The sequence below is a fragment of the Toxotes jaculatrix genome, chromosome 22 (genome assembly GCF_017976425.1).
Source record: "Toxotes jaculatrix isolate fToxJac2 chromosome 22, fToxJac2.pri, whole genome shotgun sequence".
Classification (NCBI taxonomy): Eukaryota; Metazoa; Chordata; class Actinopteri; family Toxotidae; genus Toxotes; species Toxotes jaculatrix.
The window spans coordinates 9,081,112-9,199,681 of record NC_054415.1 but is presented as its reverse complement, the minus strand read 5'-3'; the positions used below and the strand labels follow the sequence as shown (position 1 = coordinate 9,199,681).

At 42.0% G+C, this 118,570-nt stretch overlaps 4 protein-coding genes across 8 annotated transcripts; all 4 read left to right on the top strand.

The window, feature by feature from the left end:
- Positions 1 to 1,762: 1,762 nt before the first annotated feature.
- Positions 1,763 to 23,954, top strand: nampt1 (nicotinamide phosphoribosyltransferase 1). The gene is made up of 11 exons (XM_041030037.1): positions 1,763 to 1,920; positions 8,419 to 8,575; positions 10,475 to 10,578; positions 11,586 to 11,714; positions 15,604 to 15,762; positions 16,254 to 16,390; positions 18,858 to 19,083; positions 19,162 to 19,281; positions 19,402 to 19,542; positions 19,768 to 19,902; positions 20,034 to 23,954. Exons 1-11 carry the CDS (start codon positions 1,867 to 1,869, stop codon positions 20,145 to 20,147), a joined length of 1,476 nt encoding a protein of 491 aa, XP_040885971.1. The 5' UTR covers positions 1,763 to 1,866; the 3' UTR covers positions 20,148 to 23,954.
- Positions 23,955 to 25,671: 1,717 nt separating this feature from the next.
- On the top strand, positions 25,672 to 34,448 carry sypl1 (synaptophysin-like 1). 2 transcript variants are annotated; one of them, XM_041030039.1, is made up of 6 exons: positions 25,672 to 25,950; positions 26,136 to 26,250; positions 30,331 to 30,449; positions 30,578 to 30,782; positions 30,936 to 31,127; positions 31,823 to 34,448. In XM_041030039.1, the coding sequence occupies exons 2-6, from the start codon at positions 26,179 to 26,181 to the stop codon at positions 31,952 to 31,954; spliced, it is 720 nt and encodes a 239-aa protein (XP_040885973.1). In that variant the 5' UTR covers positions 25,672 to 25,950; positions 26,136 to 26,178; the 3' UTR covers positions 31,955 to 34,448. The 2 variants fall into 2 exon arrangements, with proteins under 2 accessions (XP_040885973.1, XP_040885972.1); XM_041030038.1 differs by having other exon boundaries at positions 25,852 to 25,950; positions 26,061 to 26,250.
- Positions 34,449 to 37,811: 3,363 nt separating this feature from the next.
- Positions 37,812 to 64,550, top strand: atxn7l1 (ataxin 7-like 1). Of its 3 annotated transcripts, XM_041030034.1 has the most exons (12): positions 37,812 to 37,942; positions 38,392 to 38,466; positions 44,029 to 44,133; positions 50,875 to 51,073; positions 51,247 to 51,689; positions 54,156 to 54,238; positions 56,212 to 56,468; positions 57,424 to 57,637; positions 58,890 to 59,011; positions 59,335 to 59,877; positions 60,493 to 60,748; positions 60,932 to 64,550. In XM_041030034.1, exons 1-12 carry the CDS (start codon positions 37,846 to 37,848, stop codon positions 60,947 to 60,949), a joined length of 2,412 nt encoding a protein of 803 aa, XP_040885968.1. In that variant the 5' UTR covers positions 37,812 to 37,845; the 3' UTR covers positions 60,950 to 64,550. The 3 variants fall into 3 exon arrangements, with proteins under 3 accessions (XP_040885968.1, XP_040885970.1, XP_040885969.1); XM_041030036.1 differs by lacking the exons at positions 37,812 to 37,942; positions 44,029 to 44,133 and adding an exon at positions 50,165 to 50,281 and having other exon boundaries at positions 38,397 to 38,466; XM_041030035.1 differs by lacking the exons at positions 37,812 to 37,942; positions 38,392 to 38,466 and adding an exon at positions 50,165 to 50,281 and having other exon boundaries at positions 44,031 to 44,133.
- Positions 64,551 to 71,558: 7,008 nt separating this feature from the next.
- On the top strand, positions 71,559 to 95,737 carry znf800b (zinc finger protein 800b). Of its 2 annotated transcripts, XM_041030469.1 has the most exons (12): positions 71,573 to 71,687; positions 81,888 to 81,999; positions 83,894 to 84,245; positions 86,948 to 87,043; positions 87,455 to 87,598; positions 89,494 to 89,674; positions 89,803 to 89,992; positions 90,197 to 90,359; positions 90,581 to 90,945; positions 91,080 to 92,246; positions 92,685 to 92,796; positions 93,408 to 95,737. In XM_041030469.1, the coding sequence occupies exons 2-11, from the start codon at positions 81,943 to 81,945 to the stop codon at positions 92,784 to 92,786; spliced, it is 2,817 nt and encodes a 938-aa protein (XP_040886403.1). In that variant the 5' UTR covers positions 71,573 to 71,687; positions 81,888 to 81,942; the 3' UTR covers positions 92,787 to 92,796; positions 93,408 to 95,737. The 2 variants fall into 2 exon arrangements, with proteins under 2 accessions (XP_040886404.1, XP_040886403.1); XM_041030470.1 differs by lacking the exon at positions 81,888 to 81,999 and having other exon boundaries at positions 71,559 to 71,687.
- Positions 95,738 to 118,570: the final 22,833 nt, after the last annotated feature.

Below are 118,570 nucleotides of genomic sequence, written 5' to 3'. Positions count from 1 at the left end.
CATAAGTGGTTTATTCATGATACGGGGTAATTGTGAATGAATTATTGAATATTAATTTCAGCATGTAAGGAAAGGAAACATGTCAGAATCTAAAGTAATGTCTGTCTGTCAAAATTGCCAAAGTGTAAGAGCTCTGAAACCACAGAATGTTTTAGTGGCACTATGTGTGATGCTGCTAAATATTATCACTTCATTAACTTCTTTCCACACACTGTCCACACACTGTACGTGTCACTTATAGTCCCCGCCAAGAAAAAGCTATCAATGAAGGCCTCTTCCACTCTGCCTCATTTCATTACAGTAGTAAAACTAGTAGTAAAATTAATAATACTGCATGCTGCTTTATTCTAGGCTTTCTGGATCCAGACACACTTCTGCATCTGTTGAGCTTGGACATTAACATTTTTTGCAATTAAAACAACACAAATATGAGTATGCATACATTAATTCAGCACCCCAAACTTTGCAATTAAACAGGAAACAAATTAATAAAAAGAAATACTGTCTGTTTTAAATACATAAAAATGGAAGATTGGTGTATGGGTTGGACCATTGTAATGATGGACAGTATACTTCTAAATATTTCATTATAAAAACATAAACCTATAATATTGACTAAAAAAAAACACAAGACCTTAACTTATTTATTATTATTATTTTAATGACATACATGCTATCACTCCAATGCGTGTGCTTGACACCTCCCTCACTTTCCTGTTTGCTGTGTTATTGACTTAAAGTGGGGCAACTTTTATTCTCCTTCATTCCTGTTGGTACATGGACCTCAGTGACCTCAGCAAAGTGTAATGAAATTACCTGTGTTCTGCGCAGAGCTTTTCATTAGGTAGTAGGTGGATTTAGCTGCTGATTAAGCAATGACTCTGTTAATAAATATATACACACAGACACCTCAGTGGCCTGTTTGGTTTGATTTCTGATGTTTGAGTTTGGTGGCCAACACCTCCCCCCTCTGCTGAGCTTGAAAACTGCACAATTGTGGCTCCCACCTTTTCAAACACAGAGCTCCCACTCTTGTACATGTACTATGTACTACACACAGACTCAATGTCGTTACATCTGGGACGTCAAATGTCATATTTAAAGTACTGCACCATTTATTAAAAAAAAAAAAAAAAAAAATCAAATACCCTCCTACAAAAGCCTGAATTCTGCTATAATGTAGGACATTATTGGTTATAATTACACTTTCATAGACATTCAAAACAATCACCAAAACATTTTTTACATCTGCTGCAGTAAGTGCATTTCAAAAATGAATACTTGTGAATGTTTCATCTAAGAAACAACCTTATTGTAATCTTTTTTTACAGATCCCCTTGTAAATTTACAAGTAAGTATTTTGTGTTTCTTGAAAAATAATGACAATCATTTCATATTTTGTTGAGAAGGGCTTTAAACAGTGTACAAATCTAAAAGAAGAATTTAGTCAATATGATACTGTAATAACAATAGCAATAAAAGTCGTATCCTGAAGTGTTGATAATTTCTGTAAGCATAAGATACGTTATGATAAAAAGAATTTTTAAAAATGTATTGTTTCTGTTGTGTCTCCTCTTCCTTTCTGAGTGACTCATCTTTGTAAATATACACAATCTTCGGTGAAACCCTGTTCGCTGATTGACTGACTGTACGGGTTGGCCGAGCAGAACCGAATGTAGTCGAGGATGCCGGATCTTTCTTCGTGACGACATTGCGCCCGCCCCTTCCCCCGTCCGGTTTTCTCCGTTCGTCCTTCCCCCCTGCCCAGCTATACTACCAGGCTGGAGTCTCAGGCAGCACGGCGCGCAACACAACAGAACACAACACACTGACAGCTGCGACTGACTCACAACCGAGGGGGGAAAGATGGAGCACAGAGACGCCGGCTTCAACATAATGTTAGCGACCGATTCATACAAGGTACCGTACTCGTGGTGGCTTCGGAGAGAGGGCAGGCTGGGTGGAGGGGAGCGGCTGATGGATGAAAATTGATAAAGTCAAGGTGGTTTCATCATCAGTCCCAAGGCCATCACTCTGCTTTCTGTGGCCGGTCTCCGTCGGTTTACAGCAGGCCGAATGGGCTGGAGGCTGGTAAAGCAGAGACGGGGTACCAGACTCAGACACCAAGCATCCCTCTTTGCTAAAGCTAACTTAGACCCAGGAACTCTGACTATTACGGGGCTAGTTCTTCACCGGCTCTGCCAGTCTCAGTGATATCCAGCTAGCTGAATTAGCTAGCTTGCTAAGCTCACAGGGAGCGCAGAAGGGAGACGGAGGGGAATGATATAAAAAGCTAATATTAGCCACTAGTTAGCAAGTGCTGCGCGGATAGCCCGGCGAATTGCACATGGACCAAGTCTCATTCAAGAGCCCAGCCAGGCGCAGTGTTAGCCGGCGTGGAGCTAGCTGCTACCAGTGGCAATGCATCACTTTGAAGAAAACAAAACCGAAACTTAAAACGAGCTTTTTCCTTCGGCGAAACAGGTTAACAGGGTCATGCGTTGACTTGACACCCTAAGGGGCCTTTGGACGACATTTAACCGTTGACTACTGGCTTTTAAGCGCTGATGTAATGGCAAATGTAATAGCGAGCAACGCCAAAGTACCTGAAGTCCGGCTGCTAATTGACAATGTAAACAGAGAATAAATGCACGTAGCAAGTGGTTGCTATGTACGGCAGTCATGTTACAGCAGTCAGTGAAGGTGGTGATGGGACAGAGAGGAAAGGGGAGCGAGTTGGGGGACACCAGCAGAGGTTAAGTTTGACAGACAAGATTAAAACTGAAAGCTTCGAGTTTTAAATGCGATCTGACGTTTAAAGTTGAGGTAAGAGAATACGTGTGACAGATGCCAGTAAGTGGGCACTAAGGCTGGAGTGATGGCAACTGATGCATAACTTCAAAGCTCCGTTAAAACCATGAAACCACCGAGTTTAATTAGAACACATAGTGGCATATTCATGGCGAGTCCCTCACAGTAATACAGGAAAAACAGTCATAGCAGAAAGTGAGGTTGTATTTCCAGACATCATATGAATAATTGTGCTGAAAACCCCAAGTAGGTGTCAGGATGTATAGATTAATACTGGGGCATATCTCTTAACTGAGGGATGATCAAGTATGTTGTAATAAACCTGTGCCTACTCTTTTTGATTCCCAGCCAGGCTCTAAGAGTGTGTGAACTTTTGGCTCGTAGGTCTTATCGCACCAGGTATATGAGCATATAAGACTGGTGTACTGTCAGGTAAAGGCGCTTTTACTGCTGATAAAACTGCTCCAGCTTTTCCTTGAAATCTCTTCACAGGGTTAAAATTAATTTTTACAGTTTTTCTGGAAGTAGCACGTCACAGTATCCCCATTAGCATGGTGCTTTCCGTTTTTTAGTTTTGTATTCTTGCTTTCAATTCATTAAGTTTTACGTAATTTCCAAGGTTAGTGGAAAGGCCGGTTACAGTTTTGGCTTTTACACCTGGGAAGAGACTAATTTAGGTTTCACATTCACATTGTCATTTATATTTATAGTTTTATTTCCAGTGTAGAAAGAATTTGAAGGTAACATTCAGAGTTCAGAATGTATGTGTTTTTGTGTGGACTTACTTAAACACTACACACAGTATTGATCGAGAGCACTTATATTAATGTTCATATCACGGTTGATTTGTCTCAGGTGCTTGTGAAGAGAGCTGGTTAAGGAAAATGGCCTTAACTGCTTCTGGATGTGTCCTGAGCTTTTAAAAAAACAAAGCCCACAGGATAAGAGGTGCCGTGTTATAACTGAAGTGGCATTGCTGGCGTCATTCACCCATAAGCCGTAACCTTGGTTGCAATTTGGTGTTCTGATACATTAGGTAATACCATTGTAGCCTAGGGATGTAATCACTTAACATAAAAATATGCAAAATGTAGATGACTAACCTCTGCTAAACAAATCAAATGAAATCAAATGTCAAGTGTCTCCATTAACTGGCAGAATAAAGGCCAGTCAGTCATCCTCTTTGGGATGGCTTTTGCTCTGAAAATCAGCAAGATTGTAATAAATATTATGCCTGAAGCCACAACTTAAATGTGAGATCTGTGCAGCATGACATAGCATTTTCATGAAATGCTTCCTGTAAAAATGACACAATCAGTCTTGCGTAATTTTGCACATGCTATTTTTATAGATTTGAATTGTGTAAACTTTATTAAAATAATCTGAACTGTCCTGTTTAGTGTAATAAAAACTGTTATTATATTAATTAATCATATTAAGATCATCTTATAGTTCAAGAAATTTGCTCTACTTGGTCACAGTGTCTTAAGTATTTAACGGCTTACAGGTCACTGTCACAATACAGTAAGAATTACAATTGGAATATAGTTGATAGGGTTGAATTTCCCTTTATATCTTTTTCTGTATCCCTCAATAATGACTTCCACGGGGTCTCAAGAAAGACCCCCCCCCCCCCCCCCCCCTCTCCCCGCCCCCCTCCAGTGTTCTGTTAGAGCTTCTGAGTGGCAGGCAGAAGAAGGCTGAATTTGTTCCTGTTAGCTGTCAGGTGTGAGTGTGTAAAATATAAATCAGATCATTGCTGAGAAAATGTGTTTCTAGTTGAGTCAAGATCGTTAAAGGCTCAACAGAAGCAACAAAGATCAGTTCAATGAAGGTAAAGACAAAATATCGGAGCTGACACTGATCGAATTTCAAAATGCGTTCAAGTGCACCTGAGTTGCCCTACCAGGCTGAAGTTACTGTTGTTGTCTATTTGAACAGCCAGTGGAGATAAACTAAAGAGTAAGCCAACTAGTAAGTTATGTAAGACCTGCCGTCTTTATACCTGAGCTCTTATAAAGCATACAGAATTCACAAATGTCACCACATCTGTGTTTACTGTGTGTTTGGGTGCACACTGTTGCTTCACTCAAAGCGGCTTGTATGTTTATCTTGTATCTAGCATGACTGTGTAATAACCTTTGTAAAGAGTGAAGGGGTAACGCAAGCAAAGCCACTGTATGACACGCACAGCAACCAGAGGCATACACTTTGTTCACAGGACATAAAAACATGCTGCACCTGAATGCCTTTGTGTTTTGCCTGTGTGGATTGAAAAAGAAAAAGCTCAGCCTCAAAGCCGGAGCTTCGCTATTGTCTGGAAAGGCACACACACATGCATGAGGTTGTTGTTGGTGTGAGGAGTTAGATTTGAACATACTACAGCGTGTCGTTGTTCACACTAATTTTTAAAGCGGTACCACAACAGTGTGGTATGTCGCCATATGACCACATTTATGTAACATGACATTTTTCTGACCTGTAAATCCAGGGAGAATTACAGTGAGTAAGTAAACAGGGGTCCAGGATTTTGCAGGAAAAACATTTTCACAGAGCAGAATGGCTGCAGTGAGGGTTGAACCTGTGACATTTAGGTAATGGGATGGCCCCATTAGGCATTTTGCCGCACTCACAGCTGCTGCTGCATGCTTCAGATGTTGTCCCGCTTGGAAAGAGAGACAGAACCTGAAAATGTCCTGTCTGGTGGCCAGATTAGGATTTTTTTTTTTTTTTTTTTTTTTTTAATGTCCGAGCCTTTTATTCTTTGCTCGAGGGCTTCTACCTTATGTTCAAGACACAGGAGAAATAACCTGACTGTTTTAAATGGACCAACTGCCATAAAATGACTGACGCAAGCCATTGTTTTACATTCTGAATTAGCTCACCACCATCATGGTTTTATTGTGCAGGCAATAGGAGGAAGTCGGTTTAGTATTTCAGTGAAAACAAAAAGCAATTCAAATTTTCACAGATAGCATCACAGCAGCTCAGATCAGAGATGGAACTGAGTAAGGGGAACGAGCTTCGGCTGAGGCAAAGGGCTGCAACTAACAATTATTTTCATTAATTATTTAATCTGCTGACTGTTTTCTCAGTTAAACACTTTATAAAAAAAATTGGGGCAGCAGAACAAGCTGCAAACGCAACATGTATTACCACCTCATAAAAAAGGGGGTTGTGTTACTGACACCACGTAAATGTAAATCCAGTACTCACTCTCCGTTTAGCTCTGTTTTGGTCTCCACCAACTCTGGACTCTCTCTCTCTCTCTCCACCAACTCTTTAGCTACTTAATGTTTCTTTATTTTCACAGCTAGCTTTGCTGCTAATGTTGGTGTGCCAGTGTTGGGCAGGTATTCTGGAGTAGGATGTTAAGAGGGTTTTTTCAGCTGGAAATGACTAAGAATAAACCAAAAGTTGCGTGCCATGCCCCCCCCCAAAAAAAAGAAAGAAATTTCACCCATTGTTAATGTAAAAATATGAGTATGTGCAGCTTTAATGACTGGTCTTGCTTTGCCATTAAAATTCATGTTCATACGAGACACTGGGAGGATTTCACACTGTGAAATATGCTGATGGTGGATTTGTGAATTTAAAACAGTGCTTGTGTGTATACATCAGCTTGTGCGCCAGTGAATGTGTACACACACGTGGTCCGGCCTAGTGTCATGTTGTATGTCTTGACTCTATTTTGAGTCCTCGAAAGCCCAGAGGAAAGGACAGAGACAGGGGTCAAAGAAACTGAGTAGTTCACTGACATTTATCTCTACTCTTCCTCGCAAACTGTGGGCGAGGAGCAGTTTTGACCCTCCCTTCATACATGATACCTGTTTTTCGAGATTGTTGTCTGGCCTTTAGACAGTTTTCACGGGTTGTTACACCTGTCATTCCAACAAAGCCTTTTTGCATTTACAATGGTGGGAAATTAACGGCCATTCCAAGGTCATAGTCAGCTGAAGGACAAGCCCGTGACCTGGCTTTAGCCGCGATTAATGCTTTGTATTTTCTGTAGTCTTGAGGGAACTCTTTGATCCCTTCATTCTTTTCGTAGAGCTCATCCACCTTTGAAGCTGCATTTTGTATTGATATTGAAAGCAGATGAGTCTGAAAGTAGATGTCAGATCACAGAGTGATTGTGGAGTGATGTCATCGTCATCTCATTAACCCTACTTGTCATGTTTTAAGTCATAATCAGTGTTACTGTTACAACCCTCCTTGCTATGACCAGTATCTTTATGGTGACTAATGTTAGATAATATAACCCAAGGCTTCTTTTTCTGCAACAAACTTCAACAGTCAGATGCTGCCTGGTCTCCGTTTCATCAGCCTACTAAGGTCGTGATAGATGAGTTCAGTGGATACAAGTGGTACCGTGATAAGGGTTAAATCCTCAAATGCCCCAGTGTACTCTGTGGAAATCCCTGGACTCATTTGGGATTTAATTGACGGCCAGGTGGCTACGGCTGACTCTGTACCTTTTCCCTTTTCGTGCGTGTCTACCTTAAAGATGTAGCCTCTATCAAAGTGTGCTCTTGTACTCCGTGTGTGTGTGTGTGAGAGAAACCTGGACGTGTCTCAAAGAGTTTGCTTTATTTTAAAAGGTCAGTGTTTCTGTTATCAGTCAGCTGATAGTGGATAAGAAGATCAATGGCATTACACACAAAACTGACACTGGTGTTTTCTGAATAATAACAGTAGAAGAATAATACAGAACGTGTCTGTGTGAGAGAAGTCTGACATGGCCCGCCCCGATTGTGACATGTTCGTATTATATTACTTGATTTAACACAATAGATTGATTGCTGCATCCTTTGCTGAATTGAAATGTTTGCTCTAATTACAGATAAAATACCACGATGGCGTTGCTCCTTAGACTCTGTGTCGTGACTCTGAATAGCTCTCAAGACTACATCTGTTGGCAGCGTGCTACTGAATCCTCAGGCTCCTTTGTTCCCTTACATGGAAATATGATTTGCTCCTTGGAAATGTTCTCTTATTACCTTTTTCATCCCAAAACCTGCTGTGACATTGTTTTGTCAGACTTTGTATTAGCTAAATTTGCAGTAATCTTTAAGTTATTTCAACATTTATGCAAGATGTTTCATTAGTTCCTCTGAAAGGTAGGACTCTCCAGTGCCGTGCATTGCGCATTGTGAAAATTACAGAAATACAAAACAGGTTCATTTGCTCCTGTTTTGCAATGCTAAGTCATCACATGACCTGGGTGGCTCAACGTACAGTCCAGAAAAAAAAAACCCATGTCCAGGATATAGATCTAACCTCTCACATGTGCATGTGTGTGTAACAAGACAAGAGTGATTTGTACCTTATTAAGGAATCATGCATTTTTAAGTCTCCCAACCAGCTAATGAATGAGGCTCATGGTGGACATGATGAGCTCATTTCCTTTAATACCTCGAGGCAAAGACCAGTTCACTAAGAGCAAACAATGGTTAAGACTTTTCTCATTTATCGTGCTGCTCAAAGTTGTGGGTGCCAGTGTGAGTCTTTACACAGCGTCACTCGATATGTGTGTTAGGGAATTACGGGATTATGTGACCTGGGCTAACGTTTCTCATCTCGTCGATATGTTCTCTGTCTCTCCAGGTAACGCATTACAAACAGTACCCCCCCAACACGAGTAAAGTGTACTCCTACTTTGAGTGCCGCGAGAAGAGGACAGATCCCACCAAAAGCAGAAAAGTCAAATATGACAAAACCGTCTTCTACGGCCTACAGTACATCCTCCACAAGTACCTAAAAGGTAAGTCTTAAAAGTTCTGTACGGTGTAATCGTTTTAATAAAAGTACCCGTGCGCCGAACACTGAAGCTCTGACCTCCAGCCCAGTAGGATCTTCGCTGGCTGCCAGACTCAGTGACTTGGCAGCTTGTAGGTTTGACACTACCCACCCCTTCTGATACCAGCTCTTCAGGCCGTTTGTGTAAATAAAATTGTATTTCCAGTCAACTTAACAAGTGAAATAGGGTAACACTGCTGTCCTTGGGTTACATAACCCAGGTGTAGACTTTAGACTTTTTTTTTTTCCTTTTCAACTTTTTCATTTATTTTACTGTCATTCAGTCGGTGTTGCACAGTACAACCACTATCATACTGTTATCAGGGCACACACCAAAAGAGTTTTAACTGTAATTTACTAATAAGTGTTGGTATGAAGTCAACACAACAAGCTTTGTGATACTTAGTTAGTCCCTGTGGGAGAAATTTATCTTTTGGCTCTCCCCTCTCCAGAGCAAGGTCAGGGTACAGGGTCAGCCGCAGGATAGCATTTGTGGAGCTACTCTCGATTCAGTGCATTGCTCGAGGGCACTTCAGCAGGGCAGGTGCTTGCTATTGTGGCCCGAATCAACAGTCCGTTCACTCACTTAAAAAGACAAATGTGCTTGTGCTTCACTTTGATTAGACTGTACAGAGCGTAACACAAAGCCAGCAGGTTACGAGGAAAAAAAGCAAGTGAGAAAAGGCTGAAATGAGGCAAAGTATAATGCGTACAATATACTTAACGCTCTAATTAACTCAAGTTAGTAAAGGTGGATGTTTAGGTTAGTTAGTGTGATCCTTAGGGGCATGAGAGAGAGCAAGGGAGACAGAAAGAGAGGGAGCCGAAAGAAAGGCAGAATGCATCTCCCTCCTGTGTCTTAAGAGGATTTCATGGTGCGGTAGCAGAGGTGCGGGGGAGACAGAGAGCCAGGGATAACAGAGGGAGGGAGGACAAAAGCACAGCTGCTCTTTCACCATCTGAGGGAGAAAGGCCAGCTGTCTGTGCAGAGCGTCCCTCTAAGCTCAATCATTAGGCCAACTATTAGAGATGCATCCTTGATCCTCAAAGTTACAAAACCAAAAGTGTGCATCATGATTCTTCCAGGCTGAGTCAGAGGGTGAATTTCAGTCCTGTCCAACTGTACTTTCGTACAGGAAATGGCGCAGCTGAAAACGCGAATGACGAAGGAAGAATCACAATTAAAGCAGAACCTCTGTTCACCAAAAACACCACATAGGAGTGTTAGCTGGATAGTCTGACATTAAATGGGAGCATTTAATAATTTTCCATTCATTCTCCCCAAATAGCACGTAGCATTAGCTTTAAGTGTCACTCTGTTTTCAGTGACAACAAAGAACTGGTTTAGCCCTGAGCTTGCAGTTAGCTGTCCCTTTTTGTGAGCAGTTATGTTGGAAACAGGTCAATACATGTAAAAAATGAACCAAGTCAAATGAAATAATTCAGCTTTCATAAGGTGAGAATATTGGTACCACTTTCATATTTGCACAGTGAGTATGCAGCTGGAACTTAACTTACAAAAACAAAATCCACCTTCCAGCACTTCTTACATTTGTACATGTTTTTCCTCCTTTGCTGTTTGTTGTGTACAACAGTTTCCATGGTCGAGGAACTAGCCAAACTTGAAATGAAACAAGGAGGTGGTTGGTGTGTGTGTGTTTGGACAAAGATGCCTTGTCAGCATTCACGAGATCCTTCTAATTTAATTACAACAGCGGACAGTAGAGTCGCATTCCAGTGCCTTCTTTCTATGGCTGTGTGTTTCTCAAACATCTCTCTCTGTACCTTCATGTCCTTCCGCTTTATTCTCCCTTCCCTTTCCTCCCTTATTCCCCGACTCCTCCTCCTCCTTTCTCCTCTACAGGAAAGGTTGTGACTACAGAGAAGATCCAGGAGGCAAAGGAAGTATACAGAGAACACTTCCAGGATGACGTTTTCAACGAGACAGGCTGGAATTACATTTTGGAGGTAGGAGACTTTCAGAGAAGTGATGCTTTGCAATTGTACAAAACAATTTTCATGCACATCTCTGAGTAGATTCTGTGAGGGTCACACAGACTGTTTTCAAGGAATGTGCTTGTTGAGGATAAAAGCGGAAAGTTGGCACTAGGTGCGAAGGTGTGTGTACACACTGGTGCCAGTACAGGCTAATGTTTGCACATGAAACATTCTCAAAGTGCTGTCCCTGTTATCAGAGATGCAAGAGGTCTGTCACAAGCATGAACACACACACACACACACACACTTAGGACATACAGTGTGTTCCTGATAAACACACATAATGTACACAGAGCAAGCTTGTAATTTAATTACTGGCAGATTGAATTTGTTTCAAGGTTTGAGGTGTCCTGTAGAAAAAGAAAAGATGTGCAATGACAGCCTGCACACTAAAATAAGAAAAGGCTGAACCACACTTGATGAGGTGCTTTTCCATAGGAGGCCTTAACTAATAAAGTTCTTAAGATACAAGTCAGATTAATCAACTAGAAATGAATCACAGTCAGTTTATGTGTCCAAGAAAGTGTTCACATTATTGAGAAACACTGTTTCAGCACCTTGGAGAGAGCTCAGCGCTCTGTACTGACAAAAGGATTTTCTCGAGCGAGGAGACGTGTTAATAAACCTTTATTTATGCTCCGTTTTCTCTTTTTTCTTACCACACTGCTTAATCAGCTCTCAATCCGTCAGCCGTGTGTATTTGCAAATCACTCAGCTCAAATCACAGTTTTTTTTTTTTTCCAGCGTGAAATACAACACAAGAAAAGTTGCTTCAGACCAGGGTTGAAATGCAGGTCTGAAGGTCAACTCTCTCCAGAAACTGTATTGCCTCCACGTGCATGTCACTTTTATCTCCGTTTTTTTTTTCAGTAAAAATAAAACTGCTATCATTCCTCACAAGCCGCAGCAAAGAAGGTGTGACACTGTAAATCTGACCATAACTGGATATTTGTGTATGTGCATCTGTGTGCTTACAGAAATACAATGGACACCTGCCCATTGAAATCAAGGCAGTGCCAGAGGGGAGTGTCATTCCTCGAGGCAATGTTTTGTTTACCGTGGAGAGCACCGACCCTGAATGCTACTGGCTCACCAACTGGGTGGAGGTGAGTTTGTTTTGTTTGTCTTCTGGGCCCAGAATGACGCAAGACATGCGTGTGTTATTATAAGTAGTGCATAGTATTAATTTCTTGAGTGTAATTTATGATTGAAAAGTCACAAACAAGGCACGTGGAGCTTGTAAGGCCTGGGCATTTAACAGGCTCAAAGGTGGTGTGCTTGCATTGTGGGAAATGTAGGAACCAGTGTTTTTGTTTTTTTTAGATCTTGGTCCATGCTACGGACTAAAAGTCAGTGTATCTCGGCCTCTGCTGCTTTTAATTTTGACCATTGTTATTTTTTATCTTTCTCTTGTGAGTCTTCCAACTTCGTGGAAGGGAGTGCAGCCGTAAATTGCATAATTATTCCTTTAATGGTATCAGTTTCCAGTTGTGGGTTAGCTTCATCATGTTAAAAGTGGCTGTAAATGTCTCACCCCTGTACCCTCATATAACAGTTAAAATTTTAATGCGCTGCTTGTATTGCTGCTAAAGCGACATTGCTCAGTGGGATGTGCCGGTCAGCTTTATTTGATTATTGATTAAAGACAAAAGCAACGTTTATGCCCTTTTTATTACACTGGAGAGTTAACCGTTTTATAAAAGCCATAAACTATTAAGCTTGGCAGCAGACCCAACGACTCTCACTGAGTTACATTCTTGTCATGGCTTATTGCTTAATCACTGCTCAGAGATGGGCTGTCACAGCAGCAAAGAGATTCATACAGGTCAGCTGAAAAGAACAAGATCAGAGAGTCGGGTGCTAGAACAATCCCTGTGTGGTGTTTCTGTAGTCGACACAATCATTTTAAGTCCTAAATCAACCCCTTGTCCTGACCAGTGTCCTGTTTCCACGAGGCATCACATCTCTGAATTTATTCTAGACGCTGTAAAGAATCTTTTGTCAACTTTATTCACTTTTCATTTTAACTTACATCATGTCTGAGGGCTGCAATCTGGACGGCTTTCTTGCCATGATGAGCTGATTGATGCCTCTCTCTCCCAGTTGCAGCTTTACTGGCTCTGTCCACCTCTGAAGCTCACCAGTTAACTACAACTAAACATCAAACACAGTTTGTTATTTTTAATGTGTACAAAAACCAAAGTGTGAAAACATCCATTTGTCTTTTGACTTGGAGCAGCTCCTCTGCTCTCAGAGAGCCGTGGTTGTTTATCAGGATGCTCAGTGAGCATTAGAAGTGCTGGTAGGTGGATTTTATTACCTTTAGAGAGAGTCAGGTTCGCTGTGTCCCCCTGTTTCCAGTCATTATGACAAGCTAAACTCACCAGCTGCTGGCTTCAGCTTCATATTTACTTCACATACATGAGAGAAGTATCAATGTTCTCATCTAAATCTTGAAAGCAAATGCGGGTATTTCAAACAATGCCAATCTATGTCTTTAATCATCATATTCATACTGTATCAGGTGACATCAGTGAGTACAAACGCTGCCTGTCGTGTCAATACACATTCAAACACTCAAACATAAAGGTTAAGTAGATTTTTGTAATGTGAAGCAAGCAGTCTGCAATTTTTAACTCTAGGCTGCTCAGTACCGCATTTATTGCTCTGAGCCAATGCACAGTGTGAGTCCTTCCTGATATCAGAAACATCTCATGAACTTAATGCTGCATGAACAGACCGTCTGCGGTGACTCGGCAGAGCTAAATTGGTTTACCATGTGCAGTAACTGCTCTCTTTGATTCATGCCTTCACCCTCTCTCTCTCTCTCTCTCTCTCTCTCTTTCTCTTTCACCGTGTCTGCCCTGTTCATAAATATCTAGTTTGACTCGGTTCCCCAGATTAATCGTGCAGTGATTTCTTAGAAAATGATTAAACAGAAGCAAAATGCTTTCTTTGTTTCAATCCATTTATGCAGGAAAAAGAAAAAAAAGCTTTTGACATGATGCACAATGGAGCAGTTGTGAGAAGGCTGCAGACACATTTTTGAGTAACTACAAATTAGCCTAATGTTTCCTGACTTTGACTAAATTTGGATCAATAATTTGATGCACACACACACACACACACACACATCTATATATAATACACCAGTAACATGAAGGACTGCTCGGACATAGGTCACCCACAGCCAAGAGCACTGTGACAACACACATGCACTCATGCTGTCCTGATAAATTTGGACACACCGCACATACACACGCCCACATACACACACTTAGTCTCCACGGCTGATATAAATACACCCATAAACACACACACACATACACGCCATAGTCATTCTTCATGGCTGATGTAAAATTAGCCTGGTGTCCTTGGGCTGCGTCATTAGGTCAAAGTCTTTCTCTTTCTGTCTCACTCTCTCTTTCTCTTTCACTCTCTGTCTTCTTCTCTTTGTCACGTAATGTTTTCTTGTTTTCCTTTTGCTTTTTAAAATTTTTTTGCCTTCTGTGTACTTTCCTCATTGTCATCCGTCTTTGTCCTTCCTTATCTCCCTCCATTTTGTTCTGGGACGTTGACCGAGAAGTTATGCTGGCACGCGAGTGTGTTTGTGTGTGCGCTCGAGTGTGTGCGTGTGCACACATTCCTCCTCAGTGTTGTTTTTATGGTCCTTCTAGAACCGTTTTACCAAAGAGACCATCACCATTAGACACATTATCCCTCTCAAACTGTCATATGATGATCAGGTTTTTTATTTTAGATGAACATATTTCATTTTAACACGATGTTTACGTTAACACAAAAGCACAATTCAGGTTTTCTATTTGCATGCCAGAGTCATGAAATCAAACTAGGCATGTGTTTATCCACTTTCAGTCATATTATAATGTTATTTTACATGTTGAATGTTACAAATAGATTCCTCAAGAAAAGGTCAACATGCAGATAAAGCAGAGGGTGCGTGACCTTTTGCCTGTGCGTGTGTGTGGACACTGGCCTTGCTCTGGCAGTGTCACATGAGTCCATATTATGGCTTAGATTATGATTCGTCTGAGGAGGCATGTGACCTGCTCAGGGTTACAGGGTAAAAACACACACTGCATAGTATTAGAAAGCGAAGCCGAGTGAGGAATCGTGTGTATCTGGTATCTGAGGTTTGACACACATTAACGTAGCTGTCATTCCTATTATGCACACACACACAGCTTCATATGATCATATGATAAGATATGACAGTGTAAAAACAGTGTAATTACATAACAATATCAGCTTCATGTGGTACTATGACCCAGTGGTCACCATATCAGAGTTCTCTTTCTTGGAATGGGACTAACCGTTGGCATAATGATTTGATGCTTTGATATTAATGTGTATTCTGCTCTTGCTGCATCTTAAATTTAACACGTGACAAGATGAATTTTGAAAATGCCATGGAAATACGAACAGTGACTATAGTGATATGGACAAACACAAGCCAGTCAGATCGTAGAAAGTGTGCATTCATAAAATTTCCCAGGTGGTGGTGAGTACAGATAAGCCACTTGTTTTTATATTGAAATCTATGACTCTGGTCCAGAGTTGACATGCGGCACTGAGGAATGTTCTTTTCCCAGAGCCCACTTTGATCCCCCTGAGCCTGTTAGTTTTGGGTTTTAATACCAGTTGAATACTGGGAAATGGTTGGGGTGGTCGGACCAGACATGGACTGGTCTGTTCGGTACTGAGAAAAAAAACCTAGACACCAAGTTTTCCTGTCTTTTTTCTTTTTTTTTTACGTTTAATGTTCCCACAGAAGGGTTTGTTTAAAGAGACTTCACAGGCTTTAAAAACAGCGGAGGTTTTTTTTTTTTTGTCTTTGAGCTGAGAGATATTTTTAATCCGATGTGCAGGTGGGAAATTAGGAGAAGTGAGCCTTTGCCGTGATACTCTGAAATGAAATTATAAAGATTCAGTAAACTGAACTACACTTTGTCTCTTTCTTTCTCTGTCCATCAGACCATCCTGGTCCAGATCTGGTACCCCATCACTGTGGCGACCAACTCCAGAGAGCAGAAGAAGATCCTCGCCAAGTACCTCTTAGAGACCTCTGGGAACTTGGACGGACTAGAGTATAAACTACATGACTTTGGCTACAGGGGTGTCTCATCACAAGAGGTATATTTATATATATACCGAGTAAACCAACAAATAGAATGACAAAAGAATAAATGCTGAGCTTGAAATTTCTGTCTGATAACCTCAAGGTCCACTTTTCTCTTTCACGGGCTTTCATCAGTATCAAACAGTTTGAGTTAGGTACATGGATCTGTTAGCATAAAAGCTTTCACCCATACCATTTCTAGGACCTTGAAAATAGTTGATTGGCAAAATAATCCCAACTCAAGGTCCACTTACTCATTTTTCCCTCTACTTTCAACCATATCACATGGTGTGTTATGAATAAAAACTCCTAAAATGATAGGGAGAGGACCTTGAGTCAAAAAAACCTGAATGTTGTTTGAAATAAATCACAGCTGTTCTTTAATATAATACGCAACATAAAAAAACAGAAACAGAGATATATTATAAAAGAAAAAGCAATGTAAAATGTACAGTGGGGCATCTTTGCTATTCATGTCCCATAACCCCCCTCCCTCCTGTTGCAGACTGCAGGTATCGGGGCCTCCGCCCACCTGGTCAACTTCAAGGGCACAGACACAGTTGCAGGCATCGGAGTCATTAAGAAGTACTACGGCACCAAGGACCCTGTGCCCGGCTTCTCTGTGCCTGCTGCAGAACACAGGTAGGCACACACATACACACTTTTCTCAAGGTTTCATTTATTTGATGTGGCTTATTGAAGCTTTGCCCCCCCCCTCCCGTGTAGCCTACTTTTCATGGCTATGAAGTGTTTCCTGTTTTTTACAGAAGATGTAGTGGCACCATTTTCAATGTGATGTAGGGCAGTAGTTCACCACCCACTTTAATTATTACACCGGTTGTGTAGGACCTCCAAGTAAAGATGGGTGCCTGCCAGAGTGCTCATCACTCCTCTTAAGGGATTTACAAGGTTTGCAGAAACCTTACGTGTAACATTTAGCCCCCAGAGGCAGCTGAATTCCTGTGCACAACGTTAATTATGAGCATAGGCCATGTATTCACAAATTCCCAGAAAGCACCAGGGGCACAATAGGCACGTCTCGGTTCTACTCATGTCCGGTGTTGCCACAATTTGGCGAAGAACCAGACCTGCAAGCAAACTTTTTCTTCCACCAGCCAAATTGATTTTTAAAATAGAAAACTTGCTGCAAATAATGGCTGGTTATCTGCCAAAGCTGTTGATGGAGGGGTTTTATCAGCCAGAAAGAGAATGTACTTGGCTGAGGTTGGTGTTAATTTGCTACTCTGATTAGAGCTTGGTCACCCTCACACTCATTATCTGGTTCATCTATCTCAGTTTGTGAATGGGGCTGTGATTGGCTGGAGGTGAGGGTTTTGATTGGCTGCTGCCCTGACGCACATATCCCTCACATGGCTCTGGTGTTGTTTCATGGCACCGATCCATTTCTCCTGCTCTCTCTCTCTCTCTCTCTCACACACACACACACACACACATTCTCTCTCTTTCTGTTTCGCCCTTATGCACATGGAGTCGCCTCTTCCTCGCCACCAGGGCAGTTAGTTCTGCTCCAGTGCACTTTTCTTCCCTGCACCAGTGCATTATGGGATGGTGGCAGTAGTTGTCATAGTAACCGTTATGTAATGTCCCCCTCCTAAAATCTGTTTGGTTTCCACCTCAGAGGGAGGAGTTGCAGTGAAATTCCACTTTGATTTCGGTGTAGAGGGAAAAGGAAAGGAAAGCGTCGGTTTTAGGGGTGTGTCACCTTCAGAGCTGTTATGTGCAAAACTCTGAGTCTCTTCAAATGTTTGCTGCACACATGTACAATGTAACAGGAATGCCCTTTGAAGAAAAATCACAACTTGTACACAGACAAATACAGAAACTAATTTTAAACAGATAAAAAAAAAAAAATCTTATTTAAGTAAATGGTCAAATTTGTCCTGTGAAGAAACGGTCACCTCTGTCTCTTGTTTCAAATAATATTCAGTCATAAACCATTTGTCTGAGTTTGTTTTAATGTAGACTGGTGCCACCTAACCAGATCGACACTGGTTTCAAACAGGTTTCACAGACATTGTTTTATTTCATTTTAAAGTTCAGGCCCCTTCATTGTGTTGAGATGGATGGTGTCTCCTTAACATCTTATCTCTCACCAGATCTGACTTGAATTTGGGTGAACCGAGCCTTTAATTTCTAAATCAGGGAGTTAAAACTTAAAAAAAAAAAGCTAATGTTGAGCAAATCTGGTATAAAACCCAATTATGATAATTATGTTTTGTTTATCTGACCTGACAGTTGAGCCTAGAGTACAGATGCTCTTATTACACCCACAGCTGGAGGACCTGCACATTTTCATTAGCCACATATTTCATCTCACGGCACAAACACCACCCTGCTTGGCTGCAGGTAACAGTAACAATTAGACAGCACATTTAAACACATAAAACATTATGCCACTTGCCAGTATATGGTGCCTGCATTCCCAGTAATCCCACCTGTCATCATCAGACATCCTTCAACCAATCAACAGACTTTTTAACTACATAGCAAAGACGAGTAGTATCAGACTCTTTCATTGTTTAAGTGTGGTTTCCTCTAACTTTGTTCCTCTTGCTTATCTAATAACAGTTACACATCTTGTATCTCAGTCAGTTCAAGGAACACTATTTAAATCATTGCAGAAGACGTACAATTTGGCTCATGTCTGCTTTCATGCAGCACTAAAACCTGGAGTGCACCGCCCTCTTCTGGATGATCTCTGGCATTATCATTTGATGAATGTCTTGTGACTTGTGTCTTAATTTTGAGAGAACGTTTTACCTTTAACTCTTTGCTTCCATAGTCTTTCTTCCAAACAGATAACTGCTTACTTTACCTCTTTCCACCTCCCTTTTTTTGACTTTTATTTTGTTATACTTCTGTTTCCTCTCCATGTTTCTAGCTTCTTGCTGTTGAACCTCTCACTCATTTCCTTCTCTGTTTTTTGAATGAATTATTGGAAGAAGTCTCCTTCTATTTACTAGTTGATTGGTTGATTAAAAGGCACAACACTCGAAGCAGCCACCGACGTTGTCTGCAGTATGTTATAGTTTTGATCATCCATACACAAAGACAAATGATCACAGAGCTCTACGCGTTCTCTCCACAGTACCATCACAGCGTGGGGGAAGGACCATGAAAAAGATGCCTTTGAGCACATCATCAAGCAGTTTCCCAGTGTGCCCGTATCCATAGTCAGCGACAGCTATGACATCTACAATGCCTGTGAGAAGATCTGGGGAGAAGACCTACGGGGACTGATAGAGAAGCGCAGTGCAGATGCTCCACTGGTTGTCAGACCAGACTCAGGAAACCCGCTCGATACGGTTTTGAAGGTGAGCTCAGGTGGCCAGCTTGTCTTTTAGCTAGCATCTTAAGAAAAGCCAGGAAACTAACCCTTGTGCTTCCCTCAGGTTTTGGAGATCCTGGGTAAGAAGTTTTCTCCAGTGGAGAACTCTAAAGGTTTTAAGGTTCTTCCTCCTTACATCAGAGTCATACAAGGAGACGGAGTTGATATCAACACACTGCAAGAGGTAGAAACACGTGAACAGTTGCTTTCACATGTCACCAAATGGTAAAAGGCTTAAAGCAGCTTGAAATGAGGAGTATACATTCATCAGCAGCGAGTTCTGACTGTGTGCATTTTTCCACAGATAGTGGAAGGTATGAAGCAACACAGGTGGTCCATAGAGAACATTGCCTTTGGCTCTGGAGGGGCTCTGCTGCAGAAACTGACCAGAGATCTGCTCAACTGCTCCTTCAAATGCAGCTATGTGGTCACTAATGGACTGGGGGTGAGGACTGGCACATTTGAATACACACTAAATCAGATATGTGTTTCATTTCTTTCTGTGTCTTTCTGGTTTTCAACAAGGCAGATTAATAAGTACAAGACCTGGCTTTAAATTCTGTCCAGGTTTTTTTTTTTGTTTGTTTGTTTGTGTCTCTTTGTGTAAGACGCCATGATTTGAAAGTCCCTCTCCGTTTAAACATGATGTTGTTTTCTGTTGTGAGAAAAGGTGAATGTGTTCAAGGACCCAGTGGCAGACCCCAACAAGAGGTCAAAGAAAGGTCGGCTGTCTCTGCACCGGACGCAGAGCGGAGACTTCGTCACCCTGGAGGAGGGCAAGGGCGACCTGGAGGAGTATGGAGCGGTGAGTTCAAGAGCCCAGTGGACTCTACTACTTGACCTACCTGTTCTCGCACCTTCACCTTTTCTCTTCTCCCTCCTCCCCTTTCCTCCTTATTTACTCTTTTTCCAACTTGTTTTTCTCATCATCCTCAGGACCTGTTGCACACAGTCTTTCAGAACGGGAAGATTGTGAAGACGTACACATTTGATGAAGTCAGAGACAATGCTAAGCTCAAACAGAGTGAGCTTGAGGAGCTGTTGCACTGAGCACAGCACTATTAAGCCCCCGACCCACTTCCCTAAACCCAAAAAAACCCCTCCCCCTTTAACCCTTCACCTTTTGGCCTCCGACGTCACCCCAGAAAATGGAGGTAGCGTGCACTGCTAATAGACCCCACTCCCAAAACCTGAGAACCCCCCGAAACGTTCCTAAAAACCTGAAACTGCCCTGAAAATTCACGGAACTTCACCCTCCGTTCCAAAACGCTGTTGGCTGGTTCTCCAATGGAGGGAGAGGGGTTTGGAAACTCGCACACCTCTGATCCACGGCGAACATCCCATGAAAGAGAGAAGAAAATGAGTGAGAGGGTACGGTAAGGAATGACAAACGTGTAGAGGGAGAGAAATTATAATGACAAACCGTGTGTTCACATCCCCGTGCTGCCGCCCCAGACTTGGACTTTGGTATGTTGCACTGATAGGCTGGACATATCGCAACGTAAAGATTAATGAGTGGCTGCTGAAATGCAACGTGTCAGCACACTTTCCCATACCAGCGTTAAAGCCAGTTGAGATATGATTGCAGGTTTTCGAATAAGCTGCCGGCGGCTGCATGAGGAGTGAACACATGATGAGTCAAAGTGAGAACGGTCATGACAGAAAGAGAAACGTGAAGCCACATCCACACCAACGACCGTGCCCCGTGTATTGTGTACAGAACTGTTTAGAAAAAAAAAAAAAATACATGTCTGAATCTACTTAGCTTTGTCTTTTATGTGAAGGAAGCGAAGGATGGTCATGGTATATGACGGTGCACCTGTAACACTGACCGACAACAGCTAACGTCTGGCCTCGAAGATCATTAACACTTAGATTGTAATTATGGATGATGAAGGAATTCATTTTTCCCTCTTTTCTTGCTTTTTAATCAGCAGTTATGGCCAAAGTCCAACATCTATCAAGTAAAACAGGAATATTATGAACTCTCCTCTGAACGACATGTTGTTGGTGCATCTCTGAACGTATATAAATGATCATCTACTGCCCACAGTGCGTTCACATCATGAAGGCTCAGTCTACAATCTAATTATACCACAAAGAAAAATCCCAATTTCTGTTCATGGAGGGAGGATTTAGCCAATGTTGTAATGTTTTTAATGTTCTTTTGAATTTGAGATAGGTTTGTTTACAAATGTGTAACCACTGGATTAAATTGGTCCAGTATTTGTAAAAAATAACACATGAAAAATGCAAAAGCACCGTATCTTAAACTAGGTAAACAAGATTAGTTTTTCCTCGTATAATAGGAAAAGTGAAAAGTTCCAGATTGTGTCTTCATGATGGTGAATGCTCTTGAAACCAGTCTTTGCTGTGTAAGAACAAGAGCTGATGTAAAGAAAAAAATAATAATAATAATACATCGCAGAAATTGTCTTCACTGGAATGAAGATGATACAATTATGTGTTTATGAAAGATTACATATGTGGCTCCTGGGATGAAATGTGTGTTCAATGTCAGTTCTGATGTGTGTGTGACTGGATCTGTGTGTGTGTGTGTGTGTGAGAGAGTGAGTGTGTACTTTCTTCCTTTAAAGGACTGTGTCGTATTCCTTTATGCAAATGTTCTTGTTGATCGAGGGAATAGAGAACACTCTTCCTTTTACTTTGCCGGGCCTTTTATTCTGAAAGGAAACGCAGCGTTGTGACAAACAGGTGATGATACACCAGTGAGTGTGTGGGGGGGTTTATTTGTTTGTTTGTTTATTTGTTTTCGTTTGGGCAATGTAAAACCAACCAAGAGGCAGACAAGTGAGACTCGGGATCAGAAATATTTTCTGACAGCAATATGTACCAGCCACGCTTCGGCAGTTGGTGGAGCACAGTTGCTGATGAGCAGAGCGTTGCCCTTAATATCACTGCCTTAACTCATGAAAAGCAGAAAGAGAGAAAAACAGAGATGTAACTGGAAAAGTGTGGATGTGCACAGTGACGGCACTTTGCACTCCTGTTTGGATTCATTGCCCAGGTATAAATGGGGTCTCGCTCGCCAATGCCTTTTGGAGTTAACTGTCCTCCCGTTCAGAGCATCTCAGACGAGTGTCACCCCTGTTTGCAGGTGTGTTTAGTCACATTGCTGAGTTGACCTTGTTTTTTCAGAGTGAAGGGATTTTTCTGTTGCAGAGCTTGGAGGGGTTTAAGCAGAGCAGGGAGCTGGTGACATCACAAGAAACAAATCATTGAATTTTTAAAGCCCAAAGTCAAATATTTAGTTGGAAATTTTCAGGCTGTACAGTAGGCACTCTGTTCCTCCCCATCTACGTTTTGGCACAATTAAAAGGCAACCATTCCTAAAGCCAGTGTCAGCCAGTCCACTACTTTGGTCCAGACTGAAATATATCTATCTAAACAACTCCTGGATAAATTGCCATGAAAATTTATATATTCTAGCTCCAGGTTGTGGCTTTGACTGAAATATCTTAACAGCTGTTGAGTTAATAAATGAAATTTGGCACAGACATTCATGCCCCCCTTAGGAAGAATCACAGCCACTTGGTGAGCCCAGGACTTTTCATCCAGCATTTGTTTATGACCAAATACCTGCACAACACCAGTGGCATTCCCATCTGCCCCAGCTGTACATTTGTTTAGTGCTAATTAGCTAATGTGAGCAAGCTAAGGTGCCAAACTGAGGCGCTGAACATGTTGTATGCCTAACATGTTCCACCTGCTACACATCAGCATGTTACCATGCTGACATTAGCATTTACAGAGCAGCTAGCGTAGCCGTAGGCTGTCTTTATAAAATTCCAAGTAAAAGTTTATTCTGTGTCTCCACACTCTTCTCAGACCTTTTTGCTGCTTCGCATTCGTAGCTTCACACGTTCTCTCCTGGGAGCTGCCCTCAGCTGCCACAGTCCACTAAGTGTTCACCACAGAGCAGCTTCACTGCAGCTATTAGAGCTTCAGTGACCTTCGTCACTTTGCCCGTGAACACTAACCTTGCAGGCTCTCTGTGATTTTTGGTTTAGACCTGGAAGAAACCTGTGATGTCACCGATTCCCGTCCCTCGCAGCCGGCTCAGACCGACCTGCTCAAACTCAGACAAGCTGGTAAAACACCGCAGCTAGTCTCATGCTGAAACAATGTCACACTATTTTCTTTTATTTTCCTTCTGTTCTTGCAACTGTCACTACTGTTATCTGTGAAATCATTTGGTAACCAATGTCCTGGAGCAACAACACGGTTGTCCTTTTGTTTTCAAATTAATGGGGTGCATTTTAGTAAAAAATTTTGATTTTACTATTTTGATACTGTCTCGGTTCTTACCTCAGAGAAATTTTATTTTGTATGACAAAGGAGAAAAAAAAATTGCCAGAAATATTGCAGTAAATATCCTTATTTACAAACGATGCGGCCATACTGCCTTCTCACTTGTACATACGACAACTAGTTTGACTGAGAGCAGAGAGGGCAGGTTAGGGAGACGACCACAACAGATAATATTATGATTATTATTTTTGTCAGAACGACCATTTTTGTACCAACAGAAGAATATCCAAAACTGCTTGACTGAACTGGCAGTGTGACTGTTTTTTGTGATTGTCAAGCTTTTAGCTTTTGTTTGTTTCTGTGTGTGTGTGTGTGTGTGTGTGTGTCTAGTCCTGTGTGAATGCCTCGTTTGTAATGGATGAAAAAGTGTTTGTAAATCCTTTTTTTTTTCTCTTTTGTTGTTGTTGTTTCACTTGTATGTATATGTTGGTTGTCCCCAAATTCTCTCCCAAAACAACTGATATTTTAACTAACATAACTTGCTATATTGTCAACTATACACTGATTAAAGATGCCACCCTGTCAGTTTGAAATGGTTTATTTATTATGATACTTTTGTGTAGGATTCATTTAAAATATTGCATCACTTCCTCGGCATTCATATACCTCGTATATTCATATACCTCATATGTAGCTGAATTTTACCAGTTAACACATCTTTCTCTGAGTCAAGGTTTTTGAAAACATAAGGGTCTGTAATTTCCTAATAATTTCTGTTCCGTTTAAGTTTGTAATCTGGTATTAATTATAGAGTAATTAGGAATTTCCTTGAAGATCTGCTCTATTTAAATTTTAAATTTAAACATTCATTCATCACTGATTTATTATTAGGAATTTTATTTTCCATATTCCATGAGCGGCGTGATTGTCTATAGACACATTTCATATTTTTCCAGTGTCCTTCTGTGTCCACACTGTCTAGATTATTTTGCAAGTGAATTACATGTAAAATTAATTGCAAGTGTACTGATTTAAACCTGCTACTTCCCCCATGATCAGTACCAGATCACATATTTCTTTCCAGGTAACTTCTTGTAAGTTATTCTGAAATCATGAGCCCATAGAATAAAGCCTAACTAACATTTTAGAAAATGCTCTAATGTCATGAAAACACACCTCTCTTCTGTTCCCGTGCTGTACTGTCACCATGTTTCTGTGTTACCGTTGGAGCTGCATTCAGACAATCAGCAGTTTTGTAGTCCCTAAATTGTTTTCTCAGTTGACGGAGCCCAAACCTTTTTTTCCCCACAGAGTCAGCCAGCTGTTTGTTAAGGAGGAAAATCTCAGCTCTGTCTCCCCATAACAGTTTAAGTCAGTCAAAGACAGCAACATGTAAAAGATTGAGATTTAGAGGCGTACTTCTTTGAGTTTGTATTGCTCTTACCCCCCCCCCCCCCCCCCCCCCAAAAAAAACGAGTGTTGCTGATGTTTAACGTCTCACCTTGCTGCAGGTGCAGAGAGAGCTCAGGTGATGCTGGGTGTGGTGAGAGGTGAAACAGAACTGAAACATTCACCTGGGGAGGGAAACGAAACACCTCTTTTCACATTATTCAGCTGAATAGGCCAGTTCACTGCAGAGTCTAATATTAGCTCATTGCAGATATAATAGTATTAGTATATATTTCTTGCCGATTTGTGTCAAAGAATTAAAATATATCTTTGTTATTTAGAGACCGCTTCTGCATTTCAAGTAATCTACCAGAACGCACTGAATGTATTTGTTCAGTGTTAAATGTCTATGTTTAAGGAATTCTACTTCCAGTTAATAATAGGTGGTCTCCCCCTTTAATCTTTAAAGAAGAGTTTCATCTCTGTTCTGTGGCTTCATTTTAAAATAAACGTGCAGTCAGCGGTGGTTCAAGTTCAGTCTCGTGGGCCCCCAAATCAAGGAGTTTAGCGCTCGGGATGAAATGACCCTTCACTAATTTTAACTCACGGCAGCCGCTGATCTCTGAGGTGAACCTCTTTCTTTTTCTTAGTTGAAAGAATTTTGAGAATCCGTGGTTTTCTCTGGGAGTCATGAGACCCGCTCAGCGCCAAGGAGGCGTTTCTGCAAACTCAGCAAGGAGGAGGCAGCCTCCGTTTTCTAGCGGATGGATCCAATGAAAACTCTGTAGGACGCTTCCGTTGCCTTTTTTTTTCCTTTACTCAGAAGAAGTGAGTTCACTGTAACTTTTGTGTGGAGCTGATTCTCCTGGTGCTGGTTTGCGTGGATTTTGTGTGGTAATCAGTTGCTTATATTGCAAGTACACGTATTTTATTTAACTATCGTGCAGCAGTGAGGGACCCACTAGATAGCTTTTGCTTTCAGCATCCTCTTCCTGTGACTAAACACACATGAGGCTTTCTGAACACAAGCAAAGCGTCATTTGGCACACTCGTCGCCTGCGTATTTGCGCATCACCAAGCGCCTTATCGAGGAGCTCGATCGTTTTTCAAGCTGCACTGCAAAAAACATCCATCCCAGCTAACGAGTTTGCTGTTGAAAGTTCTTGAAACGCGGGGAGCTGCCTTTTTTTCAGTGAGTAGAATGAAGTCGCTTCCATGGTTAAATTTGAATTCCCTTTTGTTTTGCGCAAAGTTTGATCTTAAAGGTCACTTGAAATAACTTGGTGTGGTCATTTCTTGCAGCGTTAGCAGTAAAGCCCACGTCATTCTGTCAAACAACTCCCCCTTTCTTCCTCCCTGTTGGACCAACATCCACAGTTTAGGAACAACTGGAGAAAGATTTTGGATCAGAGGCGTAACCATGATGACCGGATTTCGGCTGAACTTGTCGCCGTTGAAGGAGCCTCTGGGCTTCGTTAAACTGGTGGAGTGGGTAAGTTAGATGCACGGAAATGTGTGTGTTTGTATGTATGTATGTGTGTGTGTGTTTATGTGTGTGAGTGTGTGTCATACCCAGAGGACAGGGAGGTGCAGTCCTTTTCTTGGTCCTTGGATTTTCCCCTTCTCACCCATGTTGAGAAAAAAAATCATCGAAGTGATCAGATTCAGGGGGATTTTGTTAAAAAATGGAGATGATTAAACTAATTCTAAACCACGCAAACGTGACTGTAACTTTATCACACATTCATAGAAAGCACACAGCAACTGTCTTCATACATTGCTTCCAGCTGCAGCTTCGAGTTTTTACACCATGCATGATCACATTCTGAAAAGGTAGAATAAAAATGTTTACAGTGAAGTCATTTAGTAAATAAAACTGTGAACTGTAATCTGTTAGTGTTTATCAGAAGGTTAAATACACAATAATATGCCCATAATGACAATAATTAACTGTTTTAACTGTCATTTAACTTCCATTTACTTATTCACACACTCTAAAACTGAGATTTCTGAGTTTGAATTTGAGGATAAACTTTGACAAAGAAAAGTTGACTTAAGTTAGCTCAGATCTGTGCAGTTGGCTTTGCTGGTTGCAGGGGGCCTGCCCTTCAGAGGACACGGTTGTAGATTAATGCATCTCTCACCAATAATTTACTTCACAGTAACGACGGAAACACTTTGGCCACGCACACACACACGTTCGCAGTCAAACTCCCTGTTTTTGTTTCATGGGAGGCAACAGTTTCTTATGAAAAGTCCAGTTATCAGTTCTGCTCTGCGTAACTGGGTCAGAGAAATCTGGTGTGAGTAATGCAGCTCGGCTAGTTTCTCTCAGCTGTTCTGTTTTCTCATAATACACACACACACAGCTATAGAGCAGCAGTAACAGTCATCTGACTCAGGACAAGGCTGTGTGTGTGTGTGTGTGTTTCACTGTGTTGGCCTTATATAACCCTTATTCAACACAACATATTTTCATATTCACAGGGGGCTGGCTGATAAATTGTGTGCACAAATGCACTAATTTAATACCGGGGGGTTTCCTATGTGCTAATACAGGGGTCCTCACCCTCTCTGTAGCACTAATGACTACATCAAACATTATTAACTGGGTCCAGGAGTTAGTGTCATCAGCATAATGAGGCTGATACCAAGCAGTAATTGAACAAACACTATTTTACTTATTACAAAACATCACTGTTTAAAAAACCCCCGGCTTATCTAAGAATTATTAAATACTTGAACACAAGTTTTGGTGGATTATTTAAAGACGCTCTAATAAAAAACATAATAATAATAATATTGTTGTTCTGATGTTCTATGAACCAAACAATGAGATCACAGTGAGGCTGGTGCCTCCATGCTCAGCAAATCTTCCATTAATGAAAACTTTATTGTTCAAACAATGCATGTACTGTACACAGCTCGTATCTTTTGCATTCAGCCAGCAAACAAAACAGTGTGTGTGTGTGTATGTACGGTCCATGTTTCTCCATGGACATAAAATTAACACAGCAGTTGGATGGAAACAGCAGATTAATAAATGAATTTCTGGTTTCTGACAGATGGTTTGTCACCACCACCTTGTCTAAATGCCAGCATTAACATGTAAACTGGGTGTGAATGTTCTACATGTAAAAGTATTTTTCTTGGCTCATAACTGGTTTGGCCTAAACATTCATACCTCCCTAGATACTATCTACCGTACAGTAGTAAACAGGAAGGAGAGCTCGGAGTAACAAATGCTGCAAGGCTGCACGGTTCACTCGACATGTTGAATAATGATGATAAAGCTGTTGTTTTTTTTTTTTTCTTTTGGACTTGTGACAGTGTCACGTCCCTCTGCCAAAAAAGAGGCAGAGCCAGAATTGTGAGGCTTGTGAAGGAAACCCAGTGGCAAAGTGGGCACATGCTCCAGTGGCTTTGGGGGTTTTGATCAGACTGACCTGGACTCAGTGACCTCTGTGTAAGAAGTGAAGGGACGGCTGCTGATTATTCTCTTTCTAAGAAGAGATTTCAGATTCATGAGGATTTTTTTTTTTGTTACAGCTAAAGTGGGATTACAGGTCCTTCTCACCAGAATCAATCATTCTGTTTCGTAACAGATTCACTCCTGGAACCTGGAACTTAACTTTGTGTGAGTGCTTGCTATGCGTGCTAATTGATGATGCTGTCTCACAGCTTGATTCTAAGTAAGGACTGCTTTTAATTTTGTTTGGCAGTCTCAGGAATGTTCATAGATTAGTGCACAGTGCTTTGCAGATGTGTGGGATGCCTAAGATAAAGGCCTAAGCTCTGGCAAGATACCGCTGTGTGTCCACTGTCTTTGGAAGTCGCTCTGTTTGGAGAATGCTTTGCCACCTGTGATGCTGGAAACTTGACAAAACACTCAACTGTCCGTGTTTGTGCAGTGTAGTGTTTGTGTTGTTCGGAGTTGTGGAGCATAAACAGAATCATCAGAATGTCGATGTGTGTGTGTTTGGTCCACGCTGGCTGTTGCAGTTGTTCATGCTGCGGCTCCGTGACCTCGTAGTGGGAGAGTGGCAGAGTCTGTGAAGCGGGAATGTGAGAGAAGCAGCTTACTGTGGTGTGTAGCCAGAAAAACAGGAAGTGGCAGCCAGTGACATCTGGAGAAACATCTGGAGAGAGGCAGGCCTCGAGGTGTGTAAGTGTGTGTGTACGCGCATATGTGGGTCTTGTGGTGTGACGCCAAAGTCTAAAAGTTGAGCTGTCACTGTCGTAAGCACTTTTCATGGATGTAAGTCTGAGTCATACGTTGGTGCTGATGAAACAGACTTTGAGAGATCACTTGAAAGTGTTTCTTCCTACATTTTTGATTTGGTGTGTCCTGGTATGAACAGATTATGTCTTTATGTGCTTTAAGATGCATCTAGGAATTAAAATATGATTCTATAATCTTCTGCGTTCTTGGCCTCAGTTTGTTTCCTATGTTCCTTTAATGGAAAATTCATGTGTATAATTAGCATCTTGTCCATCTGCAAGACAAACAGCTGTTCAAGATGCCTGCTGTTTTGCGTTTAGCCCTGTTCTGTGACGTTAAATCTTTGAATTAGCGTCATACCGTAGCACAAGGCTCAGTTAGGATGTGCGATGATGGGTAGAGATACCAAGCTATGAGTGCAGAGAATGTGTGAAAGCTGTTAAAGCCACGCTCTGACCACAGATCCTCCTCAGCAGTGTATTGTGAGTTATAGTTCAAATTTTCATGCCAGATCATCTTTACCCGTGATGATGTAAAGTGATATCAGTGAGAGTCTGGATGAGTCAGAGCCCCGCTGAATTATACGATCATTGTTTCTCCTACTGCAGTTTGAGGGTTAAGCTCAGTAGCAGCCACCCTGACTAAAAGAATTTAGTAAGGAGAGTATTAGTGTCACATGGTCTACACGCTGAATCAGATGCTTTTCTCCCCCTGCAAGAAAGAATTCAGGAGATGAATGGCAGCATTAGTATAACCATGCAAGTCCCATTTTTATAAGACAGCAGTCCAGAGAACATTTATCTGATCATCTTTTCAGATTGTGTGAGTTAAAAGTATTAATTAAATGTATTAATGAACTGATCCCCTCCTTAAAATCCTTGAAAATCTTACTCTTTAATAAACAACATGCCCCAGAAAACAGATCCTGTAAAAACTGTTGAGCGGTGCGTTTTATGTCCAGCAGCCATATCCAGTTCGTTAGAGAAAGATTCTGGCCATCAGTCGATCCCTCGGGTTCTTTACTGCTGACGTTACCATTTGGTTGCCAACTTTGTTCTGGGTTTGAGGTTGTGGTGACTTTACACTTTGCTTTCAAACCTGTGTTGTCCTAGAAAACATCCTTGCAGGGAGGAACAAAAATGAATTGATTTTCATTTTTGTTTCTACATAAAAGTATATGTGCAGTGTATTGTAGGTTTATTGGAAAAAATATATTAAATATCACTCTCTCTCCTCTTTAACAAGTCTCCAGTGTCTCGAGTTTCTTGATTTTCTGATGTTTTTCCCCCAAAGCTGAACAGGGCTGACGCGTTTCCCTCATCTCTCGCTCTCTTGCTTCTGTCCAAACAGCTCACGGCCATATTTGCTTTCGGAAGCTGTGGTGGATTCTCAGGGAAGAACGTTGTATCTCTCTTCTGTGGCGACGGCAGGAACGAAACTCTCAGTGCCAGCTTTCACTACCCATTTAGGTGAGAATCTCTACACGTTTGTGTGATTTGAGTGGTTAAACGTCATCACTTAACTGCTCAGTTAGAGAAAACTCTGAAGATATAAGAGTAAACAATGATTTTAACCCTCCATCTTGTATTGTGGGCAGGTTAAGCCAAGTCCCCCTCATCGAGGGAAACACCACTCTTTGTAACCACTCTGTCACGACCACACACATGGTGGGAGACTCAGCCTCCTCTGCTGAGTTCTTTGTGGGTATTGCTATCATCTGCTTCCTGTACAGCATGGTGGCCCTGTTGGTTTATTTAGGCTACATGCATGTCTACAAGGACTCTGACTTTGGACCCATTTTTGTGAGTATTGATCTTACTCTCTGGTTTTCCAATACACAAACTTCAATCAAAGCCTGAAACTTTTCAGATTTGGATTTGTGTGCCACTGAAAATGAGAGACTTGCAGCTTTTTTTTCTGCGAAGCTGATATACAGTATCCGTCCTCGTTTCCAGGACTTTGTGATCACAGCGATCCTGGTCTTCCTGTGGCTGGTGTGTTCATCTGCCTGGGCGAAGGGCCTGCAGAATGTGAAGGACGCCACGGGCACCGAGGGCATCAGCGCCACGCTGGCACTCTGCAAGGGCAGCAACATCACCTGTGAGGTCACAGAGTTCGCCAACATGCGAACCCTCAACATCTCTGTGGTGAGATGAAATACACAGCAGCTCCCCAAGATGACAGTTTAAGTTTTTTTTTGTTACCCTCACACCAACCTCTGTCAGCAGTGACAACTCCAATAATTTAACCTCAAAGTCTGTTTACATACTAATGCGTATGTGAAAAAACATTGTATATGGCCTTAGGAGGCTCCATCTGACTGATGAATTAAATCATTTGTTTTCGGTGTCAGCAACTCTCAAGCCCCTTGCTTTACTCTGACCTGCGAATCCAAATATTTGGCCTGTAGAAAGGCTATTTCTAAAAAATAAAAAATGGTGCCAGTGATTCTGGCAGTGACCCATCACTCCTTTTTATGTAATACTGCACTTACAGGCAGCAGCATTAACATCAGTCAGCCTGACTCACCGTCATGCGACACTGAGCAATAGCACTTTCATTTTCTTCAGACGTTGTTGCTGTGCTCTGCTCAGCTGGGCTGAAGCTCTGTGAACATATGTGTGATCATAGTTTAATCTTTAAACTGTCTGGGAATGTGAGGTTGTGACTGATATCAAACGCATTAAAATATCAAATTTCAAAAAAAGTGTTTTAGTTCTGTTTTGAATGTTATCACATCTTCTTTTTAAACAAGGTACATTATATTATAGCAAGTCCATCTTTATTAAAAGTGCTTTCTGTTATTACTAAACTGTAGTTTTTTATGCCTTTATTCTTGCAGGTGTTTGGCTACCTCAACATGTTTGTGTGGGCGGGAAACGCCTGGTTTGTGTACAAGGAGACTCGCTGGCACTCTCAGAAATTCTCTTCCCCGTCCGGACATGGAAGGCAACAGGTCCCTGCACCCATCTAACATACAGTGTACGTACAGCAATACACATAGACGCGGTCCATTACAAACACACACACACAATAACTGACATGCACGCACCACACACAGAACAGAATCAGCCACACACACTTGAATATGCATACATGTACAGTACGTGTATGGACAAATGTACATGTAGGCATAAATACACCTAGGTACACGTATGAAAAATGTTCCGTGAATATGATGAAGACAAAATGAAGGTTGAATTGATTCATGATCAATTTAAAAACTGTTGTCCTACTGGATTTGGATCTTCTCAGTACAGCAGAACTGAACTGGTGTTTTGGAACCCAAAATGATTAGATGTCATGTAATTCCCTGTACATTCATGGCAAACTAGAACCTAGAATATTTCAGAGAGAAATGTAAATTTCCCCCAAATGTTCCCCTGGGGTCTAAGGACTCCTGTGGCAGTAGGAAGAAGAAGGTATCACACCAATGGTTTAAAGGTGCTATATGTAAGTATTTAAGATTAAAACCATCAAAAAGAAACTAGAACTATCAACTGAACGCTAGGAATTTTGATGCAATATCAAAGACATCTATGTGTTGTGAAGTTAGCATGGTAACCAGCAAGCCCCGGCCTCTTCTGTCTAGTGATACCACTTTATACCTCAAGAAGCGAAACTGAGTCATTGAAGCGTCCAGTCTCCCAGTCTCAGTCCAACATGAGAGGATGAAGAAGTTACATATAGCACCTTTAATGTCTTGTGCCTTTTATTTTTACCACATAGCAACACTAATGCAATTAGTTTGTCAAATCCTTTTAGAAGTGCCTTCTTACAGTTATTCCCAGATGGGTTCTTATGCTTTAGCAAGTGATACGGGCAGAGACAATGACCAAACGTCATGAGCTTTACAGCAGCATTGTGGCTTGTGTTTCTGAGCTCCTTGCTTCTCTTGTTCCGTTTTAGAAAACCGGTTACATTTATTATACAAAATTTTGTACTGATGGATGTAAGGTACTTTGAATTCATGTCTTTGACTGAGAGCAAGGAGCTAGATTTATGCTTTTAACATCTGCCACAATAAGGGCAGTGTGATCAAGGATTTCAGGGTAACACAGAGGCAAAATACTATGAGGCATGATATCATAATCCTCCATACCATGTTACCATTTCAGAAAATTTGCATTCACTGACAAACACTGCATAAATTTGATATAGGCTGTGAAATTTAGTCATACATTTGCCTCAGTGTTAAACCTTTTTTTTCTTTTTTTCTTTTTTTTTTGGCACGTTGTATATTTTTAGATACAAAGCAGTTGTGTATACAGAGGGTGACACATTCAAATATTCATTCAGTCTTTCTTTCATTCATTGGCTTTCTCACATCTGCCATTTGCCCCCTAGTGGTGGTTATCAGGCATGGAAATGTCTACACAAGACTTAAATTGGATTATTCATTTATGAAACTAGTGCAGAGATGTCCTCTTTTCTTGATGAGGTGAATCTATAAAAGCGTTTATTCTCACAGATGATCCTCTGTAAGGTAAACCTATGCATTCAAGCAGACTAGTAAAATTTTTAAGCTTTAAGACACTATGACTGTGTAAACTGGCCTCCAGGAAGAAGCTTGAACAAGTCAGTGTATGATTTTCTTATCACAGCATGCACAGTGCACTCTTATGGTGCTTAATATGCTCTTATGATGTCCTTCAAAGCACTGTGAGAGTGTAAAACTATAAAGAACACTTGATTGAGAGTGGGCTACTTAATTAGCTCAGGAAAATGTTGCTATGTGAGCGCAGCCAAAGTCTGAAATCTTTCAGTTCCTCTAAAGGCTTTTTGATTTATTTAGCATCTACCAAAGTACCAGTTAAAGGATAAATCCTTCCTCGATTGTGTCCTTTTGTTGAATGTAGTAGTGACTTCCTCTTACTTTTTAATTCTAATTTTCAACCATCAGTTGTTTTTTTTGCATCACTCTTAGACAGTAACTATACTGCCAAAGCTAAATTTTTCCTTTTCCTTGTTAAAGCTTATTTCATATCTTTGTTGTTAAATCAATAATCTTGTTGTTGTGCAGTCCGTCCTTTTTTTTTTGATTGTGTATTTTTTAATCTTTCATGAGACACCAGGCAGTGAGCTGGTGTGTTTTTTTAAACAGTCATTTCTTTTGTTATTTTTCATTTCCAGGATATGTAGATGGCTAGTTTTAATAGTTTTTAATTTAGTTTTTGTTTCCTTTTTTTGTCCATTGCCTTCATAGTAAAAATATATGTTGGATGGTGTTGCTAACTAATTTAACTTTGTTGAAGGACAAATTTAAATGAAACAGCGACTGTGTGTGGTGTACTGGCTATGCCGCTGCACTCTTGTAATCATCATCCAACTCTCTATAGCTTTGTCAATGATTCCTGTGCATTTAACCAGCCAAACTGTCTTATTCAAGAGAGCAATACACTCTGTGACATGACAAATTTCAATGTACTTTTGTTTTTTCAATAAAAATGAATGATTTTTTTCATTTATCTCTTTAGTAAACATCTTATCCATATTCAAATTTGTATGTGGTTGTAAGTGTTGCATATCTGTGACTGTGATTGTAAGTGTGTGTGTATCCATCACTCTCAAGTATGTATGTGCAATGGTATGTAAATGATTCATCTAATTCAGTAGTTCTCAAACAGTTCTGGGATACCCTTATGTCAAAACTGTTTTATGAAAGTTCTATTCAGCTTTAGTTTCACTCCAGAGAGAAGAAAGAATAACAAAGAAAGAATAACAAAATCATGAAATATCAAAAATATGCATCAGATATTTGTCACAAGTCATCTGCATCAGGGCTGAAACGGGGCAGTGTGATTCACATCCAGATGTGCCTGCCTCCAAGTCATTTAAAATTACTTTAAATACATCCAGTGAGACCAGCTCCCTACAATTCAGGTAGTTTTGCAACTGGTTCTAAGCAGAACGAGCAGCATACTTAAATAACATTTTTTAGTAGTTAGTATGGGCTTTAGGGACAGACAGTAGGAATAAGTCCTGAGAGCCAAGACACTGTCTTTCCATACTCATAGGGAGTAGATCTGTAGGTGAGATGGAAACAAACCAGGAATAGTCTTATAAATAAGGATTTTCATATGATTAAGTCTATGAGTGGACAAGGAAATAAAACTTAATCCTCTGTGGTAAACAGTACCCAGCATGTGTAAGCACTGAGAAGAGGCATATATGTATGTAACATCGCCATAATCCAGCATCGACATAAAAGTCTTCATAAGGCCTCGAGGAAAGCCAAGGCTTGATTGTAAAATAAAAACCCAATTTCAAGTTCAGTTTTTTCACCAGTTGCTGAATGTGATATCCTGTTCTGACAGCCCTACACTGACAAGTCTTTGCTCCCACATTGCACAATCCACAGTTTCAAAAGCCTTAGATAAGGCACTATAAAGGGGGCTGCACAATGTTTTTTGTTGTCTAAAGATGAAATAAAATCATTTGCTACTTTAAAGGCTGCTGTGGTTGTGCTGTGTTTTTTTTTTATTCTTATGACCCCCGACAGACAAAAAAAAAAATAGTACTGGTTGCTTCCTGATTTGCCCTGTGACCTCTTTTATCACTGAGTGGCAAGAAAAAACAACATTGTGGTTAAGTCATGCTTTTTGTATGTGTGTGTGGGGGAAAGAAAGAGAGGAGAGAAAACGATAGAGACGCCTGCTGGTGTCTGTATGAGAGAGACAGGAAGGACTGCTTTCAACCACAGATTATCATATGAAGTGTGTATGGACTGAGGCGTGTGTGTGTCTGTACGGGGATTTGACCTGATTTGACACATCAGTATAAACCGATCAAATCTAGTCATTTCCTTGCTGTCACTTAAGGCTGTCATTTCCATGAATCTCCACCCTCCTCTGGTTTTCCCACTCTCCCTCTGATTCAGCTGAAAAAGACGAGTTCAAGCCGCACCGTGTGATCAGGGGTTTGTATGCGCTGGATTCAGCAGTTCTGTTCATGTTTTAAACACCAGACAGTAATGGATTTGTCACAAAGTGTGACATTTGTGTGTGTGTGTGTGTGTGTGAGAGAGAGAGAGAGAGAGAGAGAGAGTGTTTAATCCCACTTAACCCTTCATCAGTTTATTTCTCTCATCATAATGATTGAGACAGACAGAGATTTGAGAGAATTTTTTTATTTATTTTTTTTTTTACTTTGGCAACAATGTCAAATATTGAGACATAATTTTTCAGCATTGCATTTTGCCAGTTTACTGTACTGTGTAAAATCTGTTAAATAACAGTGATCAGTTTGTTCAGTATGTGTTGAGTTGTATTTGACGTGGTTTCTTGAAAAGGAGCCTATCCCTGTGTCTCCTCCATCCAGACTGATTTTGAACATGAGGCGCAGGTTCTATTTTCTGCCACAAGAGGTCAATGTAGTGCCACGGGCTTGACCCACTCAGCGGTTAATGGACAAGTTTCTTTCAATGAAACCGTCTGACCAGGAGAACTCAGGTGGATTTAATGATTTAGCTTCTCCATTTATCTTTTACTTAGATAAGAAACTATTACCTGCCTGCTTTCATCTCCCCTTCAGCATCCCATTGCTCAAATGACTGATTTTAGCCACTCAGAGGTTCCCAAGTTGTTCCAGGAACTCTTGCTTGAAGAATTTTGTAAAAGATAAATGATTTTGCTGAGTGCAACATAGGCTACAATTAAAATCAAGTTTGCTGTGTGGACCCCTAGTCCCTCTCTGAGAGACCCATGGTTGTCCCCAGGTCCCACCTTGGGAACCACTGATTGTGTTATGTAGGTGTTTTTGTAACCTAACCTCTCACGTAACCTCCACAAGGCTGCTACATAAATCAGACCTCAGCAAAGCCAAATAATCAAAATATGGCTATGTTTTGCTGTGCACAAAATTAAACTGATAGTAATGCGGCAGCTGTATCCTTATAATGTAATCTGAGCTACAAACACTGTAAAATTAGATAGTAAAGGTTTTGTGTTACTCACAGTTCTGACCTCCTCTTAAAAGAAATCTCTTACCGCCATTATTTTGCAACTTCTTGGCAAACCTTTAGAGTACTCCCATTTATTGTAATGAAGCAGAGAGACGATTTAAATCTGGCTCTGGTATGTTTCTGGGTTAAAACAAGAGCTTGTGCCTAATGTTTCCAGCCCGCAGAGTGAAGGAGCACAGCAGTGTGGAGCTCTGTAACATGTTCCCTTCAGCCAGGATTAATTTAGTTTTTACATTTACAAAAGGGCTCAGTTGTGTGGTAGCATAGCCTCCTTTGGATGTTAAGTAGGCACTGTATCATTTATACATGGAACTGCTGTTTATGCATCAGATGTACAGACACAGTGATCAAGCCATGATGCACATGATCAAGGCTTTACTGCTTTACTAAATTTATGTATCACATTCAGTAATATTTACTGAAATAATTGGTGTTACTACAAAAACAGCTTTGAAATTAATTTGAACTGACATTCTTTTTCTCGTTTTTAAAGAATTCAGATGGTAGATATCACAGTTTACTTATACATATCCTGTTGTTATAGTTAGTTGAGCAGTGCCACAATTCCAATGCAGCATTCAATACCTGACATTGTTACAGCAGCTTGTTTGACAAGTCAGATTGTTTTTTGTTTTCTTTTATTAGAATAGCTTCGATATTTACATAATATGTCATCTGTAGTGTTTTGTAATGCAACATGGGCTGCGACTGAACTTTTGGACTCCCTCAGCAGCCTCCCCCCCTGTGGCTCAGCCTCTCAACCCTCCCGAGTGAAGCCGAACCAAGCCGGAGCGCGCCGACAACGACGTCAGCATATCTCGTTCTTTCGTTTTTTCGCCTGCTGCGTGCGAAGGAGAGAGAGGAAAAAACGGCTCTCAGCAAAGCAACAAGAAGGAAGAGCAATGGCGACACTGGATCGCCAAATACCAAGTCCGGATACCTTCCTTTGCGAGCCTTGGTCTTCCTTCGTCAGTGCGGCTAAATTACGTTTTGTTGACAGTAAGTTCGCACGTCGGCAACGTTGTTGTTTTTGCGGGCAAACTGTCGGGAAGTGCGTGGTCCAACTGTCTGTGATTGAGTTGAGTAAGCTCCTCCACCATGCAGGGTCTGTCAAAGCGCAGCAAAGTAACTGTCAAAAAATATTACTACCAAATGCAATATTAATGGGCTGCCTTGACAGTCGTGCACTGGCGAGTGAGCAAAGCTAACCGTTACCGTGCAGAGTTTGTGCCGTTGACGCGTGCAGTAATAATATCCCCAACTGTCCAGCTGTAAGTTTGTTAGCTTTGACAGCTCCACTTGATTTAGGAAGCCAGCTCAGGCGCTAGCAAGCTAATGCTAAACAGATAGCCAGCCTCAGACCAGCATGGCTCCACGCATGGCCCCAAAGTTTGTTGTGGATGCTCCTCGGTGTGTGTGTGTAAAGTGGCTGTTTTTCGTTCACTCAGACGCAGACTCGTCCTCGGATAACAGCGGCAAAGAGCTTTACTGCCTCGGTGGAGCCGTGAAGCTCAGCAAAGAAGGTAAGGAAGTTATACTACTACATACTTGAGGCTGTCAGGTACACGGTGCTGCTTTGTTATTGTTTTGGTACACATGCTCTGCAGCATTAAGAATGGCAGGATATTTCTGTTTTTCCACCATTACATTCGCTGCTGCTATGTGCATATTTGTTAAATATATACTTTAGTTGAGAAATGTCCGTCTGTTTTGAAGGAGGGGAAAAAAACATTATCTGCTTTGAGTTTGTATCACAGTATGCATCCTGCACTTAGGGCTGAAGTTAATTATTTTCTCAATTAATCAATTCAGCTTTTATCCACAAAAAAGAAATGTCAGAAAACAGTTAAAAATGCCTACAATGAATAATAATTTCCTAGAGCACAAGGAGATGTTTTCAGATGCTTGCTTTAATAGACCAGCTTTCCCCAAGCAAAATTCAGTTTACTGTCATATGTGAAAAAGAAAAGCACCAAATCCTCACATTTGAGAAGCTGAAACCAGACAGTATTTGGCATTTTTACTTTATAAATGATAATTGATTATGTTAATAGTTGCCAGTAAATTTGCTGTCAGTGCTGTTTGCGCTCTCACAACATCAGACACCCATGCCCAAGCAAAGGTGGCAAAAATATCTTGGATGGAGCAAATGTTAGGTGACGTACGAGATACAAATAAATACGACGGCTTCAGCGGTTGTAGTTTTTGTCTTGATGCTTGAAAAGAAAATTCTGTTTCGTTTTTTGTTTTTTTTATACTGCTCCAGCATACTTTCAAGTAAAAAAATAATTCCCCAGAGGGGATCTGAGGTGTCAGTATTATTATTTTTAGTTAAGCGGTACATTATCAGCAGCAGTCAACTAGAAGTGCTCGTGCTGGTGGGTGTTTTGGGACATTTGTATGTATGTTATTTAGACTGTTCTTCATAAATTCAGACTTAATTCAGAGCCTGTTAAGGATGAACTTTACCAAGGTATCAGTCTGGTGTATCACTAAACTGAGTTGCACTTGGGGCTCTTGTTTAAAAATATTTTATGTAGTACGTGGGTTACGTGTAAGCGTATGTGGAGGGGACTGTGGGGTGCCCTAAAGCAGTGTGTGGGTATCTCCACCCCCAGGGACAGACCCAGAGGAGTTCCTCCACACCTCACCACGTATAAATACTCACAGGAGCATGCGCTGCACACTAACACGTTTGAGTCATCCCTGAAAGTTTGAGCGTGCTGCAGCCCTCGTAGGAACACACTGACGCACACGCAGAGCCGGGGAAACTCTTCTCACTCTCACTGGTCAAATACCAACCTCACCCCCACCCCCCTCCACACACACACACACACACACAAACGCACTCTCACACTCGCTCACATGCCTCATCTTCCTCTCTCAGAGCCAAACTGGAGCGGTGTTTCCAGAATTGCTGATCTGCTGGCAACATGACACTAAGGCCTGCTGAGAGTGATATGCACATACACACACACACTCAGACATCTACAAGCCAGATAAACACACAAGGAAATACGTCTTTAATGGTTTATTTGTATATTTGTATCCAGCAGAAAGTAGTATGATTCATATATTACCGGTATATGTTTTCCTCTCTTGACACCTCAGCGCACGCAGAAATTTGTAGACGGTGAGGCCTGGTTGGCAGTAATTGATGTGTGGTGCAGGTCATGATTAGTATCTATGTCTCTTTCTCACTTTCGCTCTGACACATGTACACACAGTGGAGATGATGACAACCAGCCGCAACTTAGCCTGACTTGACCGGCAGCCACTGTCATCATCCCACTAGAAATAGGCAGAGCTGCTGTGCTGCCGTTTGAGTGTTTACTACTTTTTACTTTAGAAGGGATGGGGCTGGGTGGAAACCTCCTAATGTGTTGGCGAATTTCTAGGAGCTGATTCACTAAATATTGGCATGTTTGGAGCGCATTATTAAAAACAGCCAATTGAGATGACAGCCTGTAGCCTGAGACACTAGTATGATGAAGATATGTCTGTACTTGTGCTTTGAGAAATGTGCTGGGAGGATAAATGCACTGAACTGCAGGATGCATCAGATACGAGGGAACATACCACATCGTGCAGACTATGGCAACAATACTGTTGGCAGCACATGTGCTGTTTCCTTTGATGAGGGTTTGAAAAATCTCTTGATATCTAGCAGTCTACTCAAAATTAGTCATTTAGTAAATGGGGTACTGTTCTCTGCATTTAAATGGTTTGAGCTAAAATTAGTCACATTAGCCTGTCAACTCTGTAATAGTCGAAAAATTGATATATGCATAAATTTGCAGTTTTTCTTCATCTTATGTAACAGCTAACTGGGTATCTCTTGCTTTTGCATCATGGGTTGGACAAAGAGAACGATTCTGACCATGAAAATATTTTACAAGATAAAAGAAAAAAACAAAAACCTTTGATAACCTGAAACTTAGAGTATTTATACCTAGCAGGCAGGCAGTCATTTCGGAGGAGTCGGTTTAAACTTTAATGAACTCCTCATCATAACACAGCACATTTGTTCAGCTTGTCCTTGCTGTCTTTACATCTTCGCTGGTATTGTGAGCAGATATATGTACAAAAAAAAATGTAAGTAAACTATTTTTGAGCACCCACTTAAGGTTTTAGCTCTCTTAAAATTACTTGAGAGTGTCTTTATACAGGATCCTTGAACCATTTTGAGCTCTAAAAGTTTAACCCAGACTCTGTGAAATAATAGAGAGACGATTTGAGTTTGTAGCCTGGATTCTGCAACAGTAGCTGGCGGCCAGTCACTGCTGTTGTAAGCTTGTTTACCTCATCTGACAGTGCCAATAATTACCCAGTGTGCCTGTTCTAAAAGCAACTTCAGTAGAAGTTGCTGCTGTGGCCCGTGCCCTTCCCTGGAAGTGTAGTTACACAATGATTATTGAAAAGTGATGCCTAGCTCCAAGACATCCCCTAATCTCATTGATTGTAGGTCGTTAACTCAGTCAAATTGGTGTTGTGCCTTTGTTACAGTTGCGTTATTGCTTTGGTGTTAGTAACACTCGCTGTTCTCCTTTTCTTCTCACGTTGATAGTCGCTGCTTTCAAACCCTTTTTGTTTACCAGCAAGTCGGTTTGAGTCGCTTTCCAAACACTAATTCACCAATGGGAAGTGGATTTATTTATTCTAAATGTAATCAGTGTCCAATGATAGATTGTTTTAGTAGCTCCAAACATGCTTATTCACCAGTGAGTGATTGTTTTTGTAGTTCATTTTCTGGGCTGTCAGTCATTTGGCAGACTCTTGCAGTTGGCTTGAGTCGCATGCGCGCACACACACAAACACACACGTACACACACGCTCAATTCGGGCTGCAGAAATAGGCTACGCACTTCGTTTGCATTTGACTTGGCAGATGCAGAGGAAATTGCATTCTTGCTTCTTTTTTTTTTTTCAGTACTCCCACTAAAGTCCTTTTCTGTTACTGTAAACCTTGGAATTTGCCATTTGCCAAAAGCAAATTTTTCCCATCACAATTTTTAATTTTTTTTGGCAGGACCTTTGTGATAGTTTATTATGAAGAAAATGGGTTCATTTCCTCAGAAAGCGATGACAGGAAAGACAAAAACTGTGGTGATGCTGATCGGCTTCTCGAACTGAAACCATTTGGCATGCAGAGCTAACCTGCCAGCAGTGTTTCCAGTCTCTCTGTTTAACTGCTCACTTTACAGTGTTATTAATCCTTACCACTAAAAAAACCCGTTGACTGCTATGACATTATTTAAAAACAGTTTTTTCACACTCAGCCACACCTTTCCATTTGTGTTTGTGTTGTCGTAGCTCTGATCATGCCACCTTCAGTTAAGTCACAAAAACAAACACTGCAGTTTATTTGCCAGTGAAGGAAAAGCAGTTTTTTTTGTCAGCAAACACCAAAATCAGAGAGTTTGAATTGCAGCTTTAATCCAGGAGCATACCTAGAAATGATGGCCATGGAAAGTGTGTGAGAAATAATCTCTTCCATATTGACAAGGTGAACTTGGCAAAGCATCTTAACGTGAACTGCTTCTGTGCAGCTGCTCAGCCAGTGATAGGAATCCCTTTTCCTCTGCAGTATTATTCATATTTAATTGATCTTGCTTGCATTACATGCTAATATTAGCTTTATTTTACTGCTTTGTTTAATACTACAGAGCCTTAGTTTTAATTCAGTTTCATTACTCTTCACTTTTTACTTACTAACCACTCTAGTCTGTCACACACTCTCGGGTGTCACGTTCGGCATCACACACACTCTGTATACATATGTGTATATTATGGTCCACTCTGACCTTGAGTGACCTAGCAGATCCTTTCCCTGCTCCATACATGCACACACACTCCTTGACACTAAGCATGGCTGCTGCTCTCTTTCGCTCTTCAGATGACAGCAAGCTCGCCAGCAGCGCAAGGTCATGACGACACGTACCCGTACTCTGTCAGACACCCACACATTCTCCAATTTTTTTTTTCCCTTGCAAGCTTTCACAAACACACACATCCATACACATCCCACCTCCCGTCAGCGAGTCTGGCTTAAGCCCTGTGCTAATAAGTGCTGTGATTTCTGTCAGCAGAGCTTGTTTGGGTACAGGAAGATTAGGTTCTCAAAGCTTAGCCAAGAGAGATAATAGCTGTATTGGACATACTTGTTTTTCTTAATATTTGTGTTAATCTTCAAATTTTGTTGAGTGGGTGGGGTATCTCTTCTAAGTCTGGGCATTATGTAGCGGTGTGCTTGTTAGCACTGTATACTAGTTAGTGTGTGTTTGAGAGGGCAGTCTGTCAGCGGTCTGTTTCGTGGTGCCTGATGAGAACAGACAGTAATCATCGTGTGTCTGTGGTAAATTGTTGGTTTTGCTAGTGGTAATAGTAACATAGGTGATTTGCATCCTCTCAAAAGACATATTTTAGAGCGTGGTGAACATTGAACGCCGTGTGTTAGGGCAGTTTTGTGCAGTTTTTTTTATGTACATTATATACAATTAAGAACTGTTTTTTTAATCTAATATGATGCTAAACTGAATACCTTTGGGTTTTAGACTGTTAATCAGGGAACTCAAGACATTTGAAGGCATCACCTTGGGTGTTATGAATCTGTGATTGCCATTTTTTCACTTTTCTGCCATTTTATGAAGCAAACAATTAATCAATGAATCTATAGAATAATTAACAGATTGATTGATAATGAAATGAATACTCAGTTGCAGTCTTTAACTGCTTTCAGTTGTCAAAGTCTTGCCACAGGATGTGAATATGTCGGAGAAAGGGAGACCTTACCTCTCAAAATAAAAATAATAAATAAACCCGGCCCCGGATAAGCGGATGAAAATGATGATGATGAAATAAAATAATATATAATTAAGATAAACTGTATTCACTGACTTATTTTCCATATTTAATATATTTATTATACATTTATGAATCTGCAAGCTTATTAGTGTTTTGTATTGTCCTGTCTGTACTATGATAATGATTGTTCTGTCTTTGTGGCTCTTCCATAGTATTATGTTTCCTCAGTCTGTCTTTTTTTTTTCTTAATTTTTCCTCTCTGCTCTTCGTGTCTGTTTCAGAGATGTTTGTCTACAACCAGTTTCCAGCACTGGAGGATTTTTCTCTTGTTGTCTGCCATGTCTGCAATAAGGTGGTCACTCCTCAGGGCATACTCACACACTATGGTAAGACATACACGGTTAACCGTCAGATCACAGTCACACACAAAAACCTCAGAGCATAGTCACAAACTTCAGTAAGGTACACAAAAACACACCTTGGGATGTCTCCAACTGTCACACAGAGGCACAGAACAAACATGTTCTTGCACACACACAGAGCCAATTAGATCAATACAGTCATTTGTATTTATCCCTGCAAGGCACTTTAAAACATAAACTCCTCCTCGTCCACATGAACAAACACCACGCAGTTATGCCCTCAAATACCCAGCAGGCTGTCAAGAGCTGAAAAACACTAAATAATTTACAGAATAATCAACCAGATGTAGCATTGTGCACAAGCCTTTTTTTATACGATAAATAAGTATATGAAAAAGGCAACCTCTGCTCTTAAGACAATGCTACTCTGCTTTGAATGCTCTTGTGCAAATGGAAGATTTGACATGCTGGTGGACCAATTAAAAAAAAGTATACACCCTTATATGGCTGGAAAGGCACCACTTTCCTGATTTTAAGCCTATGGAGTTTTTACCCAGGGTTGGAAAGTTCATTTGAAAAAGGAAACTCTAAATACTTTCAGGAGACAATACATATGACATGTATATACACATACACTGCCAAGAAATATGAATATGCTTGTTCCACGTTGCCTTACCATTTTTTCAGAAAATGTGATATTTGTTGCTATGGAAACTGTTATCCTCAGCTGTGAAACTTAATGATCTCGTTAAGATGTTACTCAGCCACTGTCAGTTGCCATCCCTTACATTAAATGGCAAAAGCAGTATTGAAATCCAAATTCATATTAGCAAAAGTGAAAAGGGAAAAGAGAAAAATATGTGGAGACCAGGCAGTATCCATTCATCTTTAAGAGTGTTTGTTGTTGACATGGTAGCACAGTAGAATCCGGCTCTCATTGGTCCTTTTCCCTGCCTATCTACCTCCTGTTTGTTTTTGATTGTGGCTCCACTGAGCGCGCTCGCATCTGCCCGCGAGCTGCTGCTTCCTTCTGTTGGCGGCACGTGCACCAGCCTGAGCCGTCTGTTTGAGCGGGCAGTGGAGGGGAGGGGGGACACACGGTCACGCTTAATGAACCCACACACACACACACACGCACGCACAAACACACACACACACACACACACACACACACAGCTTCTCCCTGAGAGGAGAGAGGCCAGAGGAGTTGCATTCACACACATTCTCACTTTCTGTTTCTCAGCAGAAAGAGGTCAGTGGTATTGTGAGAGAGACACACACACACACACACTCTCTCTCTCTCACACTCCTGGCAGCCACTGTTGTTTTGTCCCTCTTTTTGCCCCCTCCACCCACCCTCCCTCCTGCCCCGGCAGTGTTTCTGCTTGCTGACACGCACACAAAGTCGGGTAACAACAGGTCTAAAACACACTGATATCCACACACACACATATTCAGGAGTGGGAATCTCCTGAGAGCTCCCTAATGTCCAAAAAAAAAAAACCCCAATCCTCACGCCTAAGCAGGCGCTGTAGTGGACCAGCAGGCAAAGTCACATGCTGACTAGTAGAAAAGTTGTGTTGTTGAATTGTTTTCTTCTTGTTTCATCATATACTTGTATGGTTACAATCACTTTAACGGCAGTGCAGTGACCTAGAAAGCATACCGTCCCACTACTACAGCTGATTCATTGACTTTATTCTTAAATTTGAAGCATAATATGCCCAACTACTCTGCATCATGACATGAAAAATGCTCCTCCTGACCTCTGCTGAGTGGATCGCCTTTAGGAACTTCCCCTGTCAAGATACTGTTATGATGTTTTATGCATTTCCTCCCATTGTTGCACATTCCCATCATGTCACTGCTGTACCCTCACAGTACAGTGCCATTGTTTCCTGCTGGGGATTCTTCTTAAAATGTTGTGACCCCAAGTAGGATTTTTATTCAGTGCAATAGTCTTGAATTTGTATTTGAGTGTGTAACCATCATGGGATCCGCTTTCATGCTTGACATGTGCATCAAATCAGCACTGCGACTTTACATTTACAGAAATGCATGCATGCACACACACTTGCACAGACACACACACACACACACACAGAGGAGGAGGGGGTTGACTGCCTCCGGGGTCAGTGGCTGCTAGTTATACATGCCCAGTTTGCTGCTCAGCTTTGCTGTGTGTGAAGAAGAGAGTGGTCATAACTTAAAGCAAGGTTTAATAGATGCTGTGTTTGCATTTCAAAAAAGGTTAAGATATACTATATTTTATACATCAGAAGCTTGCTCCATTTAATGGATTTGTTTATTTAAATCTCCTTCGAGGAAGGCAAGCATGTATATTCTTGGCATAAGTGGCCCCAGTGGGATATCAGATAAATCCCTCATGGTGGCAGAGGTAGTGCCATGCTCTCTCCAATGAGGTTGTAAGGAAAAAATGAGCAAATAAATTGTTTTTAATGCTTGAGAGTGAATGTCAAAGCTTATTACAGACAGACCAAGATGTTATAAAGACATTTTCCAGATGATTTGAGTTTGTATGATTTCACCCCTCTGTTAAGCAATCTGTGAAAAGTCTTGAAACTTTCTTTCATATTTAAGTGTTTTGTAAGGGCTGGTATAATTAATGAGTTTTTTTCAAAGAGCATTTCAAATGTTGGCACTTTGCTGCCCTGAAAACACCACGTCAAGCTAGAAAATTTACAAATAACGATATGATTTTTGTGTGTGTGCAAATCATGACTTTGAAACATTCTGTTTGGGTAAATCAGCTCTCCGTGGCATGTTCAGATATTTCAGTGTCCTTCCAGTGCTCTCATCTAACTGTGATTTCCTCTCCCCACTCTTCTCAATCTGTCTCTCCTAACTTCTCCCTTGCTGGTGGCCTGCTGTGTGTGAATAAGTGGAGCGCATGATGAAAGGGTCATGTTGTTGCTGTTGGTGGGAGTGTCTCTCTCTCTCTCTCTCTCTCTCTCTCTCTCTCTCTCTCTCTCTGTACTCTCCTTCCAACTTTTCTCTGTAGTGGTGGATTAATTGAGCTCTGAGGCAGGTCAAAAAAAAAAATCCTTCGTTTCCTTTTCAGTTACATTCCACTCCTAACTTAACAAGTGTTTGGGGCTGCTTGGTGCTTCAGTGTCTTGAGTTTGTCGTCGCTGAGCCCAGGCTGTGGTGCAGTTGTTCATTTCAGATGATGTTTTGCTGTTGTTGGAAAGTTTTGCCCTTAACCACAATGGGTCTACTTAGTTTCTTTTACTGGTGGCGTTTCTCGCACTGTTGTGTTATTGTTATTGTGGCTTAGTTGTGTGTGAACCATTAGTTGAGGCTTGGGCCAATTAAAGTGCCAGCTGCTACTGTGCATCATAGGTAGTTCCTTTGCTCTGTCTTAAGTGTGCAAGGCATGAAAAGGTTTTTGGTTTAGTTTGGTTTTTGCATGACCTTCCTTTTATATACATACAGAGGAAGATACTTATACAGGTAATTGAAGGTAGTTGAAGACTTGGTTATTGAGAGCAGTGGTTCTCAAACTTTTTTTGACCACAACTTCCCCTTACTATGTATATCTATATCTATATATCTATATATCTATATCTATATCTATCTATATATATGATCCAGATGCAGTTACTGTAAATGTTACTGCGACTTTTTATGTATTTTTTTAAAAAGGAAGGAAGGAAATAAATCTTGCAGCACTCTTGACCTCTTCTCAAGGCACTTCAGTTGCATGGCATTTCCCACTTGGGGAATAGAGTGTTTCCAGTAGTACCATATAATTCCACTGCTTCATTGCTATCACTATACTGTTGTTTTTGGACTTAGAGCTTATAGATAACGTGAGTGTCTGTGAATCTTCATAGACATTCATTTCCTCACGTTTCTCTCTCTTCCTATGTCCCCTGCTGCTCTCTCAATGTAAACAAACCCAGCAAAGCTCTGAGAGCTTCTACTTCCTCATCACGCGATAGCTCCACCCACAGGATGAGTCAGCAGCCAATTGGCAGTCAGCTGGGCTCTCAGCATTGCCATAACGACAGGCAGGCAGGAGAGCGTAGTAGTGAGGGTGCCCTTGTGGTTGAGTGGCTTAGTGACCTTGCCTGGGCATTCGTCCATGTATTGTAAATCAGTACGGTTAGCTCCCAACTGGCTTCTTACTCACTGGATGAGTCCTGTTTCAAAACACGTTATATCTGTCTGGTTTGGGAAGAAATAAATTGCTCATTATTCATTATGCTTTCCTGCACAAATAGATACACTAGCTGTAAATGGATTTATCATTTTTGTTAGCCAACAATTTAAGGTGCCTTTAATTATGTTGTTTTAATCTTACTATTATTAAACTAAAACTTGTCTAATCAGTTACCTTAACATTGACTCTGTCATTTTGCAGAAAGACTTTTTTTAAACCCAAACTGTAATTTTTCATCTTGGAATATACAACATTTTTCAAAATGCTTGGTCTTGTATTAAATTAAAAATGAACATGAGCATAAATGACACCAGTACACACATAGAGAAACTGTACACACATGCACAGTTGTCCCTGTCCATTTCTACTGTACAGGTGAGTTGACTAACATGGTGTCCAATGTGTGAAATTTGTACTGTTGTAGCTGCATACCTGTGAATGTGGCTCTGGACTTTGATCCTGCTACTCTGAATACAGCTGCCTCCCTGGTCCTCTGCTTCCACTGGCCTATTTACACACCTGCCATACATGCTCACATAGGCAAATTACACTCTTGCATAGGATTTTTATATATACACACTGAACACAGAAACATTCACTCTCTGCTGTGCATACATATTACTGTACAAATGGCCTATATCTGGGTCCAAAACAGACACTTGCAGTTTATAGGTTCCTCACGTGGTATCATACCCACACACACAGACACACACCTGTTATACTTATGCATGCTAATCTCTTCAATACACACAGATACACTTTGCACACAAATTGTACACACACTCTCCCTCGGTCACCTGCAGCACGCGTTCATCGGCACTGATGCATTCTGAGCAAACACACAGTCGTTGGTCAGTCCTGTCTGCTCAGCTCTTGTTCAAACGTGCTGCTGTTAGTATCCTACTACTACACTCATTAACAGGGCTGTACAGCACTGTGACGCACACACACATACTGTACAATCCCTTATGCTGCTTACTGAGTAAAGCATGACATCAGTACTACCTTGGTCAGTAGTTTGCGTTACGCTTGGGACGCACTGTCTGGAATTATACTACAGGTATTCTGTAGCACTTTAATATCATCGAATTTGGATGTTCTTTTTGTGCGTTAGTCTGACAGTGTGTGTTTATGTGTAGTTACATTAGGGAGTTTTTTCTTTTTCACTTGGCCTTGGCTTGCAAATATCACAATCTCTGTCAAGTATTTTAAGGCAGGGCCTGAGAAAAGTGGTTTGTGGACACTTGAGTTTTGAATATTTGCTATTAGTCTGTGTAATCATGGCTCTGCACAAGAGTCTATTTGCACACATGTGCACGTTGTATGCATGCGTCGTTCTGCGTGTTGATGAATGTGCCTGCCAGTGTTTGGACTTAAAATAGTTTTTTCTTTTTTTAAAAAATCAAAATCATACACTGTTGTTCAGTTGGGCATTTGGAGTCTAAGTACCTTTTTAAATGAGTACGTCTATACGTTCTACCTGAGCTACCTGAGCTGAGGTGTATTTCATAATTTCACCTTTCCCTGCAGTTTTAGATTGGTATCTTATCTGCAGAGAGGAAATAGAGCTAACCGCAACGGCCGGGCTCGTCCCAAAATTAACAGCTGCTTTTCACCCTCTTATCTGTCAGTTAAATCTTGCTAGATCTTGCAGATGTTGGCTGTTTACCTCCTGAAGCAGCTGGTTAAAGAGAGACGAGCTTAAGAGCTCGATCGATGTTTTGAAGTGTGAATGTAGCATGACATTACACCTCATTTGTACACTCCATGATTAGCAGTCCAAAATACTGTCTTACTGTGTGTGCAGTGTGCTTTCCCCGACCTGTTTCTCTGTGTTGATGACAACTTAACCCCTCTGTTTTTATTCAGGTAGCTGGGGTGTAGTTTCCCTGTGAGACAGACAGAGAGAGACAGACAGTCCTGGACCACACCCCCTCCCCATTCCCTCCCCACCCTGCTCCCACAAAGACATGCATAGCAAAAACCGTAAGTGTGAGCTCCTCTCCTACTTTCTCCCCACAGCCTTGTGATTTGTTCCCCTTTACGTCTCCTTCTCTGTCTCAGCTTCCTTTCACTTGTGTATTCTGACCAGATCTGGGTCAAAAGGTATTTATAACTGTTGGTTCTTGTTTGAACTTCACATAGTAACAGATTTGCGGAGTTTATCACACAAGGACACTTCAGATGGTGTCAGGGAAGCTGCTAATTAGAGAAAAGTACACCTAATTGATTTGTAAATACTTCAGCCTTTTCTTTTCTTTTTTTTCAAAAAAGTTCTGGCACAAATTTGCTCTCTCTTGTGTTACAACACAGCCATCTGGCACCTAAGCAGGGTAAAAACAAAACAAAAAAAGAACAAGTTGGTGTAAATAGCGCAATACAGTCAGAACTAGACTCAGGTGCTAATCAGATGCAAAACAGATCCAAAAGTACCCAGACAGAAAAAGAAAGTACATACTAACACTGCATGATCGTGTGTCTTGATCTGTTAAGTGCATGTATTTGTGTGTGTCATGAATCTATGTGACCTCACACATCATACTGATCTTTGTCCCCATTTCTGTCCTAACCTGTTTCAGAGAAGCGCCACGGCTCCCCCATCCCTTCCAGGAGCCCCCTGGTCCCCATGAAGCCCAAAGCACCTGCAGTGGCCCCCGCTGTGGCTCCCAGTCCTGGGGACACGCTGGCCTTCAGGGTCCCTAAAGATTACCCTCACTCTCGCTTCAGCAAGGCACCACTTGCTGTCTATCCACCAAAGGGGGCACGGAACAAGACATGGTGGGTGCATGCTTCTTCTTCTTTCTTTTTTTTTTTTAACGTCTCCATAACACTTTTATAAGATCTGATTAGATGCTGTGCTCTTCTTTCATTGCTCCCATGGCCTTTATTTAGTCATACGGTTTTTTAACACTGTCTCCACTCTCTCTTCTCTTCTCCCTTCATCTCTCCAGCGTATCACTTCCAGTCGTAAGCCTGGAAAAGATGCCCTGCCTCAGCCGAGCCGACTCGGGTTCGCACGTGCGCCTCACAGCCTCCTCCTCCGCTCCCTCCTCCTCCCCTTCCTCCCTCAAACCTCCATCCCTCACTCCCCCTGCCTCCCAACGCTCCAGCGAAAAACTTGCGAACGGTCGCGGCAGCAGCGGGCCGTCCACCCCGTGCTCCACCACGCCTCCATCGTCTCTGGACGGGCGGCCCAGTCCGGCGCGCTCTCCCCTGGACAGACGGCCGTCATCCACACCCTCTCCTTCCCCGCTGGACCGGAAGCCCTCCCCGTCACCTTCACCTTCTCACCGATCTGGCGCTATGCCATCATCATCATTGTTGTCGCCACCGTTGGAAAAGAAGCATCAGAATGGGACTAAGACTTCCTCCAGGTCACACAAAAGACTCTCAGGTTAGTTCTGAGAAATTATGGCCTTTCCAGACTCTACCCACAATCCTCTAGTGCAACTAATGGAAGCAGTTGGAGTTTAAAGAAGTGGAGAATATTTAATAATTTATTCATTTTTTCTGCTTGTGTTTCCATGGCTGGTTTAGGATCAACCTACAGGTCACAAGCCTTTATTCTGTAACTTTTAGCCCACTGACATTCATGTGTTAGAGCAGTTAAATATTTCTGCCATGCTACTTAAATTCCTTTCCTAAGCTTTATCAAGAGTTCCTACATTAATGCATGTATGTTTACACTCTCACAAGCTCTCGCACTCACTAGTTTTTATCTCCGTATCCTTTGGAGAGCTTCCAGCCTGAATGATTGGCTGCAGACAGGAGGGTGGTGGGGTGAGATTGTGTGTTTTGGGAAGGGAGAGACACCTCTCTGTAGTTTTTAATGGCTTTCTTTCTCTTGTTTTCTCTATCCTCTCACTGTTCTCTTGATATTTCTCACCCTCTCTCCTCTCCAGTGTACCATTTCTTTCTGTCTCATTCAAACTTCCAAACTTTTTTTTTTTTTTTTTTAATTAGCATTGATGCACACGAGTTAACCTAGTGGTCAGCTCTGACTAAGAGATGTGAAAACACACGTACGAATGAAGTCACATAGATTTGTCATGGCTACTTCAGGGTCTGAATGTCTCTCTCTATCCAGCTTTCCCTCTTCTTCCCATCATCATGTCTCTCCTCTTTCTTTTCATTTGCGCTGTGTCTCGCTGTGCTCCAAGCCTCTGATTTACACCCTCTAATTCACGAGCTCCCGCTGCCAAAAAGCTGCTTGTCTTCTTGAGAGATTTTCCCCACCTCCTGTGTCTCTATATTTTTTCATCCTCTCACTCTCCACTTCCTGCCTCGACCTCCTCCTCTCTCTCTCTCTCTCTCTCTCTCTCTCTCTCTCTCTCTCTCTCTCTCTCTCTCTCTCTCTCTCTCACACACTCATATTCTGTCCTAATTTTTTCTTTCACACACTCCCCGTCTTGTAGTTTCTCTCTGGCTGTCTCTCGCTGCTCTTTTTTCTCACTCATCTTGTTCTTCTGCTTTCTGTGTTGTTTGGTTTCCCTCTCTCATCAGTGTCTTCCTTCAGAATGTGTTCACACTACCCATCTACCCCTCTCTTTTCTCAACTTCCTCTTCCTTTTTAAGTTTGTGTGTGAACGTGTGAGTGAGCGTATGAGTTTGTTTATATCTGAGAGCATGTTTGTTGCTGTACATTTGCGTGTCTGTCTGACCCCCCTCCCTCAGATCCATTGGAGCTGTCGTCTCATACTGCAAACACAGAAAGATTACAGGGATTATAGCAAAGGCCAACACAAGATTACAGCCCTCTGACAGCAACGCTGTTTAAGATAACCTGCTGACTGCAGGTTGTTGTTGGCTGGCTACTTTGTGTGGAGCAACAGAGGTCCATCTGTGTTGCTGAGCAATAGATTTGGTGTTTGTAAAAGCAAATTTAAAAGAAAATTGACAGTAGTTTGGTTTGAAAAGATCTGCTTTTAGTAAAAATTGATGTTGACCGAGGATGTGAAATCATTGGCAGATACTATAAAGTTGAACTTTTTTTTTTATGTACTCAAAGAGAGAATTTAGTTTGTTTTACAACTTGTTACAACTTTGTTTTACAGTTAAGTTCTCATTTTTCTACGTCTGGGCTTTAGTCTTGTTTCAGGGATAATAACAATTCATTCACCAGCTTAATTGGTGAAATGCAAGTACTCAGCAACTACGCTAGATACTGCTTTTCAGTGGAGTCTATTATGGCAAGCAGCTGGTTATCATCTCAATCATTCATATTTCAATTTCAATATTTAGTGGCAGCTGTTGCATCAACCCTTAATAAGCCCTTTTGCTATTCTTCACCCTGCTGCTGCCCATACCTGAGAAATTTTTGTCACATAAATGAGATTTTGTCTTATTTACAATAAACATCAGAGACCTTCGCTGCAAACTGACACGGTCTTAAAAGTTAAGGCCTGAAATTTCATCATCAAGTACATTTTTCCTCCAGATTTTATTCATTAAAGCAGGAGAGAGTTTCCTGGGCTGTCAGTCACAGTTGACTCATGTCAGGCTGCCAGTTTGTCCTAATTTGAATGATTTGTCATAGCACGCAGGATCTGTACAGTATGTGTGTTTGATACTGGAAGTATTGCTAATAATGTCACACGGAATAATACCGTTAGGCCACTGTGGCCTTGCATCACAATTGAATGATTGATTGAATAAAGGAATATGTGAATAGACAAATGTCTGAGTGAACTGCTGTGTGCTGTGTCAAAAAAAAAGACAAATTAATGCACTCAGGCTACTATAATGCTTCCACTCCCAGGAAATGTGATTTGATTCTTTACTAAATTATGGTCTTTCAGTACCATACTAATGTATGTGTGTGTGCGCTTGTGTGTGTGTGTGTGTGTACATGTTTTTACAGGGAGAGTGTTTGATCCTAACAAGCACTGTGGAGTCCAGGACCCAGAGACTAAACGGCCCTGCACACGCTCTCTCACCTGCAAGGTAACACAAACAAACACACGCAAACACACCGTCGCTCACACTCTCCACCTCTGTGTAATTTGTGTGGAGACAATAATAGTTGCTGACCCTTCTTCCTGCTTCCTGTCTAAGGCTGTCTCACCAGGAAAGCAGCTTTGTTTGTTTATGAGAGTAATGATATTGAAGGGCGCTCTAACTTCATTGCTGAAGGACCACAGCTATGACCCTGTCTGCCTCCCTGTCTGTCTCTGTGACGCGCCTGCACTTTACACACATTTCTCAGTTAATGCTGGGTAACAGTGCTGAAGCATTATAGGGCCTACATTTCCCTTGATGAGGTAATTATAGATGTTGGATGAGGCTACAACATTTTTCAGCAGTAATACTCTATTTTACTGCCCTTTAATTACCTCCAGCAAGCTTTACTAATCACTTCAAACTGGTTATTAAGTAATTAAAGATGTATCAGACTGGTGTGTTGATGTGTTTTTTTGGGTGGTTGGTGAGAATAATTGTGTCTACATCTCTACGCTCTCTTAACATTTTTCTTAGTTAACCTGATTTTTATATTAGTCCCTATAATAATGATTTCAAGAGAGGGGGCTGCACTAGTTCTTTGCTTAGGAAATGACTCTTGGCCATTATTTGAGAGAGTTCCAGAAGTGTCTGAACTTGCTAGGGTTAGGGGAAGGGACATTATCTCCTTAATGCAAGGAGAGAACGCTCTTGCAGAAACATCTGTGAGAGGAGAAATGTTTTGAAAATACGGGTTGCCAATGAGCTTATTAAAAGATACTGTTTTGACAAAAACTGAGGGATTTTCGTGGCTGATTTTGTGGCAGATGCAGAGGAGAACACATGCTGTCCCTGCAGAAACCTGATGGGTTTTTTTTTTTTTTTTTTTTTGTAAGAGGGAAAATACAGATCCGCAACGGTGACAGCTCTATGAGAATGAACGATTTCTTCTTTGATCGCTCTCACAGCTTATCATAAAGATTCTGCTGATGACTCGAGTACTCAGGGAGAGCAGACAAAAAGCTGATTTCCAGTACTGTCATTTCCCTCTTGCTTTTTCTAACACACTTAATTGTTTTGAAAGATATCTCATCCTAATTACAGCAGGTAAAATGTAATGTGTCATCTCAAATCGTATTGAAGTATGTGAATGGGGCATTGGTAAATGTCATTATAAAATTATGCTAATTATTTGTTTTGGCATCATATTTTTGCATATGTGACCTTGGTAGCTATTTACCAAAATTATTTGCACATATACATAAAATCTCCATACTGCAGCTGTTAGAAACCTACAAAATGTCAACATAATTTGTACAACGTCACACTTTGTCCTTTGCTGAAATTAAGTGTAGGTATCTCTCAAGAACATGAAGACAAAGTACAGGCGTTTTTGCTTCAGCTTTCAATTGGTGACCTGTCACATTCTTATTCAGCAAGTCAGGATATTGATGATGATGGTGATATAAGATGCATCTTTTGAGCCTTAAAGTATTTTACGAGGCCCTTACCCTTGATATGACCTTTGAATGAGTTTAGGAGCCATTTTTCTTTCCACAGGCCGTACTACCTGCTTAAACCAGCAATTCAGCAGCGTCAGACTCACACACTGTAAAGAACTGTTTGAAAACCAAATGTTTGATGGCTGGTTACCTTCCAGAGTAGTTGGAAGGGTAGACAAATTTGCAGTATTTACCAGCGTTAGTGTGGTGTGACGTGGACAGCAGCATGGTGCAGTGATTATGGAACCAATCCTGAAACCAGAGAGCCATGATTCAAGCCTGTATGAGTGCAGCCATCAGCCCTGTTGAAGTATGTTTGAGCAAAACTCTGTGTTGTTCACAGATCAATACTTTCATTAACAGGCTCTCACTGGAAATAACCTAATATCTCTTAACATTTAGTGCTTATTAGCCCACAGAAGGAGAGGTATGACATTTTTATTAAGCTTTTTTTTCTCCCTCTGTTTTTCATTACAGACTCACTCCTTAACCCACCGCAGAGCCGTCCCCGGCCGGAGGAAAAATTTCGACCTCCTCCTGGCCGAACACAAGGGACGGGCGAAGGAGAAGGAGGGAGCAAAGGAGAAGGAGAAAGACAGGGACGGACCGCAAGGAGGGAAGGAAGGCTGCAGCCAGAGTATCGCGTCACAAGAGAGTCCCAGCAAGCCTCACTGCCCCAACGGACGACCCCTGTCCACGCTGAAGCTCCGGCTGGCAAATGCGCACATACCCAGGTAGGACTGTGGACCAAGCACCAACTTCACAGTATTTATATATTTTACTTACCTAATGTCTAAGCATCAAATCCGTATAAAATGAAGTCTCTTTTTTTATTTTTAATACTGTCGTCCTTATTGTGCCCAATAGTTTGATACATTTACTTTAGTTGTCTAGTAATCAATGACTTTTTCCAAGTTTTCACATTTTTCTGTAATGTATCTTTACCTTGACTTTTTTTTAATTTAATTTTTTTAAATTTCCCTGAAGGTCTGACCGTACGACCCAGGCACATGCATGGGGAATCCTTGTCTGTTAATTTTTTTCCCACCAGGGGATGCTGTAAACAAGAATGCAAGGAAGGAGAAACAAGTGTTACAGTGTTACGAGAAACTCATTTCCTCTTTCCCTTTAGAAGATGATCATCTGTTTGAAAAGGGAAGTTATTTGGGGTTTTCAGACTGCGGCATTTAGAATGACATTGATTGCAGAGTAAGGGCAGATATGACATGAGCTTTTGAGTTTATCAATGAAGAGTTTTCTGTCATTCTGCCTCTCGTTCTTTCTTTCTTTCTTTCTCCTCCACTCTTCCCCTTAATCTTGCTTTTCTTTTCCAACTCCTTTGCCTTTTTTTTTCTCCTTCTCTCACTCTTTAATTTATTATTTTTCTGATCTTCTTCTGATCGTCCTCTTTCCCATCAATGTTTTTTTCTCTTTCACTTCCCCTCCATTTACACTCATCTCCCTTCTCTGCTTCTCAGTATAAGCTTTTTATCAACTTTTGATTTCCCCCTCCTTCCATTTCTTCTCATTTCCATTTCTCAGTCTTTCCCTCTACTTTTGTCTCTGTCTTGCTTTCATTTTCCATCTCATTCCTTCTTTTAGTCCCTGCGATTCCACTTCTTTACCCCTTGCCCCGCACTTCTCCTTTTTTTATTCACCTGTCTGTCTTTCTTAATATATCCACTCCAGGGTTCCGGGCGGCTCCACCACCTCCACCTCTGGTCCTTTGCCCCCAGCACCAGTCCCTGGCATGGCCCCTAACCCAGAATTGTCCCCTCACAGCTGGGTGACGGCAGCGGGAGACGGCGGTCAGCTTTCCAGTGACGAGGGCGACGCGGAGACACCAGAGGACACTGACAGACCTGCCTTTCACTACTCCAGTCACCACCCACAACCTTTAGGGGTACATATTATGACTGCAGTCCAAAACCTCAGGGCATTAAAAACTCATTCGCACAACATTCAGCCAGTATTTTCCACCTTTACCCCCACAGGGTCTGCTTTTAATGACGTTTAGAGGAATTATTTTTGTTGGTGTTCAGCTTCAGCTGTAGCTCTTATCCAGTGTTTTCACTGAAAAAAAACAGGTAAGGGCCACGTGTTAGTTTTATTTCAGAATCAGTTCAGTAAGATGGGGTCTTTTAAAGGTGTAGTTTGACATTTTGGGAAATATGCTCATTTGCTTTCAGTCCCAAGAGTTAAATGCAGTCAGATTAAAAAAAGAGTAAAAGAAAAATGATTAGCCTGCCTATGTCCAGACATGGTGAAAAGCTGCCTACCAGCTCCTCTAAAGCTCCCTAAGCTTCTTTTTATGTCTTGTTTATTTGCACAAAGACCAAAGTGTAAAAACAAAAAGTTGTGGTTTTATGGGGGGGTTGTGTTCTGGGCTGTTTCTTGTTTGGCTTCCTGAAGTCCAAAAATGTCAAACCATTTCTTTCAAGATGACAAATAAGAGCCCTTGATTTGTTTAAAATTTATAGACAGTTGTTTTGTATATAAGCAGCTGATAGAACCACGTTTACATTTGTCATTGCTGTGCTTTCTGTAGTTAAATAAATCTGTAGCAAATGCTTCCTGTAGCAGGAAGGCTCCATGACTCCACTCCCTGTCGAATTTAATAGTACATTATACTTTAAATTGTCGCTTAACCAGTGAAATCAGTTGTTTTAGCTGCCCACTGTACTACAGGTGTATGGTTCTTTTGGTATTATCATCTCAGCTTAGTAACCGGTCTGGTTTTGTTGTTTCTGCAGTTCTAATGAAGATGTTAACATTGTTTGTGGTATTCATATCTATGTATGTTCATTTGGATTTTTTTCTGCCTCATCTCTTTTCTCTGTTCTTCACCTGTTCTTTTTCATTTCTGTCATTTGACACCTCTTTCACTCCACATTCTGCTCTGTCTCTGCCCACCTCTCACTACCTCCTCCTCTTTATCCTCCCTTTTCTCTCCCTCCTTTTCATTCATCGACTCTTCTCTTCCTCTTTCACTGATCCATCTGCCTCTATCTCATATCCCTCCCTCTCTCCTATCCCTCCTTCTCTCCTCCTTTTTCCTCTCTTGCTTGCTTCACTTCACTTCCCCTCTGTCTCCATCGTTCTCCCACTTCCTGCCACTCTCACCCCTCCTCCTCCTCCTCCTCCTCCCCCTCCAGTTTTGCGTATTCAGCAGCAGGCTCATGGGACGGGGCCACTATGTGTTCGACAGGCGATGGGACAGGATGAGGCTCGCGCTCCAGAGCATGGTGGAGAAACACCTCAACGCACAGATGTGGAGGTTAGTGTCCATGAACGTGGGCTCTGGGCGATCTGATTTGTGTGGGATAGAGCTGTTTCACTTAAAGATACATGTGTAAATGGACACAATGAGCTTGTAATACATCTCTAGTCTATATACACAGGAGTAACTGTGTGACTGTCTGTGTTTGGACTTAACAAGGAAGCACCTACAAATCAAATAGATTGCAAACATACCCCAAAACTAATTGTCAGAATGAGGAAAATGAGATACAGTGCATTGATTGGTAATAAAGTTTTAGTACTTTGAATTTATAACCACAGCTTTATAAGTTTAAAATGTCTTGTCAATTTCTGTTCCAGGAAGGTGCCTCTGGCTGCTGAGAGCCTCCTCTCCCTCTCCTCCTCCTCTGGTACATCCCCCATCGCTTCGCAGCAGACTCCTTCTCCCACCTCTGTCACCTCTCCTCTCCTCACCTCCCCCTCCAACTCCCTCTCCTACACCGCCACCTTCCCTCAGTCCACGTCCACGGCCGGGGTGTTTAGCATCCGAGACGCCCCGCACACCCCCACCCCCATTTCCGCACCGGGGAAAGCCCGTAACGGCACTCATAAAGCCAGCCGCTCATCCAAAGACACAGAGGACTCAGTAGCAAGATCTAAGAAGAGAAAAAACTCTTCCTATTTTTCCTCCTCCCTTTCTTCTCCTTCTTCCTTGTTTTCAACTGTGGATAATCACAAGAGGAACGGCAGCAGCTATCATCCAACATTACAAGGTTCAGGGGGGACAGCTGCCTCTCCAGCCAGGAAAAAGGGACTTGGGCGTGGGGGAAGCGGGCTTTGGCGCAGCGGAGATGACTGGCTATCTAGATCTGATGGGTCTCAAAGCCACAACTCACAGAGCAGGTGGGTCACAGGCTGTTTCAGTGTTCAGACAAAAGCAGAAAATTGATTTGATCTGCACCAGAGCTTTCTTTGCAGGACTGAATGACAGGACACGTTTTACCTACTTGTCCAGAACGAAGTCGCTGTCAAAAATTCACTGTTTTCCAGAAGGTGACAGTTTTCTCTGAAATTTGTGTTCACGAGAAGATGCTGAAGAGGATGTGCTTACTCATTAGAAGGCCGTATGTACAAGATCATCATAATGTACACAAATAAAAGGCTTATTAAATTAGCATTCGTTTCGATGGTCGAACAAGGGAAATTTTGATTGTAGCCAGGGTTACAGATAACACAATACAGGCTCGGCTTAGCTCACGACATTGTACAGTATGTAGAGAAACACATGAGAGGGTGATTCATTAAAAGTAGAGTAGTGTGTAAACAGAGAGGACAGCGCCAGCAGTGCAAAGGCTGTGATGACAGGTGTTTGGCTTTCCTCTGAAATATACAGCACTGTAAAATCTGCTGTGATAATTTTACTCTCGTCTGAATAGATCCTGCCGTACAGTGAGGGTTGAGGTGGTGCTTACTATATGTCATTAATAGCAATTTTCCTCCTCCTCTGGTCCGCTCCAGTCGTGATCTTGGCACCACCAGTATACCCTACTCGCCCTCCAGAGAGCCTGCCTCCACGCCTCATCAGCCGCTGGCTCCCCCCTCTGGACCCCTGGCTTATGGAGGAGGAGGAGGAGAGGGGAGGAAGAGGAGGAGTCCCAGCTCTTACAGAGGGAAGGCCAGCAAGCTGAGCAGGCCGGGCGGACTGGAGAGCCTCTTTGGGAAAGGAAACGACATTGCAGGATTACTGGCTTCGGGGCCCGAGTCCCCGAGACAGGTGGGTGTTAGACCCTGTCTTTTCTGCAAAAATAGGAAATAGAGGTTAATGTTAAAATTTCAAAATAATTGTAAGCATAGTACATCATAGCACACAGATACAGAGCAGTGCAGTGTCATTTGTGTAAACAAGTATTGCTCATTGTTGAGCTTTTAGTATGTCTCTGTCCTCCTCTCTCTACAGGCCAAGTTGCATCACTGACAGGAACCTGTTTCATGGACAGAATGTTGGGCAGCTGTGCAGGCCACCACCGTTTGTGACCTTTGACCTCACCACTCTTCCACTGACAGCACCAATCAGACTGCTTCATCTCGGCGATGTCACCCCTGTTTACCCAATGACAGCTGAGTTCACCCGCTGTGATATCGGGGCCTCTGGAGTCTTTGCTTGCAGTTGAGCCGGCGGTTACTTCCACTCTCCATCTCTTATTCATGGATCGTTTTTGACAGAAAGCTGCCGTGCACCACTGCGGCCGTTGTCTTTTCAGAACAAGACGGTGGAATCCAAAAACTTATCCTCTGAAAAGGGAATTTGCCTCACAAAGTTTTCAAGCCGTTGTTAATAATACCACCACTGTACAATTTTGGGGGAGACATTTATTTTTAAAAACAGTCAGAGTTTATTTCCTGCTTGTTCTGACCGTGTTCCTGGTTGCTGTGTTCGGTCAGCGGACAAGGAAAGAGGTCTGTGATTGTTTTTGAGAGTTGAAGGACCTACTGACACGATTACTGTAGGACTCAAACTTCAGCTATGCCACCTCAACCGCCCCCTCCTCCAACACCTCATCCCCCCCCCATATCTGTCTTCAGCTTTTCCTCCTCCTCAAAGATGGAGGAGACAAGAGCAGTTTTAGTTGGGTTTTATCCGGCACTTTCTTCTTTCAACCTTTTCCTTTTTCTTTATTTCTCTCCATCTTTCTTCACTACTATTCATGTGGAGCAACTAAAATTCTCTTTTTTTTTTTTTTTTTTTACCTTTCTGCCCCTTATTCCCTGTCCATCCCAGCATGCCCGTGTTCAAAGTGCTCTTACTGCCCTCGCTTTCCTCTTTGCTGACTCCAGAGCAGTCTCCAGCAGTGCCACACAAGGACCTGTTCACACAAGGGAAGAAAAAATAAAACGTCTGTGTTACCAACGACGCTGTGTCAATGCATTGTAATTTCAATATAGGAAGAAATCTGATTTTATTTGAAGTTTTTTTTTTTTTTTTTTTCTCATTCTGGTTCAAACATTGCAAGAAACACAAACTCCTGTCTGTGTGTCAGGACTTGCGCCCAAAAAGGAATTATTACTACGGTGTTGGATTTTATTTTTTTTTTATGTATAATAATTTATGTTCTTAAATGATGTTTGTTTTCTAACTGACCATTGAGGTTTGAGCTACAGAGACATTTTGAGCAAAAAATTATTTCTATGGCATTTTGAAGAAATGTTGAAAGTATTATGATAGTTCATATTGTTGAAAATGTGTACATATCTGTTATTATTTTTGTATTTATTAATAATTGTCCCCTTTTACTAAATCTGAGCTAAACGAGGGACTGTTTCTGCCCTCCTCCCTTGGTTGTTTTGTTTAATAATACTGATGAGAGTGGTCTGGTTTCTCAAAACCTTCAGGAATTTGTTCATTAGAAAGTTTTGAAATGAATGCTAATTAACACTCACACACAGCACATATATGAACTTTGACTGTGACTTCGGTCAAAGTTATTTCCATTTTCCCTGTGTTGCCAGGTAACAACACGCTGTGGCCAGCTCTACAAAATATTTTATTCAGCCAAGATCTAATAACCAAGTCTGGTTATTTCTAGTTAATTACGTGGTCTGACAAGAAAAGTCTTAACTCAAGGTCCACTCAAGGAGCTCTCATCCCCGCCTCACATGCTGTGACCCAAATCCATTCTAATTGGATACATTATATACTATTAACTAATCATTGTAGTATACTGTTGTTTTTTTTGCTGAGTATACAAGAAATCAGCATATTTAAGTGTTCTATACTAATTATACATCCAATTGGTCCTTTGAAAAGTCACAGCCGTTTAGACTTCCCAAAGAAAAAGGAAAATGTTTTTTCCAAAGATTAAATACTAAATTTTTCTAAAGTTTTCTGGAGCTGTGTCGCCACTGCCTGCAATTTATTTACATTTTTGCAGCTGTGAGCACCTCCTCCTCATTTTCCCGTGTGCGTTGCATTTTCATTCAGATCTGCGAATGTGAAATACGGCTGCGCCAGGTATCAAAGTAGCCCATGTGTGGTCTCTTCAGTCCTGTTCCTGGTCAGCCTAAAAAGCTGTTTTGTCAGCTCTGGTCCCCCACAGTCACTGTTAGAGTCCAGAATGTCAGTGGACATTCAGGCTTCCATGCTAGTATTGCTTCTTCTCATTTCTAGTGGATGCCACCCCCCAGTACACAGTGTGTGTCTGATCAACACTAATGAAGAAAGGTTGGTTTTGTGAAACGAGGCAGTGGTTAGTATTGTCATTTAAAGGGCCCCACATTCCTGTTTGCCTGTGGTTCTACCCCTTTTCATACTTCCAATGTTCAAAACTATGTTTTTAAACTGTCTTTATCTTCAAAGGCCGATTGGTGGGATCGTCTAACAGCTCTTAGATCAGTTTAGTGATACCGGCTTGGTGGTTTTTATTTTACTGTAGATACACATGGTTTATCTGGGTACTCATAGTGTACAGTTAACATGCCTACAATTACAATAGTAACATATATTTTCTTTTTCACAATTGTCCATTTTGCAGCCTGCTACCACCTGCCGTGCTTTCACATGTTAAAATCAACAAACTTACTATAAAAGACCAACAGATACACTAGTATGTAGATGGTTCATATTGCTTTACCAGCTTAAAAATCACAGTGTGGTTGGAAAGTTTGATTTTTCCAGCTCAGCATCTTCTCGCATGTATCTACAGATCAAAGATGACGATCTTAGCGCTAAGATGTTTTTTGGGAAAAGAAATGAGAAGTTACACTTTGTTGCAGCTAAAATTATGACGAAGCTCATGGATGTTGATTTCAGAGCAGTTGTATTTTGTCTTTGCTGTTAAATTCTGTGGAAGTTTTTTTTTTTTTTAAACCCTCCCTGTTCCTTTTTTTGCACTTTGTCATAAAGCCCAGATCTTTAATCAGTTTCTATTTATATAAATATTTGAGATATAAAAAAAATATATATCTATATATTTGTAAATGTGTTTCTGGCAACTACAGCAAAAGAAGATGAAGAGTATATTCTTGGTGAGTTGGCCCCTGAACCAGCGCACTGTTGTTTGATTTTTTTTTTTTTTTTTGTATTTCATCCAAACTGTGGTGAATGTTGAATGTCTGAATGCCTTGTAAGATTTGGGGTTTATTCAGTCTCACTGCAGCTGGATCAGAAAATGGATTTCCCATCAAAACAATTTAACACTTGCTGTAAAAAAAAATGGTCTTATATCCAAGCTTTTATTAAATGATTTAAAGTGGATGTTGTGTTATTTGTAAATCAAAGATACAACTGCAGATGAATGTTTGTTTTGTAGATTTTACTTGTCATTCTTGCAACTATCTGTTGAACGTTACTTTGTCTGAGCAACCCGTCATCACTGTGTGACATGATATTTTTGTATTGCTGGACAAGAGGAAAAAAAAGAGCTTCCATGGTTGTCATTTTGTATATATATTTTGTAATGTGTAACATTTTGTCACATTTCTATGCTTAAATTTTACCGTACGCAATGTAATTACTATTCAGTGTGTTCATTACTGAAAACACTGAACTGTGCTGAGTCCTGTGTGCCTCCAAGCCAAAATCTGAGAATAGATGCAACCTTTGACACTCGTGCCGACTTTTGGTTTTTTTTCCTAGCAGCCTGGTTCCAGTGACGGTGACGTGGGTCGGTCCACCACTTCGGTCCAGACTGAAACATCTCAGGAACGACTGGATGAAGAGGATCTGTCTTACTAACTGTGGTAATACCCTTCCACTAGAGCCACTAGCACCTGACTTTTCCTCCAGCTCCACCAGCAGGTCAAACATTCTACTTATCCTGTGAAAAATGTTAACATCTACTAGATTGATTGGCACAAATTTAGATTCAGACATCCAGCTTTAGAGATTCCTTTGTTTTTTCACATAGCATCATTGTCATCAGAATTTACTGATGTAATATTTTTTTCCCCCTCCGTTCACCGAGCCTCCTGAGAAACTGTTTGGAACCCTGCTGGGGGAGGCCCGCCTCCCGCTTTGAAAACCTCTGGTGTAAACTAACCAGATCCTTCTCCGCTAATTGTAAAGGGCTAGCCTGAACTTTGAAGGCGGATCTCGGATTGTGACTTTGAAGCTTATTCTCCACAGTGGGATGATTTGCCAGGTTAAGGTCCGGCTCAGATCCCGATAACACAAAAGCACTATTTGTTCTCCTGACACATCAGCCCTGCAGCCACATCACCTATGCTTGCAAGGAAATTAAGCTGAAAACAAATTTTGTGGAGCGCATAATTAAGAGCATAACAAGTAATCTATGGGGAGTCCCTCTTGATGCTTGTTGTAGGAGCAAAGCTAATTCTCTATTCCATCCTTTATCGGCTGTTAAGGACTGAAAAGTAGCTTATTTGTTAGAAGCACAACATTTTAATCACAGAACATCGGTTCAGACGCCCGTCTTGGTAAACATTCAGCATCTTGGAGCTTGATATTGACTCTCAGACATATTTCCAGTGGTGATGTATCTGTCCCTGATATTCAACCTCCAAGGAAGATGGTGAGAGAATTTCCCTTTGGTGGTTGACAACTCTTTCATGATGCAACTTGCACACAGACAAGATCATCTTTTATAACATTGGCCTCATGTACTGTTAAGATCAAATGGGAGCCCATGGTTGGACGTTAAGTCAGACTGTCCTGTGGGGAGATTTTACAGCTCTTCTCTGTTTATAGCACTGATTTAATGTTATTATTGTTTACACTGGAAAACAAGCCGCTGAGAATTCATGTCACCTCTAGTCGATCATTCAACAAAATTCCCTCTCTGCCTGAGAGAGGACATTGCGGGCAGTAATGACAGATTTGCTCTGCGTTTGGTGTTCATTTTCTCCTGTGCTTTTGACTTGTCCTTACCTGTGAAGCTTTATTTTGAAAAGAGGTCAAAAATGTATTTTTGTAGTGATACTAAAAGCATCTGTCTTGTCTAATGACTGAGCCAATGCAATGTGGTGAGCTCCTTCTTCTGTAAATGCACACAATCAATCTGGTGTCCACTTCATTTTTTGCTGCATCTTTTCCAGATCAGAAAACCCGTAGATGGCAGCGTGGGTGTTGTGGTAGAGCTCACAGATCATTCACAACTAAGCAACTAGGGGAACAATCAGTTACATTTAGCATGAACCACAAAACGCAGGCTACTTTTGATCTTTTTCCAAATTAAGATAAAGGTTAATACAGCCTTGCTAAGCATCTTAAATTTCTGTCTTCTAAATTTAATGGCCACTGGATTCATTCAGAAAGGGAGCAGATCATTTAAGAGACTTAATCTGCTTTGCCATTTTTATTGAAAAGAAAAGGAGGTGTTCCCAGTGTCTGGGGATCATTTATTTCACATTTAGCAACACAGATGTACAATAAAATAAAAACAAGTTGTTCTGGTAACATGTGATTTTTATATCTGGGGATTTTGTCAGTGCTGATGATTGAGAATTGTCTTCTGTGTAGCCCCGGCAAGTGCTCTTTGTCACTGTTGTGGAGGACGGCCAATTTGTCCTCAAGACTGAGTCAGATGTGAGTGTAGACCCCCAGAGTGTGGCTACTAGAGACTGAGTAAAAAAAATAAATAAATAAGAGAGAAATATGATGATTGTGAAGAGACTGTGAAATTTACTCAACAAATGTATTTGGAGAACTTGGTAAACCTGCTTTTTGGAACAAGCTCATGAGTAAATATTGAGATTAGAAAATTCCCTACTTTACAACCTATTTTGCTTCGGTATATGGAGTGAAAAAATGTCAGTCTGAGGCTTCAGACTTTAAGTAAGTTTATTGATCTCACAGTAGCTGTCAAATTTCATTCTCTTATTCGTGACAAAGGTCAGAGAGGAACTAGAGCTCAGTTGGCAGGCAGAGGTGGAAAAAGTTATATTGCTTGTGAAAACATAAAAGTGAAAGACAAGGCTGCGAGGTCGTTGTCGGTGCCTCGTTGTGTAGCCCCACAGATTGCTCCAGTGTTTGCATTTGAGGCTGCAGTGTAGGAGAGTTTTGCCCACAAAAGGAGCAGCCGCATTATTTTTTCATGATCACTGTTGCGCACAACGCCCCACAATCTTGCTCATATGCATACCCCATTTCCAAACATCATTTTTCTTTTAAAAGGAACGATCCAGCCCAAAGCAGACTGTATGCATTGTACTCTGCTCCTTTTATGTTGGGCAGTGTAGATTTAATGATTTCATTTAATATAAAGTTGACACTTTTTGTAATGCAAAGCATATCTCTCTCTAAGGGAGGGGTAAAATCTGATTAGACATAAATCTGCTTTAAAAAAAAAACTACAAGAGAGGTTTAAGAGTATTTAAAGAGGCGTTTAGCTTCCTTTTGAACTGAAATTATTCTCTTGAAATTAGAAAATTACACTCAATAAGAAGCAAGAAACTAATAATGATTAGATTATGATGAATGTGAGAGCTCACATTCCTACGGGTGGAACCAAAATTACAGAGCTCTGTGTAAACTGCTGCAAAAAACTGCTTTATCAAACATATTAAACAGCACTGAAGCAATGGCTGTAGTTACTTGTACAGATGGCTCTACTGCCATGTACTGCTCTCCAGACAAAATCGCTACATCCAATTAGATTTGTTTGAGCATGACATCCAGCAGGCATTTTCCAGCCATTGCTTTCCTCAGTGCTTTTTACATTAATGGACTGAAATGACTGAAAAATACATTCCCGACAACATTGACACCTTGTGGCCAGTTACCTCTAACACGACCCCAAGTCTCATCAGCCACATATCAGATCAAAAGCACTCAGGAAGATACGCAGTGCAAGAACAAATGTTGTTAAGCTCAAAGTAAGGAACTGCTCTTGTTTTATCTTCATTCATTCAGATGCTCCGGCTGGGATGAATAATTACTGCACAGGTCGGCTTCTGAATTCATAATTACTGTAGCTACCAGGGATGCCAGATATTCACATCTAAGGAAGCAACACTGGTAAGTAAGAAATAAAACATTTTGTAAAAGAACATTTCCATTATATTGTAAGAAAAACAAATACAAATCCAGTTACACTGAATGTTTGTGGATTTTCACATCCTTTACAAATTTGTCAATCACAATATTCTCCTCCAGTGGAAAATCTACTAGGGAAAACAAAAGGTTTTATCAGTCTAATCTTGATCTTGTTTGTGTTTTACTAAAGTGGATCCCACTGGGATCAAGTTGTGGCCTAACCTCCAGCATCCCCACCAGCCCACTCCGTACGAGCCCCACTTGTAGCGCCATGCTATAATTATAAACAGGCTATTTAAATTACCAGCGTAAACGAATTATTTGCCAAGCACAAAAAGTGTCCAAACATGTCACTGTGTGGTGTGATAAATGCAGCCTGCATGTAACTGAGAAGATAAAAGCTCTCGGCTCTATTCGGCCACGTCCATGAATGCCGAGGAGTTTCTCCCCCCATTGCAAACAGCATTCTTATGATAATGGAATAATGCTGGTGCTTTAGTTAATTGTGTATAGGCGATAGTGGTGGGCACCTTTTGTTGGGAGCTCTCATGAGCCTAAAGGAAAGAGCTGGCAGGGATTATAAATTCCCCCCAACAACCACACTTTATACCCACTTTGCATTGAAGGAGTCGAGTGTTTCTTTATTTGATTCGGTTTAAGATTTTGTAGCATGTGTTTGTATTATTTTACATATATGTGATATCTATCAAATGCTGCCTAACCTGGTGGCTGAATTTTTTTTTTTTTTAAATAGCTCAAGATGTTGCCAGAATAAAAAGGATCCTTTACAACAGGTGTGACACATGAATTTGTTCACAATGTGTCCAAATCAAAATTTCATCCTGTGCTGACTAAAGTAGGACAGCAGCTTAGCTTAAGTGGGACACTTTTATTAACTACACTTACATACAATAAGTCAATCTCTGAATATAGGGTTCCTATAACAGTTTAATTGGGATGTTTACTGGGTTTGTATTTTGCTTTTCAAGGCCCTCGGCAGTTACAGTTTTCTCACTGAAGTGAATTACCACTGAGTGTCTTGCTCACGGGCCGGTTTGACAGGACTTACTTTAGACCCTTATGACAGCCTCACTAATTACTCAGGACACACTGCTGGCCTTTGGTTTCAGGCCATGAAGATTGTTAAACTACCGGTAACAACTACTACACTATATTTTGCTAGTGTACAACACTGCAGAACTTCTTTGACTTACTTCTATTATACTGTGTACCTAATACCATACTTTTACATTGTGCTAAAATAGAAGTAGCTTGTAGAAGCATGTATAATAGTTCTCCAGTATTTAAATTTTTTTTGTTACTGCAAACTGTACTTTAGGGTGAGCTCATCATATGTTATAGAGTTAGACCTAACATTTACGTTTAAGTTATATTACTGCTTAATGTTTTAATACCTAAGTAAATGTTTAATAGTTCCGTAAAAGATTATTTGACTTTAACAAATTAATTGAGCAGTTCTCTATTAGAGTCCATGTTTTACACTGAGAAAAATGCCCTGTTGCTTCCAAAAAAATATTTTAACATTATTGTACTTATGTCTTAATGTGCTAATGAGGTTTTATAAGCTATTTTATTTGATCACAGCCTTTTATCCCATCAGTTTGCTCCACATTCTACTTTGCCTTACTCAACAAAACTTTTAACAAGTCACCGCAAATCCCTGTTTCTCTATGATCTGTTCACCTAAGGTCACCCCAAAATCAGTCCTATCTCTGTCAAACACTTACACGTACCCATCATTAGTATTATTTCCTCCTCCTCTCAAATACCATTAACACCCTACAGAACCTCCACTGATTCAGCTTCAAGGGTCCAGCGTTCAGCTTCATCACCTGCACAAACTCACCTGTACCATGTCACACAGCTCAGATATTACATGTGCAGTATCATGGCATGAGCCAGCTGGCACCAATTAGCTTAACTACTCTGATACTTCTCCTTTAATATCAGTTAGGGGCTCATGAGTTAGCTAGCCAGTTGGAAGGAGGAGGAGGCTTAGGAGCTGCTTCAATTCAGATGGCTCACTAATATTAAGCTGAGTTGTTATGTGATGTAAAAAGTTAGTTTTTTTTTAAACTTGATTTAAATTTCAGGGTCATTGAGCTGAGAGGAACTGATGGCCCGAACAAACACGTTCAGTCTGGAAACAAGGTAAGGATTTGCTATCTTGGCATGAAGTTAAATTTATTTGTAAACAATTGTAGTTGTGGTAATTAGTTTCAGAAATTATTAAATAGTATATCTTTTTTTTTTTTTTTTTTTTTAAATAGGTGCACTGTTGTAGCACCTCTGGGTGTAAAAATAAATAAATAATGCTAACCTAGCTGTTTTACACTTGTAGCCTTTGCTGGCCTCTTGCAGTTGAGCTAACTAGCTTTGGTGAGAAAGGGCACATATTCCCACACCTGTGATTTTATTTAGATAGAAAATCACAAAACACTCCACTTCTTCATAATTTACTTTCTTTGGTTAGTCATGAGTAAGTTTAAGGTGGTGAAAGCTATAGTGAGCGAGGCTAAAGAGTTATTTTAAATTTGCTAACTGTACTACTGCTCCTGCTATGCTCACTTAGCGACAGTTGATTGATTATTTATTTATTTTTCCAGTCCACAGAAAACATTTGAATGTTTTGAAAGCTTATTTTGTTTGCTGGGGTGTTGTGTAATCACATGGTGAACTTATTTACATATAATCTAAAACAAATAGTCAATAATAATGAGCGCCATTCATGGACTGACTCAGTGGCTCCTGTACTGACCTTACGTCTGCATTTAGGGGATTTGGAAATTAGACTAAAGCCACTGGAATCAGCATTTGTGAAGAGGATGAAATTATCTTCACTTTTTCTGCCCAAAGTTTTGTTCAGGGGTCCTAGGAGGGACTTCAGTGGATCCCCAGCCAACTGAAGGTTAGGCCATTAACATTAATTTCCATATACTCATTTGCACCATGTTTGGTATTAAAAATAATAAATGTGCTCCATAACACAACTAAACAAGAAGTTAAACTTATCAGATGTGGTTCCTGGGAGAACATTTTGCTAAGTGTAGGCCACTGGTCGAATGTATTTATAAATCCTCTTTTATTAGAAAATTATAATATTAAAAAAGCGTGTGTATTTTTAATCTGTAAATCCATCTCATTTCGGCCACCCATTTCATATCGCTTATAGGTGAAGCTTCTGATTTTTACTATGGTGAATGAGTAAAGAATTTTATTAAGCTGGACATTTTAAAAAGTATTTTGTCTGTAGCATGAAGTTTTGGGAGGGTGTAGCCACCCCCTGCTTAATTTTGCGTTTGCGTCGTGGTCTCTTGTGGAGAGCTCTGTGTACTCAAAAGCTTGCGCGTTTTGGGGGGTAAATCGGCGCTACAACCGTGGCCTCCGGTTAAAAGTTGGAAAATTATAAAACTTTTTTTAATTAAAAAAGGTCACGCTCTTCCCCTTTTTCGCCATGTCGCCCTAAAGTGCCGGCATTTCCAGCTGAAATTGGACATAGAGGGTGCACCTTTGCGCAGAGACTGGTTTAATGCTGAGAGCCTCCTCTGGGTGCACAAAGACAGCGGCTCGCAGAGGAACTTGTTCAGAGTGAACCGGGGACGCTGGGAGGCGAAATAAACAATCTCCGGACTCGAAGTAGCCACGGCCGCGCAGTTTTACCCCTTTAAACACACGATCCCACCACCCATCCGAGAAATACAAGGTAAGGACTTGTTTTTGATACGTTTCAGCGGGACTGGAGGGCTGCGGAGCGGGTTAAACCTCCTTCGCTTTGGCTTCCCGAGCATGGTTGTTTTTGCAGAAAATGGCGTCATCGCCCTCTTGTTTCTGCTTGGCCGCGGTGGGGAGAGGAATAGTTTCAGAGACTTGTAGCAGCCTCTACGTGCGGCGTTTACCCCCTCGAAGGACAAATCACTTACTGCAATGTGTTTTATTCAATAGTGAATCGTCAAAATACGAGATAGCTCAGGCTTTCGCTCGGTAGAAGGACGCGCAAAGATGGAAGGGTCACCGGTCCTGTGCGCCAAGCTGCTTCTTGGAAAAGGTGGCACGGAGCCGCAAAACGCAGCGTTTTACATTCACAATAATGCCATCCTCGCCGGCTCTGGGCTAATCCAAATGACCCAGGATGGTTTGATGTTATTACCAGAGTGGTGATGGACGTATTTGTGGGAGTGCTGCACCTTGTCTTTGTGTGTATTTTATTCGGGTTAGCTCGTTTTTACGCCGCACTCCCCTGCCATGCTGCAATCGTTATGAGGGGGCCTCTCTTTTACGGCGTGAAAGGTGCATTTTATACTTGGCTTTTCCTTTGATCAAGTTAAGCTGGTCCTTTGTTGCTCAAAATAGTGGCGTTTTTAGGCTGACAATATAACCGTGTAAAAAGAGATTTTCGGGGATAATGGGGGCGATGCAAATCGTGCCATGAGAACGGCGACTGCCCTGCGCTCTGGTTCGCTGCTTGCCAGACGAGGACAGCCTGAATGAGATAAAAATAAAAGTCTTTTGGACGAACCACATAGTTTGCACAAAACTGGGGAAGTCCGGCGCTGCGCAATGATTGTGCTGCTGCTTTGCGCAGAGCACAGTGTGGCAGCTGCTGTAACCGCCGCCACCATTTCGCCGCGATATTTTTTGTGTGTGTTGGCCAACCTTTTGTAAATAGTTGGGGAGTCTTGGATAAAAGAGCACAATAGTATTCATGCGGGCCCTTTATGGCCTGTGAATGCGGTCCTAAGTCCCACTCCGGCTGTCCTGTCTTTCCCCGTCAGCTACGTGCATGCGTCCTAGCACTGGCCACCACACATCCACCATAGCGAGGCCACTCGGTTCCCTGTGTATACGCTCTGCTTGGTTCCTCCTGTGACCAAAAGTCGGGGACCGATCGTGTGCCGAGTGTTACGGCACAGGCCAGCGCGATCAAATCGAAACAACAGCGAAACATCAGCCATGGAGGCTGCACATCGCTCGCTCCGTGCACATTTTTATTAAGTTTCCTGAGTTATGCAACCGCATCCCCGTAGAGCGAACTGCTCATCCGCCTTTATTTACCCGTCAACCACCATTGGATGGATATTTCTGTGTGTAATATCTGGTGAATCGGACCAGTCCCCGCGGCGACGACACTGAATTGGGAAGATATGTCATTTGCAAATCACCCAGTGCCATTTGCGTCACAGCCCGCGGCCTCGCACGCCCATGGGGGGCGATGGAGTTGCAAATGGAGACCGTGAGTGTGTGCTGACGCTGCCCCAGCTGAAAGGGAACCAATAGACACGGACTCGGGCGGCAACAATCGCCGTGCGCTTCCACTCTCCAGTAGTGCACCGACTTGGGATTCTGAATCAACACGGAAGATCGCGCAGTTTATTCCGGATGGTTATGTTTCCATCGCACTGCCCGGGATGCGTAAGTGGATGCGTGCACACACTGGTTAAACCTGCTCAAGGGATCGACAGGCCAGTCGGAAAGGAGTGTACCCTGTCCAGTCCGTCCCTCATGGTGCTCGATCCATGTGGCTATTGTGGAGTCGCTCATGTGTGGATAAATGTCTTTCCACCGGATTGCGATGATATGACCGTAAAACCTTTATTAACAGCGCAGAGAACGAGGTTGCATCGTGATTCGGACACTGGAAACACGCCGGCGTCATTTTCGATACATCCACAGCGCGCCACGCGTTTCTGGCTGTGGAGATGAGCAGGGCGTCTTTTTTTTTTTTTTTTATCCAGGAACGTTTGCATTTGTTGCTGTTGCGCTTTTGGGCAACGCGCATGGTCTCATCCACCAGAGCTCAGAGGACTTATTCACAGGCAGAAAGTACTGAAAACCTCAAAGTAGGAAGTGCAGAATCACTCAGCATGGGAATCGCTTATGGGGCTGTCTTCTAACGCATATGTGTGTATGTATATATAATTTAATATAATATATTATAATACAACGTAGGGATGTACTTGACAGTGTCTACTTCATGTACTTTGTTAAAAAGACTGCGGATGCAACCATGTAGTGTGTCAGATATTGTTATAGTTGTGGTTAAAAAAAAAGACTACCTGACAAATATACCCTCAGGTAGAGATTCAGCAGATAGCCCTACTACTGTGGATTATTTTTTATCTTTGATGATTCAAGGTTCCTAAATTACTGCTTTGCACCTGCATGTACCTGTCATTTTAGTATGTGATTGTTTGATTTGAAACTTTGCATTGTATATTGATGGAGAACCTGGCTTCATATGTAGAGAGCGTTCTACTGTACAGGCGTCGTGAAGTTAATTCATTTGTTCAGGTTAGGCCCATCACAATCAGGCCCTCTGAAAGCTATGACAGAGTACACACGTAACTCTGACACAATGGAGATGCCCAGTCTAACCTTGAGGAGGAGTGTGGATGGGTAACTAGGACATGAGTGTAGATAACAAAGTGGGTTATAAGGAACTAAAATAAAATGGGAAAAAAAGATTGGCCTGAAGTTGATGGAATTGCCCGGCATGTTTAAAATACTTTCTGTTTGTCATTACATATATCATTCAGTATACAGTATTATTTGCATTCACTTCATTTGCAAGTCTTTTGCTGGCCTCTCATTATCTCATGGGACTTGGGGTTACAGCAACCTGATATTAGTCTTTCCTCATTAGAACAGAAGCAAAGTCTGCCTGGCTCTCTACCTTGATAAAGTTTCCCAGTTATCATTGGTTTTCACCAGAGCGGATGCTGACTCTAACAGTTTAATGATGTCAGTGTGTGATTCAGTCAGCATAATGATGTACTGTTGTGTTCAGTCACTGAGTCAGCTCGTCAAACCAATGTGCAAGTTGAGTCGGTCAACAAACCCATTAACCTGCCAGTCATATAATCAGTCAGTAAGGCAAACAGGTAGACAGACAGGACGGCAACCAGGGAATCACTGTCTACCAGCCTCTAAGTAAGTCAACTAGTGATCAGTAAGGGTGTTAGTCAGTCTTTTTACCTGCAAGCCAGGATGTGAATTGTCGCTTTCTTGCTTTGACATTTCATATTGACATCACCATATGAAGTTCTTGTAGTTAATCATACATTTACATGCAATTTTAGAGACCTGATTTCAAAGAGCAGAGGCTGTGCTTCCACACCTGGCCTGAAAATGCCCATTATGCATCCCCCATGGCTATATTTATTTAAATCTGTGTCCACATCCCTTTTGTACAGTCTGCTGCTGCTACATCTCTTTACATTGCTCTAATGTGCTGTGTGCCTGCTTTGAGTCAAGACTATACAATGTGCTGTGCAGAATTTCCTTTCATATTTGCTTTTGAAGATTCAGTCGGTTTTTGTCAAGACCAATTCCTGTGTACCCGATTTCCTGCCACAAAGTGTGTCCCGGCTTGATTGGGTGGAAGTTATCACAGAGAAACAAGTGGAGCTTATTGGAGCTCTTAAAACAGCATATGTTTCAGTCCAGTAAACTTTGTTGAGCAATGAAATCTAGGCACAGACTGAGATGTTGTTGTTTGGCAGACTAAATGCTATTTCTGTAGTGAGGGGTGTGTATGTGTGTGCACAACTCTGGATACTATATGTGTGCAATATTTGTGTGCGCATGTGTCATGTGCAGCTCAAAGGTATTTTCCCATTTGTAAAGATATCTGATTTGAGAAAGATTTGTTGCTACAGTGAATAATGACGGGGAGTTTCCTAATAGAGTCACATGATATTTCTTCTCTTAGGATCAACTGGTGTGTGTGTTTGCATGCGAGCTAATGTTAACACATAGGATGTTACAGTGACCGGCGGTAAGATCACATCTGAAAGTCACCATAGGGTTCATTTTCTGCTGCTGACAGCTTTCCTGCTGCGTTTGCTCCTCCCATTTTATATATGCTCAGTTTATTTTAACAACTGTCAAATACACCAGTCAGCTGAGTGAAGCATTTTTAACTTTTTCAGGTGTTGTCACACATTTGCATGTCGCTCACTCACGTTAGGAAATCCTGTTAAACTTACACGTGTGGAGAAACTCTTGTAAGACAACTGAGGTAGTGACACCTTTGTGAAAACACGAGCAGCCAGTTGATTATGGAGTGTGATCAGTGTGTACACTGTGTGTAGGCTACATTTTGTCTGATGCTTTTGTTGAGATTGAGGTCTGGATACGCAACATTGCAGCACAACTTCATTTTGCGCTCCATTTTCATATAGCACTTTTTTTTGTGGCAAGGCATCACATGGTTTTAAATATGGATCATTTATTGGTTATTGTATTTACATGCCTGGAATTAGAATCTGACAATAGTACAACAGGACAATTAGCTCGAGTTCCAAGATTTCTGGCAATTGGCGAACCAAAAGTCAGATGGTAAATGGTCAGAGCCACAGAACATGACCTCTACCATCCAGTAATACTGTGCAGAAAAATGCTCAGAGCAAAGGTATATTTTTAAGTCGTGGGGAACTCTGTCAGTAGGCCACGTCATTGTTCCCATCCTGTCTGTGGTCAGGTGGTATCACTGGTTTGTCTGCTCGCAGTCAGCATCGTGTCAGAGAGTGTGGGGTCCCTCCATTAGGAGGAAGTCCTGTCAGACTGCCTCCACAAAGCCATTGGAAATAACTATGAGAAGGCAGGGGCAAATCTAAATCTGCCACAAATCTATTGGCGCCATGCAAACATTTAAATGTACATATGTGTACATATTATATGTTGAAAAGCTAATGTTTCTTAATTTGGTAGACAGGAAAAAAAAGCAGAGGTTTCACAGACGTGAAAGTTCAGCTCTTCTGACATGTACTCACCTCATTTGTTGCCTCTGAAAGGGCAAATGAGGATTTGTCTCCCAAAAATAAGACATCTTTCCAAATGGGAAATGCTTTAACAAATTGATTTCTGGCTGGTATAAACAGAATTCACCAGGGATTATCGCTGGAGATGAAACTTATACATATTTGAAAAATACGCAGCATCGGAGAAGATGGTGTATTTGTGAATTATTGAGCACTAGATGTCAGATGTCATTTACACTGGATGCCAGGTAGCCCGTTTTACTGAAAATGGCAAGAATGTGAAAATAATAACTTGAAATGTGTCGGGACCATGGGAATTCTGCCGCTGGAAATTGTAGATTTTAGTAAAATGGCTACTGATGGAGTGAGTCACGAAGCTGCATCAGTTACCCGGTAGTGAGGGATTTAATCAGGGTTGCATTAGTGGATAGGAGAGGAGAAGATAATGGTTTACTTTTTAGTTTTAGCCATAAGTAATTAGTTCTCAGAATTGTCAGTCTGAGGTTTTTCTTTTTTTTCAAAGCACCTCTGGCATTTTAGTCTCACCTCACCCATTCATTTTTGACAGTGGCTCATATTTATCTTTTTCTGCAGTGTTAGCCATTGCTCCAGTGTTACCCTCATCATCAGCAGTTGTTTATCCAGTACTATTCTGAGGAGGATGGAAAGAAATGCCATTTTCAAACCAGCTTTTTTTGTCATTGATCTTTTTAAATTGGTCTTTCAGCTTGTGTAGAACAGGCAATAATTTTCTTTCACAAAGACATTTCCACGGCACATCATGGGACATCCAGGACAACATCATTTTTTCTTTTTCCTCTACTTTCATTACCTAAGTCAGAACAGGAGTCTGTCCTTAACGTCACGGTAGAGGGAGAGTCCCTTGTGTTGGAATAGGAGTGTTTTATTGGCGTCTGTGTGACTGGAAGTGATTGTTTTAAACTTTTGTAGTATATCTAACCCATTTTGAAAAGTGTTTAGGGAAGTGGTGGATATGTTCTCAGATGATTGTCCACATGGGGTTTTTTTTAAGCTTATGTCAGCTCCAGCAGACTGCTGCTTGTCAGGTTTTTATGACGCACTTCTCAACAAAGTAATTAGGCTGCTATTGGTTTTGGGTTGGGATTTGTAATCTTGTTGATGCCATGGTACGTGTAAATGAGTCCCAGAATCCCATGATAAACCCATCTATTGGCTGCCATATAAAACCGAAGCACTAGATGTAAATGAATACAGTAAAGTAACTTTTTAGTTTTGACTTCTGTGAAAGCTCAGCTTTACAGAGTTGCCCCCTAATGCACAGAGGTTATCATTTGCAGTTTTTCTGTGTCCCTACTAACCATTTGTCTGAAATTACTGATCCATATACATTTTCCATAACTTCTTATTCCTATTCAGGGTGACAGGGTGCTAGAGTGCATCCCAGCATGCATTAGGTGAAACACTGAGAAACACCCTCAACAGGTCATCAGGGGCCACAGAGCTTGCAGCCTAACACATAATAGTCAATTTCACTCAAGCTCACACTCACAGCTAAGACTGATGTGCTGTCCTCATTCCACAGTCTATAGACTGAGGAGAGAAAATCCCACCAACGTGGGAAGAAGATGCAAACAACACACAACTGTACCCAGAGTTTAGCTTTAATAAAAGGAGGGTGGGAGAGGGATTAGTTTTTTAGTTTTAAAGTATCAATGCTTCTAAGTGTTATACCAACTAAAATGAACTGTTTTTAAATAAAGCAATGGGCCCTTTGAAAGAGGTTGTTTCCTGACTTCAGTAGTCAGTAGGGTCCTGTTTCCCATTATAGTTAATGGCTAGTGTTAATCTCCCTCCCTGATATAAATAGAACCTGGGAAGGTGCATAATGCATTAACATGCCTGCTCTTAATTTTGCTAGAATATAAATTATTTTTTATCTAATAGCTCTGTTTGAAATTAACTGTCTCTTCATTACAGTTAAATCTCAGCAAGGAAAACCTGTGCTCAGAGACGGTTCCTCCACCTGTAGCATCTCTCCTGTGTCCTCATCTTATACACACAGATCTTCATGTTGTGATGCACCTGTGGTTTATAGCTCCTGCAGAGGCCTGTGTAGAATATGTGCTATTAAATTCATGTAATGTGACACGAGCTCATAGCAACTTTGATTACCCACATTTGTTCTGGACTGCCACTGTAGTCCAATTCTGACAGACTCATGTTTCCTTGTGTACTCCTCTTCACCTGAGGATCAGCTCCAGTTGTGCTCATCTGTAACATAACCGCTCCATCATTGCAAGGAGCCTCTGCTGTCATGTTGTGGCATAGTTCTTCATTGGTAATTCTACACTTCTAAATAAAGAGATACAGAAATGTCTCTAACCCGAATTTGTCAGCAAAAAAAAAAAAAAAATCTAGGAACAAACTATGCAGTTTAAAGTTTAATTCCAATGCCATTGCCATGGCACTGTGATCAAAGATCATGTTAAACAGCCTAAAAACACCCAGTCCAGTCAATAGAGAACATATGAAAACTCCCCACCCTGTGTTAAGAAATTTCAAGGTCTTAAAGCGAATTTGATGCAACAGCTGTCCTGTCCATTGTCACGGCCTGACACAGAGGCCACAACACACAGGTGCAGAAGCCTTGCTTTGCTTTAAATTTCACTCTGATTTCCCCCTAATTACAGTTCAAGGCCATAAGAGCAATCTGACCTTTGTCTTTTCACGTATACAGGGGTTTCTTTTTGACATTTTTCTGGCAGATAATCTGGTTTTTGAAGTTGTGTTGTTGTTGTTGTGAAACGTAACCGTCTTCTCCTCTTTGCATCAGCTACTTTTCCCCCCAACCTGGATTCATCTGAGTGCATGCTTTTGTGTAGTTGTCCAGCTAAATCACATCCTTTCTATTAAGATATACGTTGTGTTGGGGCAACCCCCTCTGTGGGCCCTTGTCTGCGCTTCTTGCTGCTCCATGTCTTGTTTTTTGGAGACATCTCAAGACTACAAAACTTTTCAATTAGAATCACACTTTAAGTGCAAGCTTTGTCTCCCTCTGCTGGACTTCCAGTGGAAATACAAATGTACCCGCATGGGGATATGCCTGTGCACGACCGAGGCTATATCATGGAAGCGTCAGAGATCCCATCACACGTACTTATCACTGTCAGTAAAGTTAAATGACTCCATTGTATGTGTAGGTTTAAACTCTGCAGTTTAGTATGAGCTTAAAACAGTTGATGTTTCCACATCTATCAAAATTCTTTTTGTTTTAGATCTTTTCCCTGGTGTTAGTCTATGTATTCACTACTTTAAGTTTACCAGGAAATGGCAGAATACAGTAATGTACTGTATATTGGCTCCAGGCTTTAAGAGATGACATCTAATTATAATCAATGATCAGTTCTTTTCCTTTTCTCATATCCTGTCCAGTTGTTTTGTGTTGTCGCGCTGTCTGCTTGTTGTCTGCTTGTTCCAAATTTCCATTTTCCTCTCTGGGACACCTGCAGCAAGTCGCATGTCTCGTCTCCATTAAGCACCTGTCACTTGCAGCTCATGTAATTAATCCACCATTCAACTCTTGGGGCCTTTAAAGCTTATCCACTGACAAAAATCATCCCCCCCCAAAATTTTCCAATTTGCTTGATGTCTAGACATCAGTTGGGCCGCTAGCCTTGGTTACAAATAAGGCTGCCTTTCCTGTAGCTAGGAGCGATCACAAAGGATAAGGAATCAGAAGACGATAAGGCAGCTCAGCATGCCACAGTGCTGCTAAAGCATGTTATGCCCAGCCAGTGGAAATGAGCGCTGATGTGGTGTCAGGTGGCTGTGGCTGATTTGGATCAAACAGTTTTACCACTAGACCACCACTAGTGGGCAGTAACAGGTTATTTTAACATTGATGCTGTAAGATGAATAAAACATAATGAAATGAAGCACACACTTTTTTTTTTTAGCTGAGGCTCTTATCAATAGTGATTTTACATTTGCATTAATATGTGGGGGGTCAGAAAGTGGGGAAGACTGTGAATTTATCCCTTACTAATGAGAAGTAGGTTCACAACTATTCCCAGCAGAAGTGTACTTTATATATGTGTGTATATTGACTGCAGTATTTGTTTGCATAAACTTAGAAATGTTTTCTCTTAATGCAGATCCACATATATATATATATATATATATATATATATATATATACATGTGCTAACAGTGTTCCTGGCACTGTAAGGTGCTCTGGGGAAAAGCATATATATCCATTAGCATAAGCTTTGTAATGGAGGCCAGAGCATTCATTTTAAATGCATGCAGAGATAGTGTGCCTCATGCAGAGTAATGGTGCAGGTAACATGGGTTTAATTGTCCTGCCAGCAATATGACTAGCAGCTAAGTTAGAATTGTGGGAAACCATTACTGTAACCTTAAAATATTCTGTTCTGTTTTATATTTAGATCCAGTTTGTGCCCTGGTTGTTTCTAAGCACTCCACAGCCAGTAAACACATAAAGCTGTAATGTTTGCTGTGTGTTTCCTAATACATTATACATGCTCAGCCAAGAAATATCAGCATAGAAATGTGCCGTGGGTATACATTTTGGCAATGTTCTAATGACAGCTACTTTGCCAATGCCCGTAACTTATTAATTCTGTATTTTAAACACAGAAGTGGATCTGGTTATTACATGTGTGAGTATCATAATGTAATAAATACTCAGAAAATGGCAAACTAAAACTTTCATACAGCTTGTCTGCCCTGTTTGCTGCATAATTACACAGACACATTTCTACCATGATTACTGTCGTGAAAATGCACACATTTTAGTATTTCCATTATTTTAAAGCATAAAAGGCACCCAGTAACTCCATTGTTGCCATATATGACCATTATTATTCCCCTATTCTTAAATGTTTAAGCATCAGTGACACAGCAGGTAGGCTGTGTGTACATTCAGTTGTAGCACAAGTGTTGTTGTTGCAGATAACAGCTGGATGTTAGGGGTAAATCCATACATAAACACGAAAACAGTGCAAAGGTGAGATACAAGGAACCTCTGTAATTTCTTATCTGTTTATATATTTTTGATAAAGCAAGCTGAGCTACAGATGTAAACAAGCATTTTATCTTTTAGAAGCACAGTCCTTGGCTCATGTGGGGTGTTGTTGCAGGTTACAGGTGTGTGCTGGTAGTGAACGTGTGGTGCAGCAGGCCAGTCTTGGCAGCATGGTGAAGGCCCAGAAGTCAGCTGGGAGGAAGAGCTCTCACTGTCTCCGCAGACAGGTACTGAAAAAAAAAAAGTCAACAATGCCTGGATGTTATTGTCCAGCCTTTCTTCCTTCTCTGTCAGATTGTGGAAAACACACCTCTGTTATGTCATTTGAACAAATGCCATTATGTAATAGTCACATTTTAAGGGAGAATATAGAGTATACAGAATATCTCACTTTACACATTTCAAATCTCCAGCAGCATGTATTCGCCTTTATCTCACCTTACCACAGAGTGTGCTGTGCATTAGCATATAATACCATTAATTTGCAGCCATCCCACTTTACACTAAGTCACAATTACGTGTTCAGAAAAACAATATGTTTCCTGGATAAGGATTAAATTCAGTCATGGCTTAATAAAACGTTTCACTGGATATCTCTGCTGAGTTTTTGTTTTAGTCCAGAACTAAACTTAATCCCTGCCCTGGAAACCAGCCCTGCTTGTTTGTGTCTGTATTTATTCATGTGTAACACTTTCTCTTGTGTTTAAGGTAATTACATTATGCTCCTCTTGGTGACACCACCTTTATGTGCACAGGGTTGTGCCCTAACACAAGACAGCGAAAGTCATAATATTGTTATAAATCCTTATGTAATCTAATTTTTCAGAAAGCACCTCAGAGATTTTCTTAGCTGTTGCTCATTTAAAGCAAATACTTTCATAATCATAATCGTAATCTGTTCTTTATCCAGATTTCACTTGTCTGTTTTATTGTTTCCTGGTTGTAGCTTTATTGAGCAGAAAGTAGAAATTCGCGGCTTAGTCCACTTACTCTAATTGGCACCCTGCTCACCGCTGTCCAGTGAAAAAAAAAAAACTAGTCAAGAAGAACTCATTGATTGACTGACTGATAAATGAATGCGCTAACTGAATGGTGGCATTTTCTTTTTCTTTATGGTTGGGATCAGGCATCTCCTCACATTTTCCTGCAGGCAGTGGCCCACTGGCTGAGATAAAAACTATTTGTGTTCAACGCTTGTAATAGTGTGTGTTTTACCGCACAGATGGCTTCACCGAGCATGTGCAACATACTGTTAAGCTATTTTGTGGTCATTTGATTATGCTGTGGTATGCACAGTGTTTGTGTGTGTGTACACATAGTGGCCCACTTGTCCTGTGGTGATGTGCTGTAATGTGCCTGAACGGTGGAGTCATTTATCCCTCTTCAAGGGCAGCGGGGACACAAGGAGTGAGACAGACAGACACAGGCCGAGGGAGAAAATGAGGATAAATTGGTGGGTGGGAGAGGCGAAAAGACTGGGGACTTAGAGAAAAAGGAGGTCTGGACAGCAGACACAGCTACACACACACACACACATCACACGCACATACAGATGAATGTGTGCACACTGAAGAGTTGATGTGGAGTCACTTATCTGCTTGAGGGTGGCTGTGTGTGCGACAAGGTTAATGTCCCCCCACCAAATCTCTACATGCTCAGGAGACATGACAGCAACACAGTCACCCACAGTCTGCTGTGGTGGCCCCTGTGTTTTTTTTTTTTTTGTCTTTTTCATGAAGGGCAGATAACTAATTTTTATTAATGACTGACATGATTTGTGCTGTTGAGTTTATTTCAATATTTCTATCAAGTTCTTTGTATTTATATTTTATTAGCTTTAGTGCTTTTTAAATGTATTTGTTAGGTATTTTTAGTTGTCAGTGGGGGACAGTGTCCTTGTCTGACCAAGAAAACTGATAATGATCTGAAACTGTTAATTTCACAATGCAAGGCTAATGTTAATTTTTAGTGATTGACCAAATCTAAACACACAGCAATATATTTTATTTTTATTTATATTTATATTTTATTAACTTCCCTACAATTATTTTTCAACCTTTCATGACTTTAGTCCCCCTGTTTCTGTAGCTCATATTTTAATGTCTGGTTTTGCTCCCATAGAGTGGTGGTCAGACGGAGATGGAGGAAGGCCAGCTCCAGTCAGACACCCAGCAGCTGCCGCAGGCGCAGCCCGAAGGAGGAGACCAGTCCTCTGATCAAGCCCAACTCCAGGCCGCTGCTTCAGCAGAGGCACTGCCTGAGAACTGGGACCAGAAGGAAACACCAATGGACATCCAGGATAAGAGCGATTCTGCTTCCCAGAACCAGGCCAAGCCTCTGTGGAAGCCCATTCCCCCTCTGCTGCCTGAGCCCAACCACCAAAGGGGCGCTACCACTGAGACCAGGGACCAGAGCTGCCAGACTGAGGAGCAGCTTCAGCAGACCAGCGCTGGCAGCCATGCTCATAACACAGGTTGGTAAAGTTTTCTCCCCTCAGCACTTATGGCTGCTTTGGTTCATCCACCTTTAGGCTCAAACTACCAGAGCATTTCAGTAATCAACTATTGGTTGTGACAAATTCCATCAAAAAAAGATTCTCGACAGATATTGTTTGAATAAAAATATTTATTCATTGTTTCTGTTCAATTTGTACTCACTGTTCCTCAGACGCTACCAGCACTCACTACTGCCAGTTTGTTGTGATTAGTTCACTTGACAGCTAGCATGTTTCATGACCAGCTGGCACATTTATGGTGGATTTGTAAAATCAGAGCTGCTATTATGACGATGTAATATTTTCTGTTTAATGCCAGCGTGTTTGTTTCCTTTCTGTCTTCCTTCCTTTTGACCTTCCTCCACAGGTTCATTTCTGCCTTAGCTCTTTAGCTTTCCTCCTTCTTGCCATGGTCTCCTTTTAAAACAGCTTTAATGTCTTGATTCACATTTAAATCCTGCTACTCTGAGTTAATTTCTGACTTTGCTGCTAGGAAAACAGCTTCACCACTCATAGTAAAAGGAAGCTGTTTGTGTCGACTGACGTTTTTGATTGGATGATCTTTGACCTTCTTGCAGAGGGGGGCGTGGAGGTCGACGGGGTCACTGGCCTGCCCCGCTGGGATTATAGCGGTTTGCCTGGGAGAGGTGTGGGGGGATGGGGCTGAGGAAAACACATTCTGCCACACATTAATACATAATCTCCGTCTCGCTCTGCTCTCTCTTGCACAGATGTCATTCATATTTCGAGTTCTCTTTGTGCCTCCATCTTTCTGGGTGTGTCAGTGTGTGTGCTGGTCTTTTTGCCCTCTGTCTACCTGTCACTCACCTACACACAGACCCTCAAACACACACAGATTGGCGACGTTGCACTGCTTGCGATGCGGTATGGGTTTGTGCATTCAATCATGTATGGGGCCTACAGGGCTTAAAACATGCAAGGTGTCAACTTCTTGTCTTGTTTTCCAGAAGTAACTTAATCTTGGAAATAACCACAAAAAAATATGTCTGGTTAAAAAACAAAACAGACAATAATCATTTGATATCCTCTATATGTGTTGTTATAAATTAACAAAACATAGCAGTGTCCTCTGAATGACAATAGTGCATCTAGGAAACATAAATTGTAGTTTGCAGGCTGTAATTGAAGTGCATGCTTCAATACAGAACAAATAGATGATATTTGTCACAGCAGTAGACACTGACAGTGTTTAATTTGGAGCTTTGTCCCAGTCATCACTGTTACAAAAAGCTCTGTTTTGTTGCAGAAATTATTTCCTCCTTGTCACCGTCTTTCACATCAATATCATGGGAGAAACGAGACGTAGGCATTTGAGGTGATTACAGGGTCTGTGGTGGTGTCTGAGTGTAATTGGTCTGCTCCTTTGGCTGTTTACCCCTCTTTCTGTTTATGTCCATCTCCATAAAGAAGTGTGTTTTATAGTGTTGATATAAAAATCAAGTTTTTGAAATAAGAATGCATGGAATCGGGTAGAATGACAGCACTTTAGCTCCCCAAAATCCACCCCAGTAGCCCATTGAGGGTCATGGAGCCACTGGCTGCTTGCATCAATAATGCAGGAACCAAAGGCCGAGTCCTGCTATTTTATATTTAATGATTTATACAAAGGAAAAATAAAGTTTTTTGGCACTGAGATCAAGAAGTTAAAGAAACAACCTAAAGTTGTATATATTAATGTTTTTTTCAGTGTGTTTTCGACTTTGCTGGTCTTTTTTTATGAAAACAGAATGAGTCTGGTCTCTGCAGTACTTCTTTGTCCTGTTTTACTGAGAAAATAGAGATCATGCAGATTTGCACTTGTTCACCATTTGTTGTTGAGAAGACAGTATTATTGTGACGATTGAATGGTTAAAAGTAATAAAGTGAAGCTATAAAGGCAGGTCAGTATATCAAAACAAAACATTAAATCCCTGCCATCATCAGGATTGCTGTTTTCTAGCTGACCATGCACCCTCTGGTGATTGAGGTCGAGCTAAGGCAAAACCATTTTCCCAATACACGTCAATAAATTTCCTCCTGGTCACGTTCCCGATCGGGCTGATAAAGTGCCGCTGTGTGACACCCAAACTGAAGTATCAGATGCAGCGCTGGCTCCGACCACTGTTGGACTGAGCACAAAAATTTGTCATCAGCATGCCTCTGCCCACCCGCCGCTGCATGTTTTCCAACAGTGCCACTTGAGCGTCAGTCGTCTGGACAAGCATCACTGAGAGATCTGATCTGTGAGGATGGTTTTTCATTCATGTTTTGATGTCCGCACCGTGTATTTCCTTCCTGTTCACATCTTTGACACAACTAAGGAATACTGATCTTAGAAGAAGATAAATGACCTTCTTTCTCACTGTCATCCCTGAATGTGTGTGTGAGTGTGAGCGTGTGCAACAAGGTAATGAGGCCAGGGTGAATCACTGTCTCATACAGACCTCATTGTCTGACTCTGATTGCTTGTACCCTTTAAGCACGCTGCAGTGTACTGTATGTCTTACCAGGTCCCTAGAATTCCCAGGTGATGCTGTATTTCTCCGACTGTCGTTCTCTGATGTAATTACATGCTGGCTTTGCTATAATGCAATCTCTCTCTTTCTCCCTCTCCCCCTCTCCCCCTCTCCCTCTCTCTCTCTCTCTCTCTCTCTCTCTCTCTTCTCTCTCTCTCTCTCTAGGTCTCTGTGTTGAGCCTGGAGATCCTCCCCTGCTCCAGCAGCCTCTGCAGACCTCCAAGTCCGGGATTCAGCAGATAATTGAATGCTTCCGTTCAGGTGTGTGTCTGTGTGTTTTTTTGTGTCCATTCATTTTTGTGGATATTGTTGCTTAAAAATTCTGCATATTGAAATAAATGTTGTTATTACAATGTGCAGTATAAGCCTGAAACTTAGTTCACCATGGCTACACAATACTGCAGACTCCTTTCTAACAACTGCACATACTCCGTGGACACAGCATGCCTTCAATGGCTGACAAACCTGGAGCCGTCAGGTCTCGGGTATTCTTAGGTTGACCATAACTATGTAATGCAAGTGCTGCCCTTGGCAAGGCTTCTGTGTAACCCTGCTGTGATTAGGGGTTTGATGACCTTTCACAATATTCTGCTTGTGTACGGTATATGTCTTATAACTCTTATAACCTGAAATCACTGGAGGTAATCATCGGCTCTTTTCTTCGTCTTGCAGGCACCAGTCAGCTGAAACACATGCTGCTGCGGGAGGTGGACACCATCTTCGAGTGTAAACTGTGTCGCAGTCTGTTCAGAGGCCTGCCCAACCTCATCACACACAAAGAGTACTACTGCCTATCACGGCTGCCTGAGCCTGATGGTTGGTACATACAGATTTATAACCATGTCCCAGCTCTCAGTCCTAAAACTAAAGCACAAAAAACATAAAAGATAAAAAACACAAATGCCCTTTAACTCAATAATAAAATCAACAGGCAGAAACACACAGAAAAACAGAGCTGGTGCCAGAGCTTTTATACATGCTGACAACACGCAAATGCAAACTTGTAGCGATCACACAGTGACTCCCTGAATGAGCCAGGGATCAAACTCAACTACAGCTAGGGCACACACTTAATTTAGCGTACACACACATACACACACACACAAAGCTACGCACAGAATCACTGACTACGTCAACGTTTCCTGAGGTGTTTCCACATTTTTACTTTCATATTCTGTCGCTCCCAGGTTTCTTCTCTCTCTTTCACACCATCTGTCTGCCGCTCATTACTCTCCCCTTATCTCCTCCGTCAGACACAGCCCCTTTTCTCTCCCTCATACACACACACACACACACTCTCTCTCACACACACACACACACACACACACACACACACACATAAACTCACTTGCACAGTAACATCTTCAATCCGTCAATCATTTCCCTTCCACAAAGTGCAGTTTCCATTCTGCTCTTCCCTCATATCACTAAGGAAATTGACTCTGATCTTACACCATTAGTGTTTTATCTGCTTCTCATTAGCCACACTGTGTGTCCATGTCTCTATTCTTTGTTGCTTAGAAGTGATAGGAGACTCAGAGAGAGGATGAAGCCTTGAAGACTTGTCAAGTAATTTCCCTGTTACCTCACTCCTCCGCTCTTCTCCCAAAATACAAATCAATCTCGGCACAAACGGTCAATTATAGTTTGTTCAGTTTTACCCACTGTAATGATCGCTGTTGAAAAAAACTTTGTTTCAGCACAGTGTTCTCTTCATCTGCTTGTGGTCTTAATTAAGTTGTTCATTGCATCAGTGACTTAATTTTTCTCAATCAAGAGTCCATTACTGATGGCTGAGAGTCTACTGTATCGTTATTTTGATAAATGACTTAATTGGTGTCTGTTTTTTTCACTGCTGAGGCGCTAGGCATTAATTGTGAGGTTACTGGATAAACAAAATGGTTTTTCTATGAAACATTCAATTTTTCACCATCCAGCGCTGACAGGGGACTTTTACGGTCTCCAGCGATGATTTGTGGTCCATTTTTAAAGTGTCTTAAATTCAAATCCGTTCATCTCCTGTTGTTAAGAATTTTATAAAGGACACTAGCACATTTACTAAAAGAGAACTATCCACATCAAGGAGGCAGTAGAAGGGAAAATAATTTAATTAACTATAAAAGAAAAAGCTCTGTGCGGGAAAAAAAAACGTGCCAAACCAAAAGTGCACAAACATAACATGTTTGACCTTCATCCATTCAGTACAGAAGCGGAGTTGCACAAACTCATCCACATTCTAATGGTATGAAGAGTTTTCCATTTTGCCTCCCTTGGTGGCTTTTTACATTTTTCACAAACAAAAAAAGGGAGAAGAAAAGGATTGACTGACCTCTGTGGGATGACATCGCCTTTTGGGGCATTTGTCTGATGCCTGTGCCCGTTCAGTGTCTCGCTCAGAGACATTCTCAGAGGAAACATTGGCTGCACATGTTTTGGCTGTTAAGGACTTAGTCATTTTGTTATAAAGATCATCTTGCTAACAATCAGGCCACAGCGCCATCAGTCCATTTTTGTGCTCAGTCCAACTGTCTTCACAGCTAAATGAATGTTCATCAGTGTGCACCACTGTTTACTGGGTTTTTGAAAAAAATCAAACCAAGTGCAAAGTGCACGGTGGGTGGTTCAGAGGCCCTGCAGAATTCAAGCATTCCTCTGAAAATCTTTATTTAAAATGATAAAATGTTTTATGGACTATGCTTTTTATTTTCTAGGTTCGTCAGGTGACGACAGACAGAGTGTAGCCATGAAGGATCTATTGGAGGCCATATATCCCAGAGTTGACCGACCAGACTACGTGGTCCGCCTGGAGCCTATTCAGACTACTACCAAGGCCGTGTTCCAGTACCTCACCACAGAAGAAGAGCTGGCTAGATATCCATCACACACACCCAGGTTGGTGCTTTGTCGGTGGAGTAAGATGTGTCACAACTTTTAAAATGTAACACAAATGGGGTAGACTTTGCTTTAGTATATTTTAGCCAAAGTTTGTCTCTGATATTATGTTTCACTGTCCTTCACAGTGCCAGAGAGAGTCCGGTAGCATGGGAAGGAGAACAAGTGGAGGGTGTGGACAACAACCAGGCGAGCCAGCGAGGAGGGCCAGAGAGCCACAACAGCCCAGGACACAACCAGGGACAGAGGAGATGGGAGGCTGAGGAGGAAGCTAAAGAAGAGCAGCCGCAGCCTGAAGATGAGGGATCCACGAGTGGGGTATGTGACTGGGCACATCAGGAGTTAGCATAATGTGGAAATCAGTGCCTGTACCTCTTCAGATGTGAGAAATACCCATCATTGCTGAGGTCTGTTTCATTTTCAGACGCTGATCAACACACAAATATCAAATTTTCCACGTTGCCTTGTTTGTTGTGTTAGTCAGTCTCTTTGTTATCTCCTTTTTCTCTTTTCTGCCATCAGGTTGAGGACGTGACAATCTCCTGTTGTCTGTGTGGTCAGGACTTTAACTCGCGCCGTAGCATCAGACGCCACTGCCGCAAAATGCATCAGACCAAACTCGAGGAGCTCCGAAAGTTCACAGAGACAAGAACAGTTCCCACAAGCCTGCTGTCCATGGTGAAAGGTAAGTGTCTAACCGAGGACATTTAGTACTGTCAGTACACGTTTGGAATCAGGTCTACAATTATGATTTACGGTCAGTTGTCCTGTAAAAAAAAAGGGACTATCTGCTTTGTTTTGTTGTATATTATATTGTTGTTATATTAGTCAATACCAGTTTAGATTTTTTAAAATGATTAAGTAAATTATTAATTGAAATAATAATTATTCTTGTTGACGCTGGAGGTCGGCCGAGGACTCTCAGCACACCTACCGGAAAATCCTGCCCAGTGTGCCTCAAAACCTTTGCTACCAAAGCCAACGTGCGCCGTCACTTCGACGAGGTGCACCGCGGTCTGCGGAGGGACACCAACACACCCAGCATTGCCCCGAGGCCCGGCCAGCCCTTCTCCGTGGAGGTCACGCCTCCCAGGAAGAGCAACAACACCTCTCCGACACGTGGCCACAACTCCAAGGCCACCCCTGTGAACTCCAAAACAGCGCCTTCAAACCAAAACCAAGCCAAACCTCAGAGTCCGCTCCCAGCCTCTCCGCAGGCGAACCCGGCCTCCTGTCGCTGTACGCTCTGCAAGAGGAACTACAGCTCTCAGGTTAGCTTGTTGCACTGCTGGAGTCTTCTAGTGTTTGCTTTCTTAAGTCTGACAGAAAAACCATAAATTGTGATTGTATAATTATATGGGTGTAAAGGATGCTGTTTGAAATTAATCTCGTCTGTGTATTTCAGCTCATGTTGAAGAGACACATGCGTATTGTCCACAAAATATACAGCATCAAAAGTAACAGGTCTGCTGCCACGGCGACCTCAGCCACTACAGCAGCAACTCCTAACAGCACCAACACCAACTTAGGCCCAAGCAACAACATCCGAGTGAAAGAGGAAGCAGTGGAGCCCTCAGACGAAGACGAGGACGAGGACATCGACAGCAGCCCCGCCCCGTCTCCGAGCGACAGCACTGGGACAGGTAAAGGTGTTTCTGTGCCGCACAACGCCATGAAGGTGAAGGAGGAGGAAGCCCCATCGAGCCCAAAGATGATGTCATCATTGTCTTCATCGTCTTCCCGCGGGGGCAGCGTTTGCAGTGGGGGCGTCTCCGCCGCCAAAATGACCAAACTGTCCGTGGGCTTTGACTTCAAGCAGCTCTTCTGCAAACTGTGCAAGCGACAGTTCAGCTCACGGCAGAACTTAACAAAGCACATTGAGCTGCACACGGACGGAAACGACATCTTCATTAAGTTTTACCGCTGCCCTCTCTGTCGCTACGAGTCGCGCCGCAAACGCGACGTCCTGCGCCACGTGACTGTCGTCCACAAGAAGTCATCTGCATACCTGGCAAAGATCATGCCCAAACTGGAGAGCAGGGCGGTGAAGCGGCTTGCTGAGGTAGTGCTGAACAATACGAGCCCTAACAAGAGGACAAGCACCAGCGTCAAAGAGGAAGTGAACGGACGCCACGCCTCTTCGTCGTCGTCCTCCTCTCCTTCACCACCCATCACACGAAAGCAAGAGGGCTCCACACCTGCCCCCACCTCCTCCTCCTCCTCCACATCCTCGTCCTCTGCCCCACCTCCTGCCCCCGTCACTCGGAAGCAGCAGGACCTCTCATCGCCAGCGTTCACCCCCTCCCCTCCTGTCACCCGTAAGCAGGAGAGACAGCAGACCCACCAGCATCGCCCCGTCAGCCCGCCGCTGACCCGCCGCAGTGAAAAACACACACACCAACGCAACTCCTCCTCCTCCACCGCCTCGCCCAGCAACCAGCCACCGCACACCCGGCGGCACGACGCCCAGTCAGAGAGCAGCAGCACAGCGACGTCCTCCACTGAAGTCAGGGTGACCAAGAACTTCTCCCTCCACGCTTGTGACCAGTGTGGACGAGCCTTTGCCAAGAAGGTATTGGGTTTTAATTTTCTCACAGCTTTTGTTTTTTTTAAAAGAAACTCTTTGTTTTTTCCCAGAAGAACTTAACAGTGGTTTGATAAGAACAAAGAAAGAAGAGCGCTACAGTGGAAATGATCCACTGCATCTGTTCCAGATCAGACTTCCAACCTGGTTAGGATGTGTAATAGATTGCAGATGAGAGGCATTAAAGTGGTAATCTCAAAGATTTTCATTTAAATAAATGTCTGTATAAGTCACTATCTGTCTGAGGTAACACAGTGGTGAATTAGCCTTTAGCCAACTGATGAAAGTACTGCAATACTTTGCAGTGTTATGTATGTAAGGAAAAAAATATACACAAAAAAAATCATTTGCATGCATCTGCGTATTGTGCAGATTTGTTCCTTAAAACTTCTGTAAGTGATCTTTTCTCTGGCTTGTTTTTGTCAGCTGTACCTGGAGTCTCACAAGCGAAGCCATCGAAACGCCGCAACAGCAGCAGGCAGCAGGAGGAAAGGAGTCAGCACCCGCTCCAAATCCCTGGTCTGGTGAAAGACACAGTGTAAGAATAAAGAGGGTTTACCTGCAGTACAAGGACTCTGCCAAGTCATGGCTGTCGATTTCTCCTCTCACACTCCTTCTTTTTCTTTTTTTTTTTCTGTTTTCCCTTCACCTCTGAGTTGCACCGGGTTTTTTCCTTTCTTGTTTCCTCTCTCCCTGTGTATTCAGAATCCAAAAAGACACGCTGCTGAGCGGTGTGTACTTGAGCAAATTTGTGAAAGAGTGTGTGTGTGTGTGTGTGTGTGTGTGTGAGTGTGAGTGTGAGCTGGTGTGATATGAGTTTCCTTTGTGGCAGAAGAGGTGTGTGTTTACGTTTGTGCAGAAGACTGTTCCCCAGGGCAGCGATGAGAAACCACAATCATTCTTCAGCCTTTAATTGACCACTCAGGACGTTTATTACGCTCTTCCTCGATCTTATTTCTCCGTGTATCGCTCTGCTCGTTAGAAATCGTCCTCTTTGTCTGACTGTTGCTTTTTTCCCCTGCATCTTTCTTAATAGTTGCCTCTTCCTTCCCTCCTTCATCTCTCTTGATCCTTCCATCTGTACCATCTGTGTTCTCTTCTTTCTTTTGTTCTCCCCTCTCCTCATCTTGCTCTTCTCTCTGCTCGCAGTCCGCCGGGGATAACGCACAGGCGAGCCGCTAACAATGAAGAAGTGAATCGAAACTTTCCATTGGAAAAAAATAATGGAGGGACGGAGCGAGCGCAGAGCAGAGATGAAGGAAACAAACAAAAGGAACAATGCCGCACAACGGGACTGAAGTACAAAGGCTTTTCCTCCTTTTGCTTAAGAGCCAAATATATTGTTGGAATCTAACATTTTATTTTGTATAGTTTCATTATGAAGCCAGCCAGATGGTGGCGCTGCTATCCACACAGAGAGAGGCTGTTCACTGCTGCTGTATATATCTGTATTTACTTACTGCAGTATGTAAATATAGATCCATATGCAGGTGACTGATTTGTACACCTTTAGCAAAAGGATGAAGCTGCAGTAGACTATGGAAGTGTGTGTGTGTGTGTGTGTGTGTGTGTGTGTGTGTGTGTGTGTGTGTGTGTGTGTGTGTGTGTTTGAGAGTGTGAGAGAGAGAGAGAGAGAGAGAGAGAGAGGAAAGGGGAATCAGAACTGGATTGTGGCCTCCACAGGAAACAGACTGGAAACTTTTTTTTTTTTTTAGAAGAAGAAAGAACTTGCTTTAACCCTCATAGTCTCACACAGAGACACAAAATGTGTTTGGGTTCATCTCAACTATCATTTCGAATCAGTTAATCTTCATCTTTTCTGTATATTCAGACTTTATATACGATTGTTGAGGGCTTGTCAGTGTGATATGTTCGTCCCCTCCTTTTCTCTTCCCCTTCATTTTACATTTTCACTTTTAACGAGGCACTGTTTTCAGAGAGAACCCAAGGACTGTGTGTGCACGTTTCCTAACTCCACTTCTATCAATTTCCAGTGGTCACAGGTGTTTTCCTACAGTTCGCAGTTTTTTTTTCTGATTATGCTTGCCTGTTTTCCTTACTATATATTAGCTAACTTATCATCCCCAGAAATATAGAGACGTATAGTAGAGAAGAGGGAAATATAAAGCAGAGAACCATCAGGCTTTTCTGAAGCTTCAATTGCACATCAGTTTCAATCACATTGGCTGCGTATTAATTTTCTCCCAAATATGTGGATTATTTCAGACTGTAACATCAATTCTACTCTTAACTCTGTGTTGCTCTGTTACAGGAAAAACATTCCCTCTGTGGTTAATCACTTGTGTTAATGTGCGATCAGGAAAGAGGAGGATGGACATGCTATGAGGAGTAATGTGTGTTTGGATGCATGGTCACTTTTGGTGTAACAGCTATTCTGCTTTACACATTAGAAAATATTAACTGGAAGAGATCTAACTCCCAAATATCACAGAGATGATGGTTGGTCAGAAAACAGTCATCACACCGTGCTGCTGTGCTGCGCAGCCCACCTGTCGCTGTAATGCTTTTAATCACGTTTCGGCCAATCAGAGCTAAAACCGAAACTGGCGACGATGCATCAGTGGTGTCACAGAAACGTGGATGCTAGTGAGTTCTTGCAAAACCTGACGTGTCAATCTCAACTTAACGCAGCAGCAGGTGTAACAGGTTCGAACTGAATCTGCCTTCAGTGGAACGACAAAGGGCCAAAACATAAACAAATCGGAAAGCTACGTACCTCTTCTAAGCTAAACACTTCTAACAGTTTACATTAAACGTGACTAAATGCTGCATCATTTCCTTTTTGAAAGTGAGCTTTTCATGTACTCAAACTTAAGGGGGGCTGCACCTGTGTGATCACAGCTCCTGAGGTAGTCTCTGAAACACTGGCAGGCACGTGAGGAAAAGGACAGAGGAAGACCAAATGTAGATACGTCTTAACGTTCAAACAGAAAGCCATGAAATGGAACAAAACCAGAAGAAAGGAAAGACCAAACTTTATTTTTATAACTGAAAACGCTAAAGCGATAAGGTCTTGAAAGCATGTATATATGGATTCATCCTGCAGGGATGGTATAAATAATAGTTATAATAGTCACAATAGTTACTGACTTGTACTTAACTGTTGTTTGACCATATGCTTCAAACATGTCTGACTAGTTACTGCTCTGTCACTGTTCAACACGGAGGCAAGTTTGCGTTGTTCTACAATGATTAGTTGTCTTTCTTTGTGTCTCATTCCTTTTGAAAGAGGACGTTTTTGTTGGGATGTCTCTCAAGAAGAGAACAGGAATCAAACCTCAAGAGACTTTTAGGACGTTTTTTGTTTTTGTTTTTTTTTAATTTTGTCATTTCTCTTATCATCAGTTGTAATATGTTATTAGGCTCACACTCTAGAGAACTTGAGAAGAGTTAGAGAAGCCTTTCAGATGTGACAAGAATGTTAAAACCAACCACTTAATAAATAAAAATGTACTGCTTCAAACCTCAGAGGGGAGTTTTGCATTGCTTCGTCTTTTTGTCCTCACTTATGAGTCACACTCTTCCATCAGTCATGTTTGTTAAAGAAAGGGAGATTTCATTCGCCTTCGCAGGAATCGCCTCTTTGGACGTTTACATTTTCACTCGTTTTCTGAGCTCTCTGGTTTGCCTCCCCACATTATTGTGACAGGAGGATTTACGTGTGTCGGTGACATCAATGAGAGGCATTGTTTCAGAGCATATTGACCGGAATGTAGTGACGGGAACCAGTGCAGGATTTATTTTGGTGGTAGGAGTGAAATGTGAATTCAGAAAAACACATTTGTGAGACTTCAAATGTATAACAGACAAACTCAAAGGTCCACTTAGTATCTTTTTTTTTTTAACTTCTGTTCTCAGATGGGCATGTGATGTTGGAACGATGTGGGAGCATTTACCTGGCAAAAGATAACTGCATCATGGGAAATGTAGGATTTAGTGTTCTGGGGATTGAAAGTCAGGATATCTTGGCCTCTGCTCCTTCAATTTTGACCAGCGTGTTTCTAATCCGTCTCTCCTGCATCTCCCGTCTTTATTGCAGTGCAGTATTAAATTCCTGGAGCACAGAGTCTCTGTCACAGTCATGTTTCAGGGAAGAAGAAGAAAACCTCTTAACAGATAGTGCTAACTTTACATGATCCCAATATTCTGAAGAAACTAACATTTATTTTGCTCCAGACCTTCTGTAGACCCTTGAGGACTCTTGATGTTCCCCGGTCCACACATCAGACCCCAGTGCAGCAGTAGTCCTTTTAGCCACTGTCATCTAAAATGTACAAAACAGCTTTTGATGCATTCTGATCTCTACTTTTCAGTGGGAGAAGAAACACTCATCTCCTTTACTTAAGAAAAGTGGTGATACCACACTGTAAAGACAGTCCACTGCAAGTAAAAGTCCTGCACTGGTAAGTATAAGTCACAATGCAGAAAAATGCCCCCTGTTAGTGTTACATTATTATTGCTGTTATGTATGTAAAATTACAATTAAGTAGATAGTATTTAGCTGTAGCTGTAGTATAAAGTACCAAAGAATACTGCAGTAGACCTACTTGAGCCTACTTCATCATATTCCTATACTTACACTGTTTATTAAAACTCTGATGTGTCACCCTGCTGCACAACGTTTTTTTTTTTCTTTTTTTGCAATTGCACAACTTCTGCCACCAAGTGGCGCCATTGCACCGCGTCCCTCCGCCCTCACCGCAGCGGCAAAGCCACAAATTGGACATGTTGCGCATATCTTCCACATTGTCACATAAGAGAACACCCGGGTCTGTTTCGATTGCCTGCTTTCTCAATCCGCACAGCTTATCAAATTGTTATTACACAGCAGATGGGATGCGGTTCATTTATTTAATTCCATTCACCACAAAAAGCCGTGGCACTATGGTTTTTACGGGGGGGGGGGGGAATCAATGGGCGCAGTAAAAATGGATTGAAGTTCAGGCAATTAAGAGTGTGGCGCAACGCCTGTGTGAGCATATTTTGATGACTTATTAATGTGTTCAAATAACCAAAGCCCTCCATTGTGGAAACTATCGATCCGATTGATTAGTAATAAACTTGATTGAATGGGTGGGCTCCTCTGGACGACAGTGGCGCAATTAGACGATGATTTGGTGAGGGCGGGTTACGCACATGCCCCGAAATACTTATGTTTCATGTCTAGTGTTTTTTTCTCTCTCTCTCTCTCTGTGTGTACGTGTGTGTGTGTGTGTGTGTGTGTGTGTGTGTGTGTGTGTGTGTGTGTGTGTGTGTGTGTGTGTGTGTGTGTGTGCGCGCCTCATTTTAGCGGTGGAGTCGTGCGCTGTCCCTTTCAGCACCGACAACCGGAGGAGCCGGAGAGGAGTGAGGGCGCGCGACCGTGGAGCGGCGCGCGAGCGGACTTCGCGCTGAGGGATTTTTATGCGCAAAGTGCGGAAAGCTCAGAGATGACTGTGGACACAAAATCAGGTGGGTTTTACCAACATTATTGATCATGACTGACAGAGTCCGTCTGTGATGAATTCCTCTGCTCTGTCTCCCCACCTCCCTCTCTCTCCCTCTCTCTCTCTCTCTCTCTCTCTCTCTCTCCCTCTCTCTCTCTGTATCGGAGACTCATTCTTGGGTATCGACTTCATTACACGCAGCCTCCCTCTATTGTCTCCTTAAACAAGTGCGGGCTTTAAAATTGCAGTTTTCTGTTTTTCCACCAGTAAAATCAGCTGTACTGGTCTCATCGGGGCACTTTTTAAATCTGGACTCTCACACATTGTTCTTTCTTTTTCTGTCTCCGGTTCGCGGATGGTCTAATATTCCTTAAACCCTTTTGCTGCTCCTGCTGTTGTGCTGTTGTTGCTGTAGTTGTGTGCGTGTGTGTGTGAGTGTGTGTATGTGTGTGTGTGTGTAGGGGTGGACAAAAAAATGCCACTTCAGGAGGACTGATATCTATTTTTTATTTTTATTTTTTTTTTATTTTTATTTTTGGAAGAGGGGGGTGGAAACTGCTGAGCTCCGCAAGGAAGTTGCCTGAGGCGGACAGGGACCCCAAGGAGTCCGCGGAGGAGGCTGGAGACGGAGCTTCTCACCCTTCACACACGCACGCACACACACAAACAAACCCACACGCACGCACAGTGTCGGATGAATTAGATTTTCTGAGGTATCTCATATTCACTTTCTCTCTCTTTTTTTTAAATCTCCATTCTGACTAAATGCTGTTGTAGTTTTCTCTCTAGTCTGTGGCGTCCTCACATTCCTCTGCTGATGGATTCTGAGCAGTGTCTGTCTTATTTATTGTCTCAGTTTGTCTTTCTGCCTGTTTCTTGGGGGATTTTATTGATTTTTACTCATAATTTTTATTTCACTGGGATTCTGTGCAGGTGAGTAAATGTCACATGGAGGCAGATATGTCTCACAGAGTAACTCAGCTGTGCCTGGGTATTAAAAAAATAACAAGGAGACATGAGAAAACAAGCTTCATAATCTGCTCTCCCCCTAAGATATCATTGCACTGGTGTTTCTCTGCTTTCACTGTGGATGGCACTGTCTTAATTAGGGTGCAATCAGAATACCACCACTGCTGTACTGAGAGAAGCCTATAGGGCTGCATAATGAGCATGCACCCTCAGAGTCTGATCTCACATCTTAGTCTTATTTCTGAACCTGTGGGCTGCGTTTTATCTTCAGACACATGACTTAATCACGTCAGAGGCATGTATTAAAAAAAAAAAAAAAAAAAAAAAAAAGATGGGTGAGCTACAGTATCTCTGTCTCCTAGCAATGTAAGCAGGGAGTTTATGTGTTTATCCGTATTTGGCAACACTTGAAAAGGTTTAAAGTGACACAGGAAATGAAGAAAGTGTTTTCACTTGTAGATAACACTCATTGGAAACATAACATTTATTTGCATGTGAGTCCAAAAGGCAGAAAATGCATTTGGTTTAGTGTCGTTTGAAATATGTTGCATGGCTTTCATTAACGTGTGTGGATCTGTTTCATATACCTACGCATTTCATCAAACGTGTGTGTGTGTGTGTGTGTGTGTGAGTGAGAGAGTGTGTGTGTGTGTGTATGTCTGTGTGGGGAAAAAGAGGGGGAGCGTCACCATTCCAATGAATCTTTGGACCGTGGTCTTGCTAAAAATCATAGAACAGGCTGGAACAGGTGAGAGATGTTTGAGATCAGAGTAAGGGAGGGAACAGGTGGAGAGAAAAAAAATAGTGAGAAGACGACAGAGACACTGACCGCAATTGTTGAGCGAGAGACTCAGAGAAACACCTACTTAGAGAGAGAGAGAGAGGGAAGGATGGGGAGAGGAGAGGGCGGCAGAAAAGCTATCACGTTCTGGAAAGAGCAGCACGCTCCCCAGAGAGACGAGGAGGCCTGCAGAAGGTGATGCGATAGAGGGAGGAGGAGGAGACAGCAGCAGAGGAGCAGAGGAGGGAGGAAAGAAGAAAGGGAGAAAAAGTGGAGGAGAGAGGGAGAGAAAGAGTCAGGGGAGATGAAGGTGGAGGAGCTGGTGAGGTGATAAAGAAGAAAAGCAGGGGGGTCCAGGTGTGGAGAGAGGGAGGAGGGAAGAGAAGACAAGGGAAGGGAAAAGTGGCAGGGAGGGAAGAGGAGAGGAGACAAGGTAAAACCAGTGTGGGACAAGGAGTGGGCAACTCTCACCCAGGCAGACAGCCGTGGGTGTAAATTAAAAAGAGTGATGAGTCAGCCTCGGCCTCTTGGGGTTTAACCCTCTTCATCTTTGAGCCACGAACCATCACAGTAGAGGAAGCCTCCTTCATCAGGATGTCTGCTGCCTTCTCTCTGGCTGCCACACGGGAGCACAAATCTAGTTTTTGAGCCTTTGTAAAGCACCATAAAGCACAAGGGCTCTCATGGGAGCACCGGGCTCCCATTAAGATTGAAAGATTAATAGCTAAGATCAGGTTATTGAGACTAGAATATGAGATCAGGTGTACTGCTAGATACGTGAACATGCAGACGAGGATCTCGCTGGTTTTCACCTCCTTGGAAATGTGATAATTGTCAATGAGCGCGGGTGTAAATGAGACATGAAACTTTTAATAACCTCAGGGCCTCAGTTCAGTAACGAGACGTTCGCACGTTGCCCCCGATCTGATATTTTGGGTCCCCTCTCGAGACATGAGGGTGCGTGTAGCTACATCTCAACAGATTGTAATTGTTTTCAAATCATGGATGTGGTCCCTCCCATCATTAGAGGTGTCCACTGGGTCAGCTCAAGTCCATGTGGTGGCTCTGTGTTTGTGAAGATGCAACTTCTCAATGTCAGATATCGTGAACCAAAAAGACAGAAAACGGAAGCTGGACCCTATGAGTGTATAGTCAGAAGCTGAAATTAAATCTTGTAGTAAGGCTTGATGACAGGGACCCCGAGTCTGGTTAGAGCCCCCTCTCTGTGCCTGAGCCAAGTGGAGCCTGAATCCAAGGAAAAAGTGTTGAATAAACAGCGGTGAGGTGAATCCATGGTGCAAGCAGATGAATCAGAGCTGGCTAACCTATATAAAGCGAGGGTTTTTAATCATAGCGGGGGCTTGGCTGTGTATGAGTGGCTTTGACCTAATTCCATTTAGAGTGGAGAGAAACTCATGAATTAATTGGGACAGAATCGAATTATAAATGGATTCATCGAGAGAGCGGCTCACGCTGTGATGAGATCTGAGCCCGAAACCTGTTAGGGGCCCTTGTGGGTGAAATTAGATGGGCTCTGTTGGGGCCTGTCCAAAGTTTAAGTTTACTATATAACGCTTTGCTTTCAGTATTGACCGTCTTTTTTTTTTCTTTTTAACTATACAGTTCAAGATTATGAACAGGATCTCATGTAGCCTGACACAGACAGGGCCCGATTAACCCACTAAGGGCCCTGTGGGGACAAATGAGCGAGGCCTTTATTGACACCCTCTCTTTACAAGCTCAGGGGCCTCAAGATCAGGTAATAATGCCTTAAGGCCCTTATTATTTTAGTTTATAATGTGTTTTAGTGATGCATACAGTATTAGCGTACAGATTTACAATGAATGATATTACCACAAACTAATTACCACAAGGTCAAAGCGGGAGTCTTTGAGGCCCCTGAGGGTCCAGGGCCTTAGGTCAGTTGCCTGGTTGGTTTCCCAGCCTTGAAAATACAACACATTACACACTTTGATGTCTGATAAAGGAAGAGTCTTTGGGACTGATATGTGGACAAATCCTCTCATGTGTCTGTTGTTTTCTCACAAGCACAGGCAATGAGCCACGAGGGGGAAAAAAATCAGAATCTAAACTTACGTGTATTGAGAAAAGACGGATACCTGTAATAAAAAGTGTTTCAGAGTACGTCTGAAATGTGATGAAATAAATGCGGACCAAACAGCCTTGAACGGCACTGAATGGTGCTGAAGTGAATGTATTATCTGGTATAATTCTCCATTCAAATTTAATTTCTGTGAGCATTACATCTTTGCTAAGAGTAGAGCGCTAAGAGCTTGATATCCCTTGCTAGCAACATAATGAATGCTCTGCTTGTTAACTGCAGATTTTAGGGGAAAATGTACGGGGGGAAAATATCAATTAACCCACCTTTAAACACTTATACAGGGAGCAAAATTTGAACAGATTGCTTCCCGACTCTGAATAGTCTCCATGCAAAAAAAAAAAAAAAAAAAAAAAGAAAAATCAGGGATTTTGGATCAGGGGAGGCAAATGAGAAAATAAATCCCCAGGGCTCCTCAGCTAATGAAAGCACATTAGCACTTGGATCGTGTAGGAACCAACCAGTTTGTCACAACCAATTTTCAGACCAGGACCAAAACCAACTTATAGTACTTTTTTTTTTCAAAGATATTGCTGCTTAATGTGCAGCTCAGAGGGTAGAACATAACATTATTCCTGCAAGGGATGGAGGTGCTGCCTCCCTGCAGCGAGCGGAAACAGAAATCAACATTTAATACTGTTAATGCGGAGAAACAACATTCAACATTAAATCTACCTGTTGTGATTCCAGGCCCTGTGTGTCTGTGTGTGTCTGTGTGTGTGGAGCGGGGTGTATTGGATGTAATGTGTTCATTTAGCTGCAGCAGAACCAGCAGGTGTTTAAATGATGCAACACACTTGCTCCAAGGCACTGCTCTCTGTCTTTCCACTGCTGTCTCTGTTTCTCTCACACCGTCTCACTCGGTTTCTCTTTCTGTCTCGCCTCCCTCTACTCTGTCTGTGTCTAACCCATCTCCCTCCCTCCCTCCCTCCCTCTCTCCCTCCCTCACTCTGCTCATCTCTCTCTTACTCTTCCTCGTCTTCTCTGCAGCAGGTAGTCCGCACCCTTGTGCCGCCCGAGGAGCTCGCCAAGGTTCTCTGCTGTCATTTTAACAGCTGTTCCACTCATCCACAGGCCAAGACATGGGTGTGTGTGTGTCTCTGTGTGTGTGTAGAGGTGTTTACAAACTGACAGACATTGAGTTTTCAATTATGGAATGGCAGTGCAAATTTTGACAGCTATCCTGGAAGGACTATGCCCATGCAAGTGTGTGCAGGCGAATGAGCGTGGGTGTGTTTGTGACTTGTTTTCCGTATGCTTGACTGCATTTTGGCCTCACCCAAGAGTGTTTTCCTCACGTTTGTCAGGTGGACTGTACGTCCCCGCAGCAGCTTGATGTTCACATCACATCGGCACTCAGACGTCCTCTCTGTCTCTCTTCAACAGGCTCTACTGAAGATGTGACTGGTGGATTACAGACTCTACTCCATAACTAGGTTTCTCCAACATCGGTGCCACATTTCTACTCTACCACCCTCATTTTTTTCAGCTCGTTGTCTCTTCTGGAATATGATTCGCTCATGGGGCTCGGCTAGCTCCACACCCGGGGTCCACTCCCCCTCCCTTTTTGACGAATAGGAAGGTCCTACTCTTTAATATTCCTGAAAACACATCTTCAGTTTTGGAATACATATCTGGAAGCCTGCCCCAAGATCTCCTCTGTTCTTGTCTGTCTTATTTGCTGATCATGGAACCACAGTGGAACCCGACTTCCAACCCACGGTCTCCCTCTGTCGTCTTCCTGCTTGTGGCTACTTCCTACGCTTGGCTCCTTCCTGTCACCTCCCCTCAGCGAATCCCCACAGACCCACAGGCGGCACCAGAGTACGCCCATTCTATCCGACTAGACGGGGACATCATCCTCGGCGGATTATTTCCTGTCCACTCCCGGGGAGACCGCGGCACACCCTGCGGGGAGCTGAAGAAGGAGAAGGGCATCCACCGTTTGGAGGCCATGATGTTCGCAATTGACCTGATCAACAAGGATCCCGAGTTGCTGCCCAACATCACGCTGGGGGCCCGGATCTTGGATACCTGCTCCAGGGACACATACGCTCTGGAGCAGTCCCTGACTTTTGTGCAGGCCTTGATTGAGAGGGACGGCTCCGACGTTCGCTGCGCTAATGGAGACCCTCCCATCTTCACCAAGCCGGATAAAATCGTAGGGGTGATTGGAGCTGCAGCCAGCTCGGTGTCCATCATGGTGGCCAACATCCTGCGCCTGTTTAAGGTAAGAACTCCCTTCTCTCTCTGTACATTTACTTATTTGCTGTTAATATCAGCTGCCTTCTTGGTAACACTCTTCTTCTTGAATGATGGGCACACCAGGCACGTTGGCATCCTTCCCCTCACTCATCATCAGTGGTAAGATTAAGTTCAGTGATGACAACCAATGCAGTCAGCCTTCCTGGAGCCACAGCACCACCCCTTCCTTTTTTAACTAATTGGGAAGAAAAGAGAGAGATTATTATAATTATTTTGGTTTTTTTTAGTCTGTTCATTTGCCTTCAGAAGCCTAAAGTGTGATTTCATCTCTTGTGTTCACACAGTGTGTGTTTGTGTGTGCATGTGAGAAGAGACGTGTCAAGATATGTCAAGTGATGCTTGTAAGGAACGGCTTTGTGTGTGTATGTGTGTGTATGTGTGTGTATGTGTGTGTATGTGTGTGCACGTGTGTGTTTGTGTTTGTGCTGCGGAGCTTAGATCATTCCTGGCTTGTGGTTGAGCCAAATAAAAATGGCTGCCAAACACGGGTATCAATTACTGCTGAAATCTGTCAACAGCCACTTCATTCACTGCAGCGTACGTTTGTGTATGCATGTGTGTGCGTGTGAGTGTTTGTGTTGCCTGATAGGACATTTCTTTGTGTTAGCGTGTTTTGTAGTACGTGTGTGGGCCTAATTGAGTGTCCTGATGAGTGCTCATGTGTTTGCAGTGTGCCAGTGCGTCTACTCTTTGTGCTGCTCATGTTTGTGTCCTTGCAGAAGCTCTCGTGTCTGTGATAGAGAATACTTTCCTCTAGGTGTGTGTTCGTATGGGTGTGTGTTGGTGTTGTCATCATTAGCTGAGCATCGCTGATGGATAGCCGTGTGATTATGAAATATGAGTCCGTTAGTGACGCCCATGGCATTTCACATCCATATCTATCCCACACTCTTTCACAGCGCGCAAGTGTGCGTGTGTTTTGTGGCCACACATTTTGTGTTTGCCTTTTTTTGGAAATCCATACAGCACGCGTGTGTGAGAGCATACGGGATTGTGAGCATCTGTGTGTGTGTGTGTGCGTGTGTGTGTGTGTGTGTGTGTTTGAACACACTTGTTAACAACCGGCTTGTGCTTTGAATGGAAGATTTGCATATTAAACAACAACAACAACAACAGCTAAACATGATTTATGCCAGGATCTGTCACATCAACAGCACTTGAACAGAGTGGCTCTCTGGCTCCGCGCTGCCTCGTTCTCATTTGCCTAATACGATTTAGTGCATCTTGTGTGTCTGTGTACATATGTGTGTATTGTATGTCATCGTGGGAGTGAATCTTGTGTGTGTCCAGCGATATATAACGGTATGTTTGGGTAAGTGTGGCAGGGATTGTGTGTGTGTGTGTGTGTGAGTCTTAAGTATTTAGTGAACATATCCGTGTGTGTGTGTATGTATGTGTGATGATATCAACCACAGTCCTGTGGCAGTGGTGTTATATGACACAAGACTGTATCACTCTCTGCATGGTTTAACATGAATAATGCAGCATGCGTCACAGTCTGAAAATAGTATGGAGGACACACACAAATACACATACACACACACACACACATGCTGCAATAAACATATGTCTTTTTAAATGGGCTAATCTGACAGTGCCAGTCACAGCTAGTCGCCCACTCAACACAAGGGGCTCAGAAAGCAAACACAGCAGAATGAGAGAGAGAGAGGGAGAGAGAGAGTGTGTGTCTTTTAATCTAGCGGCAGACAAAAGAGATTCAAACAACAGATTGTTTGAAAAATTCCAAATCCTCAAGAAAACAGCCACTTTTTTTTTTTTCCCACCACGCTCAGCCACAGAGGGAGCTGTGTGCTGACAATCACAGCTCAGAGAAATCACGTCGAACAAAAGTTGTTGGTGTTTCTTTTGTTTGGTTCCTCTTTTGAAGATTATCTTTAAACCGTTTCTGCTTAGTGGCATGATACGGAGCGGAGAGAGGGGATGACATAAGATATAATAAGATGAAACTTTGTTAATCCTCGTGGGGAAAACCAGGCCATCGCAGCAGCATTTTTCAAAGGAAGTTCCATCGGAATTTAGCACATAAAAAAAGAGCGGAGCAAATGAGGGTCATTTAAACACATTAAATTGACAATTTCAACACTATGGGTCTTATTTTCTTAGTTTTAGCTATCATTTCTATCGGCTATGATAACACTGAAGTCACCAAAGTAATTGCTGAGATCTGGGAACTACAAGGCAAAATCAAAAGTCAGGATCCCCAAAAGGTGTCATGAGATATATCTGAGAGGTTGAGAGATGATTAACACTATAGGAAAGATATTTCTTTGACACAAAGTAATTCCTCATTGCACATGAAAATTGTAAATATGAAAAAAGCGATGCGGTTCAGATTTAACCAGGAAGTTGGTCGGTAAACTTTGATGTTTTACTTTTTTCTGCCAAATGAGTTTCACTAACTGTTTGTAACAGGTTAACATGTTTATTTAAAATCTGTGTGATCATCCGACTTTGTGTTGTTTGCACCCTCAGTGATCCTTTTGGCGATGTTGCCGGGTTCCAAAATCTCAAGCTGTACTGTGATAAACAGAAGACTCCTTTAAATAGTCACTGTTAAAGCTGTTTGAAGGTGTGTGAAACAGCAGCTGTACTCGGGTCTGATGAGTTCTTTAGTCGAGCTAATTCTCGACTCAGTTCTGTTTTCAGTGTGCGTTGTTCCTTGGGTCTACGTGGATTTGAATTAATGAGAATACTATTGATTCATATGATGAAGACAAGATAGCTGCTGCTCTGGGGTTCCACAAATTGAAAGTTTGGCATGGAGGGTAAATAACCTGGAGCCTGAAACATCCTCTCCATCACTAATCTGCACTTGGTTATTATTTTTTTTTCTCATATTTTGCTTTTCTCTCTAACAACTCTTCCTCAGAAACTAACAACTGCTTCATCCTTGGATATTGATTGCGTTTGTGCATGGTTGGTAATTACAGCGGCATTATGGATCAGTGAACCCTGGAGACTTTTGGTCACCTCTAAAACCACCTTGAGGCAAAGCCTGGCTACAGCTAACAGAGGATTACCGAATGAAGAGCTGTGGGTATAGAACTAAAGGTAAACGCTATCAGTTATGGATACAATGACAAACTGTGATTCTTTTAAAGAGTAAGGAGGTAATGGCTGCCTTCACATCAGTGCTATCGCTAATGGACTCTGTGTGTGTGTGTGTGTGTGTGTGTGTGTTTGTGTGTGTGTGTGTGTGTGTGTGTGTGTGTGTGTGTGTGTGTGTGTGTGTGTGTGTGTGTGTGTGTGTGTGTGTGGCTTTGTCTGCTCTGTTACCAGGAAGTCCTCACTATCTTACAATGAAGTGAAAGGCGCCTTTCACTCGGTGACACTCGCACGCTGCGTGTCGGAAGCTGAAAATGAAATTCAATTCATAAATTGACAAGTGGTGGCTGTCCCCTGGTGAGAGCAAATGGAATGACTGCCTCAGGGAATTTAGGAAACACTGCCATTATGCACACATAGGACACACACAACACACTCACACACGCTCTGAAGTCTGTACCCTTCATTCAATCAGCGTCAGTTCCACTTGATTCCGCTTGAAGCTTTCAAACACATGCAAACACACATACACACACATACACACACCTACACCTAGACACACACACACACACACACACACACACAGTCTCTTGTTTCCTTTGAGGAGACAATTTATCATTTGCGTCTCTGCTGGTGTTTTTTTATGAAGTTGTGTGTTTCAAGGCCAAGGTCGCAAGCAGAAGGCTTTCCCACGCTCTCCCAATCCTCCTCACATGCATCCAGCTGTGCATGAGTTGTATATTTGTGCTTTGCATCTCCGTAAAGAATGTTTTACGTTTTCATATGTGTATATCCATATGGGCATGTATGCATTAGGAAGAATAGTGGCATATGAGCCTTCTAACAGCTTCCATAACTCAGCTGCAGCCTCCTGTCCTCTCTATCTGCCTGGGGAATTAACTACTGCACTGTGTGATATATCTGATATATTCATCTGCCTGTGTATTACCAGCACCATGATTGCCTTCCTGAGTACTGCTCTCTCTCTCCGTTGTTTGAGGTGGATTTCTGCAGCATACATTGTGTGAAATAAACCTCCTCACTCCCAGGAGGCGCAGAGAATCCGTATACAGTATACAGATATAGGAAACTTCCTTTACCATGAGCACAGCATGTCTGCAAACACAGTGTACATATGCACATGCAAATAAATTCACACGCTTTCTGCTGTTAGGCAAATTAGCGAGAGCAAATGTTTGCTCAGACCCTTGGAACGTACAGCAGGCTGAGGCTTTTGTGCACTTAAAAGCCATACTAAAACAATCTCCTTTTCAGGCACAGCAACACCCTCTGAATTACAAATCAATTTGGCATTCATCTTCACAAGGATGACAACGGCTGCAGTAAAATGTAATTAACAGGAAAACGTGGTAATTTTGTTCAGATGCCAATTCAGACGCAATTCCCAACGGATTTGCTATTATTCTCAAGGTCAGGCAGAGAGTTTGGTCTACGGTCTTGTCCCTATCCTGCAGACTGTTTGATGACATAATGACAGGAAAGACAGCGGAGAGGGGAAGAGAGTGTGAAGGAGACTTTACAAGAAAGAGAGAGAAGCAGAAAGTCAGAAAAGAATGGCAATGAGGCAATGAGACAGAACAGGGGAGAAGGGTTTTAATGAGAGACAGGCAGAAATGAAGACTAAAGGACAAAGATGCAGAAGGAAAAAGATAGAGGGATAAAGACATGGGAGACAGATAAAAAGGCAAAAAGACAAAGAAAACAAAGCGAGCAGGAGAGACCGTGGCATCCTCCAGAGTGTAATGATGTGGTGTTGATTTCTTTCATGGAGGCATTATGCATTAAGAGGGTGATGATAATGAAGCCAGAGAGCACACTGAACAGCAAGCAGGAAAACTCATTAGGACATGAGTGGGTCTCCGTTTTGTGCCGACTTGTGCGCGTGAACATTCCCTGTTTGTGTTGGAGCATGTGTGTGTGCGCATAGCTTCACTCCGAATAATCTGCAGCGGGGGGAAATAGCACGGTTGCTACAGAGGGGAAGGACGCGATCATCCAACCTCTACTAACGAAGGCAGACTTAATGAGCAAATGGTTAATGAAGGGAGACTTAATTGTCCTTCTGAAATTATTTATTAGTTTCATTTGTTAAGTGTTGCCTGGAGATGATTCATTTATGAGAGCCATATGTAATGTGTGAACACAGACTAAATTGGATTTGTGAGCGGCTGAATAGTGCAAATCCTTTGATCTGGCTTTGAAAATGACAAGCAGGAAGGATGAATGAGCAATTTTTCCAGGTATGAAGGTGCTGGAAAACGTGTCAGTGTGAAGCCTACCCTTCTTGTAAAGAAGAAACCCTTCCACATACAAGACAGACATGTAATAGGTGCAATATATACAGAGAAGACAGCCATAATATGAAGTGAAAACACATAGAATGTGAGCATGTTAATGGGGATAGTAATCAGACATTGCAAAGGACCATTGAGCGTGTTTAGTAGTTATCATTTTTATTCGATTAAAAAGGGGCAACATTTCATAAGAACACCAACAATTTACCAGTGTCCCCTAAATTCACACAGACAGGAGCAACATATGAAAACATATGTATATACGCCTCCGGTAATTGATGAGGTGGGAAGGTAATTTAAAGTTTAATCAAGATCTCTGATGAGGAACAAGAAGTCATTAGAAATGTGTTCGATGAAAGTGCTGACTGTGTTAATGTGTGGATTTATTTGTGTCCACTTGACCGTGAATGTGTGTACACTTGGGAGAGAGGGTTTCCTGAAAGGCATTAATTGAATGCATGTGTCTGTGTGTGTGTGTGTGTGTGTGAAAGAGAGATGGAAAGAGTAAAAGAGAGAGTCTGTCTATGAGTATTATCTGCATGTGTCTGTGTGGAGAGGACCAGTGTATAGAGTGCATTAAAGTGGGATGAGATTCTATCTCTCTCCTTCCTTTCATCAGGTTTGTGGCTGAATAGGAGCTCTGATAAGGGATAAGTGAAGCCATTACGCACGGGCAACGGTTTCACACATCACAGCTGAACAATAAAAACCATTTTGACTTGTCATAGCAGGGACACACATTTCTGTTATGTTATGCTCTACATACCTTTCTTACAGTTGGCGTTTGGGCTTGTCGCACACACACCAACATTAATGTTATATATTAATGTTAGTTACTCCTGTACTTTTCCTGTTATGCCAAATCTACCATGAAAAAGGCCTGGTTATACTTTATCTACTTTAATCCATCCTAACTAGGGAGCCGTTGCCAGCTCCATTGCAGCGCCTGGGGATCAGCTCTATATCTTATTTTGCATGTCCAGGTAGGTGTACTCCCAATACACAAACACACATGTTTTCGGGGTGAAAAGATGTGCCCTGGTGGGATTTGGGGTTTCTGTGAATTTGCCAGTGCTAACTAGTGAGCCAACACCCATGGCAATTGTGATGTGCCAGAAAGCTATGCCAGTGAGCCAGCTTGCACAATACCCGGACTCTGGCACAGTCTCATGGAGCACACACATTATTATTATTAGTGCTGTAAGTCACACTGCTGTTTGTGAAGACAATATGAATAAAAAAAGAGAGAGAGTGACTACAGCAGAAACAGCACAAAAAGTCTACACTGTACTGACGTGGTTCATAATTTTGCCCATATATTGTGTCACTGATAATTATATTGCAAGACTTAATTACCATGCAAACAGTGTGCGCAGTTCTATGAAAGGATACCATGGTTCAAGCACTTAGCTGAAACTCAACTTGTCATTCCAACATGAATTTTTGTTGTAACTTTGGTTCCCTGATGAAGTGTTTTCAGCACGCATGACTTCACCGCTTGCTTTTCGAAGACAGTGGATCTGCATTGGAATGATGCTGCAGTAATGGATTCTCTCATTTGAAATAAATTAACTCGACAAGGAGAGAAAATGAGATTGAGGGAGTACTCGCACAGAGGGAAGTGTTCTCTGGAACAGAGGAGTTTCACTCCAAAATGAGATATTTGCCTGGTCGTGGTAAATGGTTACAGTCATGTAAGCAAAACTCATTCCAAATCATTGTGTAAGTTTTATTTGAGTGTAGATTATGTAAGGAAAATGATCTGTGAATGGTGTAAGTCAGGACTCCCTCTCTATACAGAATGGCTATTATTTCTACATTTAAAAAAAAAACACTGAATCACATTTTTTTTTGTCACTTTACAGTCACATCTTATTTGGCTGTGGGGGCCATGACTTCCCCACTTTTCACTGAGTTTCCTTGAATGAGTGAAACAGCGCCCCTGGCCATGTGGTGCCAGGGGCAACCCAGGTCCAAACTGAGGCTGCTGTGGTTATTTTATAACTTTGTTAATGTAGTTATCCTTCACTGGAAATCACAGGTGTGGTCACTTTAATTGCAGTGATCATAGGTGTACTCACTTCTGCGCTGCATTTAGGTTGTACTGTGAGATTACTTAGTACTCTAAGCTTTCAATGCTTGTTTTTAAATATACATAAAACAAACATCCTGTACTTAACCTTAAGAATCATTTAATTTTTTGTAACATGGTACAAATTTGAATCACGTAACATGCTCGGGATATTGTATAGAGGTGTGTTCTCGATCACGCGCACACGTGGTGCTGAACGTGCGCAGGTGAATGCCCCAGATGGGGGAACAGTCCAGGTCGTCGCCAGTAAATTTTAAACGTCAATTTTTTTTTTATCCGTCCATGGCCATGGCACAATGAGCTACAGCTACACAGGTCGTCAACAGCATTTTTAAAAAATGTAATAAGTGATAACGTTTCCGGCTAGTTAACGACAGTTTTGCAGCGTTGCTAATGATGCCACATGGCAGCGATGGAGGTGTATCTGCAAACAAAGAAGGTGACCACAGCAGGTACAAGCGTGGCGCTTCGTCGCTGGATCACAACAGTTTCATCTTCGTGAAAGAATAATGGACTTCGACGTCAAAGAACGTGAGTTAAATATCCCCCTCTGTCTGACAGTCACTGGTTATTGTTTCTTTACAGGTGATTAATGTCATCGTGTGGCTGTCCACCTGTGTTTAGCTCCTTGCTACGTATTTGTATTTATTGGTTGTTCAGTCACCTGTTGATTGTTTGATTGTTGGTTTGATTTGTGAATGGATCTGCATAGAGGACGCGTGTGTCTGGTTAGACAATACATTTAAAGCCATTTTTGCAATTTTTTGAATTAAAATCATAAAAAGATCTTAAGTTGCAAGCCTATATCAAAGTATTTCCTTAGATTTACTGAATAAATTTTGTCTTTTAAGTATCAGCCTAAACTTTACTAATGTATGCAGTGTGGTATGTTGTATTCCTCCATAGTGTGTCAGTATTAAAAATCTTGTTAACTTTGCTGTTATCCCACTTTATGCTCAGATGGTTTGTCTGACTCTGCTTCTGAGCCTCACTACTGCTAAACTGAGTGCTTAGTGTAAGAGATAATTTAACTGGCCCCTCTAACATGTCAGCTGGTCTCAGTTTGGCCCCTGTTTAAGTTTAATTAGCTCAGAATCGCCATCAGAAGTGAATAATGTAACCCACAGCTGTTGAGATCTGTGCACAGCTAACAGGTGTGTAGAGGTCTGTTTACTTGTGTGTTTCCTGTTGTTCCAGCTTCATTTTGTTTCATTTGAATGTTGGAGACTGACAGTGTGGCCCACTAGACAGGCCAGCCTCTCAAAACAGAAATGCGTGATCGCATCATGAGTAAGGGGAGTGTGTCATATTTGCTCAGTGAGAGTACTGTGTGTTACATCTGACAAAACTATTTGGGTCATCTTTCAGTCCTGGTGGAATATCCTCAACAGACACACACACACATAAGCAAGGAAGTGCGCAGCTATACAGGTGTGGAATGTGGTGGCAGCTTGAAAATGACTATGGAAGGTGTTCGAAATAGGAAAAAGGAGATTCTGTTGAATGTCTTACCTCCAGACTAAGTGCATTGACTTGCTGTTGTGTCTGCTGGATGTGTCTTTCTGTTGGTAGTGAAGACCAAATGTTCTTGTTGCTTGTTACAGCATTTGCTATAGCGGAAATAACAGGAAACCGATGTGTGCTGGACGGCTGCTTCTTGATTTGCTCCTGCTATCACAAATGATCTGATTGGTTGCTCGCTGGTGTTGCTGTGATTGACCTCTGCAGTTGCTTCATGATCTTAGTCCTCTGTATACTTACAATTGCTACCATAACTGACAGAATGAACACTTGGGTGATAAGTTCAGCACTGTTCTGTGGAGCCACAAGGGTGGAGACAATGTTCATTAAAGTTCAGTCTGTTTCTTGCCTGTTAAGCAAGTTTGGCTTCTTCAGAAGGAAAATACATTGAGATTTAATTACAAGTCCCAAGCGTTTTGAAATTAAATGACACATGATTCATCGATAGTTTCTCAACTCTGTTACTGGGGCATAGACAGGAAGTTGACATGAAAAAAATACAGCATTTGAATTTATTTTTTAATATTTTGGAGGGAAAGAAAAAGACAAGTGCTTCATTAGGTCTGCCTTATCTTTCAAGCAGCATTTCCAATGTTGAGGCGGGTGAAGGCTTCAGGAAGTTAAAATAAGAACGCCCCAAATAGTTTGGAAATATATTCCAATATACAGTATTTTTCAATAAATGTGAGTGAAAGGATAGATAAGGAGAGAAGATGAGAGTCGGGGAGAAACACACAGGGGGTGAAGTGGCTTTGAGAAAATAGAGGATTCTCTCCGAAAGGAGATATGAGCCATTTTTTAATAAGTGGCTGCTGGTGTAGAGCTAAAACTCAACGGATAATATCGTGTATGTTTGATAGGGAGCAATGAACATCAGTTAAAATGCTTGTGGTGTTTGGCAATGAAAGTATCAGATATAAAACAAGTAATGGAGAGAAAATAACGTTCTATTTTTTTCCCTGCATCCTCGTCTTCTTTATTATTCAGATTCACCTCTTAGTTTGTTTTTACTGTACTGTAGTGTCATTATGTTGTTTCCTCTCATCTACGTTACTTTTTCCTTTTATGTTCCTTTTTTTGCCTCTGCTTCTTTTCCGTCCCCTGAAAGAGGAGGATGGGGACAGTAACAAGCGAGAGACAGAAAGAAGCAGGGCAGTAAAGGTGATAGATAAGGAGGACGAAGGCAGTAAAACGGTAATCGTCAGAGGAAAAGAGTTCAGTAAAAGAGCAGTGGAAGACTTGAGGGGAAAAAAATGGGTTGCGGAAGGTGTTTTTACATCTTTCTATGATGTTACATTAGATCAGAGAGCGAACAGGTGGGAGGAAGAAGGAAAAAAAGAGGTTAAGTGTTTGGTGCCTCCACATCCCTGCTCTCCTGCTCTTGGCGTGCCTCAGTCTATCTTCTTCTTCTGCTGCTGCTCCTCGTCTCCTCACCGTCTCATGCAGCCTTTTCTGACCATGTTAATAGCAGCAGCGTATTATTTATGAAAGAAAGGCGAGAAGACATGAAAAGAACATTAGCAGAAAGCCACAGTCTTCTTACTTAAAAACCAATATCCATGAGGGGGCATTGACAGGATGCGTGCATTCTTGTGCATGTGTGTGTTTTAAATAGATGTCCTCCTTTGGAGATTTATATAGAACATGACATATGCTGGATATGACAATCTTTCACTCTCTCGTTCTGTCTCTCTCACACACACTTACATACTGTATATCTATGCCTTGTGCCTGTATTTTCAAATGGTTGTAATCAATATCATTAATTTACAGATTGATGGAGAGTAAAATGGGAACTTGTTTATGGCATAATGGTTTTGTTTATGTTGGTGTGGCGTTGGCCTGGTATTTCTGGGTGAGATGGGTTTACTGAGGGTTGGGAGTATTAGTATGTGTGGTTGTGTATGTAAAAGAGAGAGAGAGAGTGCATTACTTGCAGAGTTTTGCCAATTACCCCCCTAAGCTTGAGGTCAAGGAGGAAGGAGACAGAAAATATCTTTCTTTTTTCCCCCCTTAATCCGCATTCATTGTCTGCCAGAAACAGCCTCTCCTCTCCTGTGATGTCTTCTCTCCTTTCCTCCCTCTACCTCCCTGCTTTTTCCATCAGCCCTTATGTTGTATTCAGTCTGACATTAGCACTGCATGAAAAACAGTGTTGTGAATTTACAAGGGATGTTAGGGAACAATTATTACAAAAATTATACAACAATCCAAATGATCCCACACTCATGCTTTTAGGTCTTCCTGGCTTTAAAACCCTTTTCACTTTGTATGGACAAGTACCATGATATAGAGTAAATACTTGAGACAGCAAGAAATGTAACTAATGTTAGCAAAGCTGTGGGTTAAACTGTCACTGCAGTTGCTGCTACAAAGCAAACAGTGATAGTCACAACTCCACTGCTACTACAGCTAACATCACACCAACACTGTATCTTGTCAAACTCTGACTTGAGCTCAATGAACGACCTGCTGGAATAGTGTTGTGTGGTTTAGTGCGAGTCACTTTGTTTGTTTCTGATTTACAGAAGCAGGACTGCGTAGGAACACAGCACACACTCAGAACGGACAGCTACCAGACCACGAGGAGATATTCACTGATTTTGACAAAAAGTACGTTGGATTAGAATTGCTGACTATGCAATACTACTTAAGCCAGAGGCTGATAAATGAGTTCTGTCTTCTGTTGAGTGACATAGTCCTCTTGGCTATTGTTGAAGCTATTAAAATGAAGGATTTGAGCTGCTGTGTGATTTGAAGTACAGAGGGATCACACAGAAGACAGATGGATGGGTAGAGAGGGATGCTGAGGCCAAGGATCTTGCATAGCTTGTTCATGGCCTCTGAGCAAAAGGACTGAACAAGAGTGCAGAGCGAGAACTTAGTTGAGTTTGAGAAATGTGAACATGTGTTGTTTAGAAAAGTGATGTCCATTTTGTGGGTGGTCTAATGAACTCTCTGCAGACCCTCGCACTGTGTGAACCCGAGTTCTTAGATTGCAGATCATGGAGAACCTGCATTATGATCTGCCAATTAATGTGAGACTCTGGTTTAAGCTGTCAGCTGTCCAAATGTCCTTTGGAAGTGACACAGTATTGTCATGACTGGATAAGAGTTTATATAATGTGCATCACAGGGATGGTGTAGTTCCAGCGTGAGTAATAAATCAATATGGAAATGAGTGGTCACAAACTCTTTGTCTGTGGGACCAGTGCTGCAGTGCAGCCCTTTTTTCTCTTGGCTAACCATGCATATCTGCACAGCCACAGTGAAAGTTAAACAGAGTGACCTCTGACCTGCAAGTTTGCAGCAGCCAGGTGGAGAAAACATTCAGACAAGAACCACATGCTTGAGTTTGTTTGTCTTTTGGGCTTCAATTGAAGTTAATGGGAGACTAAGGGAATATTTGCAGAAGGAAATTATAATTCAACTCATACAACCTTTTCTTTCTTTTGCTCCTTTTTCCCTTCTTTTCTCATTGTTGCTGGTTCTTTTCTCATTGTTACTCTTTTGTATCTCCATCTTACCCTCCTTCTCTTCCTGCTTGTTCCCCTTGTTCCCTCTCTGTTCTTTCCTCCCTTGCTCTGCCCTCGCTGCCCTAGCCGGTGGCACTCCTCCTCCAAGGTAAGGCTGCACTAAACGGCCACAGCGCAGCGTCCGCTTGTATTTTTAATGGCCACGCCCGTCATGCTGGAATCTCAGCTTGAATTATGCATAAAGGATGAGTGAGAGAGAAGAGAGAGGTAAAGGAATGAAGGCGGACACAAGAGAGAGAGCAAAAAAATGAGGATAAAAGACAACAGGGAATGGGAGATCATTGAGGACAAAAAACACGCCGGGAGAGTAAAAAAGACGGAATGAGAGTGAGGCACAGAGAAGAGGAGATGAGTATTTTGGAATAATCACAGCTCTGACAGAGGAGAGGAGAGAGTGACCTCTCACCTCCCTCCATAAAACCCTCATTTTATCTCTCTCCACCCCTCGATCTAACTTCACCTCCACACCATGCATCCCTTCATCTCTCTTCTCTCTCTCTCTTTCTCTCCGGGGTTGCCTTTCTTCTCTGTCTCGCTATTTCATCACCTCTTTCCCTCCCTCTGTTGCTGTTTCTCTCTTTTACATCCCTCGTTCCCTCTTCTTTCTCTCCCCAAACTTAATATTCCTGTCTCTTCTCTCTCTTTTACTGTTTCACCCTTTTCATCTATCTGCTTCTCTCTCTTTGCACCTCCCCAAATTATCCCCCTCCCCCCTTTTTTTTTGATAGGGTGTAGGTGCAGTAATGGAGCACTGGAGGGATGGAGGGGTGAACAGGGAGGGGGAAAAGTGAGTGAGATGGAAAGAGAGATGGAGTAAAAGGCTGGTGTGGCTAAGACTTTAGACTATTGATTAGCCTCATGCACTCTGTCTTGTGCACATCCCCTCCCAAAAAAGACACACACACACACACACACACGTCTTTCTTGGTAATGGGCAGTGGAGGGTGGCGGACATGCTCACCATGAGATGATGGAGCAGATCTGTGACTTAGCTATTCCTCTCCTTTATTATACTCTCCCCCTTATTTAAAATAGCCGAAACTGTCTGTGTATCAGGAAATGCACATGCATTTTGAGCTTCCTGTGTACAGCCAAAGGTGTGTGTGTGTGTCTGTGCTTACGTGGGCAGAGCTCCGTGACCCAGTGAAAGAATAGTTTTGTCATTAGTGAATCCAACAAAAGCCATTACAGTCCAAACAGTTTGTCATCCTTCCTCCGCAGTCTGAGGGAAGGTCAGATACAGTGTAGGTAGGTGGTGCATTTAAGTGGTGCAGTGCAGCCAGTTACACAGTGCCGTTATTTTATGTACATTCATATTAGTTTTATGAACACAATATACTGTTATATGGTCCAGAGCTATATCAGTGGTAGTAAATGTGTATGAAGAAATAGATCACCATGGAATGAAAAAATTCAGTCATTATCTGCTCTCTCTTTGTAGAAAAACCAAACTCACAGTGAGTTAACTTGCATTGCAGCCTTCCCCCACACTATGGCATTTAATGAGGCTTTTTGGGTTTTTTTTTTTTTACAAATCCAGAAAAAAAGGCTTTTAAAATCAAGTTTTTCCAAAAAGCTCGTGCAGCACAATCTGACAGTTTTATCACTGAATTATTGCGCTCCACAAGTTCACACATTTACCTCATTATTCCCTCACTGACAGTTCATATTTTGTAGAACACATTGGCAGCACTGTAGATACACTACTGCTAATATGTATATATATTTTCTTAAGAAGAAAAAGCATAGAACTGACAACTAATCCTAAATGACATGTTTATTCAAATACATAATCAATGTGGATGAAGAATTAAACATTGTGTGTTTCCAAATTGATGATGATTCACAGTTCATCAGCTGATTAAGCCTCTGCTCCGATTGAAGCTGGGCGAAAGTATTCGGGGAATAGACCTTTTTGACTCATAGATTTTTGACTTATCATAGCAGGAAGCACACAGGTGTAACTCACAACACTAATGAGCCCTCTGCTACATTCAGTGTCCCAGCAAGCTTTGCAGGTGTGCCAGCGTTCACAGGAAGTGCAGATGTTATTAACGTTTATTAATCACTCTGTGCTGTGTGCTGTGAAAAACATCCTGGCTGTGTCCAAATTCAGTAACTCATGTAGAATTCACTATTCCTCTATGTAGGGAATTCTGTATAGAGGACTGTGTCACATGGCAAAATCAATGATATGG

Bases quoted from the DNA above. Each gene is read 5' to 3' on its own strand.
- nampt1 (XM_041030037.1), top strand. From the start codon at position 1,867: ATGGAGCACAGAGACGCCGGCTTCAACATAATGTTAGCGACCGATTCA. The intron at 8,576-10,474 runs GTAAGTCTTAAA...TCTCCTCTACAG, and splicing joins CCTCCACAAGTACCTAAAAG to GAAAGGTTGTGACTACAGAG. The intron at 16,391-18,857 runs GTAGGCACACAC...TTCTCTCCACAG, and splicing joins GTGCCTGCTGCAGAACACAG to TACCATCACAGCGTGGGGGA.
- sypl1 (XM_041030039.1), top strand. From the start codon at position 26,179: ATGATGACCGGATTTCGGCTGAACTTGTCGCCGTTGAAGGAGCCTCTG. The intron at 30,783-30,935 runs GTGAGTATTGAT...CCTCGTTTCCAG, and splicing joins CTGACTTTGGACCCATTTTT to GACTTTGTGATCACAGCGAT. The intron at 31,128-31,822 runs GTGAGATGAAAT...TTATTCTTGCAG, and splicing joins GAACCCTCAACATCTCTGTG to GTGTTTGGCTACCTCAACAT.
- atxn7l1 (XM_041030034.1), top strand. From the start codon at position 37,846: ATGGCGACACTGGATCGCCAAATACCAAGTCCGGATACCTTCCTTTGC. The intron at 51,074-51,246 runs GTGGGTGCATGC...TCATCTCTCCAG, and splicing joins GGGGCACGGAACAAGACATG to CGTATCACTTCCAGTCGTAA. The intron at 56,469-57,423 runs GTAGGACTGTGG...TATCCACTCCAG, and splicing joins GCAAATGCGCACATACCCAG to GGTTCCGGGCGGCTCCACCA.
- znf800b (XM_041030469.1), top strand. From the start codon at position 81,943: ATGGTGAAGGCCCAGAAGTCAGCTGGGAGGAAGAGCTCTCACTGTCTC. The intron at 87,044-87,454 runs GTGTGTGTCTGT...TTCGTCTTGCAG, and splicing joins AATTGAATGCTTCCGTTCAG to GCACCAGTCAGCTGAAACAC. The intron at 90,360-90,580 runs GTAAGTGTCTAA...TTGACGCTGGAG, and splicing joins CCTGCTGTCCATGGTGAAAG to GTCGGCCGAGGACTCTCAGC.